At 34.9% G+C, this 144,179-nt stretch overlaps 3 protein-coding genes across 6 annotated transcripts; 1 reads left to right on the top strand and 2 right to left on the bottom strand.

Moving 5' to 3' along the window:
- Positions 1 to 9,483: 9,483 nt before the first annotated feature.
- On the bottom strand, positions 9,484 to 15,230 carry LOC114174492 (histone acetyltransferase HAC12-like). Its single transcript, XM_028059332.1, has 15 exons — positions 15,028 to 15,230; positions 14,793 to 14,892; positions 14,313 to 14,664; positions 13,617 to 14,119; positions 13,181 to 13,462; positions 12,857 to 13,096; positions 12,182 to 12,310; positions 11,896 to 12,096; positions 11,646 to 11,788; positions 11,202 to 11,502; positions 10,809 to 10,948; positions 10,482 to 10,539; positions 10,005 to 10,397; positions 9,705 to 9,925; positions 9,484 to 9,599 (listed from the first exon to the last, which is right to left on the bottom strand). Exons 1-15 carry the CDS (start codon positions 15,228 to 15,230, stop codon positions 9,563 to 9,565), a joined length of 3,303 nt encoding a protein of 1,100 aa, XP_027915133.1. The 3' UTR covers positions 9,484 to 9,562.
- Positions 15,231 to 47,096: 31,866 nt separating this feature from the next.
- Positions 47,097 to 102,747, bottom strand: LOC114173409 (ATP-dependent DNA helicase homolog RECG, chloroplastic). Of its 4 annotated transcripts, XM_028057784.1 has the most exons (18): positions 102,597 to 102,747; positions 102,423 to 102,490; positions 102,239 to 102,344; positions 101,737 to 101,851; positions 101,297 to 101,604; positions 101,087 to 101,199; positions 100,128 to 100,362; positions 97,800 to 97,963; positions 87,047 to 87,128; positions 85,854 to 85,943; positions 77,757 to 77,990; positions 75,777 to 75,848; positions 71,949 to 72,101; positions 71,627 to 71,770; positions 70,541 to 70,699; positions 60,788 to 60,871; positions 49,851 to 50,423; positions 47,097 to 47,353 (listed from the first exon to the last, which is right to left on the bottom strand). In XM_028057784.1, exons 5-18 carry the CDS (start codon positions 101,477 to 101,479, stop codon positions 47,261 to 47,263), a joined length of 2,379 nt encoding a protein of 792 aa, XP_027913585.1. In that variant the 5' UTR covers positions 101,480 to 101,604; positions 101,737 to 101,851; positions 102,239 to 102,344; positions 102,423 to 102,490; positions 102,597 to 102,747; the 3' UTR covers positions 47,097 to 47,260. The 4 variants fall into 4 exon arrangements, with proteins under 4 accessions (XP_027913585.1, XP_027913582.1, XP_027913584.1 ...); XM_028057781.1 differs by having other exon boundaries at positions 101,297 to 101,851; XM_028057783.1 differs by having other exon boundaries at positions 71,627 to 71,761; positions 101,297 to 101,851.
- Positions 102,748 to 115,807: 13,060 nt separating this feature from the next.
- Positions 115,808 to 117,737, top strand: LOC114174491. The gene is made up of 5 exons (XM_028059330.1): positions 115,808 to 116,043; positions 116,289 to 116,387; positions 116,503 to 116,746; positions 116,909 to 117,055; positions 117,585 to 117,737. Exons 1-5 carry the CDS (start codon positions 115,808 to 115,810, stop codon positions 117,735 to 117,737), a joined length of 879 nt encoding a protein of 292 aa, XP_027915131.1.
- Positions 117,738 to 144,179: the final 26,442 nt, after the last annotated feature.

The following is a 144,179-nucleotide window of genomic DNA, read 5'->3' as shown; positions in this document are numbered from 1 at the left end:
AAGATTATAATATCGTGTCCAATGATTAGATCCTTATAAACATGCAATCAATAATTATCATGTAGTTAAGATAAAAAATAGAACACAAGAGTATAGAAAAGAAATATATTGAATAGCAGAAAACAGAGTTAAGATACATTATGTCCAACCATCATGAATACGGGAGTTAGTTACTCTTATATATTTTAAACACTTAGAAAAAGAATAATGATGAATCTCTCCAGCCACTGGAATGAATGTCCACTAAAGAATTAAGTTCCCTCTTTTCTCCAAAAGGGGAGATTTATTCCCCAAAAGAGGGTTTATTTTTAATTGTGTAGAACCTTCTATTTAAAGACTTTCAAAATTAGAATGGGTTTAAAATTTGTACTTGAATTTGTAATTGAAGTAATCAACTCTAATGATAATTAATTATGTTGATACCTTCTTAAATCTATGATATTTCCATTTATCTGTAAAATATAAACAATACTTATCTTTCCCAATTTATTAAATAAAAACTTGATTATCTAATAAAAGATAAAATAGTTATTTTTTGTAAAATTATTTAATAAACACTTAATTATTTAAAAATATAATATTAAAAATACCAATAAATGATAAAAAGTAAACATAATAAAAATGTGATAATGTCAATTATCAAAATATCCCAAACTTTAAACTTTTTCATGTTCTCATGAAAGCTAATGTTAATAAGAAAAATTCAGGTCAACCCATCATACTAACGCAAGAGCAAATAACATTTCAATTAATCTTATCATTCAACAAAAGAATTTCACTTGTGCTTTAAAACTTAAGATAGAATTTTGTTTAATCCCTTCAATCCTTAAATTAGTATAAGAGATAATATCCAAACTTCACTAGGGTTGGATTTCATGTATGAAAACACTAACAATAATTTCTTACTCTAGCATTCACACCACTATGTAATAAGTCCTAATGTCTTAGAGATAAGTCTAAACTTTAATATAATCCTAATGTTTTAGACCTTTTCTTATTAAAAGTTTGCATTAAGCCTTAAGTTCAAATGTTAAGAATGACCAATGTTGTACTATATGCCTCTAAATACATAATCATTAGTAGTCTATTCTAATATTGGTTCTACTATCGTATCCAATGATTTGAAAGACCCACAAATATGAAATCAATAATTATCATGTAGTTAAGATCGAGAGTAGAAAACAAAAGTATGGAAAAGAAATAAATTGAATAGCAAAAATCACAATGAGTTAAGATACATTATGTCAAATCCCGTGAATAAGGTAGTTAGTTACTCCTATACATTTTAAGCACTAATAAAGAATAATGATGAATGTCTCCAACCTTCGGAATGAGTCTACACCAAAGAATTAATCCCAAAAGGGAAGGTTTATTCCCCAAAAGGATTCTTTTTTAACTCGGTAGAGCCTTCTATTAAAAGACTTTCAGAAGTGGATTGTGCTTGAAATTTGTACTTGCATTTGTAATTGAAGTAACCAACTTTATTGATAATTGATTATGTTGATACATTTCTAAATGTCTTATATTTTCACTTATCCGCAAAAATATAAATCAAATATTTATTTTTCCCACTTTATTTAAATAAAACCTTAATTATCTAATAAAAGATAAAATACTTATCTTTATTAAAATTATTTAATAAACCTTTATTATTTAATGTGGGATTTATATATATATATATATATATATATATATATATATATATATATATATATATATATATATATATATATATATATATATATATATATATATATATATATATATATATATATATGAGTGTGTCTTACCCATTGTCATATAATAGAAAAAGGCTTAACATTGTAGCATTATTATGAAAAATAAGGATTGGAACTTTAACTCTTGTTGGATTATTGTTCATATTCAACGAGGAGATTGGATTTTGATAGGATGCATTAAGCGTCGTAGATTACGGTGTTGCTTACACCAGATGAGCAAAAGGTGTTTGAAGTTGAAAGATGTAGGTTATGGACCCTTGAACGCCCAAGCATGTGAAGAGAAACATTGTGTTTATTGTTTATGGAAACTCATTAATTCCTCATTCCCTTCTTCCATCATGAAAACTCGGCATCCCATCTTTTTGTATTTTGAGCTTTTGATTTCCAAAAGAAGAAGCAAGCTTCTAAAATACAGCTAAGGCATTATTGTTCGACAATGTGGCGACCTATTTGGATTTGCTGGCTAACTCAAGCTCCATTCTGTTGAATCATTAGGGGATTGAAATTGGGAACACATTTAATGGGTCTTCTAGACATGTTTGATATATGTTTGGACAGGAATTTGGAGTGAAAAGAAAAACCTTGTGATGATGCGTCGTTTACAGATATGTGTGTGGCCATCCATTTGGAATAAAGCTCAGAGGACGGTGTGAGGCCCATGTGACATTGTTTAAGTGCCTTTTACTGAATTTATTCTACTTGTTCGGTAGAGAGGGTGTTTGTGTTAAATCCCTCTTTAGAATTTCTTTCTTCTTTTGTTCCCCTACCCTCATTTTCTTTCTGCCTCTTTCCCAACAAAACATTCAGAAGAGAAAAAGAATTGTCCACATAAATTCTGCACGCATTTAAGAAGGCCAACACTTCTACATTTGAACTTTAAAAGTCACCCAAAGCTGACCTCAAAGTTAAATGCTGCACCTGTACATGATGGGTGAATACCGGAGTATTTAAATGTGTATTTCGACCTGATTTACCCCTATAAAATATACTTAAATAAGGACATGTTTGCTTCATTTATATACAATAAATTTATATTAAATGTAAATCTACAACATTACTCTCATGTTGAAAATATAAAACATGTAAATTGAAAAAATTTTGATAACAAATGACACTGTAGTTCAAATTTCAAATCAATGACTCTGGTTAAAAAAATTTAATAGGTAAATTTAAGTCTAATTTATTCTTACAAATCTTAGATAAAGAGAATTTAATACTGACTTAAATTTCAATATATAACTTTTAATTTTAATATTTATTAAAAACATGATCGTAAAAGAGCAATTTGAAATGGTTGAATTGAGAATGAGAACATATGAATACAGAAGATCTCGATAACAAATGTCAATAGGTTCAAATTTTAAATGAGATAAACAATTAATGCCTCTCATAGGTGAATTTACGTCCGATTTATTCTTATAAATCCGACTTGGATAAAGAGAACTTATTACTGACTTATATTTCAATATATAATTTTTAATTTTAATATTCATTTAAAAAATAAGATAAAATAGTAATTTGTAATGGTTGAGAATGAGAGCTCTTTTAAAGAAGAAAAAAGAAAACATTATAAGAATGTTTAATTGAGAAAATAAGAAAAAGAGTCGTAATCTCCAAACTTGTATTCTAATTTATAATAATGTAATCAATATTAAATTAATTCATATTTAGTAATGTTTATAAAAAATATGCTAATACTTTTTTATTTACTTTTCATATAATTTAATCTATGATTAACTGGCGAATTATTACACGAAAAGAAACTGCCGAATTAAATCAGTGCGGCATAATTAATCAGTGGTTTATGATTAAGAGGAAATTTGTAAGTACAATTCCTGTTCAATGTAAAAAAATAACAAATTCAAATTGCGTTTTATAAATTCATTATTAAATGTGACTATTTATAGTTAATGTACTCCAAAGCATTAACTTTAATTCTCAAAAGAAAAAATCCAGAAAATAACAGAGCATTAAAAGAAAATTTTTATTAGTCTTTAATCTGAGTGGGATACGGGTGAATATGATGGTTCCGACATTATTAAAACAATGTTTGGTAAGTAAAAGTCATATCCAAGAAAGATATATTACTCATTAATTGTCAACTTTAATACACTGTGCGCAATATGTACTTAAAAAAATTAAATTTTTACTTATTATCTTCTAATTTTGTTTAAAGTGGGTTACGTAGTGTATTTCAAAGATAATTATATTCGTCCCCACCACAGGGACACATAGTTTGGTGAGTGTTATCTATAGAAATCAATAGAGCATAAATCGTTTGTCGCATTTTATGATTAGGTAAAGTACACGCCTTAGCCATGTGCTATACTTTCACGGGTCTTCAATAGTTTTGAATTGGTTCATATTTTGTCTCCTTTTCATGCCAAAATTATATCTTATTAACAAGGACAACAGCCTCCGACCAAAACATCATTAACTTCTTCACATATTTTCTAAACAATCAAACATTGCTCGAACTCGTATCATAATTGAATTTTAAATCTAATTTAATCTTCCATAATTATTTATAAAATAAAATTTAAGTTTATATATATAGGGTTTAGGGTCATTTTTTTGGCTATGTGGCAGTTGTGCAGTTCCACCATCATTTCTTTGCTTAAGAAACAGGCTCTTCAAAGCATGTAATGTGGGGTATGCCATGGCAATATGTTTCTACAAGAGAGGCAGGAAACTCACTGCCCTGTTAGACTCCAACCTACTTTTGGTTTGGGCTTTTGGAGTGGGCTTCTAGGTGACAAGTTTTAGGGAGCTTCTCCCTGCATCTCCAAATAGTTCTCTTGTATTCCAAAACATTTTATAATTTTTACTTTACTCTGGGTTTTAAATAAAACATTTTTTTTTCTCGTATTTAATGAACGAGTCCACCTCAAAATTTAACTTAGATGTTGTTACGCCGCAAGTTTCCTTCACTCCACATCCGCAAGGCACCTTCTCCCCACATTCGGCCCACGCTTTTCTTTTCACCCTACATCCGCGAAGCTCTTCTCCCCAACATTTGTAAGCTTAACTTGCCCTTCCTTCACTTAAGTAAATTTTTTTGTAATTTGTACTATCTTTCATTGGTAGTAACATTGATGTCATAAGGACAAACAATATCAAGTAACTCATGTTTGACTGTGACCTTTGCGATGTCAACTTCCTTAAAATGATTGAGCACGAGATCAAGTTTCCTTAAATGCATAAATGCCCATGCGCTTGAGAAGATGAGATATTTGAAAAGGTCAATCTAGTCCACATTATATGAATTTCAGGCAGAGAAATCATCCCAGAATCATACCCTACTAATTCATAGGCATATGGAAGACCATATGTTTATCTCAAAATGTAACCACAACATTCATTATCAAATCCTATGTGCTTAACTATATCTAACTCTTAAGCAATGAGTCATAAGGCATATCTAGATACATATTCAACTAATCTTTTATAATTGAATGCCTTGAAAGCATCGCTCATCATATTTATATTTTCTTCAAACAACACTTTTATTTCATTATGTTGCAAGATGATGACGTTATGTGTAAGACCCAAAAAAATATTTAATATAAATTAATTAAAGGGAACTTTATAGTAATTAATGCGGAGAATTATGAAAAGGAGTAATGGTAGCTCAGGTGGTTGAGCGTGGGAGTGGTGTTGAGAGGACTTGGGTTTGAGTTTTGTGCATGCCATTAGTGTGTTAATTTTATTATTTAATGTTTTTTGCATGCATGCATGGTTGTGGGATACGAAATTATAAAGCATGGTGTGCATGAAATGCCAAGAAACATGAGTTGACTTGATGGTTGTGTAGTAATAGGGTGATTATGCGTTTGAACAGCTAGCACAAAGTAGTCTCTATTCACATTTTACCCTAGCCGTCATGGAAGCCAAAGAGGTAGGGCTTATCAGTTACAAGATCAAATGGTAGACTAATTACGGTGCAAGGAATGATTCTAAGAGCACTTTTGGAGCGGGAATTCTAGGTTAAAGGAGCTGAAACTCAAGCTTGATTGTAATTATATAATTACGTTATGTATGGATTCATGTATGCTTCTTTCTCTTTCGCGAAATTCTTAGATTTCTGGAATTTTTTCCAAAAACCGTCTGGTGGCGTTGAAGGCCCACCAGGCGATGCATGAATCATGTGCTTATTTTCCCAGTTCTACAATTGTGATTGATCTCTACAACATGTGTTGGTGTTTTCAGGATTTATATAATCTCATTGAACATGTGCTTTATAAATTGCATGAGCTATCACTATGGTAATGATATGTGGATGAATTAGTGATTTCATGAGTATGAGGGTTGTCTTGATTTTGAATGAATGGGAATGTCATTTAATTATGGCAATTGTACTGATTTTGATGCATGTATGAGACTGAATATGCTTAAACACTATGCACATGAGGAAATGCCATATTGTATGAAACTTCACGATTGGCAATGAGTTGGGAAAATTTTGAGGTTCCCGTTGGTGCAAGAGAGTCTGGGTTCAACCCAGAAATTGATGCACCGCTTGGCGGTACAAGTTAGCCGCCAAGCGGCAGATGACGCCAATAGTCCTTTAAGGCTAGATGTCTGGGTTGCGAGTTGGGTCTTTTAGCCTTGGGTTTTCTTTCTTTAACTCCATATATAATTGGGGATAATGCTAAAATGGAATTGAGATGATATGATTGAGCCACGAATTGGAATGGATGTTTGAGCGTATAATTTATATATTATAATTTTATGTGTATAAACCAATATAGTAAAGTCAAAATTTGGTTGCATTATTCATGTATGAGTGCATATGCCTATATGTATACAGGGTTGGTATAATCTGTGTCAAAGCGAGAATGCATGCATAGACCTATGAATAGGTATATATTGGTTAAAATCTATGTACAGTGGTGCTTGATTGAATTAGTTGGAGTATATATACTTGTAACCTGTTTGCTGGAATGTGTGCATGTGTTCATCGATGTTTGAGAAATTGTTATGTATTACATAAACTAGTAGTCTCGAGTTTACTGGTGTGGCGCCTAGCAGTGCAGATTGGACTCCCAGGCGATAGGCACCACAAAAACTCTAGGCAAAACCTGATAGCTGGTGCTTGGCGATGAAAGGGGTCCCACCAGGCGGTTTCTCGTGAAATTGAGCCTCAACCTGAATCTAGTGGGCTGGCACCTAGCGGTGGCAGGTGTTCCGCTAGGTAGTCTGGAACAATATTCCACCTGGCGACGCTGGAGTCACGCCATACAACATGTAGGGATGAATTGCGTTGGAGGTTTTTTACATAACTTTGGATGAAGGCCTTGAGGAGATGACCTTTTGGAGGGCCATTTACGAGTTATAGCTTGTAATTAGGGGTTAAACACATGATTATTCTAGGTTGGAGCCTGATGATAATTGGAATTCCGGTGTGAGTGTGTGAGTTGTGGCTCGTATGGATTGGTTTCACTTGATTGCCCTTCACTGGTAGTGTCCAAGTGAGGTTGGTAGTCTTGTGATAGATATGAATTGAGGTTTAAGGAGCTCCACTTCGGTGTTGTGGATTATAGTCCATAACTGGATAATTCCCACATGTGACCTACAGGTGGTAGCCGATAGATGGTGGAACCATGAGTTTGATCTTGTCGTAGCAAGAGTCATCTTAAGGATATCATTAGAGTGTGTAAAATCTGGATACGCACAGTGGTGGCTATGATTTCTAGTACAAGAGGGTGGGATCCTCAGAAAGGGTTTGAGTTAATTTTAAATGATTTGGATGATGGCTTTGGGGTGTAGACTTGTTGAGACCATTCCTTGAGTTGTGGCTCGGAATGGAGGTTACACACGTGGTGATCTTGGGTAGTGGCCTGGTGGTATTGGAAATCTAGTGTAAGTACATGAGCTCGTATTGGTTGACTCCACTTGATTTACACTCACGGGTAGCGCCTTGTGATGTTGGAAATCTTGTGTTGAGAATACGAATTGTGGTTCGTATTGGGGAACTCCACTTGACGTTACGGATGGTGGTTCGTAAAATGATATTTCCATCTCATAATCATATACATCCTTAATCATATTTCATATTCACGTATCAATAATTTCATCTCAATCAATTAACAACCTCAAACATATATATAACATAAAGTACATCAAAACGGTGAAAACCAATTCTCTAACCAAAAAATTCAAAATAAAGATCTAACTGATCAAAGTGAAGAATCATGTATCTAGGATCAGTTGTCAAAATTTTAACTTGATTCAACAATTAACGAAGCGGGAATCTTCATTTTACCAAGATGACGTAGTGTTGAAAAACTGGGTAGCGCCCAACACCAGCGAGACAATGAACCATAGTCAAACTGACACTCGGTTGTGAGAGGGTGGCACCTAGAGCCACACATACAGTAGCTTCTGTTTTGGGTTTCCAAAACTATCGCCCAACGCTTCATCAATGCAGCCCAATGCCATGACAATAACAAACCACTAAAAGGATAATTGACTTGATTCGGTTGGTCAAATTGAATACATTCTACCCCTTCTTTTCATTCAATTGAGTTCAAAAATAGTGGTCAAATGTCTACCGTTCTACAAAGTAATGGATGCCACCACAAGTGCACAACTTAACAAGACTTGATGCTTGTATCCAGATCATTTGAGACATATTTTTATAATTGGTTGTGAATAGTTGAATGATTCTATAGGATTAAAATGCTTATATGGTGAATTGATGAAATTCTTTAAAACTTCACTAGCTTACCCTTTCTATTGTGTTTTGTTTTCTTATGTTTCCTTTCTCTTGCCATGATCATCTGATGGTGTTAGTAGTTGAAGATTCGATGGCTAGATCAGGACAAGGTAATGGTGATTCTGCTATATAGATTTTTGTTCCTCTTAGAGTTTATTAGTATTCCCTTTCGAGAGACCTTCTGGTAGTTCTAGATAACCTTATATAACTTTTATATTCAGTTCATCTTAATTTTTGGATAACTTTATGACTTTATACATTATTATCTTATTCCATGCTCCTATCAGGTATACTATATTTATTTAATATTTTATGATGGTTAAATGAGAGAATGAAATTATTAAATTATTACGTTATTAAATTATAAAATTATTAAACCTAAAAAATAACATACAATTCCAAAAAGTTCAAGTTTAAAAGGAAAATCTTTATAATTTTATAATTTTATGATTTTTACAATTTTAAAAATTTAGACTTTATGATCTTATGATTTTATAATTTTATAATTTTATAATTTTATAATTTTATAATTTCACAATTTTACGATTTATTGATTTTTTTAATTTTTTAATTTCATAATCTTAAATGAAATTATCAAATTATCAAATCATAAAATTATAAAATCATAAAATTATTAAATAATAAAATCATAAAATTATTTAATTATTCAATTATTCAATTATGAATTATTAAATTATTAAACTATTAAACTATTAAATTATTAAATTATTAAACTATTAAATTATTAAACTATTAAACCTCAAAAATAACACACACAAAAAGTTTAAAATTAATATAAAAATTTATAAAAAAATGGTTTTTTAATAATTAAATTTTGACAATTTTATTCTATAATTTAAATTAATATTTTTTTAAGTAATTTTCTATTTTTCTATTTTTCTATTTCTTTATTTTTTTTTATTTTTTATATTTCAAAACCAATTAAAAAAAGTCAGTTCAGTTTATGAAAAATATTGTCAAAAATAGCTGTAAACGATATCTTTATCCTTTACAAAATTACATGTACAACATTTCATTTATTCAATACATACAGAAAAAGGTTTCAATCAACTACACGTCTTTGTTATCTTTCAAGATTACAGCTCTACGACGCAAGCCATCCAGCTTGTTTCTTCATATCCCTGCAAATTGTAGAAAAATATATACCATAGAATAAATATTTATGCAAAATTTAGAGTAAGAAAAGAAAAAAAGAGTGTAGATTGTGAGATGTAAAAGTAACTTACATGCAGCGGGGTATGCAACATGCTGAGTCTCTACAATTCTTCGAGTGTAAAGCTATTGCTTGCCAAACTTTCTTACAATGTTGGCATCCTCCAGAAACTCGAACAGTACACCTACTGGCATGAGAAAACAACTTTCTGATTTTAAGGCAGTAGGGGTAGGTGCATGGTCGAGTTTGAGTTGAATGACATTGTGATGCGTGCTTTACAACTTCCAGCAGTTCCTGCAACTGCATGATAAAGCTGGCTCAGACATATTATATCATAAGAACGGAAAATAAAACTAAGGTTCACTCATCATACCACTGTTGTGTTCTGCTTTAATTCTTCACTTCCTGAAGGAGATTGTGCGGTTGAACAAGTTTCACTCAACGTGTGTGAATGGCATTTGGCACCTCTGGCGATATAGCATGCAGAGCAGACAGTGAACTCAGGGCAAGTCTCACATCTCCAGTAAGATTGGCTAACAATGCGTTTACAGCAAACTTGGCAACTTATTCCGACAGTCATGTGAGTACGGTTGCTCAAAAAATGGAGGATCATCATTGAGGAATACTTCGCTTGACGGAGTGAATCAAATTGAAACCTATTCTTTTGGCAAAAGCTAAGAAAGTTATATCTGGTTTCAAATAACCCTTTATTAAAGATGATATCTTTCTCCTCAGTTGTATCAGGAAGGATGCGTTCCGTAAGGACCTGGAAGTAGAGACACACAATTCAAACATGTACAGTGTTTCAAAAACTCATGAATTAATCTTAAAAGTTTAGGTTAGGAAGTACTTGACAAAGTTTATGTCTCTCGCCTTTGACAGAAGTGTGTGAATCAGCAGTGTGACATCTGAAATGTTCATATGAGAAGCAAAAGACGTAAGCCATTTTTTGTTACTTATCTAACTCCCAAATATAAAGCCAGCAAGCTTAGCATATAAATGAAGCACTTATTTACATTTACATGTACATAGTCGACATAAAAAATATGCAGAGTCTGTATTCTAGAGAACAAAAATGTTTTTCTATATCAAATTTCCAATTCAATCATATCCAACACATTTATATGGGTAAAAGGGAAAAAACAGTTCAAATATTTGATGTTTAAGGGGTCTTCACCTTTCACACTCCTGAAATATCTTGCAGTCCTTGCAAAACCATCGCTTCCCACACTGTATCACTTTATGGCAGTGGATGCAAACATACTGAAGTTGAACTACCATAAAATCTTCCTTGAAAGGTGATATGGTTTGTCCCAGCTGGTATAGATCAAATAACAAATTAACATAGATCAACATTTCATTCAAACATGTATAAAAGCACATATTTCGCTGGATGAGATTCGTTTATGTAAATATATAACACTGTTGCAGGTAAATATCATGTCGATCTAGGATTAATTAATAAAAATGGACAGAAGAAATTTAATAACCAGATCAATCTTTCTTCAGAAGGATTGACAAACAAACTAAACTACCAAAGAAGATCTAACTATGAAGATTAGAAACCTACCTTTTGCATCACTAGGATATCTTTTGCAGTTCCTTTTGAAAGATTTACACATCCCATGGACTTCAAAGATCTAATTGGTACTAATTTCAGCATCTTTTCACGGTTTCCTCCAGTGTGTTGTTCAATCTGCATGGCTTTATCCATAGCAGCACCAGACCAGAAGTCCCCGTCAAAGTAAGGCAAACGAGAAGCAGTTACCTTGGATTCACGTTTTCCAGTAGGAAGAAAGAAACGATCGTATATGTTAGATAAACCAACAACAATATCCTCTTCACCAGCCTTTCTTAGAGCTGAATGATACCTTCATGAATTAAACAAACATGTATAAATTACTCGATGGTTACACGGCAGAGCTAATTTTCCAGAGGATGAAGATATATAACATGACAGTTCTATAGTGCATACACGAAAACTAAAAACAGATAAGGAGAAAGAAAGACGTACCAATGTCGTAGTTGATCTTTCTTTGGAGTTTTTTGAGAATCAGGGTGACAGTAGAATATATAATCTTCTCCCTTTATAGGCGGACAGGACCATATGTAACAAGTTGTAAAACCTCTTTTCTTGCAAAAATCAAGATATCCAATCTGAGAACAAAGAAAGCAAAACATGAATGGAAAAATTGATATAATAAACATGTGGCTTTACAAAGATAAAATGCAAGTAATTAGAAACAAAATTTGAAAACACATACCAATATTTCATGGTAAACGAAGGTACGGAGAGATTCTCTGGCCGAGATATGTATTTCCGGCCTAAAATACTTAACCGAATCGAGATATGAAATGTATATAGAACGCTGATTTGGATAGCCGCATTCTGAGCCAAACTCTTGAGCATACATTGCAAAGAGGCACACATCCACTCCATCAATCTTTTGAAACAGAAGAATAACCTGAAACACAAGAAAATGCTGCCACTTCGTAATAGAATAGTGTAAATAAAAGTTAATATATTCATTGATTAACCTCTTTACTTACTTTTGAAGCGTAAGAAAATTCTGCAGGATAATCATTCCCCTCAAAGATATTGAGAAATTGTTTCTTCACTTCAATATGTTTGTCCACAGATAGCACAACCCTAACAGAAAGATTGTCTGCTACAAAAACCTAGCAATTTGATTCACACGAGACAAATCAGAAAATATGAACTTTATAAATTAATATCTAAGATTTTTAAAAGGAAGTAGGAAGAAGTAATTGATAAAGATCAGTAATAACGGTCGGGAATAGTTCAAGTGTAAGTCAAAGTCTCACATTAAGTAGAAAAGACAAAGTTAAACACTATATAACATGATAGGTCTATAACTCCATTATCTTAAGATTTTTGGTTAAAAGTGGTGACGAATGTCTTGTATACGTAAAACTAATGTCATATATATAAATCCATATGAAATATATATAAACTCAACCATGATAGCAAAGTCATAATCTCTTAATGGCTACACGCTTCCCATTGCCTTAAGGCCTTTTTGGGGCTGAAGCATATAGCTACTTTAATATAAACTGTACCAGAGTTCTTTAAGGATACAAATTAATAATTTACATCACATTTGCAGTTTACTTGTTTACATAAGAGTAAGAAAATGTTAAACAAATTGGGCACATGCATGCTCAAACATAGCGAATTAAAATTCTTTACTTGAGAAGTCTTACCTCCGGAATCTTATTCCTTTCAATTTGACCGAGGCGCTTCAAAAGCCTCCCCTCTATGTGGTCACTAAGTTTGGTTCTAGGCAAGTCTTTAGCGTCAAAGGGTACACGCACATCGTTTCTATTTTCGTTTAGGCAGCATAAAAGGCATATATATTCAGCAGTGTTGTCCAAATCACTTTTACTGTTGTAGAGTGCGCATATCTGATGCTGCCAACTTTTGCATTTACTGCATTGGATCCACTGGAAGAAACAATGGTAATCAAAAGTGAGTTTGAAGTTAGCTACATTGAGATGAATATAGTACAAAGACATTATTTAATTTACCGCTTCTTCACATTCTCCATCATTTTTATTTTTGCTAAGATCTGTCTTGGAAACAGTTGTCCCGTTGAATGAGATGTTCCCACCTCGGGCATTCTTATAGCATGTAGTACAAAAGCAATTATTTGTGTCCTCTTCTTCTCTTTTATAGTAATAACATGCATTACGCCTGATGCTGATGCCGCAACAAAGACAATAAATTGGCTTAGGGGCAAAGTACAGCGTTGTCATTGAACATAATTGGCATTTGTAAACATCATTTCCTGATTCTCCGTCCGTTGTAACCTATTAAAAGAAAGGGTCAGTTCATATATGCTTGAAAAATCCAAAAGCAAAGTTGCCAATTCTATAAGAAATTCACATATACGCTCACAGATACTCGTAAGAGTATTGGAAGAGATCAGGGTAATGAACAGACAATAGAAGATGGTATAATGACCTTATTATTATCTTGTTTTCCAAGACTTCTAATGTGTTCCTTTATTCGACTTCTTGTTAAAGATTCAGTTGAAGGAACAATATTAGCGGTTTGATCTGTGGACTTCATTTCCTTTTCTTGAGATTTTGGTTCAATGACTTTCTCTGTAGCATTGGACTCATCTTGGTTCAATCCGCTTTTGCCTTGTATGTCCTCTGTATTTGAAGGCATAGATTTTTGGCAAACAGTTTCCATATTAGAATCAGATCCAGTGATAGAATCCACTAACTTATCGTTGACTATCAAATCATGGTCTTTTGTTGGTTCCTCTGGATTTAAAATATTATCAGCTTGTGAACCTCTGAATTCTATACTTTCATAGTCCACTTTTCTTCTTTTGATGAATGGTTCCATAACTTCAGAAGGGCAATCAATTTTTCTTTTGGTCAGGACCCCAGGTTCAAAATCTTTGCAGTTCTGTTGATTTCCAATGCTACTGGAGCCAAGAAAACGATTGGGTACTTCTGAAAATTCAAACCATGCATCATAAAAAAATTTTGAAAAGGAAAATTATTTCTTGACAACTAAAGTTTTACAACTTTTTCTTACAATTTGAGTTGTCATCTCATATCATATCGTAAGAGAAATTTATCAAAATTTAGTTGTTAAAATATCATTGTAAAAAAAAAAAAATGTTTTTTTGACAAAAGTACCAACCAAATGAAGCTTCCAAATTGCTTCCCCCAACAGAAGCAGCAGGAAACTCAGAAAGCACATCCAAATCAGTACATTTCGGGATCGATGACAGCCCTCCTTTTGGGAAGTGATGTTTATTATGTGCAGCAACTGCACCATAATCAGTTGCATTAATGCAAGGACCGAGCACTCTCTGAAAAGCATGTCCGGGCACACTTTCATTAGACCAAGAATGCAATGAGCCAGAAGAAGATGACAACATATTCGATGTGCGAGAAACAGCATTGTCTACTTGACAACATTTATTTGCACGAAACATGTTGACTTTTGTCTTCAACCGCCGAACCAATGTCTTCCTGTCCATATACTCCTCCTGCATGCCAAACATGAAGAAAACTCATCAATAAATCCCTGGATGCTTAAATAAGAAACTTTGGGAAAAATTTGCATTTCAATCCTATCATTGCCTTGCTAACATGCTCAGACAGTTTCAAAACATACCTGTGAAGCAGCATCCATAAATAGCTCGCTTTCCAGAATATTTGCAATTGTAGATGACTTTCTCTGCTCCCAGTGCATTATGGATATTAAAATTCCAAAACTACAAGTAAAATTCAGTTAGTATCAACTCAATGACTATTTTTATGATGAAGCAAAAGTCAGCACTAATAACTTTAGCTTCTTTATATCTTATAAGGATAAAATTTATAAAGTTCAAATTAATGTAAAAACTTACACGTCATTTCTAATCTTATTACGGCAGTTGCTTATTTCAGAATGCTTACGCCAGTCGTAAAGCATAGTGACTTGATTCCTTATATTATATTGATGCCCTAACTCCAAATCTTCATACGCAGGAAGGTTTGAGACTAATGATGAAGAATATTCTCGTTTACATTTGCTGGAATTCCCGACATCGGAACCTTTGATATACATCATCTTGCTTGATTACAAATATTGATTCTGCAGGAAATATAAGCCACTATAAACTATTTAGCAGTGTTAGAAAGCTTGATTACAAATATTGATTCTGCAGGAAATATAAGCCACTATAAACTATTTAGCACTGTTAGAAATAAAGTCTAAGTTTAATATGATATCTTTTCTTTAAAAAAAAATAATTTTTTAACAATTAAATTTTGACAACTTTCTCTTAAATTATTAAGTGACATTTTTTAAATGATTTTTTATTTTTTTCATTTCTCCATTTAAACTACTTAGAAAATATCACCTTAATTATAAAAAAAATTATCAAAATTTAATGGTGAAAATATCATTGATCTTAAAGACATAAAGCGGTCAAATTTATCGCATACAAGTGCCTACGTTATAAACAATTAAAATAGTCTAAGGATCACAACGAAATAAAAAAAAATGGGTTCTTTTATTTTTAATTGTAGAATTAGCATTGCGTACTCATGAAATGAAATGCAGAATATTCCAGCAAGTAAATAGAAGTAAAAAAATTATTATGCCATATAAATCAACAAACGTCATGCTATATGATCTAACAAACATGAATATAATCAAGGAAGGCTCGAGAGTCTACCCCCTAAAACAACCTTAAAAATCAAACATTTTTTCATAATTTTATTTGAAAATTATTTTTCGAACTAAATACTAAACCCTAAACTTAATCAAGATATATTTTACTTCGTCATAAAAAGATCTCTTCAAAATCAAGACACATTACACTAATCAATATTATAATCAACCTAAAGCAAGCACAAATTAACTTTAAAATTCAATTATGTGTTTTATTTAATTAATTCCAATCGAAAACAAGAAACCGATTGATAGTGTGTTTGGACATGCGTTTAAAACATCGATATTGATTGAATCGATTTTATGGACACAAAAACTAATATTATTTGCTTCTATGTGAACATGAATCTTTTAGTTTTAAATCAATTTTAAGACCAAACAAACACAGATTTTATATTGATAAATCAATTATACGTCAAAAGGATGTGCAACCAAACACTCATTATGAAGGGAAATAGTATTTGGGAGAAATAAAGCGTCAACTAGACTTGATACGAGAACGAATAAAGAAATAGATAAAAAGAAACATAGAATAAAAAGAATAAATTATGGAACAGTGATAAAGAGAGGAAAGAAAAACCTTAGAATCAATCACTAGTCAATTAGCAGTCAATCGCGTCATCTGAGATAAAAGGTTTGTGAATTCCTTCATAAAAAGAATTTAAGATAAGGGACAACTTCTAAATAATATAAATAAAGATTTACGTAAATTTAATAAATTTTTTGAAATTTAAAAGATATATAATTTTTATCTTTCCTTATATAATTAGCTAACACATTGATTACAATTAAATAAAGTAAAAGATAATTTATTTTGTGGATTTTTTGAAATTTAAAAGATCTAAAACTTTTATTTTCTATTATATAGCGAAATAAAATAAAAGATAATTTATATTTACAAATCTAAATAGATTTACAAAGATTTCATCAATTTTAAAAAGATATCACCCTTAGATAAAAAGAAGTTAAGATAAGGGATAGTTTATAGAAGTTAAAAGTAATTGGACAAGGGTTACAATGAATAAATAGAAAGAGAGAGTCTATTTAAGAAGGCAAAAAAAATTAAAATCATTACAATTCAAGATAGTTTAAATAAAGATTGATGTAAAGGATAATGATATTTTAATCCATTTTTTTTACCTACTTCTAATTCACCATTTCAATCACCCTTAGATCATCCTATCACATCATTATAAAAAAATCAAAATAGATGATCTAAGGATGATTCAATCACCCTTCGATCATCCCATCACATCATTAAAAATAATCAAAATAGATGATCTAAGGATGATGGGAGTGGTGGATTAAAAGTGAATAAAAAAAATGGATTAAAATATCATTATCCTTTTATCATAGTTTTATTTAAAATTTATTTTTCAAAGACCCTAAGTCCTAAACCTCAATCAAAATATATTTTATTCCATTAAAAATAATCTCCTCAAAATCATAACACATTACAGCAACCAATATTATAATCAACCCAAAACAAACTCAAATTAATTCTAAAATTCAATTTATGATTTTATTTGATTAATTCGAATATCGGAAAGAAAAAACAAATGGAGAATAGAATTAGAATTAGGAAGAAATCATAACACTAACGAGGCTTGATAAGAAAATGAAGAAGAAAGAAATAGAAAAAAGAAGAAAAAACTATAAATAGAATAAAAATAATAAATTTTAATACCATAATAAAGAAAGAAAAGAAAAACCTTAGAATCAATCGTCAATCGTAGTCTTTGAGAAAGAAGGTCAGAAATCTTCTTCAATAAATATGTAATTGGAGAAGAGTTCTGAGAAAGAAGGTCATAGAACTTCTTTAAAACAAAGTAATTGGAGAAAAATGAAGATGAATGAATAGAAAAAGATAATCTATTTAGAAACGCTAAAAATATAAAATCATTAAAAGTTAGGATAGTTTAAATAAAGATTTATATAAATTTGATAATTTTTTTGAAATCTCAAAAAATATATAATTTTTATCTTTCGTTATATAATTATCTATACACTCATTACAATTAAATAAAGTAAAAGATAATATATTTTGTAAATTATCTAAAATTTAAAAGATATAAACTTTTATTTTCTATTATTATGTTACATACGAGAGTGAAATAAAATAAAAGATAATCTATATTTACAAATTTAAAAAGATTTAATCAATTTTAAAATGATTTAACAAATATAATATTTACTCGTGTAATTAAATAAATATGTTTAGTTAAATAAACTTAAAAATAAGGTATTTTTATAATAATTTTATATAAAATTTATTTTTTGAGTTAAACCTTAAATCTTACACCTAATCAAGATATATTTTATTTCATCATAAAATAATTTCTTTAAAATTAAGCACATTACACCGATCACTATTATAATCAACGCAAGCATAAATTAATTCTAAAATTCATTTGTTGGTTTTATTTGATTAATTTCAATATAAAAAAAAAACAAAAAACAAACAAATGAAAAAGAGAACTAGAACTTGGGAGAAAACAAACTTCCGACAAGACTTGACAAGAAAAAAATAAAGAAATAGATAAACGAAGAAAAAACAATCAAAGAATAGAATAAAATTAATAAATTATATATCAGTAATAAAGAGAGATAAAGAAAAAATCTTAAAATCAATCAGGAGTCAATCATACTGTTGAGAAAAATTCTTTAATAAAAAAAAATTAAAATAAGAGCCAATTTACAAAAATTAAAAATAATTTGACGAGAGTAAAAATGAAAGTAATTTCGTGATATAATTATCTAACATTGGATATCCAAAGAATCAAGAAAATAAAAGACAATTTATATTTACAAATCTAAAAAGATTTAGATTTAATCAATTTTAAATTTTTTTAACAAATCTAATATTTACTCATATAACTTAATAAATAAAATAATTAAAAATATTTAATCAACAATTAATTTTGGCACAAATTTCCGATCAACTTTCCGTTGGACTCTTTTTCTCCGTGACGGACTGGTTCACCACCAAGCCTCCCCTGATCGTCTGAGATCGTGCGGATCTGCTCCAGTAACGCGTGGTTAAGCGCGCTCCGCAACTATATTGCTACTATATTGAGGGTCGGTGATCTGTGTGTTGCGTTTGCTGGTTCGATGGAGACGCTAGGGTTTCCATGGCTTCGCGGTCTGCGTGGGGAAGCTGCAGAAGAGGTTGCGATTGGTTCTCGCGTGGCTCGGTTGATGTCGCGAGCCGCGCTTTCCGGTGATGTGGTTGCAGTGCGTGGCTGACGCGTTTTGGGGCTCGCATTTTCCGGCGTCGTGCGATGGTTAACGAATTCCTCTATTGTTTTGGTGAGCCTGATGGTGGTGGTCTGATCTCCGACAGGTGGGTGGACTAGCTGCTCCGGTGGTCCGGTGAGGTCTAGGGAAGGAGACGGAGATCACGTGGCTGGTCTGTAATTATACAGAGTTTTAAGTGAAGTAACAAGTGACAGCTCGTGATGGATTAGATGGTGAATATTAAGAAAATAATTCGTGACAAATCATGCTTGCATAAAATTGGGGCTAATTTTGAGTGACCTGTTATGTAAAAGTAAAGTTTCACAGCTCTGATTTTTTTTATAAGTTAATTAAAAAGGAAAAAAAAATATATAGATGCATTATTATGTTTATTTTGAATAATTAAATATTAATTAATAAAAATGATGTTCAATTGCGTATGAACTATATAAAATTGTAATAGTTATTGAAATTAAAAATATGTCCATTATGTAAAACAATAATAAAAATATTAAAATTAGATAAGACGGTAACAGTTATTATTGAAATTAAGAATATATTAACTATAATAAAAATTATATTTTTAATATCGAAATAAATAAAATAAATAATAAATAATAAAAAAATATACTTATTCTATAAAAATATAATAAAAAAATTAAAATTAAATAAAATTGTAATAATTATTTCAATTAAAAAAATATAATTACTAGAGCTGTCAAAATGTGTTGGAACCCGCGAGTCAACCCAACTCACCATGGATTTGGGTCGGGTTGGATTGAAATTTTTTTACAAATTTCAATATGGGTTGATTTTTTACCCGGCTCATCCAGGTTGAACCCGTAGTGAGCCGAGTTGACTCACCAACCCGCAGATAAAAGGGTCAACAAGTTTTTTTATTAAGTTGGACTTTACATTTGGGTCATGTTAAGTTATGTTTTTTAGCCAAGATATAAATAATTTGTATTTTTTTTATTTTGGTTTGTATTTGGATTGTATTAAAGTTTATTTAGATTTTAATTAGAATTATAAATTAATTTTGACCGAAAAATAAATAAATAAATTGTATTTTTTTTAATTAAGTGAACCGTGAGCCAACCTGTTTAACCCACCAATCCGTAGTGGGTCGGGCCGGGTTCAAACTTTTTTGACTCGCTAAAAAGTGAGCCTGGTTAGGTTGGCTCACTAAATTATCAACCCGTGGTGGGTTGTGCCGGTCGGATCGGGTTACTTGTTTTGACAGCTCTAATAAGTACTATATAAAACTGTAATAAAAATATTAAAACTAAACAAATATTAAAATTAAAAATATATTTACTATATAAAATTATAATAAAAATATTAAAATTAAATAAAACTATAATAGTTATTAAAATTAAAAATATATCTAGTATACAAAAATTGTAATAAAAGTACTTATTTTATTTTTAATATTTGGATAAATAATAATATATAAAATAAATTTACAAATGATGAAAAATATATCAACCTTATAAAAATATTGAAATTAAATACAAAATTAAAGGTAGAATTCAAAATTTCCATCCACTCAAACAATTCGGTTGGTACAATTTACAATTTTAAGTACCAAGTGAATATTTCTATTTTATTTTTTCAAGAGTATTTTTACATAATTGCTATTACTAAATTCAAGATCTTGATAATTTTTTTTTTTTAAATTTGGAATAATAACGAATAAGCTAAAATGCCATGAATTATTACACCCTTATGTAAATAAAGACTATATATAAATTAATGGACTCTTCTTTTCTTTCACTCTCCTCGAATGTTGGCAACTACAACATTATACACTATATAAATGTCAACATAATTTTATGCAACAAACTATGGCAAAAAATATAGAGCCAAAATGGGGAAAAGAACCCAACAATGTACTAAAAACCAAAATCCAGTAATTTTGCATTGTGTATAAACCGTACATAAAACACATAAAACATAATAGTTAAAATTAGTTATATAATACACAACACTACATCATAAAATAAAGTTTTTATTGTTATGTATTATTTTTTTTTTCAAATAAGAATACAGTCAAAGATCTTATACAATCCCATTTACATTTCCTGTTATGAACAAAACTTATATGTAGTTTCTACGATGCTTTTGATGTTATTCTCCTACCATTGAAAGATACACCTTGGTAGCCAATACCAAACTTCATTATCATTGATGTGATCTAGTTCTGATTGAAGAATAACACCAAAAGCATGTAAAACCCTGTACATGAGATAATATAAATTATTGTAATAATCTGGTGGAATAACACATGATGAGGAAAAGTAACAAAAAATTGCAATTAACATCTCAGAAGTATTTTGGAAAAGGTTAAATAAGATAAATAAGTTCTCAAAGTATTTATGACACATTAAGCTACCAACAAACCAAACAACATTTTCATCAACAAAATAAATACCAAGCACAAACCAAACATTCTTTCAATGAAACAAACTTTTTTGTTGTTCTTCGAATTTAGCTTAGATTTTACCTTTCTTTTAGTATTCAAAAGTTGTCTAGATAGTTTCTTAACAGTTCTAATTAGTAATCTTGTTAAGTTTCCTATTTTATCATTTTTAACCTATTTTGGTTCTAATTTTATGTTTTAGGTAGTCATATTTTGAATTTTAGGTAATTTTTGTAGTTTGAGTTGTTTGTTAATTAGATTTTAGTATTTTAAAATATCTAGGACAATTTCTTCTTGACAGTTCCTTAGGATAGTTTAATATAATTTGCAAAATTTAGACTTTTTTTAGTAGAGTTTTTGAGGTTTTGAGTAATGAAATTTTGAGTTTTACATAACTTTAGGAATTTGATCTTTTCTTTAGTTTTGTTTAGTTAGTTTAAACTTGTTTGAATAGATTTTGCCTCTATTTTTACTCATTTTTTCAGATTTGCACATTTTCCATCTTGCTAGCTTAGCTCTTAATTTGTAGATAATAGATAGGGTGTCTAGTTTGACTGGATAACTTTGTAGTCATGTTTATACAGTCTCATACATCGAATTAAGTGGTTTGTGCACGATAAATCAATTGCATGAAAAATTTTAAATGAAAAATGAACCTTGTGACACTTGGACTTGAGGTTTTCTTGTGTTTGCATTCATGCAAGTGGCATTCTAGGTCATGCATTATTTCTTTTCATAACTGATCTTTTGATGTGAATTCTGTTAGCATAGACCCATGTTTTAGGTCCATTTACTTGTGGCTTCTAGGGTTAGTTTTGTGTGTATATATAACACACCTCGTGTAACATTTTATTCACATTCAATACTACACAATCCCTTTCTTCATATATTTCTCTGTTTTCTACATGGTCTCAAGAGCCCTAAATGATCCCTCATTGAGGAACGATTCTTGCACTAGTTCCTCTTTCCTAAACCCTAAGTCCTTAGCCTTAAGCCTCTTTCGCAAATTTTATGATTGAGAAGAGATTCTTGCAGTAGTTCCTCTTTCTTAAACCTCAAGCCATGTGGTGTTATATTTCAAGTGCTAAGGCATAACCGATTGACACCAAAATTGATGATTATGGTACTGCTTTAGAGGTATGGGAAGTTGATAACATTAAAACTACCACTTGGGTCGGTAATTTTGTCACACACTTGATTGGTGCTCAATTGGCAAAATATGATACCACAAAGGATGTATAGGATCAGTTATCTCGATTGTATATACAATCTAATTTTTCCAAACAATATCAATTTGAGACATATATTTGTGCACTAAAGTAAAATGACATGATCATTCAAGACTTTTATTTTGTCATGAGCATTTAGTGCTTGGTTTCAAAAGTTTTCTACAATAATTGTATCTTTTGGTTTTGTTGCTAGTCATCATGATTTTGCATTATTTGTCAGAAAACCAATGTGATGAGTGCGTACTTTTACCCTTAATTAATGTTTAATTCTGGATTTTTAATTGAATTTTGTTCTTAAAAGATGGATTTAATTAAGATTTCTTATAATTGGGTTTATTGAGCATGAGATATAAAAAGATGTTAAAAATAGGTTTTTAGTTGCATAAATGTTCTTTGGATATTTTGAGGTATGTTAGTGAAGTTGCATCTAAGTTGAGGTCATGGAGGTATGAAAATAAATTGCTTAAAACTTCACGACACTTAAAGATAAATCCCAGAATAAGAAATTATCAAAATCATAAAAATCCAAGCCAAACATTGCATGAAGACGACAAGAAAAGCTTGAAAAAGTGAAGAAGTTTGGTTAAGCCTAGAAGAGGGAACGGGCAATAAAATTTGGACCTTGCGGTTTTCTCTATCTTTTTCCAGAAGAAGGATTTTGATAATTCATAAATATTTATTATAAAAGATAATTTGGAAAAATATATCTTTAGATATTTTATTTGATATTTTTAAATAATTATCTTATTTAATTATATCATAAAATATCAAAAGATAATAACTACCAAATGTTTTTAAATATGACAAGATCTTCTTGAACCTTTATAGATCTCCACAACAAACAAATATATCTTGAAGATATTGGATTATTTAAAAGATAATTGGAGGAGATTACAAAGGGTTGATTTGGGAAAATCAATGCAAATATTATTTGGTGATAATTTATCAAACATCTTCAAATAATTAATTTATTTAATTATATCAGATATTGATATTATCTACCAACTATATTTTTTAAATATTTTTAAAATTGGTTATATCTTTCCAAATATTTTTAGATATTCATACAAATATAAATATAAGTGATATTTATAATTATTTTAAAGATATTTGAGAGATTTTAGCAATAGAAAAGCTCAGTTCAAGTCCTATATAAAGATACCAAGGGGAAACAGAAAAGAAAAACTCGAAACTTCAGAATATAGGAACTCTTAGAAGGGACTAATTTCGTTTCCTCTATCTCCATTTTTCTTCAATTTTTATTTTACTTTTGCATTCCATGGAGGGTTAAGCTTCAATGGTTGGTTCCAATGTAATTTTACTATGGATATTGAGGTTAGAATGAATAAATTGTTTTTTCTATTGATTCTTCTTGTGATTTATTTTCATCTGTCTTTTGACTTTTAATCAAGTAAAAGTAATGATTTTTATATTGTAGCAAGTTAGCACGGTATTAAATCTACATAACATATCAACCATATGAGTTCAAGGGTTTTTAATTTTAATTGAGAATGTACTTTGATTAAATTTAGAAACTTTCATGTGATTGAATGAGTTTTTGTGAATGATTGAGAATATACTTTGATTAGAGGTGAAAACTTTAACTAGAATTAATCAAGAATGTACTTTGCTTAATTAGCTTTTTGCATGATTTTAGAGGTAAAAGAATGGACATGATTAAGGATAGTAATATTTAATTGAGAATGGACTTTGGTTAAATTTACTGTGATTAATCTACAAAGTTCTTGCTTTTTATTGAGAATTTATTTTGGTTAATACTAAGAACGCCAACAAATTGATTGAGAATTTACATTGATTAATTTGCAAATCTACAACAATAATTAATTGAACAATAATCTTTAGATAATCGATAAATGGATCTATTTTGAAAAAACAGTGGAATCAATCTATTTTTCAATATAAATGTTTTTTTATATCTTTTTATCTTTATCTTCTTTTGTTATTTTTTTTCAATTTTATTTGACTAACTCTTTTGTATAGTTTGTATAAGAACTAATTTCCTATAAATTAATTTCGTGTTCGTTGGGAGATGCCTATGGTTTATTTTACGCATACTAATCTTTTGGCTACTTTATTAACAATACTGAAGTTGTTACAAATAAATAGTATTAATTTGATCGCTTCACGACAGTGTTGATTCTTGTTGTTATCCCACTTAATAGTTTTTACGCTACTAAACAAAATATTTTATCATGATAAAACAAAGTAGATAGTAGAAATATGTCAATATAGAGTATTAATACAGTCATCCAAATAACTATAGAAGTACCAACTATATTTACAATCTATGCTAGAAAAGAGTTAACAGAAAGTTCCAAATCTTAAACAAAAACATGGAACAGAGTCTAATATCGAATATCCCATGCTATTGACTTAAATCCTATCCAAGAGGGGGTATCTTCACCTGTATCTTTCCCTGCTCACACCAATTGACAGATGATCATTGCAAAGGAAAAACCACACAAAAGAAACAAACACAAGCAACAAGGGTAAGCTAATCTGATTAAAAGAAACATACAATCCAATTATAAACACCATATTAATTTTCACATTTCCAATAGAATCACTTAAATCACCATAACACATGATAGGTAGATGACTCTAGACTCACTTAAGCGACATTGGACCTCTTGGTGGCATGCACATGTGATGGTTCCCAAACTCTGCAGAGTTTGGCCTCAAGGGATTATCACCCAACCACTCACAAGGTAAGTCCCCTTCTCGTCTAAGACTTGATCAAGTCCAAAGACTGGGACCTCCTGCTACTCCGTACGACATAATCCATTATGCTCTATCTGAGCTGAATAATTATTGGAGTTTTAGGATACCTCCAATAGTGAGTCCTTATGTCCTTACCGACACTAAAACATACCCCTTAGAATTTCCCTTGAAATTCTAGTCCAACCGCATCTTCTCATAATCAAAATTCATGCATTGGTACCACACATGTTGTCAACCACACCAACTCAAGTATGTCATTATCTAATTTCACATTTTAACATTTCAGGTATAATTTCATCCATCACAAGCAGAGAAACAAACACTTAACTGCAGTAGTTCTCGCCTAAGCTAGAAGGTCTCGCCCAAGCGAAAGGGTTCTCTCGCTTAAGCGGATCATTCTCGCGTGAGCAAGACTCAAAATAGAGAGCAACCCACAAACTGGGCGAATTCTCGCTTAGGCTAAGCTTTCTCGCTTAGACGAGATTGCATCTTGCTCGCCTAAGCGACAATTCACGCAGTGGCAGGGATGAGTTTCTAGTGTTTTTGCTCAAGCGAGAGCTACTCGCTTGGGCGAAAATATTAGATTCCCAATCTGTTTTTACATGCAAAGCCCAAAAATTCACACCAAAAATTCCAATTCAACACAAACAGGTGATCCAAGCATCAAACAAGCACAAATTCATGCAATCAAAGTCATTAGGATGGTTTCTATACAAAATTCAAGAAAATCAGTTAGCTCCCCTTATCTCTACACAGTCACCGGCTTGCAAAGAAGAAACTTCCACAAGAAGAGTACCACAACTGCACAAAACCTATGGGACTAGAACACAGAAACGCAGGGAAAGAATGAGACTTCAATTTCAACCTAGAATAGGGTTCAATTCCATGAACTGGGAATTAAGGGGAATTGGAAACTAAAATTCAACTTACGTGAAAGGAAGGAATGCTTTGTTTGAATGGAAGTGTCTGCACTAGCCCCAATTATGTTTGCTGCAACAAAGAAAGAAAGGTAATTTCAGATAGTGGACAGGGGTTTCATCTGTTGGGGAAGAAATGAGGAAGTAGAGAGGGAGGAGTGGAAAGTGACAATGGTTTGGTGGTGGAACTGGCTTTTGCTTTCAATCAGAGAGAAAAGGAAGAAGAAAAGAAAGCGTCTCACAATTCTTGTGAGCCTCCGGGCCGACCCTATGGTCTAGGGCCCTATTGCCACCCTTACATATATATATATATATATATATATATATATATATATATATATATATATATATATATATATATATATAACAAATTCTTTCTTTTATCTAAATTTATTTTTTAATTTTATTTTTAAATTAAACCTTGAGATTGGTTGTCCAAATGCCATTATGGTATTTTGATAAATTTGAGGTATAGAATGGTTAGTTCTTAATCAAGTCGATGTTTTTATGCTTCAGTCGATAATTATTAGAATTATTTATATTATTGTTGGTATTAATATTATTATTACTATTATTTATGTATTATAAGTAGTGTTAGTATAAGTAGTATGTGTATTTGTTTTAGTATTGTTATTAACATGATTATAATAATAATAATTATTATTATTATTTCTTTTTATTATTATTATTATTATTATTATTATTATTATTATTATTATTATTGTTATTATTATTATTATTATTGTTATTATTATTAGTAAGAGTGTTAAAGTGAGTCACCTTCGTAAAAGATGAACTAGAAAGGAGTTAACTCAAACAAAAATATTTATATTCAGATATTATTATACATCTTACCTACCAATAAATCATACTTATAATATATAGAATATATCCAATTACACATTGTAACCGATTCAAATATTATAATCAAACATATTATAATCATTCCATTACCAAAAATATATAATGATTCATAAAATATAATAAAGAAAAATTTATTGTTCTTATAAAAATTTAATATTTATCATTTATTACAAATAAACGTTACATCAAATATCTATGAATTCATTAACATATACCAATTTGACTTATCAGTATTATTAAGACCGATTCCTATAATACTATTATTATTATTATTATTATTATTATTATTTATCGAGATATATAATATATACTATGCCTAGATTTTATTTTGGTAATATTTTGTGTATACAAATTAACATCAACTTCGTTTTATATTTATTTTTTACGGGATCAATAGTGCACAATCTTCATTTTATTTTATTAACGGTCCATGTATACTCATTTTATTATGGTGTAAAATACAATCAAAAATTTAACTATAAATTTTAACCACACAATAATACTATTTTAGTACACATAACTAATCGAAGTATTATCGTCGTCGTCATCATTATTATTATTATTATTATTATTATTATTATTAATATATTTACATTATTTCATTACCACTTTTATTATTATTATTATATTAGTATTTCTAACACCCTATTTAATTCAATCAACGAAATTAAAGGAAGCGTCACATAAAGATAATATAACAGCACGATCCTGGAGTTTAAAACTTAACTCCTTACATCCCAAGGCACACCACGATGCCCGAAAGGAAACTGGATAAAAAGTTTAACAGAATATATAGAAATCAAAAAGACGGACAGGTACATGGGCCATAGCCGTAAAGGAAGGCCCATCCAGAACATGAAGCCCAGCCCATGCAGACTATGCGGCGAAATCATCTCTCCTCTGTTGACCACGAGTACCTCTCGCATTTGCTCCCATCAATAAATTGATGATCATCGCAAGAGTAGAAGAACAACATACAGAGCAATCAAACAAGCAAAGGGTAAGCTAGAGCCAAAAAGATTTTTATCATGCAATCAAATATACCTTCACAGTCCAATAAACATATATCACCCAAGCATGTTATGACCTTTCAATCAATACACTAAGACTCGACTCGACTCATCCGGATACATATAACATGTTCGAATTCAGCGGATGCTTGCACTTGTGGTGGATACCTTTGCTCACCCTCGAGCTATGTGTTACAAGTGTTACAATGAATCAATTCCCTCACACACAAGGTTAGCCCTTAATGAGTTTCAGGCCTCCTACTACTCTCACCACAAGAGTCAGTCCGCTCTAAGTGAGACTAACTGACTCCTTAGAGTGTCAGGATGCGATCCTTACCTTGAATCCTTACCAAGTTATATAGATAGGGCACCACCATAGACACCTACTAACAGGGGCCATGGAATTACGTCCCGACCACTGAAGCACGACCCTGAAACCCCACCTAGAGATTTCAAGGAATTACGCACTGACCATGGACCAATCATAATCAAACAAATAATATTTAACATGCACATATAAATATCTCATGCCGAACTTTACCATCCATCCTCATTTGTATTCCATGTTGAATCCATCTCATTCATCCTCCCCAAACCACGAAGGTATAAGTGTATTTCATACCAACACCATGCCATATCCATTAACCAACTCATCATTTTAATGTCATGAATCATCCCATAGAAACATCATACTCACATCATGTTAAAACTCGTGAATCACAATCATTAGCATCTCATGCGTACAAAGTCACTCAATTCGTAACCCATGAACCACATCACTCATGCATAAACAATCAGAACATACTTTAATACAATTATCCAACCATACATGTGTCATTCGTCCAATAACATAGAAGAAATCAGAACAAGGCGCATCCTCGCCCATGTCTTGCTCAGGCTGAGGGTGCTCGCTCAGGCGAGAGGTTTCCCTCGCTCAGGCGGACTCCCCTCGCTTAGGCGAGAAGTCGAGGAGTGGGAACAGTGACTTCTTGCGAGATCTCGCTTAGGCGAACCCTCCTCGCCCAAGCGAGAATGCATCTCGCTCAAAATGGGGACTCATCGCTTAAGCGACCTCTCGCGCAGAAATCCAGGACGAACCCTTGTTAGTCTCGCCTAGGCGAGACAAGCTCGCTTGGGCGAGATTATCAGTCCTCGCCACTGTTCATAACTATATCAGTTGTATTTCACACACAAACGATAGTACCAACCATCCCATGCATTCATAGTAGCATACTAGTTCAATAATCATGAAACACAAGCAAGACAAACGACGAGCACATTAAATAGAAAGGATTCTAGCTTCCCTTACCTGGAAAATGCTAGTCAAACGACCTCGACACTTAAGCAAATGAGCACGAAAGTTCCCGAAGCAGATTTAAGAGCTGAAAACCCTAACACAAAAGGGGTACGAGATTACTACAAGGAACCCTAACAATAATTACGAAGAACCAAACCAGCGAAGAAGAGTATGAGTTGACAAACCACTTACGTGAGTAGAAACGAGGTCGAGCTAAACTTGAATCTGATTGAACTTCAAACTCTAGCAGTGCTCTGGGAAAGGGAAAGGATAGTAGGTAAGTTACTGTTTTGCAAGAAAGGCAGAAATGAAAGGGGCTAGGCTGCCTTACGGGCTTTGGACACCCTATGGGCTAGTACTTAGGCCCAACAGATGGGGCTAGACCCCTTTAAATTTTTAGGGGAGAAAAAGAGGGTTTTACAATATTGATATTATTAATATTAATAGTAGTATTATTAGTACTATAATATATTACCTAAATATAACAAAATAAATATTAAAATAATATTATTTATTTAACTATAATAATAACACTAATATTTTGTATTCAAATTAAAAAAATATCAATAGTTTATGAAATATATTATTGTTGGTATTAATATTATTATTATTATTACTATTATTTATGTATTATGAATAGTTTTAGCATAAGTAGTGTGGATATTTATTTTAGTATTGTTATTAGCATGATTATAATAATAATAATTATCATTATTATTATTTCTTTATTATTATTATTAGTAGGAGTGTTAAACTTAGCTCACATGAAATGACTTCCTAAAGGTTGAACTAGAAAGGAGCCGGCTTAAACAAAAAAAATATATTCAGATGCTATTATACATCTTACCTACCAATAAATCCTATTTTTAATATATCCAATATATCCAATTACACATTGTACCCAATTAAATATTATAATCAAACATATTATAACCATTCCATTACAAAAAATTATAATGATTCATAAAATATAATAAAGAAAAATTTATTGTTCATCTAAAAATTTAATATTTATCATTTATTACAAATAAACGTTACATCAAACGACTATGAATTTACCAATTTCACTTGTGACTATTATTAAGACCGGTTCATATACTACTATTATTATTATTTTTGATGGAGATCCATAATGCATAATATGCGTAGGTTTTATTTTGGAAATATTTCGTGTATACAAATTAACTACAACTTAGTTTTGTATTTTTTTTTTTACGAGATTCATAATCCAAAATATACCTACATTTTATTCCATGTATATTCATCTCATTTTGGTATAATATACAATAAAAAGTGAATTATAAATATTAATCATATAATAATATTATTTTACTACACATAAATAATAATATAGTACTATTGTTAATATTAATACAATTAGTATTAATTAATATTTATTATTATTATTGTATTGATGTTTAAAAATGTCAAACTTTAAGAAGTTCACAAAATTAAGTAAAGACTTTGGTGAATTAGATGATAAATTGATAATTCAACATTTTCATCATATTCATATTCATACTATGACATATACAATATATTTTTTTAAATTTTAGCACATTAAAAATTATATAATACTTGTCTTTTAAAATTATACAAGAATTTAGAACGTTAATGCAAGAGTCCATAAAAAAAGTAACTAATATATACAAGTGCAAGTTTTTTTTATGCAAGCTTTCGGGCCGGCCCGTGCAGACTACGGGCTTACACGGACCGGGCTACTATAGGCCTACATGTTTACTACCTTGACCTGTCCCGGGTTTTTTACGCAGGTATGTGGGCTGGCCCAACAAGCCAGTAGCAAATTGTCGTTCCTAATTAATACTAATAGTACTATTGCTATTTTTTTACTGTATATATTACTTAAATATAACTAAAGAAATATTAAAATGATTTTATTTATTTAAATATAATAATAATTTCACTAATATTTTTTACGCAAATTAAAAAAAAATAACAATATTTTTGTAATATTTTCTTAGAAACAAATATTGTTATTTTAAAATATATTGTTATTATAAAACAAATAACAATACATTTTTTTAATACTATAATAATAATTCACTTTCCATACTAATACAAATGATAAATGATAATATTTTATAAAAAATAGAAAACAGCAAGAACCGTGCGAATACACAAGTATAAAATTAGTTCTCTTAAGAACCTTTTCACTTTTTAACCATTACTTATATGTTAATTTTATGATTATTATTTATACATGTAACGTCCGATAAGATATTATGAATTTAAATAATAAACTAAAAAAATAATAATTAATTATCATTTATTGAAATATTTTCCAAAAATGCGGAAAAATCAAACACTTATTACCTTAGAATTTATTCCACAAACTATAATTATAACTTCCATTAAAATATCCAAGTGTGATAATTAGAAGTTTAGAATTGATTAAAAAAAACATAATAAAAACTCTGAAAAACTTTCTCCAGACTAGCCCTGCCTCGACTCTATGCCTCACCAAATCCACCTGCAACATCATCTGTTCATGTGTAATGCAATACACGATCATCGCCAAACACAAGCAGATAGGGTGAGCTAACAGAATAAAACATATGCATACAAGTCATATAAATTCAATCACACCAAAGGAATCCATATCCTTTGTTCCACACAACATGGTCACCACCATGTTAACTGTATTCTACATCTTCTGATGAGTACCTTAAGATGTCTTGTTGCCACACCTACCAGCCACAACTGGTAGAGCACACACGGGAAACCATGCTACAGACCACACTCCATAACGCCAGGTGGAGTTCCCACTACGAATAACATTCGTAATGTCCCTAGACTACCAAACTCGTCAGCATAATACTGAGGAGGGCAATCTAACTGGACCATCCGTACACACCACAACGCACACACTCACACCGACAACACTCAACAACCTGAGCCACAACTCAAAAGTTCCACCTGTTCATTCGCCATCCCGAGCCACAACTTAAGAGATGCCATTCTGAGCCACAACTCAAAGAATGTCACGTGCTTAACCCCTATCCTGAGCCACAACTCAAGGGATACGTTCCAAGTCACAACTCAAGGAACACTAGCAAGTCGACCTTCAAGATATCATGAAAACCTTGTAGACCACGCACATCCAAAGCAAACAAAACCCCTTTGCCTCAGCAGAATTGCCTAGCACTACCAAACATAATCCAAAATATACCTACATTTTATTCCATGTATACTCATTTCATTTTAGTATAATATACGATCAAAAGTGAATTATAAATATTAATCATACAATAATATTTTTTTACTACATATAACTAATAATATAGTACCATTGTTAATAATAATACAATTAGTATTAATTAATATTTATTATTATTATACCACTATTATTATTATTATTAATATTAATTTAGATTAATAATAATACTATTATTAATATGGTTACATTATTCACTACTATTTTTTTTAATTATTATTATATTAATATTGATATTATTAATACTATGGATGACAATGTGACCCGGCCCGACCCGTTTAGGCCCGAACCGCATAAGGCCCGCACATTGCGGGCTGGCCTGCCCCGTCTTGCACGATTTATGCGAGTTGCAATCACTGGCCCGTCCTACACATCACTTGGCCCGCTTTTTTTTTTCTTTTTTTTTTAATTCCTATGATAAAACTTTCAATGTTTAAAAATTGAAAAACTTTAAGAAGCTCACAAAATTAAGTAAAGACTTTGGGGAGTTCGATGATAAATTGATAATTCCACATTTTCATCATATTCATATTCATACTATGACATATACAATGTATTTTTTAAATTTTAGCACATTAAAAAATACATAATACTCGTCTTTTCCAGTTATACAAGAATTTGGAACATTAATGCAAGAGTCCATAAAAAAAGTAACTAATATACACAAGTGTAAATATTTTTTTATACGGACTTTCGGGTTGGTCCACGCGAACCGCGAACTTATGCGGACTAGGCTACTGTGGGCTTACAAGTTCACTACCCTGCCCCGTCCAACGACTTTTATGTTGTTCCTAATTAATACTAATAGTACTATTATTATTGGTACTATAATATATTACTTAAATATAACAAAAGAAATATTAAAATAATATTATTTATTTAAATATAATAATAATTTCACTAATATTTTGTACGCAAATTAAAAAAAAATAACAATAGTTTTTGTAATATTTTCTTAGACACAAATATTGTTATTTTAAAATATGTTGTTATTATAAAACATATAACAATACATTTTTCGTAATACTATAATAATCTATAACAATATATAAAGAGGATTTCCTCTTTTGTGTCCACTTTTCATTTTCCAATTTTACCCTTAATTATTATTTTAAAAATGAATTATTTTATAATTAGTTTATCTTTAACCATTTTTTTAAATCTCTTTTATTTTGACCGTTATTTTAAAAAACTCTTTTTTTAACAATTATTCTATTTAACAACTATTTTAAAATTTATTATATATATTTCGAAAGTAAATATTATTGATCTTAACTCAAATTCTTATAAAAATTAAAAAATGTGAACACACAGGTGCGATAACGCTTGTGTTTTCGCTAGTAATAATAATTCACTTTCCTTACTAATACAAGTGATAAATGATAATATTTTATAAAAAATAGAAAACAACAATACCCGTGCGAACGAATACACATGTATCATACTAGTTCTCTTACGAAACTTTAGCCTTTTCACTTTAAATACTAGTTTTTGAACCATTACTTAAATGTTAATTTTATGATTATTATCTATACATGTATATAGCGGTGACAATGTGGACTGGTCCGACCCGCATTTGGCCTGCCCCACCCCACATTTTAACCACAGGTTGAAAAGTTTGGCCCGACTTACATAAGAGCGGGCTTGCATGCTTTTTTTTAATTTTTTTTTGTTTTTTTCAATTTTTTTAAAAATTGTTATGATAAAACTTTCAATGCTTAAAAAATTGAGAAACTTTAAGAAGTTCACAACATTAAGCAAAGACTTTGGGGAGTTGGATGATAAATTGATAATTCAACATTTTCATCATATTCATATTCGTACTATAACATACACGATATATTCTTTAAATTTTAGCACATTAAAAATACATAATACTTGTCTTTTCCAGTCATACAAGAATTTGGAACGTTAATGCAAGATTCCCTAAAAGAAGTAACCAATATACACAAGTGCAAGTTTTTTTTTTTTTTTTAATTCTGGCTTAAAGGCCAGTCCGCATGGACTGCAGGCTTCTACGGACCGGGCCATTATAGGCCTATGGGTTCATTATCTTGGTTTGACCCGCGTTATTCTTCTGGGCCTACGGACTGGCCCGACGATCCATGTCCCTATTGCCACCCTTACATGTATATAACATATTCTGTTTTTTTTATCTAAAATTATTTTTCAATCTTATTTTTAAATTAAACCTTGAGATTGGTTGTCCAAATGTCATTATGGTATGTTGATGAATTTGAGGTATATAATGGTTAACTCTTAATCAAGTCGATGATTTTATGCTTCAGTCGATAATTATTAAAATTATTTATATTATTGTTGGTATTAATATTATTATTACTATTATTTATGTATTATAAGTAGTGTTAGTATAAGTAGTATGGGTATTAGTTTTAGTATTATTATTAGCATGATAATAATAATAATAATAAATTATTATTATTATTAATGTTATTATTATTAGTAGGAATAGTAAACTGAACCAACTTAGCTCACACAAAGTGATTTGGTAAAGATGAACTAGAAAGAAGTTAACTCAAAGAAACATATTTATATTCAAATATTATTATACTTATTATACAACTTACGTACCAATAAATCTATTTATAATATATCAAATATATCTAATTAGACATTGTAACCAATTAAAATATTATAATCAAATCTATTATAACCATTCCATTAAAAAAAAACTGTAATGATTCATAAAATATAATAAAGAAAAATTTATTGTTCTTCTAAAAATTTAATATTTATCATTTATCATAAATAAACGTTACATCAAATATCTATGAATTCATTAATACATACAAATTTGACTTGTCAGTGTTATTAAGATGGGTTCATATAATATTATTATTATGTTTTTCATCGAGATCCATAATGCATAATAGGTAATACTTCGTGTATATAAATTAACATCAACTTTGTTTTATATTTAGTTTCTACGGGATCCATAATGCACGACCTACATTTTATTTTATCAACAATCCATGTATACGTATTTTATCTTAGTATAACATACAATAACAAATTTAACTATAAATTTTAATTATACAAAAATATTGTTTTACTACACATAATTAATCATACTACTATCATCATCATCATTATTATTATTATTATTATTATTATTATTATATTTACATTATTCCATTGCTACTTTTTATTATTATTATTATTATATTAGTATTGATATTATTAATATTAATAGTTGTATTATTAGTACTATAATATATTACTTAAATATAACAAAATAAATATTAAAATAATATTATTTATTTAAATATAATAAAAACACTAATATTTTGTATTCAAATTAAAAAATATCAATAGTTTTTGAAATATATTATTGTTGGTATTAATATTATTATTACTATTATTTATGTATTGTAAGTAGTGTTAGTATAAGTAGTGTGGGTATTGGTTTTAGTATTGTTATTAGCATGATTATTATTATAATAATAATAATAATAATAATAATAATAATAATAATTATCATTATTATTTTATTATTATTAGTAGTACAGTGTTAAACTTAGTTCACATGCACTACAAAAAAATGTTTTATTAGTAACCAATTTTAGTGACTAAAAGTTGTTAGTCACTATAGTGACCAATTTATATACTAATTTTTAAAATTAAAATTTATTGGTTACTAAAATAGTCACTAATATAAATAAAAAATTATAATTTGTCACTAAATTTGTCACTAATTAATTAGAGAACAATTTAGTAACTAAGTTATTTTGGTAGCCAAAACTTAGGTAGCTAATTTTTAGTGACCAATTTTCTTTAGTAGCCAAAACTATGGTAGCTAATTTTAAAAACCAATTTAGTGTCCAATTATAATTTTTTATTCATAATAGTAATTATTTTAGTAACCAATAATTTTTTTACTTTGTAAACTTGTATCTAAATTAGTAATTATAGTAACTAACAACTTTTGGTCACTAAAATTGGTTACTAATGAAGCATTTTCTTGTAATGATGGAATGACTTACTAAAGGTTGAACTTGAAAAGAATCAGCTTAAACAAAAAAAATTATATTTAGACACTATTATACATCTTACCTACCAATAAATCTTATTTATAATATATCAAATATATTCAATTAAACATTGTAATCAATTAAAATATTATAGTCAAACATATTATAACCATTCCATTAAAAAAAAATTATAATGATTCATAAAATATAATAAAGAAAAATTTATTGTTCTTCTAAAAATGTAATATGTAACGTCTTATTTAATTATTAAGCGAAACTAAAAGAAACGTCACACACCGATAGTCCAACAGCGCAGTCTTGGGGTCCTTAACACAACCCCTACGAAACGAGGCACACCACGATGCCAACGGAAAGCAGATAAAAGTCTAACATACGAGAGTAGAGTAGTAAAGAATAAGACAATACATGGGCCATAGCCCTAAAGAAAGCCCATAAGAAAGAGAATAAAGTCCGGTCCATGGAGACTATGCGGTAGAACCATCACCTCCCTGTTGCCCGCGGGTGTTCCTCGTATCTGCTCACATCAACAAGTTGATGATCATCGCAAAGGAGAGTACCACACAGCAGAACGCACAACAATAAAAGTAGGGTAAGCTAGAGCACAATAAATTTCATTCATACCATCAGATACAATTTCACAATATCATATACCCGTATCAAACAAGCATGTTATGAACCTTCAGGCAATACACTATGACACGACTCAACTCATCCAGATACGTATAACCTAGTCGGATTCAGCGAATGCTTGCACTTGTGGTGGATACCTCTGCTCACCCCCGAGCTATGTGTTACAAGTGTTACAATGGATTAATTTTCCCTCACCACAAGGTTAGCCCTTAATGAATTTCAGGCCTCCTGCTACCCTCACCATAGGAGTCAGTCCGCTCTAGGTGAGACTAACCGACTCCTTAGAGTGTCAGGATGCAACCTTACCTTGAATCCTTACTTAGTTATACAGATGGGGCACCACCATGGGTACCCACTAACAGGGGCCATGGAATTACGTCCCGACCACTAAAGCACGACCCTGAAAAGTCTCACCTAGAGACTCCAAGGAATTACGCACTAACACGGACTATAACAAGAATCAATCAACAAGGGAATACTCATCATGCATGTAACCTCAGGTCAACCTTTATAACTCATACTCATTCATATATCCCAATGGAATCAATATCATCTCACTCCTCCTGGAGCTCTATTACAGAATTTCATCATCACACCACAACCATGTCCCTTTAGTACCAACATCTCGTTAAGTTTCATACTCATCTCATACCAAAATTATACATACAGTTCAATATCTACAGATTTCCCATGCTCTTTACAAGTCTCATACTTTAATTAGGGCAGAATTATACTACAAACAGCTCACAGCCACCAAACAGAGAAAAACATCGCACCCCGCAGCGGGTCTCGCTCAAGCCAGAGACCCTCGCTCAGGCGAGGGGAGTGCCCTCGCTCAAGCAGCAGGCTCTCGCTTAGGTGAGACTGCGTCAAGGAACCTGGGAGCTTCGTGAAGGCTCGCTTAGGCGAGTCCATCTCGCTTGAGCGAGATGGACTTTCGCTCAAAACACCATCCACTCGCCAAGGCGAGTATTCGAGAGAAAACTCCTGGGCGAGGACCTGTAAATCTCGCTTAGGCGAGATGAGCTCGCCTGGGCGAAAATAACAGGTTCCTCCCACTGTTCGACATCTACAACTCCAAATACAGCACACCCCCATACCAATCATACAACAACGAGTCCATATACATTCAATAGTATCATAAGCACGCACAAATAAACAAACCACACGCTTTATCAAGCACACATGAATAGTCTAGCTTCCCGTACCTGGGCAAGGCTAGTTGGAAACATGGACACCCAAACTGTGGAGCACAAACAGCTTTTAGGAATAGACTCGGAGCTGGAAAAACAGTGTAAGAGTAGGTCATTACGGAACCCTAACAGCAACTACAAAAACAGGCCAAAGAAGGAAACTACGAGTCGGAGAGCACTTACGTGAACTAAGGACGAAGCCCAAACTGAAAGCGAACTGAAAACACAACGGAACCCTAATAGAGAATGCGGCTGTGGCTCTAAGCACCAAGTAGAAGAAATCTAAAAAGTGTGGAATTAGGTCAGACTTGGGTGGCTTTATCTTTTGGGCCAACCCTAAGGCCCAATAGCTCAAGGGCAACCCTTAAAGTTTTAGGGCAGGAAAAACTGGGCCTTACATAATATTTATCATTTATTACAAATAAACGTTACATCAAATATTTATATATCTATGAATTCATTAACATATACCGGTACATAATATAATAATAATAATAATAATAATAATAATAATATTATTATTATTATTATTATTATTATTATTATTTTATCGAGATCCATAATGCATAATATGTCTAGATTTTATATTGGCAATAATCTGTGTATACAAATTAACATCAACTTTGTTTTGCATTTATTTTCTACGGGGATCCACAATGCACAACCTACATTTTTTTTAACAACTATCCATGTATGCTCATCTCATTCTAGTGTAATATGCAATAACAAATTTAATTATAATTTTAACCATACAATAATATTATTTTATTACACATAACTAATCATACTAGTGTTATTACTATTAATATTATTTTACATTATTATTATTATTATTATTATTATTATTATTATTATTATTAATATGTTTACATTATTCCGCTCCTACTTTTTTTCTATTATTATTATATTAGTATTGATATTATTAATATTAATAGTATTATTATTAGTACTATAATATTTTATTTAAATATAAAAAAACAAATATTAAAATAACATTATTTATTTAAATATAATAATAATTACACTAATATTTTTATTAAAATTATAAAAAAATATCAATAGTTTTGTAATATTTTCGAAACAAATATTGTTATTTTAAAGTATATTGTTGTTATTGTGGCATCTCATTTAAATAGAATAGATCTACCAAATAAAACATCACATGAATATAATATTAAAAGAGCATACGAGATGAGCAGTATAAAAGATTCACCGTTTACGGTCATCCACAAATATACTTAGAAAGACAAAATAAGGCACACCAAAGTGCTATGAACAAGACATAAAAAGAGCCACAAGTTGGCATATATTTCTCACAGGGCAATCAATTACAAAATAACCATCCATAAAAGTACTTCCAAAGGTACGTAGGAACACGACCTAGCCTAAACAACTACATCTCCACCATTTGAATGACCACTAGGGGTTTTCACATTTGTTCACACCAAATAATTAGTGATCATTGCAAATGGGAAAAACCAAACAAGCAAACAAACACAAGCAAACAAAAAGAGTAAGCTAGAGGTAAAAGAAATTTTGAACATGTTATAGCAAGCAGATAATTGGAACAGATTATAACCAGACAAAACAGTATGCACTCAAACATGCGATAGCAAACAACAATATGACTCTAAGACTCAATTTATCTATATCTATATATATATATATATATATATATATATATATATATATATATATATATATATATATATATATATATATATATATATATATATATATATATATATATATATATATATATATATATATATATATATATATATATATATATATAAGAAGATCGGATTCGTCGGATGCTTGCACTTGTGGTGGCCTTTATTGTTCTGCAGAGCCATTGCCAATGGGTTTCACCCTACCACGCACAAGGTTAGCCTTCAATCATCTAAGGTCATTATCTTGCCAAAGACTAGGGCCTCCCATTACTCTCACCACTTGAATCAGTCTGCTTTACGTGAGACTAACTAATTCTTTAGAGTTTCGGGATGCAATCCTTACTTGAATCTTATCTAATTATATACACTACAACACCACCATGAAATCTCAACAAGAGATTTATGGAATTACATCTATCTCATATCATAGTCATGTTTCTCAAACCAAACCAAATTGTATCTCATGCATTATGATTTAATGCCAAGGCTCATCCAACCAATCCAAATCCATTCGTATTTCATTTCATACCGAGCAAGTCAATATCACATGTAACATACATAATCATAGATTCATACTTTTAAGATTAATTGAATCAATCCACAAGTTAAAGTAAGGAATTAAAATTCTACATCAATTCTCGCTTAAGTTAGAAATTCTCACTTAAGCTAGGAATTCTCACTTAAGCTAGGTTGGTCTCGCTTAAGCTAAAAGTTCTGGCTTAAGCTAAACTGATCTCATTTAAGCTAAACTGATCTCGCTTAAGCTAAACTGATCTCGCTTAAGCTAAACTGATCTCGCTTAAACGAGATTGTAAACAGGGAGCAATGTAGGTTTTTGCGAGTTCTCGCTTAAGTGAGACCTCCTCGCCTGAGCAAGATAACTCATCACTCAAAACGGAAGCTCATCGCTTGAGCGAGAGTTCGAGCAAAACTCAGGGCAAGCTTTTGCTACTCTCGCCTAGGCGAGACGTGCTCGCTTGGGCAAAAATACCAGTTCTCGCTGTTGTTCACGCATGTAACAACCAAGCATTCGAAACCAAACAACATCTCAATATTTTCCAGACAACCACAACATCATACAAGCATTATAAACGCGAAACTGAACTAAAAATAGGCAGATACTAAGAAAACATTAAAAAAAATCCTAGTTTCCCTTACCTTTGCGTGGAGCTAAACTTAAGGAACCCTTAGTAGAGGAGAACCAGGACCAAGAGCAGCTTTAAGAAGCTAAAAATAGAACAAATATGAATGAAAAAAAATGAGATTATAGTTGGGACCAACATGAAACCAAGCTTAGGAGCAGAAAAGGAACATGAAAGAACTTGAGTTTCGAGTTATACTTACACGAAACTGGAACATCTAGAGAGCTTGGTGGATGGAGCAACTCAAGCCCTAGTAGAGCCTATGTTGGAGAAAAGAAGTGAGTAAAAGAGTTGTCTTAGGAGTGAGAGGCAAAATGGAGGGTGAAGAGGGCAACTGGGGGATTATGGGGATTTGGGGGCTGTCCTTGGACCTATCTAAAAAGGCCAAGCCCAAAATGGTTTGAGACAAACAAAAAAAGGGTTTTACAGTTATAAAACATATAACAATACAAATTTTATAATATTATAATAATTCACTTTCCTTCCTAATACAAATAATAAATAAAAATATTTTATAAATAAAAACATCATAATCCGTACGCACGGATATAAGACCAGTCCTCTTAAGAAATTTTAGCCTTTTCACTTTATATACTACTTTTTGGATTTTACTTTAATTTTAATTTAATGATTATAACATATTCTTTTTTTAATTTGCTTTCAATTTTTTTAGATTAATTTTTTTTTTAAAATTAAAATAGTTATTTTATTAATTTCATCTTTTAAGTGAACTGTCATTATTTTTATTTGACCGGTTTTTTAAAATTAATTATTTCTTAATTACTAATGAAAACACATGTTCATGTATTTTTTCTATCATAATAAAATATAATTAAATTATTATTATTGTAATAATAATTATAATTATAAAGTTAAATACAAATAATTATTTTTAATTTTATTATGAATAATTTTTATTTATTTTGTAAATAATTTTTTAATTAAAAATAATTAAGTTTAAACAACGATCGTGTGGAGAAAGCTAAATTTAAAAAAATTGACACTTGAAAAAGAAAATTGAAAAAATAATTATTTTTATTTTAAAAAACATTTATTTAAAGAGTAAAGTTTTAAAAAATAATTATTTTTATTTAAAATTTGGAAAATAATTGTGAAAAGAGAGATTCTCATTACAAACAGATAAAACTTCCTGCAAAGTAAATAATTTTTTTTTTACAATAAAGTTATAAAAATTATTGGGTTGAATATGTTTCTGATCCCTTAATTTTCTAGTGAATTTTGAAATTAGTCCATTTCGAAACTTTGAACCAATTTAGTCCTTCATCTTTTCAAATACGCGGATTTAGTTATTGTAATCAAATTTTGTTAGGTTTATTTGATGTTTCCTACGCATTTCAGGATTTTATTTGAGTTGTTTATACTGTTTGACACATTTTTGCTTTAATGTTAAGTCAAATACTATTATGAAACATGCTAGAAATGTCAAATAAACTTAACAAAATTTGATTAAAAGGACTAAATCCACGTATTTCGAAAGATGAAGGACTAAATTGGTCCAAAGTTTCATAATGGACTAATTCTAAAAGTCACTGAAAGTTAAGGGACCAAAACCATATTTAACCCAAAATTATTTAATTTAATTTGGTAATTACAATATTAACAACATGGTCATTACCATCTAGCTTAGCATGTTTGGCACGATGTACATCTACCTCTTGACCACGTTCTACCTCTACCTTTTAACCACCTTCTCTCTCTACCTCTTCACCTTCTCCCTCCCTTGCATGACATGTGGATAATATCTCTTCTTGTAGTAGCGACATCTGCTTCTTGATCTTCCTTATGCATCTTCCATGGGTTTTTAACTTCTTTAACAAATCTTTGTTGGACATCGACTTCTCAGCAAAATGCGAATTTTCAAACTGTGGTTCCTCACCAAGATGCAACACTTCACGAATCATTTCATTGCCATAATCCTCTTCTCTCAAACTCCATTCCTAAAATATCTAATTGAAGACAAGACATAAGAAATTAGTGTTAAAACATAGAAAACATTTTAAATAAATAATTAAAAATTATCATAACTTATGCTTGACTCTCTTGGAACAACAACTCAATGCGTCTTGACTTTAAGTGAACATCAAGCCAAGCCAATATTCCTGGAAATATCGAGTCTCTATCCGGGCCAGATAAACCAAGTTGTTCAACTGTCCATATCTAAAACAAATAGCATTGCCCATTACATCAATATAAATATAGTCCAACTAAGAATCCATCATAACTTATAACCATGTTTACCTACAACACTGCTGCTGAGCCGCTAAGGCAAATCTCCCGCTGGCCTAGTGCCAAAAAGGCACGACTTAAACTCTTAACCAAATAACTATGAACAACTTTCACCCAATTGTAATTTGACAAATTGTCTATATTGTCTAAAAAACTATAAGGAATATTACTAATAGTTTTCAAATTCCTAGGAAAGTAAAGAACCACAAAACAAACAAATATATACAAACGACATACATTTTCAACATCATTAAACTCACTCTTTATAACACTTTTCATCATTTGAATAACATTTTCAATTGTTATTACTTTGTGTCTCAAAAGTGACCCCACCACTCGACACACATTTTTATTAAATTCAACATCTAATCCAACAACACCCAATCCTAAAGACATGCAAATGTCAGTACAACTTAATGGAACAGACTATTGCATCACACCAACATTTCAACATCTCTAACAAAAGAAGGTTGCATATTTGTAATGCATTGTCCATGTGCAAACACCATTTGAATGATGTTTCTTCAATCCTTGCACGGTTGTCCAAGATGAATCCATTCATTTTAACAATGAACTTTGTATAACAAAATGTACAACGACAAAGCCTAACAATCAATAAAATCAGAAAAATACAACTTCACATTACTTTTCACAAAAAATATGCACAACAACATATACAAAAAAACACAACGGAAAAATCTTTTCATTAAATGGTAATTTGACCAACCATCACTTCTTCATATCCTATTCATTGCAAAAAAAAAATATATATATATATAAAAATAACAATCACCAAAATTGTAACAAAACCAATTCAACAACACATAACACACGCAACAACAGAAACTTTAAAACCAAACCAAACCTAAAAAGAACCACAAATTCACCCCCATAACCCAAAAGAAACCAAAGTACATTTGTAACACAACCCACAAAGGACTAAACTTTCCACCACAGAAAACACGAACACACTACATTGAACGCAAAACCACCACACTTACAATCACCCGCGAATGTTGCCCAACAATCCAAAAATGAAGTAAATGGCCTACAAATTTCTCAACAAACAACAACACACAAACAACCCACATCAATATTCACTAACCGCTTGTTGAAAAAGTGCTTTGTTCAAATATGCTATGTCACCCAAAGCCCACAACTATGCCAAAGTAGAACACCAATCACCATCCAAACTACACACAATCACACTAAGAATCCACCCAATAATGGGGACAACACGAACTGCACACTAAACCACACTTCAAGCAAGTACTAATTTTGTCCCCTAAAGGCGAGAACTTTACCAAGCTAGAAACCATGAACATGTTGTTAGTAAATAAAAGGAAATTCACCAACCATCGTCAGCGTGGATGACAACAACAAAACCCCCTACTCTTCATTCCCCTAACGTCGATGTGTTTTCGTTCTGTTTCTCTTCTCTCTACGAACTTTCTACCAAAGACGATGCCAAGTGTTTTGCTTTTGCCTTTTGCCTCCAAAAACCATCCACACATGCTAGCATTAAAAAATATTAAATAAATCAAAATTGTTATGACACATCACCCATGTAAAAAATAGTTAAAAACAGATGTTAAAATATCATTTTCGCATATAAATTTCATGTGAAAAATTTCATGTGAAAGGGTAAATTATTTGAATTATGTTTAATTTAATTAACTTTTTAGAGTATTTCACAATATTTTTTTGTGAGTATTTTTGAATTCATTTTCATTTTGACAAAATTCGCACATTTACTAAGTATAGATATGAATATGAATAATACTTAGCTTTTAATTGGGTATGAGGACAGGTATGATATGTATATCTATCTCGTTCCTTTTCCTATAGTTTCCCAATATTCATTCCTATTTTCACTCTGTTCTTATTTATATTACTAAAATATTAATAGTTATTAGATAACCTAATATATATCATTAAAATTCACTTTTATTTTATTGTTATTTGACATTATAATTTAAATTTTATACAATTATAATTTATTTTTAATATTAAATATATTAGTTTGATATTGAATACTTGTTATGTCATTTTTTTATGATTCTTTTATAAAATTTAATTATTTGATATTGAAAAGAAAATGAACATAAGCATTAATATATTTGTTAGCCGGCGAGGATGAGAATGAAATAAGAGTTTAATACCATTAAATATGAATATGAAAATACATTTTCACTTCGAAAATTAGATCAAATAATAAAATCTATCCCTGTGCCATTACCGTCGAGAAAGGTGCAAATATAACTCACATTCCTTAACCTTTCAATTTCCCTGTCGTTGTAAGTAGACAAACTTCTGCATGCCAAACGCTTTTTAAAGAGGTAATAAAGTGGAACTCTTTGAGAGTAGTGGTGATTACTCTTTGCACACATTTTCCTCTTGCACCTCCATCGGGTTGGAAAAGTCTAAAATAACAATCCATAATGAATTTTAGATTACATAGCGACAGAGGACTATTTTCGGAACCCATTCAGAGGAACTTTGAGCAAGGAATCATGACAATTCAAAATACCTATGATGAAGTGAAGAATTAAAGATTAGATGAATAAATTTCTAAATCCATAATTATTAAATCTATGTAATTGGACTTATCTTTCATCTTTTAGTTGTTCTTAGATTTATTGGACACATGAAATTGGACTTATTTTTATTTTTATCTTTTATCTTTTAAACATTAAAGAGTTTATAAATATAAACCTACAATAAATATAAACACTTTACTTATCAATCTTCTAAACTGTGACTTTTTTTTCATTTCTTATTCATGTTCTTTATAATTATAAAAATTATAAACTCTAATTTATCTTTTAATATTTCATCTATTTTACAGGAGAAATTAAGTCAATAATGATCATCAACTTATTCAAAGTCAACAATAATCATCAACTTTTCTGGATAGGATTGTATTGCATAGTTATACAATTTGAAATTTGTTTCAAATTGTATAATCCAAAATAATTTTTGGATCCAAAAATATATTTCAGAAATTATCCAATATGTAATACATTTACACATTTTTGAGTTCTATATTACGCAATCTAAACTTGAACTTTTTCTATAACTACGGAAGTGTAGGAAGAAGGTATCAAGGTGATAAAAGAAATACCCCAGCGCAGTCAGATACAAGAAATGTTAATATACACTTGGTTGCATGGATCTCGATAAGATTGCAATTGTAAAATGTTGAAGAACAAGAAATGAAAAGAAATATGAGAGAGCTTTCTACGGCTTTTTTAATTCTATTTTTTCTTCCGTGAGTGGCTATGATTCATCTTAATATTACAAAGATTGCTACATTGAGGCATATTATGGCCACTTGACAGGGTATATAGACAACAGCAGGATTTCAAGATGTGATGTGAGTATAAACCTAAAAGCTAAAGGTAGCCGCTTCAGGAATGAAACGAGGTTTCATTTGATTCATTTTGTAATGTAGGACGAAATGCACATAGCTAAATCATGTTTACACGACAAATAAGAGCCTATGAAATAAATTACATTACCAAAATAATCCAACGAGCGCAGTAACTTCTGAATACAATACCAGATCAAGATTCAATCACCTAGTAGGCAAAGTGGCTGTCTCATGCTAAGCTCCAGTTTAAGCGAAGGAAATTGCTCCAAATCATGAGACGCGCTTAAAATTTTCTGCAATCAGTAAGTTTTGGACAAATGGAAATTATTTTTTCATTTTGTTAAACAAAAGCATATCACTATCACTAGATATAATGAAATCTAGCATAAAGTAGTTCAACTGGTAAAACGTTCTTATAATGGGCAGTGGAACTGGGGTAACTGGAATGAACTAAAACCCTGGTCGACATCGAAAGTAAAACCTAAACTCTAAATCCTAAAACATAAAATCATCAAAAGTTTATCAACTCCCCACACACATATTTATATCCTCATTTGACCTTTAATTTTGGTTTCATAATTAATTTTTGTGCTTAAAATGTTATTTTAATTAGGATTTATTTTAAGATAGCTAAATGAGCTTGAGATATAAAAACATGTTAAAAATAGTTTTTTAGTTGCATAAATGTTTTTTTGTATATTCTAAGGTGTTATGTTGCAGCTGCTGAGAAGCTAAAAAAATCAAGCCAGTGCATGAAAAAAGCAAAAGCATGAAGACAAAAATGGAGGATCGAAATTTGGATAAAAGCAGTTCCATCAGTTACATGCATCACTACCATTGTTACATAGTTGACAAGTAGTTTTGAAACCATCTCCACCATTACATACTCGACCACAAACCCATAAAGGCCATAATAGCCTGGGGAACTGCCATTATCTTGTTGCTCACAGGATTGAGAAGGAGCAGAATAAGGTTTCATAGTGGAAGCTTGTGCAACATTGACAGAGATATTAGAAAAAGGAAGTTCCTCACGAAACTTGCCAAATTGAGCTTCTTGGAACAAGAAACTAAACATCTTCAATAGAGAGAGGATCAATTGGACTATGAATCATCATAATGAAGGAATATGTTCCTTTGGAAGGAAGTCACGGAAGGATTGCATCAATATGTTAATGTAAATAAACAATATCCTCAACATTTCCATATTGATTAGGAAAACATAGCTTTAAAAGTTTTCAAATATTTTAACATTTTTGTCTCCTTAATTTAGAGAGTTTGATTGCTATAAATGAAGGTGATAAGAATATAACATATGTGATTGTTATCAATAAAATGATTTTTTTTTTATTCTTTTATATAGTTCAAGTTGGAATCAGCTCTCTCAATTTTGGATGCTCAGTTTTTGCTGCTCTGTAAACAACCGTCATTGTCACTGTCCGCTACCACCATTGAGGTCAGTGGTAGGCCAAAAAGACATGTCTCACACTTGCGATCACAATGTTGTCAATGGAATTGCCGGTGGACTTGTCACACATCGTCACATGCCACCACTGGTCCTGACACGTGTATTCCACCCATCAGCTTGGCAAAGTCCACTGTCCATTGTTGCCATAGGCAAGGTCATTGGGATTTTTTAAGCCTATTTCAAAACTGAGTTTGTTAACTCAAATGATTAATTATCAGATATTTTTACTAAGCATTTATGGAGACCTAGAATTGATTATATGATTTATATGTTTGCATTTTATTATAAATACATTATCCTGTGCGTGTATTTACATCAAGGATTCAACCTATGTCTCTCTCTCCCTTTTATTTAAACAGATACCAATTAAATTATTCTTTATTTTCTCACAAAGTTCAAGTGTACTAAGCTTGTGAAAAAGGCTCTTGAGAACTGACAACCTGAATTTCGTGACTTTTGTTTAAGGATAAGATAACTTCCCTCAAGGAGTGATAGGAATTCATTCTCTAAATGGGATAGGTGCAATAATGTGAATTCCAATAGGTCGAAATCAACAAAGACTAGTGATTAGATGGATATGTGGTCGTGGAAGTTAGTTAGAGTGAGAAACAAAAATATTTCTCGTACATGGGGAAAGATGAGATGATTGGGGATTATTAGAAAAGAATATGAGAGAAGAATGGAAACATGAAATTGAAATTGTATCTTATTCCACACTCAACTGAGAGTTCAAGCTTTGTATATATAGGCATTAAATCCTATTGTTCTTGTTACAGACTAAGAAAGAAAAAAGCATCCAGTTGAATAACCGAATGTTTTACATCTCTCTAATAGGGATTATCGAGAATCTGGAAATAGAAAAGTCCAGAGTATGATGCTTTGACTTTGGTGGAGTATTTTGCTCTCTTTTAGCTATGCCTCTTATGTTTTTCTGCACTTTCTATTTGTTGTTGTCTGACAATTGGAGAAGATATCATAAGCCAATTCAATTAAAGAAGCCTAGGATATTCTAAACAAAATCATACAGAGGTGCTGACTAATCAAAGAAAATGTACTTTTAATCCCTATGCTAAACTAAATGAGCTGATGTCCATGACTGATCAAGAATCCATAGGGAATTACTTGACCAAAATTCAAGTGGTAAAACTCAATGAAAGATTTGCAAAAAGAATATTTTAGATCAGCAATAAGTGATCATTTATTAAAGTTAAGTTGAATGAAACATGTACTTCGGGCAATTACTAATTTACTATATAGACAGGCATGACAATTAAAAGTAATAAATCACCACATAAACAATTAAGAGTGTGTTATTCAACAATTACCAGTGCAGCAATATGCGCGTCTTGTAAAATATTCCCATCAACTTCCAATCTGGCAATAGGAAACTCAGGAAGATGTCCAGATTGTTTCTTTCCAAGCAAGTCACCAGGTCCCCGTAAGAGAAGGTCCATATTAGCAAGATAAAACCCATCTGATGATTGTTCTAGTACCTTCAAACGATTTAGGCTACTGGCAGTTGACGTTACTAGTATACATTTTGATTGCTTTGTACCACGTCCTACTCGTCCTCTAAGTTGGTGCAGTTGTGCAATTCCAAACCTCTCAGAGTTCAACACAACCATCATAGATGCATCAGGAACATCAACACCAATCTCAATTACTTGAGTTGCAAGTAGTATATGTATTTCTCCACTTCTAAACTTTCTTAACGTTTCTTCTTTTTCTTCACTTCTCATTTTTCCATGTAGTAAACCACAATTATATCCTTGAAATCGGTGTGATATAACTTCAAAATCTGCAGAGGCAGCACGAAGCTGAGGCAACTGTTCAGAAAGTTCAATAATCGGGTAGACAAGATAAACTTTTCCTCCATCTTCTAACTCATCCAACATCATCTGTATCAGAAGAGGGTTATTTAAATTGATATCATAAGAAAAAAAAGTGAAAGAAAAACGTTTCTAAAACATAGAAAACAATCGAAGGTCAAGGAACACAATAGACATAACAAGATATTTCTCAATAAAACACATAAGCTACTATTTAGTCATAACTATTGGTTTACATTCTGCTTTTGTAATAGAAATGACAATGCTAACACATCACTATGTTGTTTGCTATCCCAACTATGTCACAAACAACATCAATCATACAACATACCTCAATATCATAAAAAGAAAGAAAATACAAAGTTTGTAAAATAGGGTGTATATTTTTGTTAAGTAGTGGACTTTAAATCTAACTCAACCTTACAAAACAGGCTTGTAAGGTGAGATTTGTACCCACTTATATAGTATAAACTTGTCTTATCTCTAGTTAATGTGAGATCTTCAACAATTTTCTAATTTGTGAAAAATACAGAAAAGGTATAAATAGAATACAAGGGAATAAAACTGATCTTGGTAACATTAAATCTTATTATGGGCTGTACAAATCAGAATTGGATAATTCTGATTGATATGTCCTCATCTCCAACAGAATCTCATTTATGAGTTGATTTACACTCCTCCAAAATCTTGGTGGTAGATGTCTATCATACCCACCAGAAGAGATCTAATGCTATCATATGTGCTCCTTGGAAGAGCCTTTGTCAGGATGCTTGTTGTTTGTCTGCATGATGGAACATGGTCAACACTTATAATACCATGGTCAATTTTTCTTTTAATGAAATGTCAGTCAATCTCGACATGCTTTGTCATATCATGGTGGACTAGGTTCTTTACAATACTTATAACAGCTTTTTTGTGACATAATAACCTCATATTAATTCTTTCAAGTGTTCAAATTATCCAATTTCTCATAATAGAAGTAGGAAATGAAGCAAAAGCCAAACCAAGCAAATGATGGAGAGCGCTAAGTGAAAAGAAGAAACACACTTAAGCGAAACCAAACCAACAATGCACTTTGAAGCACAACTATGAGAAACTAGCTTAAGATTGTTAGTGTACACAATTATAGTTGTTACTTGTATCTAATAGTTAGAGGTTAACTATGCTATGGTCAATGGTCAACTATAGTCAATAGTTGACCATACTATATGGCTGTATTTTACATCTTGCAGTACAAGAATCCATAGGGAATACTTGTCAATATGTACAAAACTTTGTAGTAAGTTCAGTTCGAATAAAATCAGTTTCGTTAAACATGTCTGTTCTGTTTCTCTCTTAGGGAGATTATGATGGTATCATGAGCTTCTTTTTTAACCGATCATGCTTCCGCTTTATCTCGTTTGATGCTTATTTGGTGAATTCTTCTAGCGTCTTGTTTCTTATGTTCGTCACTGTAATTGTTCCTTCCAACAGTGCTCTTGAACCACTGGTTCGCTGCTTCGTGTTTGGTGCAGTCTTTCGGTGACACTTATTTCACAATTGCTTTCACACATCATGTTCGGTTCTACTCTCGCATTGGGTGTAATTGTTTTGGTGCAGTCCTCGGTGAAATTGTTTCGTGTTAGCGTTCAGTGCAGTTGTTACATGTTTTAGTTTTGCAATATATACTTGTGTTTTGCTCTGCCTCACGTGTCCTTTTGCAAATCACCTTTTTATTTGATTGTTTGAGCTACATCTTCTAGTTTCTTGCATCATGCTGCTACGTTATGACTTCCAATTCTATTTCGTCAATTTTCTAATGCCAGTTGCTGAAAAGCTAGATTGTACAAATTATCTTCACTGGCAGCAGTATGTTGAACCAACGATTAAGTCTCACAAACTGCAATCTTTTGTGTTAAATCCAGTTATTCCTTTTAAATATCTCACCAAACATGATAGAACACTTGATACTCTAAATCCTTAATACGAAGCTTGGGAAGTTCAAGATCAAACTCTACTTCTTTGGCATAAATCAACTCTCTCAGTCTGTTCTGTCACGTGTGCTTGGTGCAACTCACTCTCATGAAGTGAATTAGCTGATTGATATTTCCATAACCAGCAGGCTTGTTTATATATAGGTCCAATGGCCTAATTATTCTGAATAAGAAATAAAATAATCTTCTTTCTTAAATTTGAGATGTTATCAGAGCTCCTGATCCTAAGAGCCTCTGACCGTTGCGTAAAACCCTAAATCACAGGTCGCCACTACTGCGCCACCTTGAGCCACTCTGTTTTTCACTTGCAGCCTTCATTGCTCTGTTTTTGCGCTACAACCTTCATCGCTGCCTCTGTTTTTTCACTGCAGCCTTCATCGCTGCTAGTCTCACAACTTTCATTGTTGTCTCCCTATCTTATTGCAGTCTTCATCCATGGCTGATACTGAGAATTCCCTTACTAAAATAAGGGAAAAATCACACTGTGTTGGAGAATTGCAGAATATTCATTATTGGTTAACTAGGAAGAATTATCTTAAATGGTATCAACTCATCAAGACCATATTGAAGGGAAAAGGGAAGGGCAAGTCACCTTACTAGCAATGCCCCTGATGAAACAAATTGATGAAGGATTGACCCTAACCAAGGATGGAGGTACATGCTTAAGAAGACTAAGTATGTTTAGAAAGGAAGTTCACTAATCCTTCATCCATGTTCATTGTTTTCATTATGTTTGACATTTCCTAAGTTGACTTAGTTGAATCAACCTTAGTTGATTTGTTGACCTTTGACTAGGTTTGACTTATTGACTAGAGTCGACTTGACTTAAGCCAACATGCTAATACTTATTTATGTGTTTTGTAGGATTAAGTAAGCTTGATTATGGTGGGTGATGTGGCGCAACACTAGTGGAGAAGTGGAGATGAGATGGAGCATAGGTGAAAGAGAGAGAAAGGGCAAAAAGCATAAAGTAAAAGGCATAAAGCAAGTGTACCTATGTACCTTTGGTCTCTTTTGTTTTTAGCACACTTTGGCCACTTTTGGAGACATGAGACACCTTCTTGGTCTCCTTTAGTGCTAGAACGAAATTAGCCTTGCATACACCATAGTTAGCTCTTTTGTCTCTCATTTTGTAACCTTATTTGACCTAGTTTCTAGAAACTAGAGTTAGGTTTTTGTAGAGATATCCTTAGGTATCTTTTATTTGCTTAGAGGCCCCTAAACTCTTCTATTTAAGGAGCACTCTACCACTTGTACAAGGGTTGAACATTTTGAAGTAAAAACATTCTTATGTCTCAACCATTTGTGAGAGTTTCCTCTCTAGGGATTGAATACTTTTAAGCCTTATGTTGCATAGCAAGTGGTGGCACACATCCACTCATCTTCAAAGATGCCATAGCTTCTTGCCTAGCCTTGTAGTGGCGTGCTTCTCACATTTTTTACCATTCGTTTCCTTTTCATTTTATGCTTTCTTCTTCCTTTAATTGTTCTTGGTTTTCTATGGTTTATGTGCATTCCATTTCCTTTTTGTTTTGAATCAATCCATCATCTTCTTCTCTTGAGTTTTGTGAAAGGAACCTTCACATCTAGATAACATGCTATCTTAATGTCTATTGGAGATTTCACTTAGCTTTCTTAATCAACTAACACAATATTCAATAATTTTAAAAAGGAACAAGATAATCCTTTATCACAAATGCCAAGGCATGGCATGGTTGTATATGGTTGTGGAATTTGGGAAGTGATGGAACAAACCTATTCCAAGGCAAAGGATGTTAGCATGCTGCACAAATATATGATGTAAAGGTGAAAACTTTGGGAGCCAAACTGGGAAACAAATTTGTTACAGAATATGCCAATCAACTCAAGTCTCTATGGATGGAATTGGATCACTATCGCGTTATAAAAGCAAGGTGTCCGAAAGATTCAGCAATCCTTAAAGATTACATTGAACAATATAGGGTTTATGATTTTTTGGTAGGCCTGAATTCTGAATATTATCAAGTATGTATCCAAATTTTGGGAAAAAAGAAAGTCCCAGGAGTTAATGAAGTGATAGTTATCATTCAGAATGAAGAAACAGTTGAAATTTGATGCTGGAAACCCCAACTGTTGAAAGCACAACATGAGTAGTTGAAGAAGGAACAACCATGGTTATTAATCAAAAGAAAAATGGATTTCTAAATACAGAGAAAAAACATGAGGATGTACTCCTAAACATATTCTGGTAATTTTCCATTTTCTTTTGGACTTCATGATTCAGATACAATATTTACCCACTCCTAAATATTAGATTCCGGAGCCACAGACCATATGACACCCTTACCCTAATACTTCTCCACATATTATCCATGTCCTAGCAACAAAAGAATTTCCATAGTAGACGTACTTGAGACTGAGACTTTAAAATATATGAGTAGTGGACAACAGTACCACTCTCCTCCTCTTCTATTTATAATGAAGCAAGTACATATGAAAAGACTACTCTAAGATACTAGGCATGATTACATGCAACAGTAGATACGGCAGTAGATAGTTTCCCACACTCAACACCCTACACATAGGGTTAATGATACAATAGGTAATAATTCTAACACTCCCCCTCAAGCTGGAGCATACAAATTGTATGAACCAAGCTTGGAACAAATGAACTCAATCTGAGGTCCCCTTAATGACTTGGTCAACACATCTGCAAGTTGGTCATTTGACCCAACGAACTCAGTACAAATTTCCTTGGTCATCAATTTTTCTCGAACAAAGTGGCATTCAATTTCTATGTGTTTAGTTCTCTCATGAAACACTGGATTTGATGCAATGTGGAGAGCAGCCTGGTTGTCACAGTACATCTTCATGGTTTGAATTTCACAGAAGTTAAGCTCTCGAAGAAATTGCTTTACCCATATGAGTTCACACGTGAGAGACGCCATTGCCCGATATTCAGCTTCAGCGGTGGATCGAGCCACTACATTTTGCTTCTTACTTTTCCAAGAGATAACATTTCCAGCAAGGAGGACACAATATCCCGTAGTAGAGCGTCTGTCAATAGGAGAGCCTGCCCAATCAGCATCACAGTACCCAGAGATTTGAACATTTCCTTTATCTTCATATAGCAAACCTTGTCCTGAAGCCTTCTTGAGGTACCTTAAAATACGGATGATGGCATTCCAATGTCCAAGACATGGAGTCTACATAAACTGGCTAACAATTCCAACTGCGAAAGATAGATCAGGCCTCGTAATAGTGAAATAAATTAACTTTCCAACGAGCCTCCTATATCTCTCTGGATCGGAGAATAATTCGCCTTCTTCTGTTGTTAACTTCTGATTTGGGTCCATAGGACTCTCTACTGGTCTGCAGTCAATCATACCTGTTTCTTGTAATATATCAAGAGCATATTTCCTTTGAGAGATTACAACTCCATCTTTTGACTGAGCTACTTCAATGCCCAAGAAGTATTTGAGGCTTCCGAGATCCTTGGTTTGAAAATGTTTACACAAGTGCTCCTTCAGTTGAGATGTTCCAGTAGTATCATTTCCTGTAATAACAATATCATCAACATATACTATTAGGTAGACACATTTCCCAGGAGAGGTATGTTTGTAAAAGACTGAATGATCTGCCTCACTGCGTCTTAATCCAAATTTCTGAACAATGGAGCTGAATTTTCCAAACCAAGCTCGTGGTGATTGTTTGAGGCCATATAAAGATCGATGCAATTTGCATACCATACCAGACTCCCCCTGAGCAACAAACCCAGGAGGTTGCTCCATGTAAACTTCCTCCTCAAGATCACCATGAAGGAAGGCATTTTTGATATCCAATTGATGAAGCGGCCAGTGACGAATTGCTGCCATTGGAAAGAAGACGCGAATAGTAGTCATCTTGGCCACGGGAGAGAAGGTGTCACAATAGTCAAGGCCATAAACCTGAGTGTACCCTTTTGCAACCAATCGGGGCCAACTTTAATTGCATACACCCATCGACAACCAACAGCCTTCTTACCCGAAGGGAGGGGCACGAGCTCCCAAGTATGATTGCTTTCAAGAGCCTGCATTTCTGCAATCATGGCTTGTCGCCATCCAGGATGATCAAGTGCTTCATTCACACTTTTGGGAATAATAACAGAAGACACTGAGGATAAAAGTGAACAATAGGAAGGCGATAATAGGTGATAGCTAAGAAAATTATAAATGGGATGTGGATTTCGAGAGGAACGAGTACCTTTTCTGAGAGCAATGGGCCAACCTGAATCACCTTCACTAGGAGTCGTGGGATCAAGAGACAAGGGAGAAGAATCTGAAGTAGGGGATTCACCATGTTCTTGAACAACTGGACTATTCGCCGGTGTCCTGTGTTGGAGAGAATCAATAGGTGGAGATGATGGCTCAGGAGGACTTTGGTCGAGACTTGGAGTGACAGGGACATTGGAAATATTGTACTCAACCACGGGAATAGGAAGGACCTGCTGTATGACATGGACATCTTGAACAGATGGAGAGAAGTAAGGGGTCTGTTCAAAAAATGTAACATTGGCAGACATGTAATATTTCTTGGTTTCAGGAGAGTAACATCGATACCCTTTTTGAAGTCGTGAATAGCCTAAGAAAACACATTTGAGAGAGCGAGCAGAAAGCTTGTCTAACCCGGGAGACATGTCATGAATAAAACATACACAACCAAAAACTCTAGGAGAAGTGTGAAAGAGAGGATTTCTGGAAACAGAATGGAGAAAGGGACCTTATGATTGAGAGAGGAAGATGGCATCCGATTAATAAGAAAACCTGCAGTTAATATGGCATCTCCCCAGTGATGGACAGGAACGTTGGCACTAAGCAAAAGGGTACGAACAGTTTCAACTAAGTGTTTATTTTTTCTTTCTGCTATACCATTTTGTTGTGGCGTATGAGGACAAGTAGACTGGTGCAGGATACCATGGGAACTCAAAACATTAGAAAGAGCAGACGAAAAATACTCTTTGGTATTGTCACTTTTTAAGATTTTAATTACTTGACCAAATTGATTCTTGATTTCATTCAAAAAGGATGTGAAGAGGGATAATAATTCAGAACGATCTTTCATAAGATAAACCCAAGTACATCTCGAATATTCATCAATGAAAGTAACAAAATACCTAAAGCCAAAAGATGAGACACGACTAGGTCCCCAGATATCCGAATGGATGATAGAAAAACTAGAAGTACACTTTGATTGAGACCTTTTAGGAAAGGTAGATCTAACATGTTTTCTTAGTTGACATGACTCACATTCTAAAGTCTGGAGACGACTAAGTTCAGGAAACATTTTCTTTAACTTGGACAGGTGAGGGTGACCAAGCCGATCATGTAACATTTTAGGATTGGGAGCTGCAACACATGACACACGTGGACGAGATCCAAAATGGTATAATCCGCCCGCTTCATATCCTTCTCCAATCTGTCTCCCCGAGCCACGCTCCTGTATAACAAAAGATTTGTTATCGAAGGTTACAGAGCAATTCAATGTTTTGGTTAACTGACTTAAGGAAATTAAATTGAAAGGACAATTAGGGACAAAAAGGACAGATTTTAGATTTAAGGACGGAGATAAGATGGCTTGACCGACTCCCTTTGAGGATGTTTTAAAACCATTTGCGAGGGTTATAAAATGAGATTTTTCTTGGAATGAAATGGTTGAGAACAAGGAGGTATTACCAGAAATGTGATCAGAAGCACTAGAGTCAATTACCCATGAATTGTGACCTTCCATGGATTGAGAGATGCAAACAGTTGATGTACTTGGAGCTTGAGATGACTGTGCCAAGCTGTTGGATTTGAGGCATAGGTACTCTTGATACTCGTCCTCAGTGAACTTGGAGTCAGTAGTCTCTGCCTGGGAAACATTGACTGTTTTGGCAGGAAATCCATGTAAAGTGTAGCAGTTTTCTTGGGTATGACCCATCCTTTTACAATACGTACACTGAGGACGCCCACGATCTCCACGTCCACCTCCTCTAGTTCCACAACCTCCTCTTCCTCGGGTGGCGACCATGACAGATGGTTCCATTATAGCAAGAGTTTCTGGAGTTTGAAGACATGGAACACGTATCATGCGGGAGATCAAAGTTTCCATGGAAGGAACCTCATGAGAGGTCAAAAGCTGATCTCGGATATGATTAAAGTCTGGGTGTATAACGCGTAGGATCATTACCATATAGTACTTGTCAAGCTTTTTCTTCATTTCATCTAGAGAGTCGACTTCCAAGAACATTCGAAGTTCTTCCACAACAGCTTGAGCGTCATTCATGAATGACATCATAACATGGTTAGTCATTTTCATAGATGCCAACTTGTTCGCCGAATCATAGAGGCGTTGAATATCATTTGCATAGATATTCTGAGTTCGCTTCCAAAACGAGTGGCAAGTTTTGAAGGCCCGTAGGGACATCAAAAGTCGTGGTTCCACCGACTGCCACAATAGAGCACATAGTTGGAAATCTGCTTGTTTCCACTGTTCAGCTTTTTCAGAAGGTACGTGGCTGCCATCTTTCTCAAGGTGTTCGTGGTGTCCTTGACCGAGAAACCACATCTCGACGGCAGCGGACCAAGATAAGTAATTTTGGCCATTTAGTTTCTCGGACGTAATGCAGGGGCTTCCGGAGAATGAAATAGCACTCCCAGTACCTCCATTGGCCATGATATGATCAAGAGAATAAACAAAAACAAAGAGGATCTTGGAAAATAGTGAAACAGTGACGATTTTCGAATTCGAAAGTGACGATTTCCACAAGAGGTGCTACTGGACTTTACCGGAACAGAGATTTGAGGGTCAAAACGGGTAGAGGAGGCTCCGGCGACGGAGGTGGCGTGACGACGAACTGGCGACTGGAAGGCGGCGCGTGTGCGGCACGCGCCTGACTGCAGTGAACAGAGATGACGTGCGTGGAGGCACGTGGCGACGGCGCTGCCTACGACCCCGACAGGGTTGGCTGTCATGCGGAGAGGCGGTTCAGATCCGATGGTTTCCGGACGGAACTGCGTTGGTGGGCGGCGACGGATGGCGGCGGACGGTGGCGGACGGTGGCGGACAGCGGCAGAGGACTGCAGACAGTGGCGGACAGTGTTGAAATGTTGTTTGACAGTGTTGGGTAGTTTAGAAACGAGGTTAAACGAACTTGGACAGCCGCGGACAGCAGCGGTGACTAACGGCGATCAACCGCGGACAGCGGTGACGGACCAGATGAGACAGAAACCAGAGTGGGATCGACCCGTTCTGATACCAACTTGAGACTGAGTCTTTAAAATATATGAGTAGTGGACAACAGTACCACTCTCCTCTTCTATTTATAATGAAGCAAGTACATATGAAAAGACTACTCTAAGATACTAGGCATGATTACATGCAACAGTAGATACGACAGTAGATAGTTTCCCACACTCAACACCCTACACATAGGGTTAATGATACAATAGGTAATAATTCTAACAGACGTAACCCTTATAACAGTAGCAAGACAAGGAGAGGTCCAAATAAATCCATCCAGAACATTAAAAAATGTTCTACATGTCCCTAAGTTGTCCACCAACCTAATTTCTATACAAAAACTTACAAAAGATCTCTCATGTAATGTTGTTTCTTATAATAATACTTGTAATTTACAGGACAGGAACTCGAGGACGAAGATTGGACATGCGAGAGAATGGAATGGCCTCTACTACATAGAAGATCCTAAAATGCCTATTAGAAGGCACTCTCTTATATCAGTTTGTCTCCATGATTAAAAACCAATTTGAAGTCAATGTTAAGAGGATTAGGCCTGGCAATGCAAAGGACTACTTCAATTATGTGCTCAACTCTTTTTGCCAAAAAGAAGGGATTATCCATGAGTCCTCATGTGTCAACATACCCTAACAAAATGGGATTCCATAAAGAAAAAATGAGCACCTATTTAACCAAACTAGAGCCATGCTTTTTCAAAATCATGTCTCGAAGAAATTTTGGGGGAAGCCCTCCTTACTTCTACCTACCTAATCAATAGGTTACCCTAAAAAATCCTAGAATCAAAAAGCCCCATGCAACCTATCCTCATTCTACCCACACTTGGACCTACAAATAAACTCCAATCTAGAATATTTAGGTGTGTATCGTTTGTACATGTTCATAGTAATGAAAAGGGTATTCTTAAGATACTCGACTACACAAAAGGCATACAAATGTTTTTTTGATCCTTTGTCAAGAAGACTCTACGTGTCAATGGATGTCACCTTTAATGAACAAAGAGCTACTTCAAGGAACCTCACCTTCAGGGAGAGAATGTAAGACAGCAAGATGAGACTCTAATGCAAACCTAAATAAAGCCATTATCTAGATTTCATCAAATTCATTGTAAAATTATCAATTAATTTTGAGAGAAAGAAAAGAAAGGCAAGAGACAACAAAAAAAGGAATAATAAAGACACAGGACAATTTTAGAAGGATTGTCACCTTGTAAACATCCTCAAATCCTTTGTCATTTCCTTCAATGGTAAACGTTTGAACAGGAATTCTTCCAGGAGGTAAGTCGGTTATCTGTGTTGGAAGAAAGCATTTGGAATATTTACACATTAAAGTGTGAAAATTGGTACAAAAAAATCAAAGGGAAAACAGTCAACATATAATATCAGTCTTCTCTTTTTCCGACAATTTTTATACTAGAGTCAGAAATGAAATACATGAAAAGCCAGACAATTGGAAGGACAATATCATATCATTCTCAAATTTAGTAAGAATATCTTTCTTCTGTATTTCAATGATGAGGCCATTGGTCCTAATACATAATTGATTTGATTAAAAACAAGGAAAAACAATCGTGTGACTGCAAATCAGTATGTAACATTAAGTGTTTAAAATGATCAATACAGAGAAAATGCAGTTCTGCCAGACATGACATATAGAGAGAAGGAGAGAAGTTAGGAGCACTTATCAGGTGGATACAAATTAGTCTAACCTCCGAAAATTACAAAAAATAAAGGGAAAAGGAAAGAACAGATTCAACTATAATAAAAGAAAGAAAATAAAACCAACAAAAAACAGTAAAAACATATAGCATTAAAAACCCCCCTCAAACTCAAGGTGAGGGATTGAGATGAATGAAATCCTTGGTGTTGTTAACTCTTACCAAGTTTGGGAGTAGATTCACGTTCATTTATTCACTCAAATGAAGGCACGTGCACGTCAATTACATACTGATATGTGTGCTCATACACTTGATAACAAAACTAAGAATAAATTGTTGGGTCAAATAAAGCGTATTGAAGATGATCTTATTGGCATTGGTTGTCCAGTCAAACCTGATGAATATGTTGATGCTATGCATGAATTTTTTAGCCGTGGAAAATCCTTTCAAGCAAGCCCTAATTGTTGTGGTAGACATATTCATGGCACTGGTCGATGTAATCGCAGTGCAAATTTCCAATGTCAGATTTATCCAAAATATGGTTGTTAAAAAGTGGACTTTAAGTCTAACTCAACCCCACAAAACCGACTTGTAAGGTAAGGATTGCACCTATTTATATATTGTGAATTGACCTTATCTCTAGTCGATGTGAGACTTCCAACACACCCCTTCACGCTGAGGTATATTCATCTCATGCGTGGGACTAGAAATTAGTGGGAGGTCCGTTAGCGGCCCGATATCAGGTGGAACAGAATGTCCAAGAAAGCTTGCTAGGATACGTTCTAACATGGTAAGAATGTCCAAGAAGGCTCGTTGATTGTTCGTGTTTCTCGTTGCAATCTGGTCCAATCGGTGCATCGTTCTCTCTCCTCCGATTTGATCGTTGATTGTTCACGTTTCTCGTTGCGATCTGGTCCAATCGGTGAGTCGTTCTCTCTTCTCCGATTTGGTTGTCGATTGTTCGCGTTTCTCGTTGCGATCTGGTCCAATCGGTGGATCGTTCTCTCGTTCACTATTCATTGATTGATGCTAGGTATTCTTCTCGCGCTTGTCTTCCGGCGTGGTTTCAATCGGTGGTTGACGGTGTTTCGACTCTCTATTTTGCTTACGTGTGCTCTCTTCTCATGGCTTCACCTTCGTTTTCGACGTCGATGACAGAAAAACTTGATAATTCTAATTACTTACACGGCCTGGTTAATCCTGACTACGAAGCCTGGGAGGTCCAGGATCAAACTTTGCTGGCTTGGTTGCAGTCTACTCTTTCAAAGTCTGTGTTGTCCCGCGTGCTTGGTTGCAGTCACTTGTATGAAGTCTGGGAGAAGATTCATGAGTATTTCAACCTCCAAACCAAGTCTCGTGCCAGACAATTACGTACATCTATGAGAGCTATTAAACTTGATTCTAAGTCTATGGATGAATACTTGTTGAGGATTATAAACTACATGGATGAACTTGCTAGTGTAGGTGCTCCTGTTTGTCATGAAGAGCATGTTGATGCTATTTTGGAAGGTCTCGCTTCTGATTATGCACTAGTAGTTTTTGTCATTGAAAGCAAGAAACGTGTCCCTTCTATAGCAGAAATTGAAGCCTTGCTATGCGATCATGAGACTCGGTTAAACAAATATGTTCAGGACACATAGTCCTTAGTCACTCCTTCTCTTCATTACACTCAAGGCTCCTACTCCCGTGGTACTCATCAACACAGTGGTATTTGTGGTTCTTCTCATGGAGGAAATAATTCTGCACGAGGTCATGGTGGCAAGTTTGCCAACTTTCAATGCCAAATCTGTCTCAAATTTGGTCATACGGCAAATGTGTGTCATGTTCGGTCTAATTCCTCATATCAACCTCCTGAATCTCTGATGTTCATTGATCCCGCCACACAACAGTCCATCCCCTACTCTGCAGGTTCTTATAAAGCCTCTCATACTTGGACAAATCCAAACACAACCTCCACTCCTTTTATTGGCCCTAGTGCCATGGTTGTCCAATCTTATTCTCAAGGTAAAGCTACTACTTCATGGATCCCTGATTCTGGTGCTAGTCTCCATATTATCGGTGAATCTCTAAACATTAAACAAATGCAATATTTTGATGGACCAGACAAAATTTTCATAGGAAATGGTGCAGGTTTGAGTATTTCTGGTGCTGGATCTTTTCTGTTTGAATCTCCTTTTGATTCTCGTGTTCTTTTTAAACTCAATCATTTGTTGCATGTTCCCTCTGTAATGAAAAATTTGTTGAGTGCCAGTCAATTTACCAAAGATAACTCTGTTTTCTGAGTTCCATTATGATAAATGTCTTGTAAAATCCCAGGGATCGAATAAGGTTCTTCTTCATGGAGGTGTTGGACCAGATGGATTCTACTCCTTCCATAATATTCATATTTTCTCTCAATCAAACCATTGGCAGTCACCATCTCCGCTTTGTTGCGTCCCCTTCTTTTTCTGCTACTTTAAATCATGTAAATAAAGCTATTTCTAACAGTACTAGTGTTCATTTGTGGCACACAAGATTAGGTCATCCTAACAGCCATATTATGCATCTTGTATTCAAACATTGTAATCTTTCATTCCCTAATAAAATTGATTCTGTTTTTTGTCAATCTTGTTGTGCGGGTAAATCTCATAGGTTGCCTTCTCATGACTCTAAATCTGTCTATTCTCCTTTGGAATTAATTTTTACTGATTTATGGGGACCTGCTCACATTACATCTCATACTGGCTATAAATATTATGTAACTTTTGTTGATGCTTTCTCTAGATATACCTGGATTTTTCCTATCAAGACTAAAAATGAAACTCTATCAGTTTTCCAAACTTTTAAACAAGTGGTTGAATTGCAGCTCAATTGTAAAATTAAACAAGTTCAATCCGACTGGGTAGTGAGTTTCGTCCTTTCACCAATTATTTAGCTCATCATGGTATTGTTCATAGACTCAAGTCCTCATGCTCATCATAAAAATTGTGTCATTGAACGCAAACATAGACACATTGTTGAGTAGGTCTTACCTTATTACATCAAGCATCTCTTCCTTTTCATTTTTGGGATTATGCATTTACTACTGCAGTCTATCTTATCAATAGATTACCCACTGTATCTCTTCGGTTTGCTATTCCTTTTTCTGTCTTGTTTCATAAAAATCTAGATTATCATTTTCTTAAAACTTTTGGCTGCTCATGTTTTCCTCTGTTACGACCTTATAAAAGTCACAAACTTGACTTCAGATCTGAAGAGTGTCTGTTTCTTGGTTATACACATCTTCACAAGGGATACAAGTGTCTGGCTTCTAGTGGGCACATCTTTATCTCTAAAGATGTTTTATTTGATGAACAGAGGTTTCATTATTCTGAGTTGTTTCCTTAGTTTCCTAATTGTATTAAAGATATGAATAAGTATTTTATACTACAGCCTAACTTGTCACCACTCGAATCTTTTGTTTCTCCTATTCTGGCTTCTCCAATTCAGGTTTCTGCTGACAAAACCTCCCCATTGAGCTCAAGTATCTCTTTAGAGGCTGAATCTGTTTCTTTTCCTGAGACACATCCTGGTTCAGATTCTGTTCCTGCACTATGTAAAAACATTCATCCTATGCAAACCAAATCTAAAACAGCTGCCCATCAACAGTTAAAAATATCTGAGCCCAAGACAGTTAAACAAGCTCTTAGTGATGCTAATTGGACAGTAGCAATGCAGTGTGAGTATGAAGCTTTACTCAAACAGAAAACCTGAGATCTGGTTTCTCTCCCTCCTGGCAGAAAAATGATTGGTAGTAAATGGGTATTTAGAGTAAAGGAAAATGCTGATGTCTCCATTAATAAATATAAAGCCCATCTTGTCGCTAAAGGGTTTCATCAAATTCATGGGTTTGATTTTCATGAAACCTTTTGTCCAGTCATTAAACCAGTTACTATACGTGTTATTCTCACAATTGTTGTTTCTCATAGGTGGAAATTGTTCCATCTTGTCGTTAATAATGTCTTTCTCAATGGGATCTTAGATGAAACAATTTACATGCAACAACAACCAGCATTCGAGGCGTCTGATAAATCCTTAGTTTGCAAACGAAATAAGGCTCTTTATGGCCTAAAGCAAGCTCCAAGACAATGGTTTACACGGCTGCAACATAGTCTCCAGCAATTGGGTTTTGTCTCTAGCTCTTGGGACACATCTCTGTTCATTTATCAACATAATTCTGATGTTATCTATCTTCTGGTGTATGTTGATGACATTCTTGTCAGTGGCAGCTCTTTAAGTCTGATTGAAACTATCACTGCTAAACTTCATGCAAACTTTTCTCTAAAACAGCTTGGTCAAATGGACTACTTTCTTGGTCTTGAGGTCAAACATTTAATGGATGACTCTATTCTCATGACTCAAACCAAATATATTCGTGATTTACTTCATAAAATAAACATGGCAGAAGCTCATCCCATCTCTTCTCCTATGGTATCCAATTGTAAATTGTCTAAACAAGGTGCAGATTTATTCTCCGACCCAACTTTGTATAGGTATGTTGTTGGAGCTCTCCAATATGCTACTCTCACTAGACCAAAAATTGCCTTTGCTGTCAATAAAGTGTGTCAATTCATGGCTAACCCTTTAGATTCTCATTGGGCTGTTGTAAACCGTATCCTGAGGTATCTTAAAGGCACTATGTTTCATGGTCTTCATTTTCAACCTGCTGTGCTATCTCGTCTAGTTCCCTTAACAGCATTTTGTGATGCTGATTGGGCATTTGATGTGGATGATAGAAGGTCTACATCTGGAAAAGCTATATTTCTAGGTCCAAATTTGATTCCATGGTGGTCTCACAAGCAACAAGTTATTGCTCGATCCAGTACTGAAGCTGAGTTCAGAAGCTTGGCTCAAACATCTGCTGAACTCACATGGATAACTCGATTACTTACTGAATTCAAAGTTTCTTTTCAAACACCTCAACTATTATGTGACAATCAGAGTGCAGTGGCTATACCACACAATCCTATTTTTCACAATCATACTAAACACATGGAGATTGATGTTTTCTTTGTCCGAGAGAAGATTTTGGCCCAACAATTGACTGTTTCACATGTTCCAGCTCTTGATCAGTGGGCTGATGTGTTCACCAAGGCCCTATCTTAGCCGCTTTGTTGTTCTTCGCACCAAACGTAATGTGAAGCATTTTTCTGCTGAAAAAAAAAATTCAACTTAAGTTTAAGGGGGGCTATTAGAGTATTAGAATAAAAGTCTTTTTTCATTATTTTAATTCTTTCTAGTTCGTATGAGAGCCCGATCTTGGGAGCCCTGCCTCCGCATTTTCATTTTGGGATTATGGATATACCTTTTCCCCGTGGAAAAGATGGCTTCTGTTAGTTTATTCATTGTCATGGCTGTTCTTCAACAATGGCCTCTTTATCAACTGGATGTTAAAAATGTTTTCCTCAATGGTGATTTGCAAGAAAAATCTATATGGAACAACCTCTTGGGTTTGTTGCTCAGGGGAAGTCTTCTGGGATGTATGTCGTCTTCGCAAATCCCTATATGGCCTAAAATAATCTCCTAGGGCCTGGTTTGGAAAGTTTAGCAATGTTGTTCAACAATTTGATATGACTCGAGTGCTGGATATATTTACTTGATAGTATATGTTAATGACATCGTTCTTATAGGGAGTAACAACCATGGCATCTCTTAGTGGAAACATCTCTGTCACTATTTTCAGACCAAAGATCTTGGCAAACTCAGATACTTCTTGGGTATTGAGGTGGCACAGTCCAATGATGGTATTGTTATATCTCAAAGAAAGTATGACATGGATATTCTGGAGGAAACTGGGTTGGTGAGTTCAATGTTTGTTGATACACCCATGGATCCCAATACTAAACTTCTACCAAATCAGGGGGAGCCTATATCTGATCCTGAGCAGTATAGAAGATTGGTTGGGAAATTGAATTATCTTACCATTACTCGTACTGACATTTCCTTTGCAGTCAGTGTGGTAAGCAATTTCTTAATTCCTCATGTGAAGTATATTAAAAGATCCTTGGAAAAGGATTGTTATATGGTTTTAATAACCATACAAGAGTTGTTTGCTATTCAAATGTTGATTGGGCAGGATCTCCTTCTGATAGAAGCTCTACATCTGAGTATTGTGTCTCCATTGGTGGTAACTTGATCTCGTGGAAAAGTAAGAAACAGAGTGTTGTAGCAAGATCCAATGCAAAAGCAGAATATAGAACTATGGCCTCACCTGCCTGTGAACTTGTTTGGCTCAAGCAATTGCTTAAAGAGTTACAATTTGGAGATGTTACTCAAATGACACTTGTGTGTGACAATCGGGTTGCTCTTCATATTAGCTCTAATCCTGTCTTTCATGAGAGGACCAAACATATTGAGATTGATTGTCATTTCTTTCGGGAAAAGATCATGTCTGGAGATAGCAAGACTAAGTTTGTTAACTTAAGTGATTAGTTAGCATATATTTTTACTAAGTCTTTACGGGGCCTAGAATTGATTATATTTGTAACAAGCTTGGCACATACGATTTGTGTGCTCTAGTTTGAGGGGGAGTGTTAGATATTGTTTGATATTATTAAGATATTGTTAGATATTGTTAATCACAATATCAAACAATATCTTCTATTTACTCTTTATTTTCAGTTACTCTTTTTAATTGTACCTCTCTCTATTATAAATAGATTACCCTATGTGTGGTTTATATACAAGGGAGATTAAACTCAAACCCTATTTTCTTTCTTCTCAACAGTTTCCAAGCTGGGAATGGAAAATACCTATTCACTAGCTTGAGGGGAAGTGTTAGAATCTGTTTTATTATCTGTATTAATTCTACCAGGATTTGTGTTTTATTATTTCCTTATTTAGCAAATTATAATTACAGTGTATGATGGTATCCCTGAATCATAGGAATTTGATTGTCTAGGTGCCATTATTATACTTCCTAAAATAGGTTTCTAGCCTTGTATATAGGAATTGTATTCTCAGAATAATATATTGAATAATTTTACCCTAAATTATAAGAGTTTTCAAAACCTCCTATTCTTGAGCTAGATCGCAATAAACATTTCACTCTCACACCACATCGCGCCCCTCACATTGCATCTAATTTTTTCCCTCCTTAATATTCATTCCATGCAACCCAATCCAAAACTAGCCAATCTTCACTGTTTCTAACTAATATTGAACCTTAAGTGTCTCACAGACTCAAGAATTACCATCTAGTTGTTGCAATGCAACAAGAGTATGACGCACTTCCTCGTATTCATACTTGGGATTTGGTTCCTCTTCCTTCTGAACGCGAGGCTGCTGGATGCAAATGGGTGTTTCACATTAAATAAAACCTTGATGGTTCTGTTAAAAAATATAAAAGCTCAGTAAGTTGCCAAAGGCTTTGATCAGGTACCAAGATTTGATTTTCATGAAACTTTGTCCCTAGCTATCAAACCTATTACTATTAAAATCATCTTCATGATTGCCTTAACTTGCAGCTAGGATTTGTTTCATTGGGATGTTAACAATGCCTTTTAGAGTGGGTTCTCGACGAATCTGTTTGTCAAATTTCTATCTACAGATAAAACTCTAGTTTATCGACTCAATAAAACTATCTATGGTATTAAATAGTCTCTTAGGAAGTGGTTTGACAACCTTCAAACTACGTTCTTGAAGCTCAATTTTTCTCCCAGCAAAGCAGATCCACCTTTATTTGTCTATCACGATTTTCACACTGTTCACATCTTAGTTTATGTTAATTCAAATATCATTACATGTTCATCTGCTCCTTTGCTCCATCAAATTACTCACAGTTTGCATTCTCACTTCTCTTTCAAGAACCCAGGCAAACTTGACAATTTTTTGGGCATTGGAATCAACCATCAATGTAACAAGTCTTTGGTGTTAACTGAGAGCAAGTATATACGAGATCTTTTGAATAAAACTAAAATGGATGAGGCTCATTATGTTCTTCTCCTATGGTTTCCACCTGCAAAATGTCTAAAACTAGATCTAATATCTTTTCTGATCCCATTCTTTATCGATCAGTTGTTGGGCCATTGTAGTATACTACTCTCACTCGCCCTGATATCAGCTATGTTGTAAATAAGGATTGTCAATTTATGGCTAATCCGCTAAAAACAGACTTGACTTTTGTTAAAAGGATTTTACGATATCTTAAAGATACTACTATTTCCTGTGGCCTTGATGTACAACCTGTTAGGGCATGTACATCGTTCTCTGATGCCGATTGGGCTTCCGATGTTGACGATTGGAAATCAACCTCTGGCTCGGCTATTTTTGGGTCTCAATCTTATTTCATGGTGGTATCAAAAGCTACGAATCATTGCTCGTTCCAACACTAAAGCTAAATATCGGACTTTGACTCAAGCTCTTAGTGAAATATTATTAGGGATTAGAAAGAATTGTTTATTTCCTTCTCCATTCTAGTTATGTTATGTGACAATCAAAGTGTTGTTGCCATTGTTCACACTCTTGTCTCTCACTTCAGAACGAAAAATATGGAAATTGATATTTTCTGTGTTCAAGATAAAGTCTTGCCTCACCAACTTGAGGTTTATCACACTCTTAGTATAAACTAGTGGGTTGATGCTCTTACCAAGCCTCTCTCTCCAACACGCTTTCAACTTCTTTTGCCCAAACTTAAAGTTCGGGATTTTGTTCTTTCACATCTCTCACCTTAAGTTTTGATGGGGGGTATTAGTCTTGTCTAGGTGTTGAATATTCTATAAAATTTCAGATTCAGTTATTGTACAATTATTAGGTGGTTACATTGGTTTATAACTGTTGTTTATTTCAGTCTTTATATTTGGCTCTTAATTTGTGTTGTGTCTCGTGAAATTCATTTCTTCAGTCTCTTAATAAGACTCATTTTTCTGTATATTCACAAGTGTTGAATAAACCAGAGCTTTCATTAATTCTGGTGTATTTATGTTCCTTTGTCTGCTCAAAATCTAATAATCATTGATCACTGATTACTATGCAAGAATTTAATGTATTTGATTTTGTAAATTTGTATCAATACATACTGTATGGTCTCCATTACACACAACATCAGATAATCCTTCTTTTATTGTAAAGTATAGGTTGACGCTTGATTCGGTCATAAGTTTATAGGAGAATCTACTATGAAGCAGTTTTGTATACTAACCATAGTTGTGACATCCTTTACATATAAATTAGATAATTGATAATTGTTCTCCCAAGCAAAGTAGAAATCAATTCACAGGTTCACACAAATTCAAAACATATTGAGAGCAAAAGAACACATCTAGAGTAAATGAAAAATTAAGCACCTGTGTCAATGACATGTCACCATATAAAGCAAGTGCAAGTGTTCTTGGGATAGGAGTAGCAGACATTGCAAGAACATGTGGAGCCATATAAGCATCACTCTTTGCGGAATCATCTGCAAGGGCCTCTTCCATGTTTGAATTTGAAGATGCATAGTATAACTAGAAGAGGAAAGTTAAGAGACCACAATGATAACGTTACTAAAAATTTTAGATAAGCGGCAAAAGAGCAACTCTAAGACATTACTTCAGTAATGAAAGATATAAGCAATATGCAAGTTGCAATTTGCAGCGGCAAGGAACACGTAATTTCCACAAAAACATAACATGAATGTACATAGTTAGTTACATACCGTTCTCTAATCTACGCAACTGTAAAACTCTTATGAAGACTCACATGATCATCAATCAGCTTTTTAAAGTTATACCATAGAACAAAAATTTAAGTAAATATCTTGTTTAATGGACTAGATAAGTGAGTTAATGAATATATATATATATATATATATATATATATATATATATATATATATATATATATATATATATCTATACTTATATTTCAAAAAATATATACCTTATTCAAAATACTCAAACAGCATAAGTCTTTTTGTCATTTGGATTAACCTAATCGTGGGCATAATCTATATTTTTACTAGACTATGCAAATCCTTCTAGTTAATTATAAATGGTAAAACAAACATTCTATATCAGGAAATATGCATACATAAATAACCATAATATAAGAAACATTGGAAAAGAAGCTGCTAACTCAACATTCCATTTGATTATGCAATTAGAATTGAAATATAGCCACATCAATATCTAATTGATGTAAGGGAATCTCCATATTAGATATGCAGAATGGAGTGTGACCTATTGTTATTGCCTTGATTGATGAAATATCAAATTGTACACTGCACTGCACTCCTTTCTATAAATTAAATTATTTCATTCTATTCATGATTTTGATCCAGCTCAGTGTCAAAACCGAGGCAAAAGATCACATCTAGCGACATTCACAATATGGGCATTTGTGCAAGCATAACGAAACCATATTTAAATCTTGAAGAAAAAGCTTTGGACCACCTTACTGTTAAATCTTCCCCTTTGAATCACACCAAAGCGATGCTGTTCATCCACCACAGCAATACGTAAGGCTAAGAATTCTACACTTTCTGCTATCAAACTGTGGGTTCCTATGACCATCGAGATTTCTCCAGTCTGGATACCCTTCACACAGTGACAGATAAAATTAAAACAATGCCCATCAGGTTCAAGAAAAGAATAATTGGATTCACATAATTTGGACATTACATACCATTTAGTAAACCATAACTCACACAGGTTCAAGAAAAGAATAATTGGATTCACATCAATTGGACATTACATACTTTTTAGTAAAGCATACCTTACGAATAATCCGGGATTGTTTTAGTGGAGTTGAACCTGTGAGTAAAGCAACAGTTGGCTTGCACATGCCATCATCCAACTTTTCAAGCAATTTAAGCAAATGATCATAATGCTGGATTGCAAGCAACTCAGTTGGAACCATGAAAGCAGCCTATTATAAAACAAGACAGTCTAATATTAGTATAATATAAGACTAATGATATTCATAAGCTTGGGAATTCTTCAATGTGTATCCACTCGTCACACATGAGTAAATGTGGTTGCTTAGTAGTCCCGCGTGTAGTTAAGAAGAACAGAATGTGATTGAATATACTAAGAGGACAGATTAGTGGATACAGCATGTCCTACATACACAGTGATACTTCATTATAGTCTCAAAATAATCAATACAATTGATTATAGAAAATTGTGATCCAATAAATAAGATATTGTCTACTTTTACCATAAATACATTATGGTTATTGTTAAATAATATGAAAAAGAGGATTCGGGATTAATCTCCCTTGTGTAAAACATACACAAAGGATAGTTTATTTATAATGATAATGGGCCAAGCCCAGAAATACAGAATGGGTTGAACCCAACTACTAAGCAAAATACTACATTATCTAACACTCTCCCTCAAGCTGGTGCATATAAATCGTATGTACCAAGCTTGTTACAAAGATAGCCAATTCTAGGTCCTCGAAGAGACTTAGTAAAAATATTGGTTAACTGATCACTTGAGTTGACAAACTTGGTCTTGATGTCCCCGAATAGGATTTTTTCTCGAATGAAGTACCAGTCAATTTCAATGTGTTTGGTCCTTTCATGAAAGACAGGATTAGAGCTAATGTGAAGAACAACCTAATTGTCACATATGAGAGTCATTTGAGTGACATCTCCATATGGTAATTCTTGAAGCAATTGCTTAAGCCAAAAATGTTCACAAGTGACTAAAGCTATAACTCTATATTTCGCTTCTGCACTAGATCTTGCCACAACACTTTGTTTCTTGCTCTTCCAAGAGATCAAATTACCACCAATCGAGACACAATATCTGAAAGTAGATCTTTTGTCGGAAGGAGATCCTACCCAATCAGCATCTAAATAACATACAACTTTTGTATCAGGGTTGAATCATATAGTAAACCTTTTGCAGCAGAGCTTTTGATATACTTTAATATGCGAATGACTGCATTCCAATGTTCTTCACATGGGGAATTAAGGAATTGACTCACCACGCTAACAGCAAAGGAAATATCAGGACGAGTAACAGTAAGATAATTCAATTTTCCAACTAATCGTCTGTACTGTTCAGGATCTGAGAAAGGCTCCCCCTTGTTAGGTAAAAGTTTAATATTAGGATCCATGGCTGTTTCTACAACTTTAGAATTCATTAACCATATTTCTTTCAAAATATCCAATGCATATTTCCTCTGAGATATGACAATACCACTATTGGATTGTGCTACTTCAATACCCAAGAAATATATGAGTTTTCCAAGATCTTTGGTCTGAAAATGACGACAAAGATGTTGCTTTAAGAGGTAGATGCCAAGGTAGTCGCTTCCTGTGAGAACAATATCATCAACATATACTATTAAGTAGATACATCCAGCATTGGAGTGGCGATAAAAAACTGAGTGATCCACTTTACTGCGAGACATGTCAAATTGTTGAACAACACTGCTGAATTTTTGCAAACCAGGCCCAATGAGACTAATTTAGGCCATATAAAGATTTGTGAAGACAACATACCAATCCAGAAGACTCCCACAGAGCAACAAAACCCAGAGGTTGCTCCATATAAATTTCTTCATGCAAATTGCCATTTAGGAATGCATTTTTGACATCAAGTTGGTGAAGAGGCCATTGTCGAAGAGCAGCCATGGCAATGAATAAGGGAACAGAGGTCATCTTGGCCACTAGAAAAAAGGTATCACCATAATCCAAACCAAAGATTTGTGTGTAACATTTGGCAACAAGGCAAGCTTTGAGACGATCAGCAGTACCATCAAGGCCAACTTTGATAGCATAGACCCACCTGCAACAAACAACAGATTTTCCAGATGGTAATCGGACAAGATCCCATTGTTCCACTATGCCTGAGAGCACTCAATTCATCAAACATGGCCTGATGCCAACCAAGGTGGGCTAATGCATCATCTAAAGATTTTGGAATTGACAAAGAGGAAATAGACGAAAGGCATGTATAGAAAGATGGAGAGATTCTATGATAACTCAAAGCAGCATAATGAGGGGAAAGATTACTGGTAGAATGCATACCTTTACGAAGGGCAATGGAAAGATCAGACTCTGTTGATGGAACCGGAGGAGACAAATGACTTCGCACTGAATGTGAATCATGTGGTGGTGGTTGGCAACAGTGTCTTCTGCTATAAATATGTTGCGATTTACAACGACGATCCACTACAATCTATGTAGATCGCAAATTTTAAGTGAAGCGGGATCGAAGAGGGAGTAGAATATCGTAGAGTCATACAATCTCACGTTCTGAATTGCAATCTTGACTACCATGCTTACATCATATTTTTGATTAAGCAAATAGAGCCAAGTAACTATAGTGCAACAATCAATAAAGATCACAACCCAACGTGACCAAGAGATATTAGGTATAGTTGATCATGCCCTTCTATTATTGCTATTGGTAAAAGACACACGAGTGTGTTTAGCTAATTCACAAGCCTCAATGCAATTTTGATGCCTAGGAGTTCACTAGTCTTTTGCAAAAAACTAGAATCTTCTTTTGTTGATTTTAGATCAGACAAATGAAGATGCAAATCAGCATACTCTAATGGGCCATTTTACAAAAGAAGAGAATACAGCAATAAAGACTGGTACAATGACATTGAAGCAATTACGACTGACCCTCTTGAAGATAAAGTGGCAATGAAGGTTATAGGTTTTAAGATGTGTAGACGAAGGCTCGAGAAAAACCTAAAGTTCTAATACCTTGTGAAAAAATGTCTAGATAGTTGTTAAGATATCATTAATATCTTATTTTCTGTTTCTATTGTTATTAGTCTTCATAAGCCTTTTGGGCTTAGCCCATATTTTCTTTATTATAAATACATTCCTTATGCATTTTCTACACTAGGAAGATTAATCACAAACCTAGTTTGAGTATATTTCATAATAGTAAGCAATAATCATGGAATTACTTAAATTGATTTTAAGAAGCAATACATTGGTATCTAAAGGAAAAATGAAATCCCAATAAAAGAAAATAAATCTCTTGAAATAAAAGAAAAAACTTCCAAACATAAAGACTGTGAATCTCTTAAAATAAAAGAAATAAATTTCCAAACGAATCTGAATTTATTATTCAATCAATCTATATTTATTGAAACAGTAAATGTGCAATATTTACACCCATATTTAAACATGTACTTGTGGCACTAATGGTTAAATATGCCTCATAAGTGGTTAATAATGTTGAGGTTATGGAAATAGTTGTTAGTGTTGCTCGACAAGTTGTTCACTACAGAGTAAATGATATACACTTATCAATTTGTGCTTGCCATTCTAGTGATTAAATATGCATCCGGAATGGTCAATAATATCTAAGATTATTTAAATGTCTAATAATTAATTGTGTTTTAAAAGTGATTAACTATTTGAATAGATGTTGGGCGAACAATTCCGAATGGGATAGGTGTTCATAATTTTTAAAATATAATTTAAATATTAAAACAATGTAATCCAAAAAACCCTAATAGCAGGTACTAAAGACGATTACCATATGCTAAACATCCAAGAATTTAATGAGAAATCAAGGTAATAAAGACACAAAAAGGAACCAAAATTTAATAGGCACACCAACCTGATAGCCAGAGCCAATAACCTCCATGCATGCAAGAAAAGCTACAACAGTTTTTCCACATCCAACATCACCCTAAAAGTTACAACATAAGATCAGTTTATAACACGACATGTTTGTCTTTTCACCACAGCACGTCAACATACAATGCCTCACTTTTGACAGAATTTAGTACTTTAGTGCCCGAAAGTTGACTTGAGGGAAGTTCTAAAAGTTGAGAAGCGTAGGTTGATTTTAACTTACAAGAGAAGTTTGATCCATATTCATTTTATTTTAACAATTCATTTAATTTCCTTCTCCTATGAGCAACGTTATCAAACTCATAGCTAACATACACTCGTGGGAGCTTAATGAACTCGTAAGATTAACTTTAGTTACATTAAAAAAAAAAAAATAATACCCATGAATAGCATATTAATTCAATAGTTCAATGCCATAATGAAGAAAAAATTAAAACAATAATTCTGCAAGACTACAATAACTAACTTTGGTAGCACATAACTACTATATAAGGTTCAAACTACAATCAAATAAAAAAACTAAAATTACAAAACATAAATGTTTAAAGGGAAAACAATTAAATAACTAGAAGCGGAAAAAGGTCAAGCTTCTATGTCCAATTCTCTAATGACATCGGTTATATTTAATCCACTCCTATTTCCTAGAGCATTTTAGTTGAGCAGAGACTATTACATGGGGAAGTTGTTAGTAAGTCGAGGTGGAAGAATAAAACTGTATAGGTTTGTGTGAGAGGGTTTAGATTCCTTGAAAAGCAATTCAAGTGAGAATTGTTCTGTTTGAGGAAGTTCTTAATACCAATATAAACCATCTTGTCCCTTTAGTTGCTGTTTCTTGGTATCAAGGCTTCAATCTAGGAGCTCTGTGGGTGCTGTGCATGAAAAAAGAGAAAGAACGCCCTGGAGGGACAAGTTGAAATTCATGGAGGAAAGGAGATCTTATCAGTAAGATTTTCGGAACAAGAATCACAATTAATGAGGTAAGAATTGATGTTGGAAAAAATGTTGGGGACATGGGAAAGGGCTCTCATAAGAGGAAAAAAAAAACAGATGAGAACGAATCAACAAGTGAAACTGACATTAAGTGACCAGGAAATGATACAACTGCAGATTCAGATGGAAGTAAAAAATGGTGGAAACTTGACATTCAGAAAAAATGATACGGGAATAAATAAAAGATGTTCCTATACATATACAATCTAGATGTTCCTAATTATATAGGATCAACTTATTTCAATAATTATAACACTCTTCATATCTTGGTGTTCACAACAGTTTATATGCTGAGGTGATGGGTGTGATTCTGGTTATGTAAGTCACAGTTTATACTAATTTATGAATTGAGTTTTATTCAAGCTCGGTCCGGGTCCAATGCTTCTATTATTGCTTAGGATCTTCCTAATATATGACTGAATTGTTCTGTAAATAGTAATACCAAGTGCATTCATTTTTCGCATATGTTTAAAAAGGATAATCAATGTATTGATAAACTTGCTGAATTTGGCACTAGATCTAAAGATTATGTTTGATGGGATAATGTTCCTAACTTTATTTGTCCCAAATTGTTCAAGGATCGATTTGATTTACCATTTTATTGGGTTAGAGATTAGGTCAGGTTTGGATCCCCAGATACTTTATGTATTTTCTTCTTTTATGATATTTTGAGGTGTTACATATGATTGAAGTATTGATGTTGTTTTGGTGCCAACATAGTTCCGATGGCAAACAGCTTAGTGATACCTTAGCACTCTCATTCTATTAAAAAAAAGTTAGGGGAACACTATATTGTGTGAATTATTTTTTTAAATAAATCACATGCGTCATACTTAATACAATTAAAAGAAATACAAAACTGGTGACACGAAACAAAAACCTACTAAGAAAGACTATAATGTGGAGACCACATCTATCTCTAAAAAAATTAAAGGAGGCACTAAAGCCACAACAAGAGGACACAAATCCACACCTGAAGAAGCCGATTCATTGGAACTGGTCTTTTTAGATCCCAAATAATTTCGGAAACAGCATGTTGTTGACTGGTTGTAAGAGTATATGGAAGGACCTCAATAACCCTCTTGGTGAGAGAAGACCATTCCTCATTGCTCACAGCATTATTTTCTGGTCTTCTATACTTATCAAGCAATCCATCCTTTTCTATTTGTGTACCAAGACTTTCCAGCATTTGGAATAAGCGTCCTAACTAACAACCAACAGCAAAGATGTCGTTAATAAATGATTGAAGGATTTAAAAAGAATGATAAATTATTACAAGAAAACATGATAGCATGCAATAAACCACTTGTGATATGGTCAAACAACTACTTCATACACGGCATTCAAATAGGATTAATTCCCCTTGTGTAGAAAATACACATCCAGTCATGTATTTATAATCAAGAATCATCCAAGAAAATATGGGTTAAGCCTAAATATAAATAATATTGTAACTAACACAAGATATTGTAACTAACTAGATCTAATTACGAATATCTAACATTCGCCCTCGGGCTAGTACATATAAATCTTATGCACCAAGCATGTTACAAATATTATCAATTCTAGGTCCTAGTAATTATTTAGTAAAAATATTTGCTAATTGATCACTTGAGTTAACAAACTCAATTTGATGTCTCCAAATACAACCTTTGAATGATAGTCAACCTCAATGTGTTTGGTCATTTCATGAAAGACAGCATTGGACCTAATATGAATAGTGTGATTGACACATGTAAGTGTCATTTGAGTGACATCTCAATTGCAACTCTTTAAGTAATTGTTTTAGCCCATCAAGTACACAAGTGGTTGAGGCCATACCACTATATTCTGCTTCTACACTAGATCACCACAACATTCTCTTGCTGTGGTGTCTCTAACTACCCCGCGTTGCGATGAGAGAGAAGTCAACAGACCTTGGCGGCAGGAACTCGCAGCAACTCGCATGGCATCATCGTATCTAACGGAGGCATAGCCTCAAAGATAATCTTGTGCATATGAAAGACAGAAAACCCCTAGGATTTTTAGTGGGTTGGAATTGGGCTTGTTTTAACCTAAATTTTAGCCCCTTTGTTTAAAATATTTTAAAATCCAATAAGTAAATGGTAACTTCCACTAAAGTTACTAAAGTTACTGAAGTTACTGCATCCCAGAAAAAAAAGTGACTAAAGTTACTACTTCATCCCTAAAAAAATTACTCTAGAAACTGTCACTACATCCAAAAAATTAAAAAAAAAAAAAAGATAACTTTCAAAATGTTTATGAATCATACGATTCACGATACGAAACGATTCACGATACGATAAATCGGCTCTTCGATACACGATATGATTCACGATTCAACTACCATGGTGTAAAATACAAAGCACATAATATGTATTTATACTATTGAATGAAATCAATTACAATAAAGGCACATAATAATATGGAATCAATCATCCTAATTTACGAGATTATGTAATGGTTGATTTCATAGAAATCTGTAACCGCTGATTATATTCTAACAATTGTAAATCCTTTGTCCTCCACACTTCCTTTTTGATGATGATTGTGCCTTTGGAGTAACCAATCAAGCCTATGTCAGTAAATTTGCTCTTCCTATTATTTTTACTGAGTTTTTCCCTCACTATTGTATTGGTTGGTAACTCTCAAGCAACCAATGAAGTCCTTCTTTAGGTCATTATTGGACATGACGGTCTATACTCCTTCCCAAATCTCAAGATTCAAGATTATTCATCTCAAACTACGTCAAAGATTCCTCAATTTTAATCTACTACTTTCGATATAGTTGTTAATGAGATAACGTTTGTCCAAATGCTAATGTGTTGAAAATTGTAATGACTCATTGTATCTCACCAATAAAACTATCTATTTTTGCTCATCTTGTTTTGTTGGAAAATCTCACCAACTACATTCCTCTCCTAAAAATGTGTATAATTCACCTTGAGTTGATACTTAGTGATCTTTGGAGTCCTTTACATTCTTTACATTCAATTCAAGTCCTTTACATTCCTTCTTGCCATTAATGGGATTACACAGACTTATTTTTCTTCGTACCACCAAAATGGTGTTATTGAAAGAAAACACATACACATACACATAACTCAGTTTGGGTCAACCATAGTGCAAAATGCTTCTAGTCATTTAAAGTTTCGGGACTCCGGCTTTCAAACTGTTGTCTACTTAATAAATACATTGCCCACTGCATCATTACATTTTTATGTTGCTTACAATGTCTTGTATAAACAATCTCCTAATCACAATATTTTGGAGGTGCATGGGTGTGCTTGCTTTCCATTTCTTACACCATATAACAATCAAATTAGATTTCCGCTCACAAGAATGTTTTCGTAAAGTTTAGTTGCATTGTCAAATTCGGGACACATTTACACATCTAAAGATGTTCCCTTTAATGAGATAATGTTTGTCTATTTTTATTTTTCTCCTCCCTTTGTTACTTCTATTCCTAAAGTACTCACTATTTCAGTCTTACTCCTAATTTCTTCCCTCTAACTAAATCATTATCTATTCCCCACAGTCTACCCATACTGACAATATATCTCTCACTCAGTTATCAACTTCCTCTACTACTGCTACCGTACCTACTGAATTTGAGTCTATGCCTAGCCCTCTTAATCATTCTATGCAAACAAAATCTAAATCGTATATTCATAAACCTGGAATTCATCCTTCGTTGTTTCTGACCAATATTGAACCTTGTAGCATTACAAGGGCTATGAAAAATCCAAATTGGGTTTCTGCTATGAAATAGGAATATGATGCTCTTATTCATAACAACAATTGGGGCCTTGTTTCTTTACCTCCTAACAGGAAAGGAGTTAGTTGTAAATGGGTTTTTTGAGTGAAAGAAAATGCGAATGGAACTGTAAACAAATATAAAGCCATTTTAGTTGCCTAGGGATTCAATCATGTTCATGGGTTTGATTTTAATGAAACTTTTTCTCCTATCATCAAACCTATTACCATCAGAATTATTCCTATCGTTGCTTTAACCAATGGATGGGATTTGTTTCATTTGGATGTCAATAATGCCTTTCTCAATGCCACTCTTGGAAAAGTGTATATGGTCTAACCTCCTCGATTTGAGGTTTCAAATAAAATCATGATCTCCAGACTTAATAGAGCCATCTATGGCCTCAAATAAGCTCCAAGATAATGCTTTGACAAACGCAATACAACTCTTTTGCAGTTTTGTTTTTGTTCCAACAAGTGTTATCCTTCTCTATGTATCTATTGGCATAACTCTCAAAATGTCAACATATTGGTATATGTTGATGATATCAACATAACTAGTATATTTGTCTCTCTTACTGAGTACCTCACTCACAAATTGCTCTCCAATTATTCTCTTGAGAAGCTGGGTAAACTGGACTATTTTTTGGGAATAGAAATCAACTATACTTCAAACAAGACTGTTGTGATGACTCAGTAAATATATTATAGATCTTTTGCACAAAAGTAAGATGACTGAAGCTAAACTTATATCATCCTATGGCCTCTTCCTACACATTATCTAAAACAAGATTCGATATATTTTCTAGTCCCACTCTGTATAGATCAATTGTTGGAGCCTTGCCATATGCTAATTGTTGAATATAGAGAAAATAGGATTTAAGACTAATCTCCCTTGTGTAGAAAATACACATAGGGGTTGTATTTATAATAAAGAAAATATGGGCTAAGCCCAAAATACATATGAAGACTAATAATAGTAGAAAAGAAAAAAAGATATTAATGATATCTTTACACTCTCCCTCAAGCCGGTGCGTACAAATCATATGTACCAAACTTGTTACAAATATAACCAATTCTCGGTCCTCATAAAAACTTAGTGAAAATATCTGCTAACTGATCACTTAAGTTAACAAACTCAATCTTGATGTCTCCAGACATAATCTTTTCTCCAATGAAATGACAGTCAATCTCAATGTGTTTAGTCCTCTCATGAAAGACGGGATTAGAACTGATATGAAGAGAAGCTTGATTGTCACATAACACTCCAAACTGTAACTCTTTGAGCAACTGCTTAAGCCAAACAAGTTCACAAGTAGCGGAAGCCATGGCTTTATATTCTGCTTCTGCACTAGACCTTGCCACAATACTTTGTTTCTTGCTTTTCCCAGAGATCAAGTTACCTCCAATGGAGACACAATATCTGGACGTAGACCTTCTATCAGAAAGAGATCCTGCCTAATTAACATTTGAATGACAAACAACTCTTGTATGGTTATTAGAACCATATAACAACCCTTTTCCAAGAGACTCTTTAATGTACTTCAGAATACGAATGACTGCATTCCAATGATCTTCGCACGGAGAGTAAAAAGTTGGCTTACCACACTGCCTGAAAAGGAAATGTCAGGACGAGTAACTGTAAGATAATTCAATTTCCAAATTAATCTTCTATATTGTTCGGGATCTGACATAGGCATCCCCTAATTTGATAGAAGTTTAGTATTAGGATCCATTGGTGTGTCAATAGATTTTGAATTCATCAACCCAATTTCTTCCAAAATATTCAGTGCATACTTTCTTTGAGAAATAATAATACCATCTTTATCAGACTATGCCACCTCAATATCCAAGATATATCTGAGTTTTTCAAGATCTTTGGTCTGAAAATGTCTATTCAAAGATGTTGTTTCATCTGAGAGATGTCATGGTTATCACTGCCGGTAAGAACAATGTCATCAACATACACCATCAAGTAGACACATCCAGTACTTGAGTGACTATAAAAAACTGAATAATCTCCCTCACACCGAGTCATACCAAATTATTGAACAACAATGCTGAATTTTCCAAACCAGGCCCTTGGAAACTGTTTTAAGCCATATAAAGATTTGCGAAGACGAATGTCATCAACATAACAAGGTAAATGCACTTGCCAGAAGAGGAATGGAAGTACAAGACAGAGTGATTAGCCTCACACCTAGTCATGCCAAACTGAATTAAGACAGAACTGAAAGGACCAAACCAAGCCCGAGGAGATTGCTTAAAACCATAGAGACACCATTGAAGCTTACAAACAAGACGAGAATCACCAGGAGCAAGAAAACCAGGGGGTTGTGCCATATAAACTTCTTGCAATTCACCATGTAGGAATGCATTTTTAATATCTAGCTGATGAAAAGGCCAATGATGAATAGCAGCCATAGCCAGAAAGAGACGAACAAAAATTGATTTAGCCGCAGGAGAAAAGGTGTCCCTATAATCTAGACAAAATGAGAAAAAATCAAAAGTTTATTAAATGCGGTTTATTTTACAACAAGTCAATACAATTTTCAACCTCTTAGCATCTGAATGACTCAATCCAAGATTAGTAGAATACTGCAGTAGTTGATGCTTTGTAGTATCATATAGGACAAGATATTTGTTAGGTTGATAGTATGAAACAACACGATAAAAGAAAATATTAGCCATGTCCATATTGAGACAAATCTTACATTGCAAGTTAGCAAACCGACCACCACGACTACTGTTGAGAAGAAAGAAAATAGGGTTTGAGATTAATCTCCCTTGTGTATAAACCACACATAGGGTAATCTATTTATAATAGAGCGAAGTACAATTAAAAAGAGTAACTGAAAATAAATAAAGTAAATAGAAGATGTTTGATATTGCGATTAACAATATCTAACAATATCTTAATAATATCAAACAATATCTAACAACTACGAACAACTTGCTCAGAAATAATTGTTTCAATCTTGAGAGCTTGAAGCGTGAAGATTTATATATGATTGCGCGTAGTTTACTAAAGGAAGGAAAATTTTGAAATCGATTACTGCGGGATTCATTGGTAAGAAGAGCTTCAACTGCCATTATTAGAGGTGAATTTATTCCTAACTCAACTTCACAAAACCGGCTTGTAAGATAAGGATTACACCTCACTTATATATTATAATCTAGCCTTATCCATAGTCTATGTGGAATCTCCAACACACCACTTTCATTGAGAGGAATGAACATCTAGAGTGTGGGATTAAATATTTATGGGTGGTCTAAGACATAATTGCCCCAAAGAACTTGTCTAGGATAGACTTTAAATGGCTATGATACCTTATCCAAATTTTTATCAGAGAAAACAAACAAAAGAGATTTGATTACTATTTCACTGAATCAGAAAGAACAATCAAGTTGAGCATATATAAACTCTAAAGAGATTACAGCAATTACACACTAATTACCACAGAAAAAAAAAAAAAAAAAACTAGCATTTAGCTGAATAACATAATGTTTACATTTATGTCTCCAATACTTATATACTATAATTTGGACTACATCTTAAGCCGATGTGCAATCTTCGACCAACATGAATTGAAGAGTTATTAAAGGGGAGAGGTGGATAGATCCACTTCTAACTATAGCATACAGAGCTCCATCAACAATTCTTATTTCTTGTATTCTTTGTAGGAGGGACTATAGGGAGGTAGGTAAACAATTTTGAATAATTTGTCATGTGGTTAGTTGCTCCTGAGTCCATAATCCAATGGGTTTGAGTGGTTTTTGGTGGAAGGAGTGGTAAAAAGATAAATACCTATCTGGGTAAGGAGATAAAAGAGTTGATTGTCATTATTTGAGAACATAGAATGTATAAGTGCTCTAGTTATTTCTTTGGAATGGAATGGCGACTCTTGAATCTCCTCAACAATGATTTGGAAAGCATGACCACCTTTGAAAACCACGACCAACTATGTGGAAGATCCTGCCTGAACATTTCGTAAAACCTCCTAATTTTCTGGATGACTTTACGAAAGCACTAGTCATTGTGATATTCAACACGGTTGAAGAGGTCAAAGCCATAGCTCTATACCATGTAGAATTAGAGAATATTTTTATTCTTCTCAATTATCCAGAACCATCAAACATATGTAATTAAAATCATGGTTATCAAACTAGCGAGTTAACTCGTTAACTCATCCGAGTTTACTTTTCCACTCACCCTGGGCAAATTGACTCAGAAGAAAACTCGTTTTTGGAACAAACTCGGTAGATTCGCTTCTAACTTGAACTCAGTTCAACTCGCGAGTTTGCAACCGAGTTGGTGAGTCAAGAGTGTTTTTCCTTTAAACCCAAAACGAATCCGTTTTTACTCGTGTTAGGGTTCATGTTCATATTCTCCATGGTCGCAAGTTGCTGGTCCCCGTTGCCTTGTCTTTGGTGGTCACTATCGCAATTGTGTTCGTGGGTGGTCACCTTCGTGTGCTCCCATTTGTCATGACCTTCGTTGCCATGGGTTGCGAACTTCTTGCTCCTGTTGCGACACTGGTGAGAGTGGGAGTGATAAAAGATAATGTTTCAGTTAGGGTAGGGTTTCAATTGGGCCTTTTGGGCCTCAAATCTTTAGCTCTAAAAGTTCGGTCACTTTTTGTTATATTAGTTTAGTGACTTCTGTATTATATCAAATATTGAATATTAAATATCATATTTATAATTAAATAAATTTATTATTAAAAAATATTTGGAAAAATATAAATAGTATTTGAAAATATATAATTTGATAAACTAATAATAATAATATTTTATAAAAAGTTATTTATAATATCATATAATAATAAATTATTATATTATTTATAAATACTTTAATATAAATTTTTATCCAAAGTAAACTCTTACGAGTTTACAATCCGAGTTTACTAGGGTCTCACAAGTTTACATGGATTCTCGAGTTTAATAATCTTGATTAAAATATTAAATCTGCTAAATATGTGGAAATAAACTAAAAAGCATATCTCCTAAAACTTAGGTGAATAGAAAAAATAAATGCACATAATTCTGAATTTATCTGAATTGACTCATTCAGATTTGTTGCTCTTAAATAGGATCCAGGAATCTGCATATTCATCAATAAAAAAAAAAATATAATGAATCTGGACAAATTCTTCTACCAGGTTCCAAACAGCACACATACAATTTTGTAACTTTTCATCAAATGTTTGCCGATAATAATGTTTAAGAGTGTTAGAAAATGCATTGCTAGTATTTCTCACAACGGTAAAATTTTAGAGTTGTTAAAATAAAATCTGAAATAAAGCAATGACCTCACCTGCAGGTAAAAAAACGCATCAAATATGAGTCTCTTGCGGGCCAAATCAGCTTCACTTATGTCCTTGGGTTTGTGGATTCCAAAATAAGCCTACATGGTTATCATTTAAAAATTTTAACTTTCAGTAAAAATATGCAGGCACAGGTGGGATAAAGTTTCAGAAAAATAGGAACGGAAGAGCATTTGATTTCTTAGGAAAAGTGACCATCCATGTTGGGCATTCCTTGATGTCATCCAACCAAATTCACAACACAGCATAAACCACAAACTAGTAGACAGTTTAACAGTTATTAGAGAATTTTCATAGATTCACAAGTGCAGTTTACACTGATTGATATAAAAGACTCAAGGCATTACTAACAATGTTAATCAGGGCCCTTGTGGAAGTTAGAAGCCCTTCCTAGGTTCAAACAACCATGCCTAATTCCAGAGTCCTAGGATGAGTATCATGGATTTTCAAACATCATAATTAAAACTAAATTATGACATAATAAATACACACAACCGCCAAGTCCATGCCACCCTATTTCCTTTATTTGTGCAGTTCTACTCCTAAAATCAAATTTGCAGCCCAAAATATGTAGAACACTTCCCCTAAATAAATGCACACATGAGACAAGGGAACTATCAGAAACAGAGAAACACTCAAAGAAAAAAGACAAATATATAAAAGATTTATGGTTTGAGGTTTAGGTTTTATAGAGCACATAACTGGCCACTGCAAGTTTATTTACAAGAGTAGTTGTTCGTCTTTCCTTAATTCTTCAACCCTCTCTCTCTATAATTATAACTAAGCCAAATACTCACTAAATTTCAAATTCCTCTAACACCACCACACTTTTTCAATTCAACAGCAAGCAGTAGGAAAAATGTTTATTGCAGACAGATTCGTATACCCTTTTGGGAAGTTGTTTCATCTGTTTTATATGGGTTTGGTCTAGTCCCCCCATACTTTTTATTTCTTCATTTTTCGTTGTGTAATAAATTTTCATGTGATGGCAAATGATAGATGTCCTTTAAAGTGTCAACATAACTGAAATGTCAAAATACATAGTAATAACTAACACAAGTTTTATAAAAAAAATTAAAAAAATAAAAATCTATATTGTGATGTACTTGACAATACCTATATGGCAGGTAGGAAAATAATTTTGTAAATAGAATAAAGAATTCTTGAAGTTAGAGTTCCTTACATCATGAAGACTTGGTATTCCAAATTGCTCTGTGATTCCTTTAGGAATTGGATCTACATTGACAGGCAAAGCTTGTAAAGCTCTGGAGAAGATAAAAGATTAACAAATTAGTGTAATGCATTTTGCTTCTATTGTTTAGACAAGAGGATTGTTATAGCCAATAAACTATACAAGTTGATTGTAGTGTGTATACTAAATGATAGATATTGTTAGTTATAATATCTTATCTTAGTTACAATGTTATGTATCTGGGCTTAGCCCATATCTTCTTTATCATTCACAAATATATTACCCTATGTGTATTTTCTACACAAGAACAATTACTCCTATATCTAAATTTCACTATATTCAATATGGTATTTACAGTTAGGATTTCTAGGTAACCCATTTACAATTTTTCATCGTCATCACAAGTCGTCAGAGCCACCACCGATGCAACCATCGTTTAGGTCAATGACCCCACCCATCAAATCGTCTTGCTCAGGCAACCACCACGACACAATGATCGCCCTGATCAAAGCATCAACGTGCCCTCACACGCCATTCAAAGTTGTGCACCTACATTTTTTGCCTCCGCACATGGCAGTGTGTTAGACCTTCTTTCCTATAGCGATCACCTATGCCGAGATTGCTTGTTCCTCCCCTTTATGGATTTGTGCGTATTGCCTTGATCGAAGATCCTTGGATTTTAGGGTTTTTCTCTCCTCTTAATCTACCACTTCAATGACTTCAACCTCTGTCATTACTACCAATTCGTCTAATCCCTCAATCTACACTAACTATGTTAATGGGCATCTAACCATTAATAAATTAGATGGCACTAATTATGCGACTTGGGTACCAAACATTAAACTTTGGCTTAAGAGTCAGGGATATGTTGACCATCTGACCAAAAGTGTCACTTCTATTGAAGCTGGTGAAAGCTACCCATTGAGTAAAGATTGATGCTTAACTAGGCATGGTTCCCAAATCCAATATTCTTTCAACATTAAAATAATTGTTTCGTACCTATGAAACATGTTTAGAGGTTTGCAAACAAGCAAAATTGTTATACACCAATGACATTCAACATCTTTATGGTTTTTGTCAAATCTTCTTGATGTTGTTGCTCCCAAATGTCATACCCAATGGCTGAATATTCGGGTAAACTTCATTCTCTCTTTCATGATTTTAATGAGTTATTACCTCCTGCCTCTACTCCTTCTCAAGAACTAAAGCAACAGTCAAAGTTCTTCATGCTAATGGCTTTACATGGACTTTCTGATGACTACTCTTATGTTCGTGATCAGATTTTGGGATCCTCTATTGTTCTCACTTTTGCTTCTACTTGCTTCCGCTAAAGATGATTCATCTGCTCTAGTATCTCAACTTCGTGAGCATAGTTGCTCTCGCAAGCCAAGAAAAAGTGCGTCACAAGTGTGACCCATTTCACAAGCTCAAGGTAATAAGATTAAAGGTGATATGCCTTACATGGTCATTCTCCTCAATCTGTTGTAGTAGTCAAGTTGATCCACCCTCACAACCATCTAATGTGGATCCTACTCCATCTGATATCGCAAGACCCTATGCTATTTTCAATGAATTTTTCAAATGGTCTGAGGATCATCAGAAACCTAGTTCCATTGCTTTTGTTGCACACATAGGAACATCTTTTGTTGGCCTAAATCAATCTACTTCCCATCGACCTTGGCTTCTTGACTCAGGTGCTACCCATCGACCTTGGCTTCTTCAATATGTACTAGGTTATTTTTAATAAAAAATCATTTTGAGTTGTTTTCTATATTTCAAACATTTTATAATGAAGTTAAAAATCAATATGGAATTTCAATTCGAACTTTGCCCAATGATAATCGCCACGCACGAATATTTTTCACATTTTATTGCTTCTCATGGCATTCTTCATCAAACTGTTAGAATTATTACCTATTGTATCATTAACCTTATGTATAGGGTGTTGAGTGTGGGAAACTATCTACTGCCATATCTACTGCTGCATCTAATCATGCCTAGTATCTTAGAGCAGTCTTTTCATATGTACTTGCTTCATTATAAATAGAAGAGAAGGAGAGTGGTATTCTTGTCCACTACTCATATATTTTAAAGTCTCAGTTTCAAGTTGGTATCAGAGCGAGTCGATCCCGCTCTGGTTTCTGTCTCATCTGGTCTGTCACCACTGCCCCCGGTTGATCGCCGTTAGTCACCGCTGCTGTCCACGGCTGTCCAAGTTCGTTTAACCTCGTTTCTGAACTACCCAACACTGTCAAACAACATTTCAACACTGTCCGCCACTGTCTGCAGTCCTCCGCCACTATCCGCCGCCGTCTGCCGCCGTCCACCGACGCAGTTCCGTCCGGAAACCATCGGATCTGGACTGCCTCTCCGTGCGACAGCCAACCCCGCTGCTGTCGCAGGCAGCACCGTCGCCACGCGCCTCCACGCGCGTCATCTCTGTTCGCTCCAGTCAGGCGCGTGCCGCTCACGCGCCGCCGCCCAGTCGCCGGTTCATCGTCGCGCCACCTCCGTCGCCGGAGCCGGAGCCTCCTCTACCCGTTTTGACCCTCAAACCTCTGTTCCGATGAAGTCCAGTAGCACCCCTTGTGGAAATCGTCACTGTTTCACTGTTTTCCGAGATCCTCTCTATTTTTGTTGATTCTCTTGATCATATCATGGCCACTGGAGGTACTGGGAGTGCTATTTCATTCTCCGAAAGCCCCTGCATTACTTCCGAGAAACTAAATGGCCAAAATTACTTATCTTGGTCCGCTGCCGTCGAGATGTGGTTTCTCGGTCAAGGACATCACAACCACCTTGAGAAAGATGGCAGCCACGTACCTTCTAAAAAGGCTGAACAGTGGAAACAAGCAGATTTCCAACTATGTGCTCTATTGTGGCAGTCGGTGGAACCACGACTTTTGATGTCCCTACGGGCCTTCAAAACTTGCCACTCGTTTTGGAAGCGAACTCAAAATATCTAAGCAAATGATATTCAGCGCCTCTATGATTTGGCGAACAAGTTGGCATCTATGAAAATGACTAACCATGATATGATTTCATTCATGAACTCAAGCTGCTGTGGAAGAACTTCGAATGTTTTAGAAGTCGACTCTCTAGATGAAATGAAGAAAAAGCTTGACAAGTACTATATGGTAATGATCCTCCGCGCTATACACCCAGACTTTAATCATATCCGAGATCAGCTTTTGACCTCTCATGAGGTTCCTTCCATGGAAACTTTGATCTCCCGCATGATACGTGTTCCAGATCTTCAAACTCCAGAAACTCTTGCTGTAATGGAACCATCTGTCATGGTCACCATCCGAGGAAGAGGAGGTCGTGGAACTAGAGGAGGTGGACGTGGAGGTCGTGGGCGTCCTCAGTGTACGTATTGTAAAAGGATGGGTCATACCCAAGAAAACTGCTACACTTTACATGGATTTCCTGCCAAAACAGCCAATGTCTCCCAAGCAGAGACTACTGACTCCAAGTTCACTGAGGACGAGTATCAAGAGTACCTACGCCTCAAATCCAACAGCTTGGCACAGTCATCTCAAGCTCCAAGTACATCAACTGTTTGCATCTCTCAATCCATGGAAGGTCACAATTCATGGGTAATTGACTCTGGTGCTTCTGACCACATTTCTGGTAATACCTCCTTGTTCTCCACCATTTCATTCCAAGAAAAATCTCATTTTATAACCCTTGCGAATGATTCTAAAAAATCCTCAAAGGGAGTCGGTCAAGCCATCTTATCTCCGTCCTTAAATCTAAAATCTGTCCTTTTTGTCCCTAATTGTCCTTTCAATTTAATTTCCTTAAGTCAGTTAACCAAAACATTGAATTGCTCTGTAACCTTCGATAACAAATCTTTTGTTATACAGGAGCGTGGCTCGGGGAGACAGATTGGAGAAGGATATGAAGCGGGCGGATTATACCATTTTGGATCTCGTCCACGTGTGTCATGTGTTGCAGCTCCCAATCCTAAAATGTTACATGATCGGCTTGGTCACCCTCACCTGTCCAAGTTAAAGAAAATGTTTCCTGAACTTAGTAGTCTCCAGACTTTAGAATGTGAGTCATGTCAACTAGGAAAACATGTTAAATCTACCTTTCCTAAAAGGTCTCAATCAAAGTGTACTTCTAGTTTTTCTGTCATCCATTTCGATATATGGGGACCTAGTCGTGTCTCATCTTTTGGCTTTAGGTATTTTGTTACTTTCATTGATGAATATTCGAGATATACTTGGGTTTATCTTATGAAAGATCGTTCTGAATTATTATCCCTCTTCACATCTTTTTTGAATGAAATCAAGAATCAATTTGGTCAAGTAATTAAAATCTTAAGTGACAATGCCAAAGAGTACTTTTCGTCTGCTCTTTCTAATGTTTTGAGTTCCCATGGTATCCTGCACCAGTCTATTTGTCCTTATACGCCGCAACAAAATGGTATAGCAGAAAGAAAAAATAGACACTTAGTTGAAACTGCTCGTACCCTTTTGCTTAGTGCCAACGTTCCTATCCATCACTGGGGAGATGCAATCTTAACTGCAGGTTTTCTTATTAATCGGATGCCATCTTCCTCTCTCAATCATAAGGTCCCTTTCTCCATTCTGCTTCCAGAAAATCTTCTCTTTCACACTTCTCCTAGAGTTTTTGGTTGTGTATGTTTTGTTCATGACATGTCTCCCAGGTTAGACAAGCTTTCTGCTCGCTCTCACAAATGTGTTTTCTTGGGCTACTCACGACTTCAAAAAGGGTATCGATGTTACTCTCCTGAAACCAAAAAATATTACATGTCTGCCAATGTTACTTTTTTTGAACAGACCCCTTACTTCTCTCCATCTATTCAAGATGTCCATGTCATACAGCAGGTCCTTCCTATTCTCGTGGTTGAGTACAATATTTCCAATGTTCCTGTCACTCCAAGTCTCGACCAAAGTCCTCCTGAGCCATCATCTCCACCTATTGATTCTCTCCAACACAGGACGCCGACGACTAGTCCAGTTGTTCAAGAACATGGTGAATCCCCTACTTCAGATTCTTCTCCCTCGTCTCTTGATCCCACGACTCCTGGTAAAGGTGATTCAGGTTGGCCCATTGCTCTCAGAAAAGGTACTCGTTCCTCTCGAAATCCACATCCCATTTATAATTTTCTTAGCTATCACCGTTTATCTCCTTCCTATTGTTCACTTTTATCCTCAGTGTCTTCTGTTGTTATTCCCAAAAATGTGACTGAAGCACTTGATCATCCTGGATGGCGACAAGCCATGATTGCAGAGATGCAGGCTCTTGAAAGCAATCATACTTGGGAGCTCGTGCCCCTCCCTTCGGGCAAGAAGGCTGTTGGTTGTAGATGGGTGTATGCAATTAAAGTTGGCCCCGATGGTCAGGTTGATCGACTCAAAGCCCGATTGGTTGCAAAAGGATACACTCATGTTTATGGCTTTGACTATTGTGACACCTTCTCTCCCGTGGCCAAGATGACTACTATTCGCCTCTTCTTTGCAATGGCAGCAATTCATCACTGGCCGCTTCATCAATTGGATATCAAAAATGCCTTCCTTCATGGTGATCTTGAGGAGGAAGTTTACATGGAGCAACCTCCTGGGTTTGTTGCTCAGGGAGAGTCTGGTATGGTATGCAAATTGCATCGATCTTTATATGGCCTCAAACAATCACCATGAGCTTGGTTTGGAAAATTCAGCTCCATTGTTCAGAAATTTAGGTTACGACACAGTGAGGCAGATCATTCAGTCTTTTACAAACATACCTCTCCTGGGAAATGTGTCTACCTAATAGTATATGTTGATGATATTGTTATTACAGGAAATGATACTACTGGAATATCTCAACTGAAGGAGCACTTGTGTAAACATTTTCAAACCAAGGATCTCAGAAGCCTCAAATACTTCTTGGGCATTGAAATAGCTCAGTCAAAAGATGGAGTTGTAATCTCTCAAAGGAAATATGTTCTTGATATATTACAAGAAACAGGTATGATTCACTGCAGACCAGTAGAGAGTCCTATGGACCCAAATCAGAAGTTAACAACAGAAGAAGGCGAATTATTCACCGATCCAGAGAGATATAGGAAGCTCGTTGGAAAGTTAATTTATCTCACTATTACGAGGCCTGATCTATCTTTCGCAGTTGGAATTGTTAGCCAGTTTATGCAGACTCCATGTATTGGACATTGGAATGCCATCATCCGTATTTTAAGGTACCTCAAGAAGGCTCCAGGACAAGGTTTGCTATATGAAGATAAAGGAAATGTTCAAATCTCTGGATACTGTGATGCTGATTAGGCAAGCTCTCTTATTGACAGACGCTCTACTACGGGATATTGTGTCCTCCTTGGAGGAAATGTTATCTCTTGGAAAAGTAAGAAGCAAAATGTAGTGACTCGATCCACCGCTGAAGCTGAATATTGGGCAATAGCGTCTCTCACGTGTGAACTCATATGGGTAAAGCAATTTCTTCGAGAGAACTAAATACATAGAAATTGACTGCCACTTTGTTCGAGAAAAATTGATGACCAAGGATATTTGTACTGAGTTCGTTGGGTCAAATGACCAACTTGCAGATGTGTTGACCAAGTCATTAAGGGGACCTCAGATTGAGTTCATTTGTTCCAAGCTTGGTTCATACAATTTGTATGCTCCAGCTTGAGGGGGAGTGTTAGAATTATTACCTATTGTATCATTAACCCTATGTATAGGGTGTTGAGTGTGGGAAACTATCTACTGTCATATCTACTGCTGCATCTAATCATGCCTAGTATCTTAGAGCAGTCTTTTCATATGTACTTGCTTCATTATAAATAGAAGAGAAGGAGAGTGGTATTGTTGTCCACTACTCATATATTTTAAAGTCTCAGTTTCAAGTCAAACCTCATGTGCTTATACACCTCAACAAAATGGGGTGGTTGAGCGCAAGAATAGACATCTTGTTGAAACCATTCGCACAATTTTAATTCATGGTAGGGTTCCTTGATACTTTTGGGGTGATGTGTTCTCATTGCATGTTATCTTATTAATCCCATGTCATCTTGAGTTTTAAATAACAAAATCCCTCGTTCTATTTTGTTTACTTATGAACATCTTCATCCCTTACCTCCAAAAGTTTTTAAGTCTACATGTTTTGTTCAAAATTTTAGTCCTGTTCTTGATAAATTATCTCCTAGGTCACACAAATTTGTCTTTTTAGGATTCACCAGATCACAAAAAAGATATAAATGCTTCTCTCCTTCTCTTACCGTTATTTTATTTCAATAGATGTCACATTCAATTGAGCCATCTACATTTTCATTGACTCTAAAAACCCATTTGCAACCAACAATTTTTCTATTAAAGCGCAAAGATACCGGATCCCAAGTCTTTTGATTCATTAAAACCTCATTCTTATTGCATTGTAGTCATCCAATTTTTACCTTTATGAGCTTGTTTAACACTAGTAGGTTCAGAATGAGATAACAACAATGATGGATGAACTCTGTTCTAAAAAATACCAAATTTCGACCTGGTTTGCATGGGATGAGTATTAAGGAAAGCTGTAAGAGGAGACTCTAACACAAAAGATGATGAAACAATTGTATTGAATACAGTAGGGGAAACTTCTACTGTTGAACCAGAATCAGATTGTATGCAAATGTTGGACAATGATTTTCAATCTATTGAGGTAGTGACAAATTTGGATCTAAGTTAAAATACTAAGGCCCTCGGATTGAATTTATTTGTTCCAGGCTTGGTACATACAATTTGTATGATCCAACTTGAGGGGTAGTGAGGATTTATTGTAAGGTGCTATGTGCTTTGTCCTAAAACTAGTTCCTAGGTGGATCTCTTCGAATTCCCTTATTTTCCCTCTAATACATTGTATGTGGTGTATTCCAAGCTATGAAGCCTGGATATGGACATGGATATGACACGGACACAGAAACGGTTAAATTGAAAAAACATAGGACACATGACACTACGTGTATATACATATTAGTTTCAAACTTTCAACTAACACATTGTCAACTAAAACAAAAATGAATCTAATATATCTATCTAATATCCATAAAAGTGAAAATAGTGATCATATAAGATTTTTTACTTATTTTTATAATCATAATAGAAACTTATGTGATAAATTCAACAGTTTATGGGTTTTTTAGAAAATCATTGTATTTGTGGTTATTAACATTAGTTGGAGTCATGTCAAAATCATGTCAAAGACAAAAAAAAATGTCTTTCAAATTGGACACTTTATTGATACATGTCATGAGTATCATAAGCGTGTCAATATGCGTGTCAATATCTGATACGTGTCGGACACGGGACACGTCATTGATGAGGCATGTCCCCAAGTTATAAATATGTAATCCTAAGAGAGGGGACGACACTCTCTCAAATTCATTCCAATATTCTTGTGTGTCTTTCTTAAGTATATCTATTCACCATGGCATTGTTGCTAGTAAGATATTAAGGGTACTACTAAAAGTGGTTAGAAGTTGTTAGAAGATTTTAGGGATTTCTATGTAATTATTAATATAGAATTAGAGTTATCTATATAATGGATTGTTTCAAATAAATTAATTGAAATAAATATCTTCTTTCTTTCATATTAATCTTAAGGAAGTTGATGGTAGTACTTTAGTGAAAGATGTATGTTTGGTTGTTGTTACCTATTCTATAAGGAAGTTGTGGAGGATGAGAAATTACTTTAGATTTCATAAAAGTATAGATTTGGAGTTGGCTATAAAAACCTATTGTTAAGATATCACTAATATCTTATGTTCTATTTTTATTGTTATTATTCTTCATATGTATTTTGGGCTTAGCCCATATTTTCTTTATTATAAATACAACCCCTATGTGTATTTTCTACACAAGGGAGATTAATCCCAAACCTAGTTTCACTATATTTAATATGGTATCAGAATCATTGTTTAAAAAAAGTCTATCCTAGTGAGATTTCTTGGAGACAATTTGTTCCACCCGCTATCTCGGACCGCTAAGGGACCACTCATTAATTTTAGTCCCACGCCTGAGATGTACATACCTCAGCGTGAGGGCGTGTGTTGGAAGTCCCACATCGACTAGAGATAAGGCAATTTCATAGTATATAAGTGGGGTTCAAACCTCACCTTACAAGACGGTTTTGTAGGGTTAAATTATCTTACAGTTACTCGTCCTGACATTTTCTTTGCAGTTAGTGTGGTAAGCCAATTTCTTAATTCTCCGTTCGAAGATCATTGGAATGCAGTCATCCATATACAAAAGTAGATTAAAGGATCTCCTGGAAAAAGATTGTTATATGGTTCTAATAACCATACAAGAGTTGTGTGTTATTTAGATGCTGGTTGAGCAGAATCTCCTTCTGATGAAACATCCAGATAGTGTCTCCATTAAAGGTAACTTGATCTCTTGGAAAAACAAGAAACAAAGTGTTGTGCAAGGTCTAGTGCAGAAGCAGAATATTTAGCCATGGCTTCAGCCACTTGTGAACTTGTTTAGCTTAAGCAATTGCTCAAAGAGTTACAATTTGCAGACGTTAATCAAATGATACTTATATGTGACAATCAAGCTGCTCTTCATATTAGTTCTAATCCTGTCTTTCATGAGAGGACTAAACACATTGAGATTGACTGTCATTTCATTCGAGAAAAGGTTATGTTTGGAGATATCAAGACTGAGTTTTTTAATACAAATGATCAGTTAGCAGATATTTGTATGCACCAACTTGATGGGGAGTGTTAAGATATCATTAATACCTTATTTTCTGTTTCTATTGTTATTATTCTTTATATGTATTTTGGGCGTAGTTTATATTTTCTTTATTATAATTACAATCCCTATATGTATTTTCTACACAAGGAAAATTAATCCCAAACCTAGTTTCACTATATTTAATACCTATAAAGGGATATCTTAGGCTATTTGGTAACTCTTCTAAAAAGGCTATGAGGAACAATATGATTAATTTTTCTATATTGATATTCTTTGATATTCAAACTAGGCGGAAAGCAACTAAGACTCTTCAAGCTACTTGAATATGCATGTTGTCCAATGGATCAAATTAATACAAATGAAGCTGCTAAGGTTATCCAGGTCATGCTGCTTGCGTAATTTTTAGATGTATTCAAGGGAATATATTGAAATTTTGGGTACTCAAAATGCTTTATATTTTGAGATTATGAGGGTTATTTTGGCTGTTGAGACATCTTGGGCCAATAGTTATATTCGGGTGTGGTTGGATGTAATTCTACTTTGGTTTGCCAAGTATTTTAATCTCCTGAAATTGTTCTATGGTCATTTCGAGGGACATGGCAGACATTCATGAAGAGTTGTGGTGCTAGAGTTCAGAGTAACCAACATTTTTCATGGACGAAATCTGTGTTGATAAGCTTGCAAATTTGGGGATTAGGCTAGAATTTTTTCATAATAGATTTCAACTCCCTTTTTTATTTTGCCTAAGTTTTAAGGGAGTTTGTTTTGTATTTTCTTAACATGAGTTTGGTTTGACCCCATATTTTAGTTTATTTTTTCTTTTCAATAAATTGTTTCATGTAATGGGAAATGATTGTTGAACAATGGAATGTCAACCTAACTTGATTTTATAAAAAAAAAAAAAAAAAAAAAAAAAAAAAAAAAAAATTGACCCACTCCGACATCCATATCATGAGTAATTATCATTCCTAAACAAGAAACACTTTTTTATAAAAAGAAATTACAAATAAGATTCTGAATAAAAGAATTTGAAAGCCACAAACCTTGCAATAGTGTCCCTAAGAAAATTTGGGTTCAAACCCCCTTTTGAAGGATAGATAGGATATGGCCTCTCTTTAGCGAAAAAGGACAAATCTTTTACGTCTTCAAGCACATCAATATTATATTCTCTCATCTCATAGTGATCTTTAGCACGCATAGTCCTGACCTATTTTAAAAAGCAATAATAATGTGCACTCTTAAAAAATTCCCAAACAAAATTAAAACAGAATGTTCATATATATTGTACATGTGAAAGAATAAGGTTTTATCTTCGTGCAAGTATGTGAATAAGTTGGACAAAAGCAAAGAGTACTCAATCATATTAAATTAAATATACTACAAAGTTAAAAAAATAAGACAGGTTAGAATATATATTACACACAGAGACATATTGAACATCTTGGAGTATGAGAATCATGCATATACTATTATTACTATACTTAGCAATAAATATTTTTAGGAATCTTATCTTATTAGAACCATACCTTATTCTAGAGAACTTCATTTTATCTTCAATAAGTTATTTATTCTTTATTTGATCATGGCTCTGAGTCTAGTGCTCAATCTAATTCCTAGTATAAATAGCACTTGAATCTTGATGCGTTGTGTTTCATCACAAATTATAATGCACCATGCCCATTTAATATCCCATTAACTTATCTCTAAAAATGATCTCTTCTGTCATCGTTACTTACACCCTTACTAAATTGACCAAGGTATTTGAGCATGACCTAGGCATGTCACCATGGAGAGCAGGGCCAAGGATTCCTCCAAGCTCCCAAGGATTCCTCCAAGCTCCCACATCAACATTCCACTTGTTCCCTTAACCCTATCAGGATCACTATTCCCTACCTCAAGATCATTTTGCCCCATCCCCATTTTTCAAAGCCTATGGTTCCTTACAAGGACCCAACATTAATAATAATAATAATAATAATAATAATAATAATAGTAATAGTAATAATAATTATTATTATTATTATTTTTATTGAGGTTCTTTACGATGCATGCTGTATAATTTGTATATGGTTTCACACCCTCATAAATAACGATTAACTAGAGACCACCTCTTAACATGGTATCAGAGCCATAGTTTAAAGTTGGATTTGTGAGGTTGAGTAGGCTTAATTTCGTACGATGGTATCAGAACAATTGTTAGAGCGTGGATATTGAACTTGATGATACATGATACGGTATTAATCTTTAGCATCCTTTATCTATACTATTCTAGTGGTGGTGGTGTTCGTATTCATTACATTGTTGTTAGTGTGCTGTATAATTTGTATATGGTTCCACACCCTTGTAAATAACGATTAACTAGAGACCACCTCTTGACATGATATCAGAGCCATAGTAATAAATTTTCAATTAAACAAAAAAAAAAACGAAATATGTTTCTATTCCTCAATTTTGGGATAAGTTTGTTTTGGTCCTTCACCTAAACTTTATCAAGACAAATACTTTAATAGGCACCAATGGGGAGGGTGTTGAGGGTAAATAAATAATGACAATTTGTTTTAAAATAAAATCTAATATTGAGGTTTTGTATGGGTAAATAACTTCATTAAGAAGTTTTTGAATAATTACTAATCTAGAGACCACCTCTTGACATGGTATCAGAGTCATAGTAATAAATTTTCAATTAACAAAAAAAACTGAAATATGTTTCTATTCCTCAATTTTGGGATAAGTTTGTTTTGGTCCTTCACCTAAACATTATCAAGACAAATACTTTAACAGGCACCAATGGGGACGGTGTTGAGGGTAAATAAATAATGACAATTTGTTTTAAAATAAAATCTAATATTGAGGTTTTGTACGGGTAAATAACTTCATTAAGAAGTTTTTTAATAATTACTAATCATGTAAACACTTATATACAACTATTCTCATAAGTTGTAAATTGTTTTTCATAAGTTAACAGCAGAGCTTATTAAAATAAACTAAAATAACGTATTATGACACATGATAAGTTATTTTCATAAGTTCTCCCTAACAATTACACAAGTATTTACGCCACAAAATATATCCAAATATATGGTGGTAAATAAGTTCTTCCAAACACACCTCACATAATAAAAGATTCAAAGCTTCTACCTAAGCAAATTTTATTATTTGGAGGTCGTAGGCAACCAAACATGATTCAAACACACTCCCATACAAAGAACGGAATATAGATTATTTCTCATAGTCCATACATTATCACCTTCTTCAACACCCATATTTATGATATCTGTAAGAAGTAGAGGAAACTACAATCCCTCCACACAATGAAAACTTGCAATACAATAAGGAAACTAGTTGTGCACGAGGGGGAGAACCAAACTCACCTTGCCACTAACGCATACTATGTCTCCCTCTTGATACTTTTCTGCAAGCCTTTGAAGAAAAGCTTTGAAGGTAAAACGTGAACCACGAAAAAATTTCTTCAGATGCAAATAAATTGTCCTCTCTTGCACATCAATACCATCAGTGGTCACATGCTCAAAACCACATTCACTTTCAGCAATTTCGCAGCCCACAACCACCTCAAGAAATGACAATGAATAATTAGCTTTGACACCCCTGCAAAGGAAAGACTAAAATTTATCAACTTAAAACATTATAAATCACCACCAGTTTCTAAATGTAATTTACACACAATAACAAGCACGTGAACAGATGCAAGACTCAGTGATGTCATGAGCCTCAATGGCTTACTACCCCCAAAAGCCTAAGCTGCTAGGTGAAGGCCCATTAGCAGGTTTTGCCATCTTTTACACTCCCCCTCACACAAATGCCATTTGGGCTTGAAGAATAGACAATATGCTAACCATTTTTTTGACAACATACTGAAATTCTTTTTTTTTGTTACTTAGAAGGAGAGCAAGGATTAAAATTTTGATCACTTGGTCAAGGAGGTTGACCCAATACCATGTCATGAACTACTAACTAAGGTGTTGGGTTAAGCTCCTGAAAGGTTCCACTCTAGCAAAACAAACGAAAATAACGGTTTTAGTCCTATGACAATATGCAAACTACAATCATTGTTTAAGCAGGTGGAATGTGAGAAGATGGACACAGGGAAGAAAAAGTACTTTACATCAAGTCAAAAATCATCTCAAAGTCATCCTCTATTTTCCACCTCTCAACCAAACACATTATAAGCATCTGTAAAGCCATCAACAATTGGATAATGACAAAGTGCAAGCATACATCAGCCACAAAAATATTTAATTGACAAATCAAGCACCAAGAAAACCCTATGCCAAGAGAAAAGGATACAAATTGTCATATGAAATAGAGTCACCTTGAAGATAAGACTTTTCCAACAAAAATCAAATATTGCCCATCATCAATTTTAGCATGTCCGTTCCGCATATTAGCATATGAACGTGGAAAATGGAGCAGCAATTTCCGTAACTACACATAAAGAGAGGCATTAATGTGAATTCAAGCCATCCTTTCAAAACAGAAAATCAAAGAACTTTGCAAAATCCACAGCTTTTCAGGAACCCACCGTGTGAAACCCACAGTCCTCCAGCTTCTGGTAGTGCCTCTTACTCAATCCAGGTATACAATTTATAGACTTGTCAAGAAATAACTCACTCAGTTTAGGATTTGGCAGTGACTCCATTTCCACTTTCATTTGACAATCTTCCCTGGTGATTTGATCTGAATTTCTCTCTTGTATTGAAGACATTAAATCAGGCAGCAAAGAAGAAGGAAAAGAATCATCTTTTCCTGATGTGGAAGATGATACAGTAGAATGCTTGACATACAGAGAAGGCCATTCTTCAGAAAGACCACTTTGAACCCATCTTGCCTCTGAAGAATTAGAAAAACAATTTTCAAAATTTTCTGTTGCAAAAGAGTTCATTGTTTCAGAACATGATGTAGTCCCATCATACAAATCCACTCGAGGAGCGCTACCCAAAGTAATTGATGGAAACCTCTTACATATCAAGGAGATGTCCACATCATCTAATGCATCTTTGGGACTCATTTCAGATTTCATTTCACCACTTCCATTACCAATTAGGTCTGAAAGGTTGTAATCCATAACAGCAACTACCTGTAAGTATAATTAATTTAAATCAATGGTACATTCATATGGCAGCTATGGACATTTATAAACAAATTATTAGCATATCTAGTCAGACATTCAGAGTGGTAAACTATAAAATCAGCGTAAAAATCAATATTTCTTGAGGCTCCTCAATGCCAATCAATCAGATACCATCAACTTTAACTTGCATAAACAACATTTCACAGGATAAAACGTATTATAGGTCCTTCAATCTTCAGTCGATATAGGTTTAATTCCTACCCCTTAGAAACTATGATTTTAGACCTCGAAGTTATTTACTTTATTTTTTATAATGTGCGAATTTCCTCCCTCAGCCTAATATTAAAATCACATCAACCTTTAATGAAACACTACATATCGGATTATTCCTACTTTTTTCCGCAACTTGGAACCGCTTCCGACACCTCGCACAAACTTCTTCTCTGCGAACTTATGTTTTAGCCGGTAACACATTTTCCAAGGTAGAAAATTGCAATACCTGCAACAAGGACACATTCCTCAAATTCGGTCACATAAGCCTTTAAAAGGTTAAAATGCGAAGAATAACGCAACGCACCTCATTCTTCTATTGAGAAAAGTGCCTTGAGAGACCACAACAGTTGAGATTTGCTTGCCACAAATACACTGAAAGGACGCCGGAATCAGTGACTTTAGGAACAAGAAGATCAAAGAAATGAAGTGTAAAGCGAAGGTAAATGAAAGAAATAAGAATGCGAAACCTAGAAATTACCATTGCGGTGTCGTTGGAGCCGTCGTGTCCAGCGTCGGACCTGACCGGTGAGGAAAAAAATCAGAAACTAAAACGGAACTGCAAGAAAATCATTGAAGTGCCTGCGTTTTCTTTAGCTGTTGCGAAAAGGAACGAACCGGAAAACAAATATTAAAAATTGCTTTTGAAAGTTCTTTATTTTAAAAGATATAATATTCACATATAACTTAAAAGAAATGCTATTAATATACTATTTTATTAAAGATAAATTTATATATAGGACCGGTTTTTCTTACCATATCTATGTGTTTGTGTGCTTTTTATTTTGTTGAGTTTTTTTTAAGATTCACTTATTTTTAGTCCTAATGTTTTAGAGTCTATTCCTATATGTTGGACCTAAGAGCCAGTTTATAGGGTATCTCCAAAGACTCATTTCCAGCCTTTTGGCTTTCATTTTACTATCTTTATCAAAGACAGTCACCTTATTTCTCTCTTTTTTCCCTCAAACAGTGCTTTGCTAAGGTTTGGAGCTCATTCATATTCATGTTAGCTCAACCTCATCTCTGATGTAAGTTATTGGTCAAATCATGCTCTACCTCTCTGGTTTGGTTTTTCGGGGTTATGTTAGGGTTTCCCGTAGTAACCTCGTGTTCAATCTGTAATAGTGTTTCCAGCTCGCAAATTTGTTCCGGGAGCTGTCGTACTCACTTGCTTGGGTGTCGGGGTATTCTACTAACATTTTCCAAGTAAGGGAAGCTAGGGTTTACAGCTTTTTTATTATTTTTCGCATGTTTTATGGGTTTAAATCATATTCATGAGGTATGCTCGCTGTTATGGTTGCTTGGTAGTGGTTAAACTGTGATTTGGTACTGTTTTTGTGTTTTGCACGCATGAACAGCGGAGAATCCTGGTATTTTCGCTTAGGCGAGCCAGTTTCGCCTAAGCGAGAGTACCAGAAGTTGCTCCCTAGAACTTGCACGAGTTGTCGCTCAGGTGACGAGTTCCTGTTTTGAGCGAGAGTCCATCTCACTCAGGCGAGGAGGTTTCGCCTAAGCGAGAGAATGCGAAGGCCACTGTTTCCACTTTTCAAGCTCTCGCCTAGGCGAAAGAAGCTTGTCTGAGCGAGAGAACCTTCTTGCCTGAGCGAGACCTTTTAGCATGAGCTAAAACTGGGTGAGAATTTGCTCAAGTGTTGTTTTCCCTCTATTCTTGGATGATTGTCACATGTTTGGTTGGATTACTATGTTAAAGTATGAATTGAGTGATTTTGCATGTAATGGATGGTTTATGGGCTGGATTGGATGAGTTTGGCATGATCTTGGTACGAAACATGAATGGATGGTTGGTTATATACATTGACATGAGATTAGTATGCATGATAATATTACATTGGTTGGTGAGACATGATTTTGGTATGGTCAGGACGTAATTCCACGAAGGTTTCGTGGTGGTGCCTAATGGTCAGGAAGTAATTCCATGAATCTCTAGGTGAGATCTTATGGTGGTGCCTCATTGGTCAGGACGTAATTCCATGATGGTTCGTGGTGGTGCCTCATTGGTCATGATGTAATTCCATGATGGTTCGTGGTGGTGCCTCATTGGTCAGGACGTAATACCATGATGGTTGCGTGGTGGTGCCTCATGGTCAGGACGTAATTCCACGAAATTTGTGGTGGTGTCTCATTATATAATTTAGTAAGGATTCAAGTAAGGATTGTATCCTGACACTCTAAAGAGTCAGTTAGTCTCACGTAGAGCGTACTGACTCAAGTGGTGAGAGTAGCAGGAGGCCCTAGTCTTTGGCAGGATAATGGTCTTAGATGTTTGAAGACTAACCTTGTGAGTGGTAGGGTGAAACCCATTGGCAATTGGCTCTACAGAGCAGTAGAGGTCACCACAAGTGCAAGCATCCGATGAATCCAACTAATTATATGTATCCGGATAATCGTGTCTTAAGTCGTAGTGTCTTGTTTGCGAGTCTTCACATGCTTGGTTGATGAATGTATCTTTGACTATAAAATTGTATGATAAAACATTTTCTACTCTAGCTTACCCTTCTGCTTGTTTGTATGTTGTGTGTGTGACTTTCTCCTTTTGCAATGATCATCAATTTATTGATGTGAGCATATGGGAGAACTCCTCGTGGTCACCAGGGTGATGGAGATTCCACTGCATAGCTTATCTTGGGTTGGACCCCGCTTTTGAGTTCTCTTTTAGGGTTGTAGCCCATGTATTTCCTTGCTCTTGGAGCACTTACTTTAATACTATTAAATTTCCTTCTTTGTTTGATTATTGGCATTGTGGTGTGCCTTAGTTTTCCTTCCAAGTATTCTTGGATAACTGTAAGGAGTAGCGTTTATACTTCACGACTTTGCCCTTTTATTATTATCGTAATGTTTCATTTAATTATGTTGTTACTTAAATGGGACGTTACATTTTTCATTTATATTTGGTTTATATGTTTTGTTAGGTTATTTTATTTTTAAATTTATTCAGATTGTTTAGAGTTATGGTTAGTTTATTATATGTCATTTCTTTCTAGTTTAACTTTTGAGAAAATCACTAAAAACATGTGTTCAAATTGGTTTTCAAACCTGCACCATATACACCCATTTGAGTGTTTTTCCTTCAGATATTTAAGTCAACATTTGTCATTAGACCAATGGCAAGTTCTTAGTTTTAAGTTTCTCTTATGTTTTATTGAAGTTTCACTCTTTATTTTGATTCTAGTAGCTTTTCTTTTATTTTTGACCACTACCATTAACTTGTTTTGTGTGAAATTTTTATGACATTTTGCTCACTATTTTATGATGAATATTGCATTGTCCAGCAGTTATATGTCTCGGCCTTGATGCTAAAACAATATCCATAGTGCACCATTAGCTCATTGTTTATGTAGAGAAGAAGCACCATATTTTATTCTAGTTATTTTGGTTTTATGCATCCATTGTAATGCCTTTCTTTAGTCATTTTGCTCACTATCTTGTGATGAATATTGCATTGTTTAGTAGCTATATGTCTCAAATTTGATGCTAAAAGAGTGTCCATAATGTATCATTAGCTCAATGCTTGTGTAGACAAGAAGCACCCCATTTTATTCTAGTTATTTTTTATTTTGTGCATTTATTCTAATGCCTTTATTTAGGACTTTCTTTTGAGTGTTTAACCTTTGTTCTTAACCTTTATTTTCGTACTTGTCTTTCTTTGTTGCTCAAAGTTTTGTCTAAGTTAAATGGGCATTTGTGAAGCCTTGTTTCATATAAAGACCTTTTCTTGCTTTTTTTCCTTGGATTTCCTCTCTGTTTGGGGCTTGTTTTAGGTGTAAGAGCCTCTTTGGCAGTGAATCGACCCTGGAGTAGCATCCTAAGGAAGGGGAGACCTATTTGGATCTTGAAGCCTTGAGGAGGACACAAGAAAAGAAAGAGTGAAACTTCGAGAGGACCAAATTTCATTGTCATTATATTGCTATTTGAGTTGTAAAATTGTCTTGTTTTTACCTTTGTAGCTCATGGGCAAGTTAGGTGTCTTGAGGAGTCTTTGGTGCTCAATCTGATATCCTAACTTGAACCTCTTATACAATATTGAACCGTTTGTAGTTGGTATAGGTCTGAAGGTTCTAAATGCCTTTTACTTTACCATTAGAACAACATAGCTAGTTTACTTACTTTCTTTATTTGCTTTCTTTATTGCTTATAGTTTTTTTTTGTGTTCACTTGTGTATCAAACCTAATTCCATTTGAGATGTTTGGTGCAAGAGGGCTTGAGGTAAATTTTGGCTAGGAAAGGCTTCGATATTAAGTAATCCTTAGTTATTCTCCTCCCTTTCCTAGAAGTGAACTTTAGATCATTTTGCATCTTTAACTCTCTTAAGGAATTTCTTGTTGAAATACAAGTTTGTTTGTGCGTTGCATATTTTTGAAAACCCTAAGCATGTCTCAAGCTCCATCCTACCAAATTAGAAGTGATTCTAGTGAAGAGGCCCAACCAAATTTAAGCCATTTGGCCCAAGAACTAAAATCACTAAAACTTTGGAGGAAGCAAGAAGCAATCCTAAAAGAAAAAGAGAAAATTGAAAGTGATGCTCGTCTTGCCATCCTAGAGGAAGGACTAAGAATACTTAGGCAAAAAGAGGAAAAGATTCAAGAGAGGTTGAGAACTAGGAGCCTATTAAGGAGAAGCTCCTAAACTCCCACACAACTCACATACTGTGAGGAGGATAGTAGAATTGTCAATCAATACTATCAACCTCCTCCACCAAAAGTGAATAGAAGGGAGCGTGAAAGAGAGCATGCACCAAGAGAGATTAGAGTAGACCTTCCTCATTTCATGGGAAAGAAGATGTAGAGGCATACTTAGGTTGAGAAATTAAAGTGGAACAACTTTTTGATTGCCATCAAGTGGTTGAGGAAAGAAGGTCTACCTAGCTACCTTAAGCTTCCAAGGGAATGCCACGTATTGGTGGACTTCCCTAGTGAGAGAAAGAAGACTCCCTGATTCCCTTCATGTCCAATATTGGAATTATTTGAGAAGTGCCATGTAAAGGAGGCACATACCCTCCCACTATCATAAAGAGCTTATGGAAAAACTCAAAAAGGCTCCAAGAAAGAATTATGAGTGTAGAGAAGTATAGACAAAAGATGAAACTTTACATGGTGAGGGCGATAATTAGAGAGAATGAAGAAACAACCATCTTTAGGTTTCTTAGTGGTATTAATCTTGAGATTAGAGATAGATTGGAATTGTTGTTAAAGACAAACCCTTGACCAAGGTTCCAATCACAAGAAGCAATGCCAAACAAATTCAAGAAGAGTTAGCATCATCTATGCAAAGTGAAGTTAAACTATTATTGACTTCGACCATCATGAAGTATTTTTAGACCTTGTAGTAAGGGCACGTAATGTAGGATTTATGTTGGGCCTTGTATTAAGGGCCAAGTAGTGTAGCGTTTTTGAGCATTCTCGCTTTAAGTTGTAGGACAATGTTTGCGTCTAGCTTAAATTAATATTGGGTGATTAGTTTTGTAACCGTAGCTTGGTGGAGGGCGTCCTACACACATGATGGTCACATTACAAGCCCTTAGTGGAGAGTTTTCTTACAGAGGTAATGGTCATGTGTCATTTTTCTAGTGGAGAAACTTTTACTAAAGTGGCTTTCCACATTACACTCTAGGAGCGGAGAGTTTTTCTAAAAGTTAGAGTGCCACATGTCATGCTCTTCTTCACCAAGATGGAATTTTTAGGGTTTGGTGCATGATAGCATTTTAGGGTTTTGGTCCACTTTGGAGACACCTTCTTCTTAAATATAGGTGTCTCCCCCATGTATTTTCACTTTGAGATGTATAATATTATGCTACCAAAATTATTTTACGTCATATACTTGTATCTTAGTCAATACTAGAGCATCCCATGAGGTCCCTTGATGGCTAGCTCCCTTGCTTTTTCAAAAAAAAAAACGAAAGGAAGAATGACTCCATGGATGGGTCTGGATGTGGAAGCTTGGAAGAGATGAAGATAACACGGTGTTTAGTTCGATGCAAGTGAGTTTTCTAGGAAGAGGTAAGACCAAATCCTAAGGAAGGAAGCCTACAATAGTCTAGAAGAGAAGACTAATCTAGGGAAAGCTCAAACAAGAGAAGTGTGCACTCATTTTGACAATAATTCTTTACTCAAATTCAAGCTAGATTTATTTGAGGTAAGCCCTTCTATTTATAGGGTAAAAGGAGAACAAAGTAGATAACATCCTATTTTTCAGTATTTTTCCTTTCTAAAAATTTAGTTTTAGTTTAAATAATTATTTGTTTGTCTTGAATTAATTAGTTTTTGTTGATACTTTAGAAAAATAGAGTTTTCATAAAATTGTGATAAAAAAGGTTAATTTTAAGATTATTTCATTGGATTTAATTTTGTTTTTTTAAACTACCCATTTTAATAGTTTAGTTTTCCAAAAAGACCTTTCTTTTTGCTATTTTAAGTCTTGAACCTTTTACTCTAATTTTTTCTTATTTGTAAAGCAGTCCTTGGAGGGTTAACTAAAATCTTTGACCAGCCTTTCCCTCCTTAAAACGCACATTTTACTTAAAATGATTGATCATTGGTGATGCTAAATCAGGGGAGGCATGAGAAGCACTCCATCACGGGGTAGAACCTAATGCAACGGAGAACGCCCTTGATGCTCCATCAAGAGCCAGAACTTGATGCACAAGGGGAGAGCGAGATTAATGCGTGACCAAGAGAGAGCGAGCCTGATGTTGCAATCTGATAGGTGAGATTATAATATGAGGGAGAGAAAGGATGTTTGGTGAGCATATTAAGGCAAATTTGAGATGGACGAACGAAGGAGAAGTCAAGCAAATCAAGGGTGCAACGAATAGGGTTCAATATCGTGATTCTGTTTTGAGCAAAAAGGAAATGGGTTAAGCAATTTTTCGATTTTTTTATTTTTCTTTTACGGTTTTTAAAGGCAATGATTAGGTTTTGTGAGGGGAGCCCTGGATTGTGTAACATCCCGTCCAGATATTACGAATTTAATTAATATAAAAACTTTATTTCATAACAAAAACCAACTCATAACCAATTATCATAAAATTAAATATATTATTAAAAACCATCTCATAATAAAACCAATTTCTATAATTCAATTGATTAAGAGAGAAACCTTAAAATTCATAAAATAAACTCTCTATAGAAATGTTCCCATAATAGTCACGCTTTGGTTCCATGCCTCACCAGATCCACCTGCAACATCATCTGCTCCTGTGTACCGTGTACACGATCATCGCCAAAACACAAGCAGATAGGGTGAGCTAACAATTTAAACCATACATATAATATAAAACAATTATAGCAACACGAACACACCAAAGGAATTTCCATCCTTTGATTCCATAACACATGGTCACTACCATGTTACTCGTGTTCTACGTCTTCTAATGAATATCTCAAGATGTCTTGCTGCCACACCTACCAGCCACAACTAGCAGAACACGTGTGAAAAACCATGCTATGGACCACACTCCGTAACGCCAGGTGGAGTTCCCAATACGAATATCATTCGTAACGTCCTAAGACTACCAAACCCGTTGGTCTCATACCAAGGAGGGCAATCAATCTAGACCCGCCGTACGAGCCACAACTCACACACTCACACCGACAACACTCGCCAACCCGAGCCACAACTCAAGAGTTCCTCGTGTTCATCCGCCATCCCGAGCCTCAACTCGAGGGATGTGATTCTGAGCCACAACTCAAGGAATGCCACATGTTTAACCCCTATCCTGAGCCACAACTCAAGGAACACCAACAAGCCGACCTTTAAGGTATCATTGAAGCATTGTAGACCACGCGCATCCACAACACACAAGCAATTACTTTAACCATGGATCCAGGATATATGATGCTCCCACGAACCTGCCCGCTCGTGGTTCTACCTCTACGAACCTCCCCGCTCGTAGTCCAACTCTACGGACGTCCCCGCTCGTAGTCCAACTCTACGGACGTCCCCGCTCGTAGTCCAACACATGTGATCCACCATCTACGAACCTCCCCACTCGTAGCATCTCTTAAGTGTGAGCACGGAACATACAAATTGCATAATTTTTACAAAAATTGGAACTAAATTGAGACAAAAATTAAAATACAGGGACCAAATTGAGAATGAGAAAATCACACCTCCCATAATAGTGACACGTGTCCACGTGGCACGATGTCATCTTGACACATGGCAAATTTTTTATTTTTTTAAAAAATTTTAAAAAATAAAAAAATTCAAAAAAATAAAAAAAAATAAAAAAAAATAAAAAAAATTGAAAAAATCCAGAAGCTAACACGTGGCACCCTATTTAACACCGTTACTACACCACTAACGGAAAAGACTTGATTGGATCAAATTTCCCAAAATAGGGACCAAATTGAGATAAAAAAACAATTGAGGGACCAAATTCAAATTTTGCTACAAAAATAGGGACTAAAAGTATAATTTAACCAAATGAATAACAATGCACAAATCCATTTACTAGCATTTCATACTTAACATATGCATTTTTACCATACACTTATCTTTTCCAAAATGCAAGTTATTACCACTGTATTTTTGCACGCATCACTAATACACACAACCATAGTAACTAAAGTAGTCACCTCATCACATCCCAATCTAATAAACCTTTACTTTTTCATGCAATTGATACCAATCATCACAGCTGCACATATATAATTAGAGGTCTTACTTATACACATTCCCTTCATACCGCATTTGTCATTTTCCTAGTTTACGCATATCATCACCTGATGACCGCAAATCACGCCAATTCACAGAATCAGCTCAGAACACCCACTATCCTGATGTGTCGCCTAGCAGCAATTCACGCGCCACTAGGCAGTGCATACAGAATCTGGGTTCTAGCCTAGATTTCTACACCTGCACGAACCCCAAATGTAAGACTCGTAGAATTTAATTAATTATTAAATAATTAATTAATAAATGCGGGTAGGAAGAGCATTTATGGTATTAAATTCTAATCTGTATGATGTGGAAAAGTACTAGCTCATGTGGTTGAGAGTACTTTGATTGTGTGAGAGGATTTGGGTTTAAGTCTTATGTATGCCATTTATGTGATTTTATATTTTTATATATATGTGATCATGTTGTGGACTGATATAATAATTGAATTATATTAGTTAGCAAGAAACATGAATTGACTTGATGGTTTAGCATTGACTCGGCATTTTCATGGTTGTGGGTTCAAGCCTTGGAGAACCTAAACTAAAACTTTATTTTGCTAAATTTTGTTTTGGCAATGATGGGAAGGGGTAGAAACCCTAACAGCTGCGTGAAGGCAGCCAAAGGGGCTTTAAAACAACCCCATAATGGCCTTGAATGACAATTATCATAATATTAAATCTAATTTTCGTTTTTGGCTAATTAACCTTCATTAAGACTTAATTAAAAGGCAAATTGAAGGGAGAAAGATGTGTGTCATCCAAGAGCTGAATTGGGTGAGGGACGAAAAGCCATACTTTGATCAAAGGAGGAGGTGAGAATTTTCAAGTTTAGCACGAAAACCAGGTTAGGGGTGCTGAACCACGTTCTATTTAGATCTTTATGCATAATTGTATGATTGATAGCATGTATGTGTATGGTTTTTTTTTTTTCCGTTTTGCATTGAAATCTGGGTTTCTGGAATTTCCAGAAACCGTCTAGCGGGCCGTTGTTGGCCGCTAGGCGATACATACGATTTTGGCCTTTTCTAGGTTCCTGATGAGGAATTGCCTGGCGGTAGAACAAATACCAATTTCACCAATGTCTGGGTTTCTTGAAGAACTGCCTGACGGTGATGAACACCCGCTAGGCGACGCGAGTCGAATTGACTCAATTTTGATCTTCTGAGTGTTTTGGGGTGATTTTGATCAGGGAAAAATGAAGTTCTACTTAATTGATGAGTGTGCTTGTTGTGGCCAGTATGGATGGGTCCAGATAGATTACCCTCCTCAGTAAATAGCTGACGAGTTTGGTAGTATTGGGATGTTACGAACTATGTTCGTATTTGGGAACTCTACCTGGTGTTACGGTGTATGATCTGTAGCAATGGTTCCCGCACGTGCTCTATTGATTATGGCCGATAGGTATGGCAGCAAGTCACCTTGAGGTAATCACTAAAAGAGGTAGAACACGAATAACCTGGTTGTCGCCAAGTAATATGGAATTGAAGGAGGGATTTCATTTGGTGTGATTGCATGAATTATATAAGTGATTTATATATGTATATAAATATAATTATATGTTTGTTCTGTTAAGCTCACTCCATCTGCTTGTGTTTAGCGATGATCGTGTACGCAGTACACGGGAGCAAATGATGTTGCTGTAGGTGGTTCTGGTGAGACTTAGCTACGGAGCGTGGATAACATGGGAAGCTTTATTTTTATTTTATGTTTTTGGAAATAAGTTGTAATCCTTTATTACTCCAACTTTGGATATTAGAATATGGTTTTAATTATGGTTGTTGGACTATATTGGATATAATAGAAGTTTTAAATTTCCCGCGTTTAGGGAAATGAGGTATTATTAAATGAAGTTGTTTTATTATTTCTTTATTTATTATTAAAATCCGTAATATCCTGTCGGGATGTTACATTTAATATCAGAGCAAAGGTTTTCAAAATGATTTTTGGGGTCTAAGGGGAGTGAGCTTACGGTGTTTCGCTTGCGAGACTGATTTGATTCTTGATTATTAACTTTTGTGTTGTTTAAGTTTTAAATGGAGCTGTTTGGTATGAATAGCTCAAAATGTGGCGTGCTCAGGCCATGGCTAACAGGAGGAGGAGAAATACTGCTGGAGCTGATGATATCGCTTAGGCCATCCATCGCATGGTGGACGCGATGCAGCCTATCGCAGCACAGCTTAGAGCCGTGGTGGCATCTGTTCATCTTATGACCATGGAGGACTTCATGAGACACAGGCCAACCAAATTCTCTGCCAAGGCCATTCTTGCCGAGGCAGATGCGTGGCTGAGGGAGTGTGAGAAAATTTATGGAGTCATAAAGTGCACTGAGGCACATAAGTTATCCTTCATCACTTTCTTGCTAGTGGCAGATGTTGAGTACTGGTGGGTGGAAATGTAGCAACTGATGCGGACTCAGGCAAAGGAGATCACTTGGACTTCCTTTAGGACCAGATTCCTAGAGAAATACTTTCCGGACTCTGCAAAACATGAGAGGGAAGCTGAATTCCTTACATTCCAGCATGAGAACTTGACTGTGCAGACAAGTTTGAATATCTGGCGAGGTTCTATTCGCTTGAGGTCACCGAGGAGTAGAGGTGCAAGAGATACGAGGGCGGGTTGAAACATGAGCTGTACCGATTCATAGTACCACTCTGCATCAGGGAGTTCCCAGTCTTGGTGGAGCAAGCCAAGGCAGTCGAAAAATTGGAGATGGGTCCTAATAAGGTGGTGCGATCTTAGAAGACTACAACAGACACTAGCCAGTGGAAGAAACCATATAAACGACCACCATCTTCCTCCAGGAAACTACAATGCTTCAATTGTGGTGGTGAGCATCTGAGGAGGGACGACCCAAAACCCTCTGGCAGCTTTGGAGGAGGCCCTAACACTAGCAAGTGCTACGTGTGCGACCAGACAAGACACTATGCCCGCCATTGTCCTAATAAGAAACCAGTTGGAGGTGCGTCAGCCAAGAAACTAGTGGGAGATCGGCCTAGAGCACCGGGGCACATTTTTGCTTTAACGACCACCAAGGCAACGCAGTTAGGTAACCTGGTGCAGTTTAATTGTTTGTTGTTTGGTCATGACGTGGTTGTGTTATTTGACTCAGGAGCCACCCATTCATTCGTGTCTAATGAATGCGTGAGGAGGCTTGGACTTGTGATGCGAGAGCTAGGGTGCGAGCTGATAGTTACGACACCAGCTTCTGGCGAGGTATCCACCACTTCTATGTGTGTGGCGTGTCCTATGGAGGTGGCAGGCCGCAAGTTCAAGGTGAATCTCATTTGCTTGCCAATGGAGGGTCTGGATGTAATTCTGGGGATGGACTAGCTGTTGGTCAACCATGTTGTTATTAATTGCGGACGACGCGGTGTGGTATTCCTAGAGACAATAGGGCTGGAGTTGATCTCACCTTAGAGGGCGATGAATGAGGCAGAAGCTAGAGCTACTTGTATCATGACAGTGGCTCAAACAGAGAAGAAGAGCACTACAAAGAAAATTAGTATGATTCTAGTGGTGGATGAGTACACAGATGTCTTCCCTGATGAAATTCTAGAATTATCGTCTAGCAGGGATGTGGATTTCACCATTGATCTCATCCCTGGAGCTGGACCAGTTTCTATGGCACCTTACAGGATGGCGCCAGCTGAGTTAGCTGAACTAAAGAAGCAAATTAAAGACCTGCTTGAGAAGAAGTTTATACGACCGAGTGCATCATCACCATGGGGAGCTCCGGAATTGCTGGTGAAAAAGAAGGATGGCAGTTCCAGATTGTGTATTGACTACCGACAGCTGAATAAGTTAACAATAAAGAATAAGTACTCGTTGCCGAGGATTGACGACCTGTTGGATCAACTGAGGGGAGCTGTAGTGTTCTCTAAAATAGACTTGAGGTCTGGATATCATCAGATCTTAGTCAAGCTAGAGGATGTGCAGAAGACAACTTTCAGGTCACGCTATGGGCACTACAAGTATGTGGTGATGCCGTTTGAGGTGACAAATGCCCCTGCTATATTCATGGATTACATGAACATGATATTCCGACCATACCTGGATCAGTTTGTCGTTGGATTTATTGACGACATACTGATATATTCTGAGAGTCGAGAGGAACACGTAGAGCATTTGAGAGTGGTGCTGGGAATTCTCAGAGAACATCATCTATATGGGAAGTTATCAAAATGCGAGTTCTGGTTGGATGAGGTACAATTCTTGGGCCGTGTGATCTCAGCCCAAGGAATAGTAGTGGATCCGGCTAAGATCGAGACGATGGTGAAGTGGGAGAGGCCACAAACAGTTACAAAGGTGCATAATTTTCTGGGTTTGGCAGGATATTACAAGCATTTTGTTGAAGGGTTCTAAAAAAGGGTGAGTCCATTGACACAACTCACCCGAAAAGATCAGCCCTTCTCGTGGACCGATGAGTGTGAGGCCTGTTTTGAAGACATGATAAAGAGGTTGACAATCGCACCTATACTGGCTATTCCAGACACGACTAAGACATTTGAGGTCTATTGTGACGCTTCATACCAGGGTCTGGGTTGTGTGTTGATGCAAGACAAAAGACCAGTAGCTTATGCGTGGAGGCAGTTGAAATTTCATGAGAAAAATTATCCGACGCATGATTTAGAGCTTGCAGCAGTGATTTTTACCCTCAAGACGTGGAGGCATTATTTGTATGGGGCACAGTTTCAGGTATTTAGCGATCACAAAAGTTTGAAATATTTGTTTGATCAAAAGGAGTTGAATATGAGGCAGAGGCGATGGACGGAGTACTTGAAGGACTACGACTTTGAGCTTTTATACCATCCTAGCAAATCCAATGTCGTTGCAGGTGCTCTGAGCAGAAAGAGGGTACATGTGTCTACTATGATGATAAAGGATCATATACGGTGCAACATGCTGCGAATCACTAATGAGTTCCTAGACGAGGTGCGGGTGGAACATGGTAAGGATCAGGAGCTGCAATAGATCATCAGTGAATTGGGCATCCAGAAGAGAAAGGATTTCAGGATGGGTAAAGATAGCATCCTACGTTTCAGAGAGAGTGTGTGTGTAACCAGAAGTCAGGTATTGAGGAAGATGCTCTTGGAGGAAGGGCATAAGAGTCGTCTTAGCATACATCCAGGTATGACAAAGATGTATGAAGACTTGAAAGCTACCTTCTGGTGGACGAGCATGAAGACAGATGTGGCCGATTATGTTGCTTCTTGTTTGGTATGCCAAAAGGCGAAGATTGAACATCAGAGGTCGGGTGGCACGTTGGAGCCTCTGGATATTCCTTAGTGGAAATGGGACAACATTTTCGTGGACTTCGTTACACACCTGCCGAGGTTTGTGAGGGGGCATGACTCGATCTGGGTAATAGTAGACAAATTGACGAAGTGTGCTCACTTCTTTCCAATTAATCAGAAGATGTCTATGGACAAATTGGCATATTTATATGTCAGAGAAGTAGTTAGACTACATGGGGTGCCTGCGAGTATTGTGTCAGACAGAGATCCGAGATTCACATCGAGGTTCTAGCACTCGTTGCAGAAGGCACTAGGCACTTAGTTAAGGATGAACTCAGTGTATCACCCTCAGACAGACGGTTAGTCTGAGAGAACTATACAATCATTGGAGGACTTGCTGAGAACCTGTGTACTGGATCACCTGGGGACATGGAGTGATATGTTGCCACTGATGAAGTTTACTTATAATAATAGTTATCACTCCAACATTGGGATGACACCATACGAGACATTGTATGGTCGGAGATGTAGGACTCCTTTATGTTGGCAGCAAGATGGGGAGTCAGTTGTACTTGGGCCAGAATTTTTACAACAGACTACTGAGAAGGTGAAGATGATACAAGATAGGATGCGTGTAACTCAGAGTCGGCAGAAATCCTACACAGATAAGAGAAGGAGGCCGCTTGAATTTGAGGCAGGTGACCATGTGTTTCTCAGAGTGACGCCTACAACAGGTATTGGGAGAGCACTCAAGTCGAGGAAGTTGACTCCTCGATTCATCGGTCCATACCAGATCACGAGAATGATTGGACCTGCAACGTATGAGATAACCTTGCCACCACACATGGCAAACCTACATAATGTGTTCCATGTATCGTAGCTGAGAAAGTACGTTGTGGATCCTACACATGTACTTGAGGAGGATGATGTCCAGGTGCGCGAGGACCTGACGATTGGAGTTGAACCAGTGAGAATCCTGGATTCTCAAGTCAAGCAACTCAGAGGGAAGAAGATCCGAACGGTGAAGGTTATCTAGGATGAGGCAACCCAGGAGATGACGTGGGAGATGGAGGATCTCATGAGGAAATCTTATCCTCACCTTTTTCCCTAGTAAGAAGGTGGGGTAGGAAGAGCATTTATGGTAGGGGGAATGCAAGACTCGTAGAATTTAATTAATTAATTAATTAATAAATGCGGGTAGGAAGAACATTTATGGTATTAAATTCTAATTTGTATGACGTGGAAAGGTACTCGCTCATGTGGTTGAGAGTACTTTGATTGTGTGAGAGGATTTGGGTTCAAGTCCTACGTATGCCATTTATGTGTTATTTATGTGATTTTATATTTATATATATATATATATATATATATATATATATATATATATATATATATATATATATGTGTGATCATGTTGTGGAATGATATAATAATTGAATTATATTAGTTAGCAAGAAACATGAATTGACAAAGGATTCTTTATCCTCCAATCTCTTTGTAGTTATCTTCTTACTGTCATAATGAATATCTTAAATTATTCTAAATTCAATATGCAGGTAATGGTTAATGGGCTTCTCTTCCAATTATCACTTCCACTTAATTTCCTTGGTTGTATTTTTCGTGAGACTGTACAGAGTTTAGTTGACATGAAATCCAAGTTTCAGTTACTTGAGGTATCTTCCATGTCGAATTTTAGTAAATTATCTTGAAGTTAATTTGAAATGTGCATTGTTGATTGTGAAATTTCTTTCTTTCACCTCGTATATACCATACACAAGTTCAAAATACTGATTATTGCTAGATTTTCAAAATCTATCAGCAATAAAAAAAATTTATTTTAGTACTTCCACCACCATTTTTTTTCTTTGCACCAAGTCGATGCTCTGAATGGTAAGATCCAACTTGCCTTGGTGGTGATTCAAGAACAGAACCTTATATAGTTACACATAATCTACTACTTTCTCATGCAACTGTTGTAGATGTGTACAAGAATCAGTTCCAGGTTCTTTTAGTCTTTATGAGAACTTTAAATCTTCATATTTGACTAGGTTTTTGTATTGCTAAGTTGTGAGACTAAACTGGTGTATGATTCAAGAACTAGATTGATTACATCATCGAAAGGAAGCAATGCTTAAATTGAGGTACATTATCACTGCTAAGTAGCATTATGTTTTTGGCATAAGAAAATCTACAAGTTTGCTTTGTGACCAGGGGTTAAGACTCTGCGAGCATAGGTTTTTTAACTTGCTGTGTTAGTGTTCACATGGTCTCTATAAATTGAACTGATTCCATTCAATCTTGACCAGGAAGCATTATTATAGTATTTGTTTGACCATCAAGTCCCTTGTTGCAGGTTTACTCTACCAAGCATGATATCACATATGTGTAGTGTCTCATGACAGGCTTGCTATTAGCCAATAGAAAAGTAGTGTGTCTTAAGGTAGCTACCTAATCACATGAATTCTTTGCATCATCCAACTTCATCTGGCTCAAGGTTTTAATTTTCATTTTATGAACCTTGCAGAATTTAGTATGATTTCATGCTAGCGCTTGTAACAACAATATATGCACACCACAACCAATGCCCTAATATTCAACAACTGCTGCTTTGTTAACAATACATCTTAGAAGATGCTTTAGGTGTTGCGATCTTAGAAGATGCTTTAGGTATTGCGATCTTAGAAGATGCTTGTGTTAACAATACTATGAAATGTGGTTGAAGAAACAAAACTCAACTTGTATTATTCACTCTTTTGTAGATTTTATTTAAAATTGTAGATTTCTTTTTATCCTTTTACGAATGTTATAGGAAAATTATAAATACAAAAAACTTAAAACTTTTGTCTTTTATAATTTTTCATTTATTTTAAGATTTATGTATAATTAAAAAAAGTAACAAACATAAGGTGGATTTAAAACCCTTTGAAAAAATTGTAGAGAGAACGGGTCTCAAACCCTAGTCATTACCAGGGGTTTTGTAAACCCTGGCCATTACTAGGGGTTTTGTAAACCCCGGTCACTACCAGGAGTTTTAAAACCCCAGTCATTACCAGGGGTTTTGAAAACCCCCAGTAAGTTGCGCTAATACCAGGGGTTGTTAAAAACCCCAAGTAACCTCTTAGCTACGGTGGTTTTTCTAGGGGAAGAGGGAACCCCGGGTAAAGCCATTAGTGGGGGTTAAAACCCCCGTAAACGCCAAAAACAACCCCAACTAAAAATAATTATTTTTGTAGTGAATTACCTACAAAAACAAGACAAACAAGGATTAGCATGTTGGTTTAAGTTAATCTAATCTTTGTCAAAAGGTCAACTTGAGTCAAAGTCAACAAGTCAACCAAAATAAATCAACTCTAAAACAACTTAGGGAATTCAAACTAAAGAAATGCAAAACAAAGATAAAGATGATGGAATGGAAGATTCCCCTCTAGAGATGCTTCTAGTGATCCTTCTTGAGGAAGCTTCTAAGGTGGGGGTGGGGGTGGTCACGCCTTCATCAGATTATAAGAAAATTATAACAACTAGGAATTAGGGTTCTACGTAGGGAGTGCACATATACAACCAGATTCTTAGCCTATGATGAACCACAAAACAAAGGAAATAATTGGACAAGCACAATCTAATCCACTAAGTTAATGCTGGAAAAGTTTTAGGGAAGGATAATGACGACTGCTTAAGGTAAGCCCTCTAGGTTATATAGGTTTTCTTAAAGTGCTTAGAGAGGGAGGAGAGAAAACAGAAGACAAAGGACCAGAGAGAAATCATAGTGAGCAAAGTTTAAGGCTACGAGGGAAACATATTTTTGCAGAACTACTGGACTAGGTAAGGGGAAGCTGACCGTTGTTTATTCTCTTTATTCTCTTGTGGATCAATGTATGAAAATTTGGGAAGTATGCATGAGATGATGGCAAAGTGATGAATGGGGTTTTAGTCTTGGGTTACTTACGTACTTAACATTGAAGCCTTAATATCATGTTTTTCCTTGCATTTTGTGGTGTGGGTTTTTTTTTAGTTTCATCAAGCCGTTTTGGTTCGAGAGAGTCTACTCTCATGCCCACTAACATATGATTGCTGCAAAATTTTTTCGTGAGTGTACCATTGTCTATCCTTGGACACTTTGCTCATGCTTTGCATGTGTTTTTATCTGTTTCACGAACCTTAAGCTTTTCAACCCTTCTTAAAAGTAGGTTAGTTAGGGTGTCAACCGTGCAGTGCTTGAATCATGTGGTTTTCTGATAGTTAATGTGCAGCGGTGCTACCAAGAGTTTTCCCATGGTTGTGTAATGTTTCACGTTATGTGGTGCAATGTTTTAGTGGGATGCTTGCAATTTTTGACTTCCATTATTATATTATGTCATGACGAAGTGTTTGTAAGAAAAAAAAGACCCACAGCCTACATATAATTGTTTTCCTTTTTCGTTGTGGTGCGATTATAGGAGTAAATCCATAGCTATATATCTTAGCGTTATGGGCACCGTAGCTTTTGATCAGACAGTTCTGCATGAGTACTTTTGTTGCAGCCCTGTTGTAGGTTGACTATGTTCATGCATCATGCTCTTTTAAGTTTCAACATTTCACGCAACCATCCCCTCCTTTTGTGATACCAAGGTGGTGTTTTCCAACATTTTAAAGTCTATACAGTGTTTCGGTTACTATAAAGCATATGTTTCCTCTATTAGGTGGTGTGGCATGATAATAAAATGAAAATTGTGGCTTTGGTGTCTTAGATGACCAAATTCGTGAGAGTTTTTGGATCTGAAGCATCAAAGTGGTGTGTGCATTGCTAACCAAAGTAGTGTTCTACGTGGACCTAGTAGTATTCATGGGTATGTATAAAAGTGGTTTAGAAGTTTACCCGTCGTACCTAGTGAACCAAGGATGACTCTTTGGCTTGTACGAGGCAGTGTAAAGGGGGTCCTCTTCGCCTGTGGAAGGTAGAGGAAGAGGATGAGTCTGCCTATTGTACTCTCTTGCTTGTGTGAGGTAGTGGAGAGGGAAAAGATGTTTTGCCTTAGTTCCGAGTCTTTGTGAGTATAGTGCTCTATGTGAGATTCACCGAAGTTGTTACTCGCAAGTCCTTAATGTTGGGTTATATATTTTACATCATATGGGTTATGGTTATAAACATTGAGAGATTGCGGTTCCATATGGTTATATGATATCAAGTATAAAATATTTAGAATATCCCACTCCTAATCTAAAATAGTAACTAATTTCTAAAACTGAAACATATATCTAAAACTGAAATATTTTCTAAAAAATAATTTAAATAAAAAAGAAATTAAGTAATATTTTTAACACTTAAGGAGTAGGGGAAACAAGTTTGTGCTACGAGGGCAAGATGACTCGAACCATCTGGTGATAGAAAACCAGATCATGTGGTAGGGAACAGGTGACAAGTAAACCATAAAGTGTGGTTGTGATTATCTTGCTTGAGCATCTTCTTGGACTGATATGATGTTTAATATTACTTGTTCTGTCTTATTCTATTCAATCTTTATATATATTAATGCTTGTGGTTAGCGCCCCCTATTTGTTTGTGTATGCGATGATCATATGACTTGTGTGTTATATGAGAGTAGGTGATAATGCAGATGTTTTTGCCATGAAGTAGATTGAGGACGGAGAGAACTTTTTTTTTGTTCGTTAATTAAATTTCTAATATTATTGTCGTGAAGCGATCAAATTACCACTACTTAACTATAACAACTTCAGTATTGAATACGAAACTAGATAGGGTTAAGCTAACCCTGAGTCGTCTCTCAATGAATACGAAATTGATTTCAAATATTTGATTCTTATAAAAATCTATACTAATGCAATTAAAACTAGTAACTATGAAAATTTGGGGCTTTGATATGCAAAGAATAAATGACATGCAAGTAAGAGATTGTAAACACATTAATAGTAAATAGGTCAATTCCAATGCTCTTTCAAAATATGATTCATCATTGGTTTCTTAAAGATTATTGTTATTGATTTCTTGTCTAAGATTTCAAATTAATCAATGTAACTTCTTAATTAATTTGTTGACATCCTCACTTTTAACCAAAGTAACTTCTCGATCAAAAGGAAGAACTTTGTAGATTAATCCTAGTAAATTTAACCAAAATAACTTCTCAATTAAATATTACTAGTCTTAATCATGTATATTCTTTTACCCTTTATATCTAGTAAAATACTAATTAATCAAAGTAACTTCTTGATTAATTCTAATCTAAGTTTTTACCTCTAATCAAAGTAACTTCTCAATTATTAGCAAAAACTCATGCAATCTATGAAAGTTTCTAAAATTAATCAAAGTAGCTTCTTAATTAAAATTTAAAAACTCTTGTACTCATATGATTGTTATGTTATGTAAATTTAACACTATGCTAACTTGCTATAATGTAAAAATCATTACCTTTACTAGATTAAGAACCAAAAGACAAAAGAAAATAAATCTCAACAAGAATCAAAAGAACAAATGCAATAATTCATCTAACCTCAGAATCTAGTTAAAAAATTACAGTGGAATCAACCTTACAAGCTTAGCCCTCCATGGATTGGATGGAATACATTATAAATGATAAATGAAAGAAAGATAAAAGGGATGGAAGAACGAGAGATGTGGTGGATGGTAGCTGCCAAAACCAGAGAGTTGCTAAGTGTCCTTCCTCTACTCTCTTGGGTCCCTTTATATAGGCCTTAATTAGATTTGGACTTTATCTTTTATGTTGCTAAAATCTTTTATCTTTTAATATAATATCTCTCAAATAATTAACAGATTTTATCAATTTATAAAATATTTGGAAGATTTTCTTTGTTGATAATTTGAGATATACCAATGATAATTAATTAAAAATCTATAATGAATTATTTAGCAACTTAATTTCTGTCCAATATCTAATTTTGCCCCTCCTGTTTGAATATTTTTGCAATATTGACCAAATTTTTTACTAGAATTAACTATTTGACCAGCTGTGACCAGTTGACTACCCCATGATAGGCTAACACATGGCTTCTCCTCTCTCTCTTTCTAGAATTAGGGTTTACTAAGTGATGCTTCCATGGTTCACAGCTGCTGCGACGTAGGTGCTGCAATGATGGCCTCGCCCTGGTCATTTTCTGGCGATATGGTTTGTGGAAGAGATGCAGAAAGTGGTGCGTGAAGATCTTTATCCCTTCTCCGTCATGGTTGCAGGTGCAGGCACTACCATGATGCGTGAATGAAGCTCTGTGTTGGAAGTTCGAACTAGTGCCACTTTTGAAGGTCGTGGTGGCGCTGCGTTCTGGTTCGCGCATGAGATGGAAGGAAATTCCATGGTTGACGACGCTGATGAGGCAGGTGGTATGCATTCATGATTGAACCAGGCAGCAAAGTTAAAGGATGTAGTGGAGACGATGATGGTTCACGTTCGCTGCAGTGGTTGTTGGCGAGGTTGAAGGATGTTGGCACGGTGGTTGACGGTTGCGGGACTGGTTGTTGACAACGGCGACAACTTGAAGATGGAAGCTAGAGTTTCATATGTTAGATGGAGGAAGATTATGAGGTGGCAAGTTCTAACTAGCTAGTTTATGAGTGCTTGGATTTAGACACGTGTCATGTTTTTGGTTGTCCAGTTTAATTAGTGGAGGATTGCCACATGGCATGATTTGGTTGGTTTGGTTTAAGTGGTAGGAGGGGTGCAACTTAGTAGAAAATAGGGGTGCAGAATAGGTTCTTAGGTGGTCCACTTGAAGAAGAAGTGTGTAAAAAACTAGGGGTGCATTTAGCTTATGAATTATCTCTTTCCAAAATTGACTAATTTGGACTTATTTTGTAACTTTGAATATTTTAGATTCGCACTTTCGATGACCCAAATTAAACTTCAGCTGGATCAACAAACGTTAAAATATCTAATAATATTTTATGCAACTAAAATCACTTTTTACGCCATTTTTAACTTACAAACTCGATAAATCCAATAATCACAAATCCTAATTAAATCAATCCTTAAGCAAGAAAATTCTATTAAATCCCCAAATTTAAATATTAAGAGGGCAAAAATTTAAACTCATCAATTTCCTTTCAAATCCATGTTAAGGACAATGTATTTTTGTTTGCTGTTGTTACTCAGTTTTTTTGTTGGACATATTTTGTTTTGGTCCACACGTTTAAAAATAAAAATGAAGTTTTATTTTTGTATGTATTCTATGATGATATCTAAGGATTCGTTTCTCTGTTAGTCGTGAATAATTTAGAACCTTTCATGACATCCTAAATCGGGGTGTTACAATATTCACGCATGAACCATTCACCTAGATCCTCCTTCACTCCATTTTAGGTTTTGCACATCGTCTTTCTTATAAAAGTAACACATGCATTTGGATCCCATGCATTTAAGGTAATTTAAATAGTTAGACATTTTCTTAATCTTACTTTAATTTTATTTCCCCCCTTTGCATGTTTGATTTTATTGTTAATAAGATTAAATTTTGCAAGCTAGGCTTAATAAGCACAATTTCCTTCGATTCAATACATATGGTTTCCCTATATTACATTGGGGGGATTTTGGTTTTGTTTGCTAAATTCTAAGCGCAATTAAAAGAGATTAACAAAGGTGTCTCCAAAAAATATGAGGGAAAAGTTGTCTAGAATGTTGTATTTGAAGCCAAAAAGATAGCATGCACAAGTTGTGACTTGCCACCTAAGCAATCACATGCTTCGTGCTCCTATGCGCACAAGAGGAGACTTGTAAGACAAGTTTGCACTCCTCTAGGGTTAAGAAACCCTAATTTTAGGCACACCATTTTTAGATCCAAAACTAGGCCCATCTCCTTTTAGGCCCAAACTAGAATACTAGGCTTAAGTCCAAACTATGGCTAAAATACGTAGCCCAAATAAAATCCTATACTACTAACCTATAATACAAGGCTCAAAAATATTATTCTAATATTTACAAAGGATCCTAGGCTAGGTCTTCCTTAGCCCAAATGAACATAAACTTGGGCCTGCTCAACTTAAATGAAGCCCAACCTTCTTGGTTCCTTTGAACAATGGTTGGGGTGTTTGCCATCATTCCTTATTCTAATATTTATGCTTTTCATGGTTCTAGTTTCTTGTTTTTCCTTTGAACCATCTGGCTATTGCATTAAGTTTTAATATATTTGTGTTGTTATGTACTTTTATATTTTGTTGAGTCTTTTCTCCATCTATATGGTTCGGCTTTGATGTTGCGTTGGGTTATTTTTATTTTTAAATCCATCCATGTTCTCTAGAGTCATGTGTAGTAATTTTGATGTCATTTTCTCCTTGTTTGTGCTTTGCAAAAATAAAAATATATATGTTCAACTTGGTTTTCAAAACTACACTATGTACATCCATTTGAGTGCTTTTACTTTGCATTTTTGAGTTCATACTTGTCATTATATCATTGTCAAGTTCTTAGAGTTAAGTTTCTCTTATGTTTGTCCGAGTTTCATGCTATGTTTTGATTTTAGCAAGCTTTTCTTCTATTTTGTACCTCTTGAACTTTTGAGCTTCTAAAAGAGTTTTTTCAAATCAAATTTGCAGTGCTTGTGTATGCTAAAAACAAAAGAAAAGAAAAGAGACAAAAGGTACAAAAGAAAAAGTAAAAAAGCAAAAGTGTGTGTAAGAGTGTCCATAGTGCACCATTAGCTCATTGTTTGCGAAAACAATAAGCACCAATTTCTACTCTAGTTATGTTTTATTTTTGTGATCTATTCTAATGTCTTTATATAGGTGCTTCTTTTGTTTACCTAATCTTTTGTTCTTAGCTTTTATTTTCTTATTTGTCTCCTTAATATTTCTTGGTTTTGTCAAAGTAACATTCATTTTGAAGATCTTTTGTTCATTTTAGCCTTTCTTTGATTTCTCCTTGGATTACTAGCTCTCGATTTTGGTTTGGCTTATGGTGTAGGAACTTTTTGGATGAAGGCCAAACCTAAAGATATCATCTTGGGGGATTGGAGACCTCTTTGCACCTTGAATACTTGAGGAGGAGACAAGAAGAGAAAGAGTGAAACACCTTGGAGAGAACAAGCACCATTTGATTGTATTACAATTTTTAAGTTGTAATACAAATTGTCTTTCTTTTCAATTTGTATCTCACAGACTTGTTACGCATCTTAAGGGAGTCTTTGGTGCTCAATCTCATCTCCTAACTTGAACCTCTTAACCATAAGTAATTTGTCTTTAATTGGTGAGGTTTTGAAGGTTCTAAAGGCCATCTAATTCCACCATGAGATAGCATAGTTAATTTAATTGCTTTCTCCATTACTTATAGTTTAATGTGTTTCTACTTGTGTATCAAACCTAATTACATATGCTAAAATATATATGCATGCAAAGTGTTTAAATCTATGTGCATGCTAATCACATGAGTTGAAGAGTTTTGAAATTTAATTGAGACTTTACTTTGATTTTATTTAGAAACTTTCATGTTATTAAATGAGTTTTTACCAATAATTGAGACTTTACTTCGGTTAAAGGTATTTACTCTAACTAAAATTAGTCAAGACTTTACTTTGATTAATTAAGCTTTATATTTTGTGAGGAGATAAAAGAATATACATGAGTAGGCATAGTAAGATTTTGATGGAGGTGTGGCTCGAGATCGTTAGAGCAGTTGATGGAATCATGCCAAAGACCTTTACAGAGCGATCTCGGATTAGCTTTAGATCGTAGAATAGGAACTCATTTATAATTTTTGTAATGTTTTTGTGTTTGGGCTTTATCGGACCTTTAGTTGTGTTGGGCCTTTTAGTGTTTCGGCCCATAGTATATAAGTTCTTGTGAGACACATTTGTAGTCAGATTTGAGTTATATGAAAATTTGAGTTTTCTCTTAAGTCTCGAGGTTCTCCTTAGAATCACCGATCCTTATCTTTGAATCTCCGATTCAAAGTGGCGGATCTTCCTCACTTATCTTGGAAGCTCCTCTAAGTGGCGTGAATTCCTCCTATTCCGAAAACCCCCAAATCGACGTCCTCCATTTTCCCCCGTTCGTTCTAGGGTTCATACCCATTTTCATTCTAGATGAATTTCACCCCAAATCTGAGACGATCCTTCATCACTTGGTATCAGAGCTCGGTTGATTCGCGTCATTTCAGAGTTTAGTACTTCCATTTGTTGCGCGTTTTAGGGTCTTCCGTATTGGTTCTGGTTCTTGTTCGTTTGTTGTGTTGTCGTTCGTTCTTTTTGAACTTTGGTTTTGTGCTATAAAGCAATATTGCTAAATCACAATTGTTGCTTCTTTTAAGGCATGCACTGAAGTCACGAGTTGTTTTTGTGGTCATTTGCGTAGGAGTGGAGAACCACTGTTCTCCGTTTTGTGCTCACACCCATTCAGCCATTTTCTAAAAATTGGATTATTTTGCTTGAAGCATTCTATTTGTACATACGGTTTCGAGGTTTGGATTGTTTTGGATATAGTTTAACTAAGCGGAGTTAGGGATGCATACAAGGTGTTTTTGAAAATGCTTCAATGAGATTACAACTTGGATTTGTCCAGTGTGTGCTACGTTCTTTTTGTTGCTGGCAGGTTGTTTGCTGGTTTAACGTGGATTCGACCCTTGGTGTCAAAAGAAAGTTGGCTCAAGTGCAAATTAATTTCAGTCCAAGCGGTGGTAGCAGTCCACAAATCAGTCTAGAAGCTAGTTCAATTCGTTAGTGGCACAAAGGGTGCAGTTGGTTCGGTGAATGCTACATGTTGTTATTGGTGATTCCGAAGTGAAGTGAAGTGATAAAAGCCTGTGGAATCGTCAACCCAAGGGGTGCCAAATGGTGCAAAGAAGGATCCAATTAAGCACACTGCTGTAACATCTATTATCTTCTGCTGACTTCATCAAGCAACAACAACCAATTTTGTTTTTGGTAGCTTGAAGTTTGAGTGGTTGCAGCGTGAATCCCGGTGCCATCACAACAAATCTTTTTGGTCCATTCAGTGCAACAGAATTGGCAGCCACCTTTAATTCCTTCGTGTTAGCAATTAAACAAAGCTAAGAATTCAAGTTGTTGGTGTATGTTGAAGCAGAAAACGTGATGCAAATTCTGAATTAGTGCAAAATTTTTAATTGACACATCTGCAGAGTTTGATGCTTGAAGCTTGGTTTCATTCCTCTCGGTGCAGGAGCTTAGTGTAGCATATTGCTTTCATCACCAGATCTTTGTCTTTAATTCCACGTGGTAGAGCAAATGGCAATAGCCAAGTACGTGTCCTCACCATAAGGCCTCTCTAGTATACTCGGTGCAATTGAATTTGAACAAGCAAACTGATTTACGTGGCAGCCTTGAGGAGTTTGAAGTAGTTGTGTGGCAGCCTTTTTATGCAATTTGGTGCAGCAGGTCATCTTGACACATGCCTCTTAGTTGTTTCTGGTGTAGGTTGGATCAAAGAATGTGGTGGAGAATTAAACCTTGGTGCAGGAAAATTGACCTTCCTTGGACCAATTTGGGAGCAGCAGCCATATCTGTGTCAGCATGTTGTTATGGAAAAACGTGATCAGGAATTTTTTTCTGAAGTGGTGCTAACTATCACATAAAATCTAGAATAACATGTGGTGTAGAATTTGATGTTTGATGCAAGCATTTTGATCTAATTGGTGGAACAACAAGTCCAGTCGTGAGTGTGTAACAACGTCCTATGGTTTATGCTTGACAACAACTTGCTCAGTCCATTCAGTTGTTCCAACGGTGGCAGCAGCTGGTTGGATTGGACCAATTGACAAGAACATACATTTATTTCAAGCGGTGTAAGTGGTAGCATGGTTGGTGATTGGCGTTTTTGGTGTGGCTGATTCGCAATTGGCTGGCAGCATTCTGGTGCGGTGGAGGAACGTGTTCTACTTGATTTTATAGCCAACGCTGGTGACAATCCATGTGCTTAAAAATAATTTCAATCTCACTAGGTGCCATTGTTTTAGAACAAGCCCACTCATGTACGTGGCAGCAATGCAAAATTAGATTGAACAACAACCAATTTAGTGTAGTGAAAGTGGTTTAAAACTCATGCGGTGGTAATTATGGAGCAGCCAATTGGAATTATCGCTAGCATTAACTACACCATGTTCCAGTCCATGCAAGTCCAAGGTGGTGGCCTAGTTTAATTGGTGAAATTAAAAACTGTAGATTTTGTTTTTGCTGCATCAAGCGGTTGAGGCAACATTTGCAATTATAGTAGCCTCTCTCATTTATCCTCACACCAGCAGAATTTTGTCTACTTCCGTGTAGAGTTTGATTGGATAACAACACAATTCTGTTTTGGGGTAGTGGTTTTTGTTGGTTGCAGTCAATTAGCATGCTATTTTAGTGCCAAACTTTGCTGCGTGACAGGAATTGGTCTCAGGTAGTGGCAGCTCATCGTTCGTGCCTCCTTCGGTGCACACAAACTACAATTGTTAATTGGTCAAATACCACCAAATAACACCAATTCTGTTTGTGGAAATTGGCATTAGCCAGTTTAGTTCCAACGGTACCAATCATTACTACTTTCCGGAGTAAGTTGGAGCAATCAATCTGATTGTGGTGCAGGATTTGGTTGAAGCAAACTGGTTTATTCATAGTGGACCATCCAAGACATTTAAAATTGGTGCAACCCCTTTCTGAATTTTTGGACAGCAGCATTACCCTTTTAGGGTGCTAATTGGTGTTGTTTTGGTTGAGAATTCTACTCATTGCGTCCACCATCTTGAATGTTGTGTTGTTGTTGTCTCATTCACTTTTGACCGTAGATTTGGGCCACTATTTGAGGTGAATTTTGGTGTTGTTTCAGTGGCTGAATAGTGCAGTTTTGCTGCTACGTTTTGGAACGTGTTTTTGGCTGGTTTGGATAGCAAGCGTGCTTGCTGTTTTGTTCATGTTTTGCAACTGTCTCACTTTGTTTTGGACATGAATTGAGCTGATTTGCGGCTATTTTGGATGCTGTTATGATTACTCTCCATTGTGCATATGGTATTTATTCTTGTCAATATAAGTCCTTTTCTTGAATTTCTAACTTTGTTTGACTCTTTTGTCCATCAATTCTCTTTGAGTTTGATTTTTCCCTTGGATTCTTATGTTCTGGAACAATGTACCTTGAGCTAAATTGTTGGAAATATTGTTTGTGGGAGTTTGAATGGCTCGTCACATTTTAGCTTGAGCACTTTGTTTCACATTTCCACGAGTAATTCTAAATACATTGTTTAGATTATTCTTGTCTTTTAAAGTGATTTTCTCGTTGTCATAGTCCTAGTTTTGTCACATATTTACTCCCTTTGGTTTAGCCATTTCTTGATTTTGGTGCTTTTTAGTTTGTCTTTAAATTTCCTTGGTTTTGTCTTGGAGTTTTCCTTTCCTTGGCCTCCTGAGTTGAGCTTAGATTCGTTACATCTTTCACTTTGATGTTGAATTCTTGATGGGTTGATTGGAGCTTCTTTGAAGAACTGAACAAGAACTTGAGAGCGAGTGAATACACTTTGAGAGTGAAACACGAGTGAAATTGAGTGTAAACACGTAAGGAGTGGTGAGGCCCATTTGATAATTTTATCTACATTACTTTTGCTAATCACTTACTGTGTTTTGTGCTAGTTCTTGTTTCCTCTCTTTCATTGCAGGAATTAACAATTTTGAGCACTCCACAATACACGTTCGACCTTGATAGAGGATATCAACTTCATTGTGTCCAAAATCATCAAGCTGAATAGCAAACTTGTGGAACATAGAAAGGAGCACAAAAATGATAGATGATCATTGCCAAGCAACAAAACAAGTGCTATTAAGTGCACTAAGTGTGAAGGATATGGACACGAAAATTATCAATGTCCTAATTGGAACGCAAAGTACTTGACTCTTCAAGAACTCCAGGATTACATTGTATACTTGAAAGAGGTGAAGAGGAGTGTTAGGCAAAAGCTCGAAGTTAGACAAGAGCAACAAGCAAAAAGGGAGCGTGAAAAGGCAAGACAAGAGAGAGAAAATGCGGAAAGAGCACTAAAGGAAATGTGGGAAAAAGCAAGACAAGAGAGAGAAAGCTAAAAGAGAGAAAGGAGCAAGAGCTAAAAGAGCGAGAAGAGAATGAACAAAGAGCAAAGGAATAAGAAGAACAAAGAGAGAAACACAAGAATAAGTCTCTCCTCACACACTTGAAATTCATGGTTGAGATGAAATCCTTAAAGGGGGATGATAATGCGTTAAATTATTGTTCCCATTCACACCATGATTTTTCATTTTCATTGGGAACACTTACTAACCCCTCTCTTTTTGTCTTAATGCCTAGGGAGGACTTATACATTAAGGAGCAATGGCATAAGCAATGAGGTGAGGACAAGATGATAGAAAAGGCAACAACAACATGGGCAACACATGAACCTGACTTTAATCATCTTCTATGGTGTTTGTCCTATCTTGAAAATCCTAAGGGATTTCAAAAACACTCTTTTTCTATTATGATTACTATGGGTTGTTTTCCCTTGTGTTTCACTGTGAATAGTATAGTTGTGTTGAAACTCTTTGATGTGTTATGCAGGTTTATCTTTGTTCTTGGAGGACAATCTCCAAGCACCTTGATAATAAGAGATTAACCTCTCCCACGATTTCAATCTCATTTTTTGAAAGCATTTTATTTCTATCTTTAGATTATTCAGGTTTTGTGTTCTTTCAGCACTTATGTATGTGTGTTTGGTTGTAGGTAATAAAACGCTAAAATTCGAGGTCGAATTTTTCTCCAACCTGGAGGCAATGATGGAGGCATGGCTCGGGATCGTCAGAGCAGTTGATGGAATCATGCCAAGGACCTTTAGAGAGCAATCTCGGATTAGCTTTAGATCGTAGAATAGGAACTCATTTATAATTTTTGTAATGTTTTTGTGTTCGGGCTTTATCAGACCTTTAGTTGTGTTGGGCCTTTTGGTGTTTCGGCCCATAGTATATAAGTTCTTGGGAGACACATTTTGATGAAGGATTGACCCCAACAGAGGATGGAGGCACATGCTTAAGAAGACTAAGCATGTTTAGAAAGGAAGTTCATTAATCCTTCATCCCTTTCATTTGTGTTTGTTATTTTTGATTCCCTAAGTTGACTTAGTTGAATCAAATTTAGTTGACTTGTTGACCTTTGACTAGGTTTGACTTTTTGACTATAGTTGACTTGACTTAAGCCAACATGCTAATCTATGTTTATTTGCTTTGTAGGTTAATTAGGAGTAAGAAAGCAATGCTAGGTGGCGCATGGTGATTGGGGAGCATAAATGATGTGGAAGAGAGAGTAAAGCAAAGGCATAAAGCATAAAGTAAAAGGCATGAAGCAAGTGTACCTATGTACCTTTGGTCTCCTTTGTTTTTAGCACACTTTGGCCACTTTTTGGAGACATATGAGACACATTCTTTGTCTCCTTTTGTGCTAGAACGAAATTAGCCTTGCATACACCATAGTTAGGTCTTTTGTCTCTCATTTTTGTAATCTTATTTGACCTAGTTTCTAGAAGCTAGGGTTAGGTTTTTGTAGAGACATCCTTAGGTATCTTTTATTTGCTTAGAGGCCCCTAAACTCTTCTATATAAAGGGTGCTCCTAGACATGTAAAAGGGTTGAACATTTTGAAGTAAAAACACTCTTGTGTCTCAACCATTTGTGAGAGTTTCCTCCCTTGGGAGTGAATACTTTTAAGCCTTATCTTGCATAGCAAGTGGTGGCACACATCCACTCATCTTCAAGGTTGTCATGGCTTCTAGCCTAGCCTTGTAGTGGTGTGCTTCTCACATTTTTACCATTTCTTTCCTTTCCATTTTATGTTTTCTTCTTCCTTTAATTGTTCTTGGTTTTTTATGATTTATGTGCTTTCCATTTCCTTTTTGTTTTGAATCAATGCATCATCTTCTTTTTTTGAGCTTTGTGAAAGGAACCTTCACATCTAGATAGCTTGCTATCTTAATGTCCAGTGGGGATTTCACTTAACTTTCTTAATCAACTCACACCATATTCAATAATCTTAAAAAAGGAACAAGATAATCCTTCATCACATTTGTAGTCAGATTTGAGTTATATGAAAATTTGAGTTTTCTCTCATGTCTCGAGGTTCTCCTCAGAATCACCGATCCTTATCTTTGAATCTCCGATTCAAAGTGGCGGATCTTCCTCACTTATCTTGGAACCTCCTCCAAGTGGCGTGAATTCCTCCTGTTTCGAAAACCCCCAAATCGACGTCCTCCATTTTCCCCCATTTGTTCTAGGGTTCATACCCATTTTCATTCTAGATGAATTTCACCCCAAATCTGAGACGATCCTTCATCACTTTTGAATGAAACTGTACTTTGGTTAAAAGTGAGAACGTCAACAAATTAATTAAGACTTTACAATGATTAGTTTGCAAATCTAAAACAATAATTAATTGAGCAATAATCTCTAGATTACCAATGATGGATCTATTTTGAAAGGAGTGGGCTCAATCTATTTTCTTTATCATTGCTTTATATCTTTTTCCAGTTTTATTTCTTTATTCCTTATTTTATTTGATTAATTCTTTTGTATAGCTTTTATAAGAACTAATTTCTTAGAAATCAATTTCGTGTTCGTTGGGAGACGACTTTGGGTTACTTTACCCTTTGTATTTTGTTGACTACTTTCTAAACAATACTGAATAGATAAGTAGTACTAATTTGATAACGTCAACAACAACATTATCAAATTTGGCGTCGTTGTCGGGGAACACGGTTAGAATTTTTATAGTTTTCTTTCTTTTTTTATTGTTTTTTATTTTTGTTTATCACTACCATTTTCTTTGTCTTTATTTTTTTCTAACATTTATTTTATTTTCTTTAGTCATTTTCATTTTTTAAGCATAATTTTTGTTTGAGGAATTTTGTTAGGCAATTTGTGAAACTAGTTGGGGAACACTTTGGCTAAGGAAAGATAAGGTACTTAAATTGTCATTGAGATGTACCTCTCTTTCTTGGAAATCTAATCAACAAGCTTTCAACTTATTTCTTTTTAGAAAACCTCTTTAAAAAATGCAAAATTAATGAGTCATTGTTTTCCCTTATTCCTTTGCCTTTTTGTGCCCATCTTGATGCTTGTTTAGTGCTTAATTGTCTTTTGTTAGTACATTTTTCTCAATTGGGCTTCATTGGGCTATTATTCCTAATTTTGAGTAATTTGGCATTAATTGTCTAATTTTTGTTTCTGATTATTTTTAGGTATTTTGTGGAGCAAATTTTGGAGCTTGCAAACTAATCTTAAGATGAAGAGAGAGTTTTCACATCATGTCAATGAGTCTGTCCATGCACTAGGCCAGCATTTTCAGCCCATAGTGTCATTTTTGTAATTTTGATGACTAGAATGACATTTTTGTAAATAAGTGGGTCTATAGTGATGGGATTACGAAAAAATTAGGTTTCCTTATAGTAGCAGCCACCTTCTTCTCCCCCATTCTCCATTTTCACATCCTTGAGCTTTGGTTGGTGACCCATGGAAGTGCCCCTTTTTTTCGTTTTTCACGATTTAGCACTCACTTTTAACGGTTTTATGCATTATTGACAGCACCCAACGTGGGATTTACGTTTTCAGCTCATTTTCTAGCTTGGGCATTTCATTTTCTTCATTGTATTGACTTGGAACAACACCCATGTATGGGGTTTTCGATTTTTATATGACAACATCCATTTTTGTTCCATTAATACTTTAGAATTCTCATTTGCTCTTGAATTTGCATTTCAATAAGACCCGAGTTAGGGTTTGATGTTCTGTTTTGGTCATTTCCATTTTGAAGTTTTTAATTGCTCCATTTATATGGCTTGTTAAATTTGTGTATTGACTCCTTGATGAAAAATGCAGTGAAGCTTTGAGATTCTGCTTGTTTTGTGAATTTTGCCATCTCTTTATCTTGAATTTGTGGAGTGAAGTGTATGTGGTTCATCCATTTATGCATAATTTATAGATTAAGTGCATATGTTTAGGTTGGGTTATGTTCATGCTTAATGTATGTACCTTGGCTGTCACGAATTCATGAATGTATGCATTGCTTAATTGCATAATGAAACTTGATTGTAACTTTCGCTTAGTAGGTTATTGTCTAGTGATTTGAGAGTAGGCCAAGGTGTTAATTTGGCGGCCTATGATAAGTGGAATTTTATTTGAATCAAGGAAGTCAGTACGTTTTAATCACTATTTCATTTCATTTATCGTAAGCATTTGAATCTGCCAAACTCCCTATCTTATGTTGATTTATAATTTGGAAAGCTTTGAATGAAAGGTTCGGTCACTGGAGATTACCTTGGTTAAATCTTGCGTATTACATTTAACTGTTTTATTTGGTCGGGTACGACCTCGATACAAATCATTTTTCTTATGAAAATAATCAAAAGCATAACTTTTAAATGGATTATAACTACTATCCACAACAACCACATGATTCATATGGTTATCAACAGCAAATTGTTACACCTACTTCTACACTTGATATAAGTAGGTTAATTATACGTCAATTTAATGATCTATATCCTAGATAATCATTTTTGGAATATGAGCAACCACCATACCATGAGCAACAACGAGATTATGAGTATCCACCCCAACCATCATATGTTCCATTTGGTTCTCAACAACAACAACATGCATTGCAACAACAAGTTGTAGCAACTAATGGACCATCCTATAGGGAAGTTATGTTATTAATGGATCGATTGAGTGGTAAACTAAAGGTCAAAGATGAAAGGTTACAAGTTAATCAACGATGGAAAGATATTGAGTAAAAATGGTATGAAAATGATCAAGTATTATACGACATGATGGAGGATGAAAGTAACAACAACTTTGTAGAATTACTTGTATATGTTAACTCCACCCTTCAATGCCATCCTAGATTTTCTGAAACTGCAGAATTTAGAATAGTTCGTCATGACATAGAAGAGATGCTTCTAAAGTTGGCTATTGGAGTAGAACAAACGTATGTTGATTTAAGTCAGTTAAAGAATGACAAAGTTGTGGGAGCCACTTTAGAAAATTTTATGAAGATGATCGTTGAGTATAAGGTTGATATAATGAAAATGTTAGGGGATTGAATCAAAGGATGGAACAATTGAACGTTGATGTGAACGAGTACAACATTCAAATCTTAGATCAACCAACACCGGAATCACTTCACATTGATATATCTACTAATGGATATATTGATGCAATCATGGATGCTCATACTAATATGTCTACTAATGGACATATCAATTTTACTAAAGATGTTATTGAACCTACAGATGAAGAAATTGAAGATTCTCACACTAACATATCTACTGATGGATACAATGATGATGCTCAATGTGAATATAATGTTTTATCTATTAATGATGATATGAGTACAAACGATCTTTTTCAAAAGCAAAGTTGTGAGAATAATATAATGGAGGAACCAAGTGCAGTAGAAGAAACAACAATATTGGAAGATGCATCTGAAGCATCTACTATTGCAACTGACTTGGTTAATGATAAAGCAACAAATTCAACTACTTAAGGTGCAATTTTTTGCTCACAATATGAGATTATGAAGATTACTGATAATCCAAATAACAATCCTAATGCACCTGAATGATGAAGGATTATCTTGTTTCCTTTTAGAGTTATGAATATGGTGAAGTTATTTAAGAAAGCTTTTTGAAAATTCCCACTGGACATTAAGATAGCAAGCTATCTAGATGTGAAGGTTCATTTCTCAAGCTCATGAAAGGAAGAAGAGAGTTGGATTCAAGCTTAAACTCACACAACATTAACAACACTTAAAGAACCAAAATGAAAGAAGAAACATTAAAAATGGAAAGCATAGAAGATGAAGCATGGAAGAAGCACGCCACTCATAGGGGGGATCTAAGCCAACCAAGCCCTAGAGATGAGTGATGGTGCCGCCACTTGCAAGCAAGATAAGGCAAAGGTGAGTTCACTTCTAGGAAGGAGAGCTCACGAAAATTTAAAGGTTGAAACACAATAGTTTAGAAACAAAATGATCAACCCTTTTACAAGACAAGGAGCACCCTTTAAATAGGAGTTCATAGGGGTCCTTTAGCAAATACAAAAACATGAAAAAGGATTAACTAGCAAACCCTAAACCTAATGTGAGAGTGAGTCTTGGCCAAGTGAAGGAAGATGATTGGTGGAGGCATTCCCATGAGGATTCTAGGCCAAAAGAGGAAGGAGACCAAGTGACCTTCTAAGGCATAAACCATAAAGGCAAAAGGAGACAAGGTACATGTCTACTATTCGACCACGAATTCTTAAACCCTACATCAAAAGGAGAAAGGTCACAAACATTAAATGAGTTACTTATGTTGTAGCTTGGGGGTAAGTCTAACTCATAAGCATTGTTGTTAATTCTCCTAATGACTTGAAAGGGGCCATCCCCTCTAGGGAGGAGCTTAGACTTCCTTTGAGTAGGGAATCTCTCCTTTCTCAAGTGAAGCCAAACCCAATCTCCCTCTTGGAAGATGACTTCCTTTCTTCCCTTATTACCATCCTCTTGTTGTTTCTTAACTCTCCTCTCAATGGTTTCCTTAACTTGTGAATGCAAGTCTTGGATGTACTTGGCTTTGGTCTCACCATCTTGGCAAGTCCATGCCTCATGAGTGGGTAGGGGAAGGAGGTCTAAGGGAGTTAGGGGATTGAACCCATACACAACCTCAAAAGGGGAATGAGAAGTAGTGGAATGCACAACCCTATTGTAGGCAAACTCTATGTGGGGAAGAAGTTCCTCCCACTCTCTAATGTTTTGCACTATCATACATCTTAGCATTTGCCCTAGGGTTCTATTAACCACCTCGGTTTGGCCATCACTTTGGGGATGACAAGTGGTGGAGAAAAGAAGCTTGGTGCCAAGTTTACCCCACAAGGTTCTCCAAAAATGGCTTAGGAACTTGGAGTCCCTATCACTTACAATGGACCTAGGTAGGCCATGTAGTCTTACCACTTCCTTGAAGAAAAGATTTGCAATATAAGTTGCATCATCAATCTTATGGCAAGGAATGAAATGGGCCATCTTAGAGAACCTATCCACCACTACAAAAATGGAATCCCTACCTTTTTTGGTCCTTGGGAGACCTAAGACAAAATCCATAGAAATGTCAACCCAAGGCTTGGAAGGGATAGACAAGGGGGTGTAAAGACCATGGGGTTGGACTCTAGACTTGGCTTTCATGCATGCTATGCAACCTTTGCAATGCCTATCTACATGCTTCCTCATGTGAGGCCAATAGAAGTGTTCTTTCAAGACTTCCAAAGTCTTGTTTGGCCCAAAATGCCCCATTAATCCTCCCTCATGTGCCTCTCTAATGAGTGAGGCTCTTAAGGAACCTTGGGGAATGCAAAGTCTCTTACCTTTGAAAAGATATTGATTGAGAAGGTAAAAGTCTTTGTAAGCCCCTTGGTGGCACTCACTAAGAATGGGGGAGAAATCAACATCCTTTGGATACAATTCCTTAATATGATCAAAACTAAGAAATTTAGTTTCAAGAATGGAAAGGAGGGAATGCCTTCTTGAAAGTGCATCCGCCACAATGTTAGCCTTTCCTTGCTTATGTTTGATCACATATGGGAATTGTTCTAAGAACTCTACCCACCTAGCATGTCTCTTGTTTAACTTGCCTTGGCTTTTCAAAAATTTGAGTGACTCATGGTCACTATGTATCACAAACTCCTTTGAAAGAAGATAGTGTTGCCAAGTTTGCAAAGTTCTCACAAGAGCATAAAGCTCTTTGTCATAGGTGGAGTAGTTGATGTGACTCCCCTTGAGTTTCTCACTAAAATAAGCTATGGGGTGCCCTTCTTGGAGAAGCACGGCCCCAATGCCTATATTGGATGCATCACACTCAATTTCAAAAGTTTTGGAGAAGTTAGGGAGGGCTAAGAGTGGTGCATTGATAAATTTTTGTTTTAAAGTTTCAAAAGCCTTTTCTTGATCTTTGCCCCACTTATAGGTCACACCTTTCTTGACCAATTCATTGAGAGGGGCAGCTATGGTGCTAAAGTTTGGCACAAACCTCTTATAGAAACTAGCTAACCCATGGAAAGACCTAAGCTCACTTACATTCTTTGGGGGAGGCCAATCCTTGATTGCCATCACTTTTTCTTGGTCCACATGGACCCCATGTTGATTTATTTTGAAACCTAGGAAGATCACATGATCCATCCCAAACACACATTTCTCCATGTTAGCATACAAGGATGCCTTCCTTAAGGTTTCTAACACACTCCTTAAATGATGCAAGTGGTCATCTTGAGACATACTATAAATGAGAATGTCATCAAAGTATACCACAACAAACTTCCCTAAGAACTCTCTAAGAACATGGTGCATGAGTCTCATGAATGTACTAGGTGCATTGGTCAAGCCAAAAGGCATGACTAACCACTCATATAATCCAAACTTAGTCTTAAAGAGGTTTTCCATTCATCACCTTCTTTGATTCTAATTTGATTGTACCCACTTTTCAAGTCTATTTTGGAAAATATGGTTGCACCATGTAACTCATCAATCAAATCATCTAACCTAGGAATGGGATGCCTATACTTGATGGTTATGTTGTTGATAGCCCTACAATCTATGCACATTCTCCATGTTCCATCCTTTTTGGGGACTAGGATCACGGGCATTGCACAAGGACTCATGCTATGTTGCACCCACCCCTTTTCTAACAACTCATTCACTTGTTTTTGAATTTCTTTAGCCTCCTCGGGACTAGTCCTATAGGCTGGCCTATTAGGCAAAGATGAGCCTTGTATGAAATCAATTTGGTGTTCTATACCTCTTAGGGGTGGGAGACCCTTTGGAGGTTCTTGAAAAACATCTTTGAACTCATCTAAGACTAATGACAAGTCTAAGGGACATCTAGAGTGAGGGTTTTGGAAGGAGGGGGAAGATTCACTAGGATAAGCTAGGAAGATGGGTTTTTGGGCAAGCATTACCTTCTTCACCCCCTTGAGAGTGATCATGCTCTTCTTGGACTCATGCCCTTGCACCTTCTTTTGCGCCTTCTCTTCTTTTCTTTTCTTAATCATTTGCAATTGGTCCTCATTGACTTCTCTTGGTGAAAGAGGTAGTAATGTGATCTTTTTGCCTTGGAAGCTAAAGGTAAATTTGTTAGCATGGCCATCATGAAAAGCTTTTCTATCAAATTGCCATGGCCTTCCTAATAAAATGTGAGTTGCTTCCATGGGCACTAAGTCACATAATACCTCATCCTTGTAGTTTCCAATGGAGAAGTTAATAAGGACTTGTTTGTCCACTTTAATTTCACCTTCCTCACTAAGCCAAGAAAGCTTATAGGGCTTGGCATGAGGGATGGTTTTCAAGCCAAGCTTGTCCACAACCCTTGTGCTAGCCACATTAACACAACTTCCACTATCAATTATGAGGGAGCAAGTTTTGTTGTTGATTTGGCACCTTGAGTGAAAAATATTTTCTCTTTGGTTTTCAAATTCTTTAGGCACTTGGCCTAGCATGCGCCTAACCACCAACAAACCTCCTTCATTAGGTTTGATTTCATCCTCACTTGAAGATTGGGAAGAAGTGTGGGAGGAAGAACTTTTAGGGGAGGGGGGAGAAGAATGTTCACTTTCAACCTCTCCTTTAGGGTTCAAGATCATGTTCCTTTTTATTGGGCAATTTGAAGCAATGTGACCATAGCCCAAACACTTAAAACATTTGATGGAACTAGTTCTTGAACTTTGAGAAGAGTTTGCATTTTCATGGGAGGTTCTAGACGAATTGGTCCTAGGTGGGTGGTCTTTGGAAGGAGGTTTCTCATCCTTTCTTTCTTTTCCTTTCCAAGTTCTAGAGTAGTATTCATTGTATGAAGTATTCCTCTTGGCCTCTTGTTTCTTTTTCAATTGACTTTCAACTTTTAAGGCCAAGTGTAAAATTTTGTCAAGAGTGGAATACTCATACAACTCAACTACATCTTGAACTTCTCTTCTAAGACCACTCACAAATCTAGCTACCTTTTCTTCTTCACTTTCAAATTGGAGTCCTACTTTGAGAAGCATTGACTCCATCATTTTAAAATATTCATTCACACACATAGACCCTTGTTGAAGCCTTTAGAGCTTCAAAAGAGTCTCCCTCCTATAGTAGGAAGGAACAAATCTAGCGCGCATCAAAGTTTTAATGTCCATCCAAGAGGCCGCGGGTGGCTCTTGGTTAATATTGTCCATACACAATTGATGCCACCATGTCATGGCATAATCTTCAAATTCTAAAACTACTAAATCTACTTGTTCTTGATTACTAACTAAATGAATATTGAAGATTTGGTCCACTTTTTGCTCCCACTCTATGTAGAGGTTTGGATCATTCTCCCCCTTGAACTTTGGAATCTTGATTGGTGGAGGTTGTCTTTGTGGGAGTTGATTGCGCCTTCCACCACCATCATAGCCGTGTCTTCTTCTTCTTCCACCATGGCTAGAGTCCTCGGAAGAGGACCTCCTCCTTCTCCTCTCATCTTCCCTAAGTTCAAGTCTTTGGATGTGCTCTTGTAGGAAGATCTCACTTTGCCTCCTATCCGCCCTCAATTGGTCAAAAGTTTCTCTCCTACTCACTTCCATCTCACGTAAGATGTTGGCAAGGGTTATTTGTCCACTTTCTTGGGCCATAGGAGTCACCATGGGAGGGGAATAAGGTGAGGCCGACTCCTCCTCTTCTTCTACCTCCAAGATTGGATCCATATTCATGTTCCTACACCAAAAACTCACCAAAAACCGAGACAAGGAAGAGGTTAGCTAACAAATAATTCCAAACCCAAGACCAAGTGTGGTCTTCTCAAGCACCCAAGTGTTTTTTATCACACTCCCAAAGCACACAAGCAAGGCTAGCACTCAAAAACCTTCCAAAGAAGTGAAAACACCTTTAAAGAGATGAAAACCTTTTCAAAGCTCAAACAAGTGGCTCGGCCACAACACTCTAGGAAGACAAGGAAAAGAAAACTACTAAGACAAAACAAAGATTACCTAAAGACAAGCAAACAAAGCTAAAAAAAAACAAGAAAGTTTAACTTCTAAGGAAACCTGTTTTTTAAAGACAAAACTTGAACAAGACTAAAACAATGAAAAGCACTTTTAAGGACTCTATGGAAAGCATTTGAACAAGCCAAGATTATACCTCAAATTATGCATACACCATGAAAGATCATAACCAAGTCAAAGCATGGAACTAATTTGCCAATATCACCCAAAATCCAAGTATAAATTTTGGTAGCATAACACCTAGTAAAAATGGCCAAATGGATTCACCAAGCATTGTAAAAGCTCTCGGCCAAACTGTTTTTGGTCTTGAAAACACTTTTTCTTTTCAAAACTAGGTACTTCAAATGATGAGAAGGATGTTTTAGGGTGTCTTGAACACTTAGTTCCTTAAAATTAGGTCAAAATCAATTTCAAGGAACATACAACAACACAAGGCATAGATCTCATGCAATAGTTCAAAAACTTAGAAACAAGAACAAGAAAACTCAAAGAAGCATATGACAAGAGACTCAAGCAAAAGTTAGACACATTTAGAGACTCAACATGACATACACAAAGACACAAACATGTAGCTATCATGCATTTAAACTCATGGATTTGAGGCTCAAAGAGTAAGTATCAAAAGACATGTTATCCAACCACATTTAGGAGCAAAAGAGTCACAAAACCGAAGCCAAAATTGCCACAACATAACCTGAAAACGTTGTTTTTCGTATTCTCGGCAGCTCTGACCTTTGCTCACTCATTTGATCATAACTCTCTCCACAGAACTCCAAATGCGTTAATTCTTTTTTTGTTGGAAACTAGACTCACAGAGCTTTCTTTTGATATAAAGAACGTTACTTTTGGACCACTGAGCTAGCTGCAGTATTTTTTTCAAAAACGCACACGTTGCTGCCAGCACTGTTTTTTATGTGGACCACTCAAGATAGCTACACAAGACAAGGTTAGAACATGAAAACACCATATTCAAGGACAACCAAAGCTCTAGATACCAAATGATGAAGGATTATCTTGTTTCCTTTTAGAGTTATGAATATGGTGAAGTTATTTAAGAAAGCTTTTTGAAAATTCCCACTAGACATTAAGATAGCAAGCTATCTAGATGTGAAGGTTCATTTCTCAAGCTCATGAAAGGAAGAAGAGAGTTGGATTCAAGCTTAAACTCACACAACATTAATAACACTTAAAGAACCAAAATGAAAGAAGAAACATTAAAAATGGAAAGCATAGAAGATGAAGCATGGAAGAAGCACGCCACTCATAGGGGGGGATCTAAGCCAACCAAGCCCTAGAGATGAGTGATGGTGCCGCCACTTGCAAGCAAGATAAGGCAAAGGTGAGTTCACTTCTAGGAAGGAGAGCTCACGAAAATTTAAAGGTTGAAACACAATAGTTTAGAAACAAAATGATCAACCCTTTTACAAGACAAGGAGCACCCTTTAAATAGGAGTTCATAGGGGTCCTTTAGCAAATACAAAAACATGAAAAAGGATTAACTAGCAAACCCTAAACCTAATGTGAGAGTGAGTCTTGGCCAAGTGAAGGAAGATGATTGGTGGAGGCATTCCCATGAGGATTCTAGGCCAAAAGAGGAAGGAGACCAAGTGACCTTCTAAGGCATAAACCATAAAGGCAAAAGGAGACAAGGTACATGTCTACTTTTGCTTTTACTTTATGCTTTTTGCTTTCCTCTCTCTTCCACTTCATCCAAGTGCTCCAATCACCAAGTGCCACCTAGCCATGCTCTACTTTCTCTTAATTACCTACAAAACAAGACAAACAAGGATTAGCATGTTGGTTTAAGTTAATCTAATCTTGGTCAAAGGTCAACTTTGGATCAAAGTCAACAAGTCAACCAAAATAAATCAACTAGAAACCAACTTAGGGAATTCAAACTAAAGTAATGCAAAACAAAGATAAAGGTGATGGAATAGAAGACTCCCCTCTAGACATGCTTCTAGTGATCCTTCTTGATGGAGCTTCTAAGGAGGTGGTCATGCCTTCATCACTGATGATGCTGAAATTGAGTTTCCACACATCAAGTTTGTGAATATGATCAATGAAAATAAATTTTCGGTGGTGATCTTTGTTGACTTTACTGTGGAGCAAGAGGAAAGGTTGCTACAACAGGAAAAGAGGTTAGATTCAAATTATTTTGATAACATTGTTGGTAAAAAAAGTTAAAATGCATGCATATTTGTTTTC

Source organism: Vigna unguiculata, chromosome 2, assembly GCF_004118075.2.
Source record: "Vigna unguiculata cultivar IT97K-499-35 chromosome 2, ASM411807v1, whole genome shotgun sequence".
In the NCBI taxonomy this organism is placed as follows: domain Eukaryota; kingdom Viridiplantae; phylum Streptophyta; class Magnoliopsida; order Fabales; family Fabaceae; genus Vigna; species Vigna unguiculata.
Note: the sequence above shows the minus strand (reverse complement) of the source record. Positions and strands in the feature narration are given on the sequence as shown.

Bases quoted from the DNA above. Each gene is read 5' to 3' on its own strand.
- LOC114174491 (XM_028059330.1), top strand. From the start codon at position 115,808: ATGGGTAAAGATAGCATCCTACGTTTCAGAGAGAGTGTGTGTGTAACC. The intron at 116,044-116,288 runs GTCGGGTGGCAC...GTATTGTGTCAG, and splicing joins GCGAAGATTGAACATCAGAG to ACAGAGATCCGAGATTCACA. The intron at 116,747-116,908 runs GTGACGCCTACA...CATGTATCGTAG, and splicing joins GTGACCATGTGTTTCTCAGA to CTGAGAAAGTACGTTGTGGA.
- LOC114174492 (XM_028059332.1), bottom strand. From the start codon at position 15,230: ATGATGTATATCAAAGGTTCCGATGTCGGGAATTCCAGCAAATGTAAA. The intron at 10,398-10,481 runs GTACTTCCTAAC...CTCTACTTCCAG, and splicing joins AGAGACATAAACTTTGTCAA to GTCCTTACGGAACGCATCCT. The intron at 9,600-9,704 runs GTAAGTTACTTT...TACAATTTGCAG, and splicing joins TGTTGCATACCCCGCTGCAT to GGATATGAAGAAACAAGCTG.
- LOC114173409 (XM_028057781.1), bottom strand. The intron at 87,129-97,799 runs GTTTGTGGCTTT...TATCTTCTCCAG, and splicing joins CTTAGGGACACTATTGCAAG to AGCTTTACAAGCTTTGCCTG. The intron at 85,944-87,046 runs GTAAGGAACTCT...ATAACCATGTAG, and splicing joins GAATACCAAGTCTTCATGAT to GCTTATTTTGGAATCCACAA.